This window comes from Zosterops lateralis (genome assembly GCF_965231275.1).
Source record: "Zosterops lateralis genome assembly, chromosome: 5".
Classification (NCBI taxonomy): Eukaryota; Metazoa; Chordata; class Aves; order Passeriformes; family Zosteropidae; genus Zosterops; species Zosterops lateralis.
Genome location: NC_139766.1, coordinates 71,860,711 through 71,995,803, shown reverse-complemented (window position 1 = coordinate 71,995,803; position 135,093 = coordinate 71,860,711). Strand labels below are relative to the sequence as shown.

The 135,093-nt window shown below is 46.0% G+C and overlaps 7 protein-coding genes across 11 annotated transcripts; 3 read left to right on the top strand and 4 right to left on the bottom strand.

Annotated features, from left to right (window-relative positions):
• Positions 1 to 29,604: 29,604 nt before the first annotated feature.
• On the bottom strand, positions 29,605 to 36,655 carry DCK (deoxycytidine kinase). The gene is made up of 7 exons (XM_083861783.1): positions 36,580 to 36,655; positions 35,652 to 35,770; positions 34,921 to 35,114; positions 34,126 to 34,273; positions 33,066 to 33,181; positions 32,496 to 32,595; positions 29,605 to 30,851 (listed from the first exon to the last, which is right to left on the bottom strand). The coding sequence occupies exons 1-7, from the start codon at positions 36,647 to 36,649 to the stop codon at positions 30,825 to 30,827; spliced, it is 774 nt and encodes a 257-aa protein (XP_083717909.1). The 5' UTR covers positions 36,650 to 36,655; the 3' UTR covers positions 29,605 to 30,824.
• Positions 36,656 to 40,137: 3,482 nt separating this feature from the next.
• MOB1B (MOB kinase activator 1B) lies at positions 40,138 to 62,590 on the bottom strand. Its single transcript, XM_083862211.1, has 6 exons — positions 62,507 to 62,590; positions 47,741 to 47,907; positions 45,211 to 45,304; positions 43,425 to 43,558; positions 42,103 to 42,266; positions 40,138 to 41,827 (listed from the first exon to the last, which is right to left on the bottom strand). The coding sequence occupies exons 1-6, from the start codon at positions 62,518 to 62,520 to the stop codon at positions 41,750 to 41,752; spliced, it is 651 nt and encodes a 216-aa protein (XP_083718337.1). The 5' UTR covers positions 62,521 to 62,590; the 3' UTR covers positions 40,138 to 41,749.
• A 4,415-nt stretch (positions 62,591 to 67,005) lies between these two features.
• On the top strand, positions 67,006 to 73,825 carry GRSF1 (G-rich RNA sequence binding factor 1; the record flags this gene model as incomplete). Its single annotated transcript, XM_083861782.1, has 10 exons — positions 67,006 to 67,209; positions 67,305 to 67,449; positions 68,131 to 68,286; positions 68,585 to 68,725; positions 69,552 to 69,681; positions 71,403 to 71,563; positions 71,684 to 71,811; positions 72,374 to 72,509; positions 72,725 to 72,808; positions 73,586 to 73,825. 9 exons carry the CDS (start codon positions 67,006 to 67,008, stop codon positions 72,781 to 72,783), a joined length of 1,260 nt encoding a protein of 419 aa, XP_083717908.1. The 3' UTR covers positions 72,784 to 72,808; positions 73,586 to 73,825.
• A 108-nt stretch (positions 73,826 to 73,933) lies between these two features.
• Positions 73,934 to 105,124, bottom strand: RUFY3 (RUN and FYVE domain containing 3). 5 transcript variants are annotated; one of them, XM_083861778.1, is made up of 18 exons: positions 104,809 to 105,124; positions 88,430 to 88,603; positions 87,651 to 87,768; positions 86,085 to 86,186; positions 85,855 to 85,978; positions 85,581 to 85,642; positions 85,436 to 85,501; positions 85,265 to 85,334; positions 84,209 to 84,301; positions 83,691 to 83,771; positions 83,118 to 83,285; positions 82,307 to 82,404; positions 79,557 to 79,676; positions 78,350 to 78,452; positions 77,585 to 77,661; positions 76,414 to 76,441; positions 76,079 to 76,150; positions 73,934 to 75,792 (listed from the first exon to the last, which is right to left on the bottom strand). In XM_083861778.1, exons 1-18 carry the CDS (start codon positions 105,107 to 105,109, stop codon positions 75,649 to 75,651), a joined length of 2,001 nt encoding a protein of 666 aa, XP_083717904.1. In that variant the 5' UTR covers positions 105,110 to 105,124; the 3' UTR covers positions 73,934 to 75,648. The 5 variants fall into 5 exon arrangements, 4 of the variants coding, with proteins under 4 accessions (XP_083717904.1, XP_083717905.1, XP_083717906.1 ...); XM_083861779.1 differs by lacking the exon at positions 104,809 to 105,124 and adding an exon at positions 99,222 to 99,414; XR_014590145.1 differs by lacking the exons at positions 73,934 to 75,792; positions 76,079 to 76,150; positions 76,414 to 76,441 and having other exon boundaries at positions 77,636 to 77,661; positions 79,557 to 79,696.
• A 2,795-nt stretch (positions 105,125 to 107,919) lies between these two features.
• On the bottom strand, positions 107,920 to 110,794 carry UTP3 (UTP3 small subunit processome component). The gene has a single exon (XM_083862184.1). The coding sequence runs from the start codon at positions 110,113 to 110,115 to the stop codon at positions 108,574 to 108,576; it is 1,542 nt and encodes a 513-aa protein (XP_083718310.1). The 5' UTR covers positions 110,116 to 110,794; the 3' UTR covers positions 107,920 to 108,573.
• Positions 110,795 to 114,226: 3,432 nt separating this feature from the next.
• Positions 114,227 to 119,582, top strand: JCHAIN (joining chain of multimeric IgA and IgM). The gene is made up of 4 exons (XM_083861611.1): positions 114,227 to 114,369; positions 117,144 to 117,279; positions 118,158 to 118,238; positions 118,452 to 119,582. The coding sequence occupies exons 1-4, from the start codon at positions 114,306 to 114,308 to the stop codon at positions 118,651 to 118,653; spliced, it is 483 nt and encodes a 160-aa protein (XP_083717737.1). The 5' UTR covers positions 114,227 to 114,305; the 3' UTR covers positions 118,654 to 119,582.
• Positions 119,583 to 120,929: 1,347 nt separating this feature from the next.
• On the top strand, positions 120,930 to 133,998 carry SDAD1 (SDA1 domain containing 1). Its single transcript, XM_083861106.1, has 22 exons — positions 120,930 to 121,654; positions 121,760 to 121,864; positions 122,016 to 122,114; positions 122,226 to 122,336; positions 122,820 to 122,891; positions 122,983 to 123,083; positions 123,348 to 123,405; positions 124,248 to 124,322; positions 124,675 to 124,776; positions 125,011 to 125,080; positions 125,454 to 125,557; positions 126,252 to 126,309; positions 126,844 to 126,902; positions 127,245 to 127,321; positions 127,625 to 127,722; positions 128,110 to 128,186; positions 128,563 to 128,695; positions 129,546 to 129,643; positions 130,107 to 130,303; positions 130,787 to 130,871; positions 131,244 to 131,405; positions 132,678 to 133,998. The coding sequence occupies exons 1-22, from the start codon at positions 121,565 to 121,567 to the stop codon at positions 132,726 to 132,728; spliced, it is 2,082 nt and encodes a 693-aa protein (XP_083717232.1). The 5' UTR covers positions 120,930 to 121,564; the 3' UTR covers positions 132,729 to 133,998.
• The last annotated feature ends 1,095 nt before the right edge of the window (positions 133,999 to 135,093 follow it).

Below are 135,093 nucleotides of genomic sequence, written 5' to 3'. Positions count from 1 at the left end.
AGGAAATCTGAAATGTACCATCAGTAACACAGATAAATCACTGATTTCTCTACCTCATCCAACCATATACACACCTGAGCAGCCTCAGATGTTCTCAGATGATGTATTACAATGGATACTTGGGAAAAAACCTATCAAACTACCACCACAGTAAACTACACAGTAAATCCACAGATATCTATATTGCTCAGCTCCAGACAACCTATCATTGATTGATTTACAGTGCCATTTAGGTTATTGTTCTTGGAACACTATTTTCCCCTCACATTGCAAATTTAAACAACAGATACTCATCTCAATGTTTCTTCTTTTTCTCAGTTCATCTCAGCTCTTTGCACTTAAACATTTTCCTATTGTGATAACCCAGACACTATTCCCAGTGAAAAATGTGTTTCCACTGGTTAACTTTTCATGTGTTGCCTGATCTTGCCTCTGCAGGCCCTCTTTTGTAACAAGAAAAAGGCTACCCAGGAGTGGCTGGTATTTACAACACATTGTATTTTCTCTTCTGTCATTTCATTTTCTCAACTCCTGATAATTTTTAAGGAGGACACAATTTGTGATGCCCCACAACAAAGGTTGGCTTGGTTTGTTGTTTTGGTTTGGTTTTTTTTCCTTTGCCTAGGGCTTCAGTTTATTATCTCATTGCCTATCCTGGGTCATCAGAAGTGTTTTCTTTTCTTTTCAAATAATTAAACGGCAGCATCATTCCCTGCTTTGGATTTTCACATCTCTTGTTCTGTCTCTCATCTTTTGTATCAACATTTCCTAAACAAAATATTGAAAACAAAACATTAGCAAGTCACATTTAGCCAGAAATTTGTTCTCTATAAATAAAGCTTTGAGGACTTAATGATTTTTAAATTATTTGTTAGGTAACTTCAGCAGAAACAATCTAGTTTAGAGTAAACAACAGTTCCCTGGGAGCATATGTAACTCCAAAAGGGCTTTGCCACTTTAGGGAAGTCTGAAGAGCAAAGCGTTCTAGGGAAAAAAAAAAAAATGGACTGAAAGTGAAACTGGAGAAATATGTTGTCTAAGCCAAAACAAGGCCAAAAAAAAATAAGGGAAAAGCACCCCCCTGAGAACTGGCTGCTCGTCCAATGCTCTTTCCAACTCTGCTCCTACAAGCATGGGCAGATGAGGAATATCCCCTGCATATAGCCCTAGATCTTTGGAATTCATCCCAAGAAAAGGGAGAAGCAACCTGATCCAAAATGTTCCGGAAGCCATACATTCCACTGGAAAACCTTTGGATAGATGCCTGTAGGTATGAAAACCTTGCCTGTCACATATCCAGCAAACTGGTCTTGTGGAAGGTGTCCCCATGGCAGGGGGTCAGCATGAGATGGCTTTTAAGGATCCTTCCAACCCAAACCACTCTGCAATTCCATGATTGAGAGTCATTTCCCACATTCAGCAATCACTGAGCTGTGCGTTTTATGTGAGGCAGCACCAGGAAGTTGAGATGAGAAACCTGCCCACAAGACCTGTTGCTGAAACCACCTATTTAAATACCTCTCATGCTTACCTCCAGGAGAAGTCCCTAGTGAAGGCTGCAGCCAACAACCCACATCCAAGCTCCTCTCCACAGGAAGGAGGCAATTTGGTGGGCAGGAGTTGAAGGCCAAGAAGTGCCTGGTGCTCTGGAAGCACTGGGAAGGGCAGGTAATGGAACCTTAGGAGCACTGATGTGCAAGAACAGCCATGAGGGCCAAGCTGTCACATAAAAGAGAGGAAATGTCCAACTTCCCTCAGCTTCTCCAGCCTCCCAGCAAGCAAAATAAATCCAAGGCATATCAGCTTAAGACTAATAGAAATTAAGGCACTGTATGAAATAAAAATGTGCAGAAACAATATCTTCTGCCTTGAAAACTAATAAACTCGGGCTTCACCTCAACATTTGTGTAGCAACAGGAGATGATTGTCCTAAGACAACATCCCACTCTGTGTGCTTTAGGGCTCAGGCATGACGGAGTATCGACAGATATTTGGGACAGCATGTTCTGGTGGAGCATTTTAACAAAATACGAGTGCTGTCAAAGGGCAGGCTTTCATTTTATGCTTGTACAACTCCAGAATAAAATATTGCTTTTGGAGAATCTCACATATCATTTGATTAATACAAACACATGAAGACTATCTCCATTTCTCAAAGCCTTGAACTTTTGACTATGTTTTCTGCCACATGTGTGGTCTCACCTCAAAGCTCCCATCCATCCTCACCAAGGATGAGGGGACATCCTCAAGGCACCTAGCAGCTCATCCTCTGAGGCCAGAGCATTCTCTTACCAAGCTCTGCAGTGGAGCAGGCAAGAGCTGCTCTCCAGAGCATGATGTCTTCATGTACAGTCTAGCTTGTGGTGGGAAATGCAGCCTGGGGCACTGACATCCTTTGTTTCTCCCCTGCAGCAGAGGCAGCACAATCCATGTTCAAGCACTGGTGGTATCCCCAGGCCTAACATGTAACTATTCCCATGGATAGGTGCCCTATCCACAATAGGGACAGAGGAGGCAGTGAGGACACCAAGGCAGCAGAAGCTGAGGAACACTTTATTCCCATCCTTCAAGACAACGCCTTCTGGCCTCTTCTCTCTCCTTTCCCACCTATCTTACTTTGTGAGGTTAAATTCCAAGACTCCTCACTGAGTTGCTGGGGAGATTCCAAGGGATATTAATTGCTGCTTGAAATGACTTCAAAGGATCTCATATTAATAGCCGGAATGAGGAAATTGGTTTGGATTTCATACTTACATCTGTTCCCCAAGTCTCTGCGCATTTCAAAACCCCATCTTAACACAAGCCTCCTGCTATTAAGGGCTCCTACTCCATACAGGCACTCACATCCATCCCTTTCCACTTCCCCACAGATCAACAGCCCTGTGTTCCAATTGGCAGCCAGAAGTACCAGAAATAACCACAAGAAAGGCTGCCACGAAACTCCAGCCAGGTTTTGAAAATCCAGGCACTTGACACAAGCCTCTATGCTTAGAGGGCTTCAGCTGAAGGCAACCTGAACTCAGACTCAAAAGGTTTGTGTACCAGAGATCAAATAGCAAAAAAATGTAAATGCAATTACCTTTTTCTTCCCCTATAAAAACATGCAGGATAACAGTTGTTCTACAAGGCTGTTAGTGCATACTTGTAACAGTCTGCTGCTGCTGGTCCTGCCCCTCCGGTACTAGCTAATGGCTGGGTTTCATTCCTAAGTGGTTCCCCCAGCGCCTCCCCCCCCCCCCCCCCCCCTCCCCCGCCAAAGTCTATGCTACAATGATTTTGGAAACTGGGTCAAAATGCAATTACTACATTCCCATGCTTTGGGGTGGGGAAAGAAAATAAAAGGCGGAAGAATGGCAAGAAGCAATGGCATTGGCAGCGAGCCAGCCCTGTTCTCCCCACCCTCTCACCTGTGCCACAGCCTCAAGTGCTCCTACAGCCATTCTGGTTTCCCAGCACAAGCATGAGGGAAGTCCCAAGGCAGGGTCTGCTGGATGGACCCAGGCCCTGTCTTCATGGCTGTGCTGGAGGTTGGGAGTAGGTGCAAGATGCAGCTGGGGATAGGGAAGAGACCTTGAGCCAGGCAGCAACCCCTGCAGACGACAAGTGGTCTCTGCCCTGTGATTCTTGGCGAAAGCTGTAGCATCCAGATCAACTCTCCAAAGCTCTCCCTCAGGATGTCATTCCCATCTTTTCACTTACTGTGACATAAGCAATATATCCCAGTACTTTGGTTCCCCTCTCCACTGAAAATATTTTCCATGGGAGAAGGCAAATATTTGTGTGTAGACATGCCGTTACTATTGTCCCACTTGGAGCACAATCTCTCATACCTTATCAAATTGCACACCTTCAGCACGCAGATGGTTTGTGACGACACATTTATGAGGATTCCCAGTATGGGAAAGGAATGACTTGAAGACTTATTTATGTCACGTCTTTCCAACTAGGTCTTTCTGAGAAACCCAGAGCCCATTACACATGTCCCCTGCCTTCTTTTGTCCCCTACTGTTCCTTGTACACACATTTGTCACAAACCAATTCCCTTTGCTGCTCCTCTCATTGGCTTTGTTTTCCATGGTTCTCAGAATATCAGCTCCAAATCTGCAGCATTTGCTGGCTCTGCTCCCAATGAATAACTGCAGGTTAGAGTTGGGTCGTTATGGCTGCAGATTAATGCTGAAGAACATTCAACAGCTTCTGAGACATACAGAGAGATACACAACCTTTCGCTTCCTAACACAGAACATGGTTTATCTTGCTATCCCAGTGTTCCAGGGAGATGCTATGCCACTGATCTCAATGATTTAAACAGATCAAAACGTTGGCTCCACAAGAGCACCTGCCACTGACAACAAGCCACAAGGCTGATGTTATCCAAGAAGTAACTGTATATGCTAGCACAGGCTAGACAGATCACACATGGGATAAAAAAATGAATTTTCATTAAATCACCCTGTCTTTATCCATATACCAGCAATTAAGCAAGCAGGAACACACGACAAAATTACAGGTTTCCAATGGATATCTGAATTCTTTCAGACTTGTTGCAAGGCACAGGGTTGTGAAAACCCCAGAGCTTTCTGAGGACTCGCCAGTTCCTAAATTCTCTGGAAAGCTCTCTTGTCACAATAACAGAACTAGTACAAAAGACCTGGCAAAAGACCTTGACCTTATACAGGTCATGACCTGTATCAACATGAAAAACCTGGTGAAATACCAAGTCACACCACAGAGAGAAAAGGCAGAGCTATGATTTCAGACTGGAGATAATTGTACCCCTCCTGATCAATTCTGTCTCTCAGTGTCCCATCCCAAACCAGGGTGCCCAGACCTACCTCCAGTCCCTCCACAGATCCAGCTGTCCCATGGGTTCCTTGAGCAGGAGAACCAACTGCTCACAGCAGCTTGCCTTCCACATTTGCTCCGGTGTAGAGAGGCAGAGTGCAGCAAATGCTGTCCCACTTGGACAGACACTCCAACTCCAAGCCTGAATGACATTTACTATAACCCACTTCTTCCCACCCCTCTGCCCCCCCAGTAAAAGGGATCAAAATAGTTTCCCCCCGTGACATTTGGCTTCATTTGCCCATCAGGCTGTGGGAGTATCTCCATTAAAGCCTCTAAAAGCCAAGCAAGAGCAGCAATGCCTGCCACCATCAGGGTGAGCCCCTAAGTGGGGGACACCCTGTGAACACCCAACCTTTCTGCTGCCAGCACAGAGGGCATGGGGTCCAGAACAAATTGCAATATCCCACTGCTGCAGTTTGCTCTGCAGATGCCACAGGTGAAAGGCGAGCTCTTTGCCCAGTGACACTGTAAGTAATATGTGTTGGCTGCTTGTCTGTGAGCCAAACTGCCCATCTTGGGGCTGATCTGAGCACCTGACCCTTCTCCCCACTCACCTTAGCCCATCCCTCCCCTCATGTGTTTTTCCTGGAAACGTGGTCCCTCCAGAAGCCAGCCTCATGTCCTGCAGCACGCCCTCCCCACACTGCTGCTATGGGACCCCACCTCAGGGCAGCACGTGCAGATGAGAGGACATGGCACAACTGCAATCTTGTGTTTTGGCTCCAGGCTGCCAACAAGCAGAAGCAATAATAAGAAGGGAAAGCTGCATCCAGTTCCAGATGAAGGCCAAATAACATCTGCCACCAAAAAGAAAGAGCTGGCATTGGAAGCGAGGATGTACATTTTTTTGATGTACAGAAGCACTGAAGACATTGGACACCTGTGGTTTAGCAATGGACTCCACAGTGTTCCTTCCCTTATGTCACTTGAGTTACTCTTCATTGCACCTACACTTCCCCTCATCGTGGTTTGTAACCCAAAAGCAAGGGCTTGACTACTCATTCAAAATTCAAGATATGCCTCCACAAAATCCTTATCTCAGACACTAAGATGGGTAAAATTTTCTAATTATATTAATTCTCCACAGCCAACTTTCTTGGAGCATAGAGTACACCTTACTTGTAGTTCTACCTAAACCCATCACAGACCTTACTCAGCAGTTACAAGTAAACAGAGCATGTGTCTCCTTTTTCAAGGCAAGCAAGGAAATCCCTTTTCCCTTCCATCTCAGACACTACAAGTTTCTGGAAAGGAATTAACTGGCAGCATGAATCAGCACAGGTCACTTATGGCTGAAGCACTGGTTTTTCCTTTCTCTTTGAAGTCCTGCAGCAGGCGTAGCTGCGGTAACGCTGCTGTCAGCTGCAGTGTTTGGCTAGTCCTGCACAGCACTGCCAGCGCCCTGTTTTGCCCCAGAGCCTGCTGAGCTGCTCTGCTCACAGCCTCTGCTCCCAAGTGCTTAGGATGGAAGTGGACCAGGCACATGGAGAGATGCTCTCACCTACAATGGACAGGTATGAAGAGGAGTGGACCTATTCATCTGCCATTTCCAGCATGGAAAAAACAAATCCAGTTTAACCCCACTCCAGTGCCTTTCTCATTTCCTTCTCATTCCAAAGCACCTCCAGGCAATGGAAACTCATTATTAGCCTCCAGTTAAGCCTTAGAAGAGATTTTCCTTCTGTAACTAACTCTTGACAACATTCACTTTTTCCTGCTACCTTTTTGCTAGGACTTTTGGGAAACAAGTCTGAAAATATTTTAAAACCTTATTGATTTAAGGAATGGTACTAAGTGATAGAAATGAGAATGGAGATAAGCTCTAGAAATAAGATTCAGACCAGCACATTAAATGTGCAGTGCAGGAAACTTAGCCGGGTTTTTGCCCCCTGAGTTATCCAAGGACAGTGTCTCCAGGAAGATGTATTCTGATGTATACTGGCTTAGGAAACAGAAACATGGCAGTATAAATGAAGTCAGTACTACCAAGTTACCTGCAAACATACAAGTCTGATACACCTGAACAGGTAATCACAGCCTGACAACCAGCCCATCAGGTTATTTTGTTTTGGGGTGGTTTTTTCCCCTTTGGAAAACTGGATTGTCACCCCCTTACCTTAACTTGCATTTGGGAACAAAGCCAAAACAATATTGCTCCTAGTTCAAGAACGCCTAATGAAGAACTGAATCCTGTTCAATTCGAAGGCACAAAATAGAAGAAAAAGAATGAAAAGACACAGAAAAAGAACACAGCAGAGTATCCAGAAGTTTTCTCTTTTAAAGCTTAAGGATTTCAGGACATTGGAAAGAACTTACTGTTGATGTCATTAAAACTCTGTTTGGAAGGGGTAATATTCCGAATTCAGGGTGCAGCCATTGCAGAAACCAGGAGAATTTTAAATTCTTCAGCTCCATGGAAATTAATACCAGGTAGGGGAGGGTGATTTATAACAAACCAAGCTATTTTTAACTGCCTGGTAAGATGTACATTTCTTGCTTCTACAGCTAGCACAGGTGTCAGACAAGTAACAGGTCATATTAAAACACACTGTGGTACTGAACACTCCAGATGTGCCCTTAAAGAAAAGTTGCAGAAGGAGGTGCAAATGTTAAGTGAAAGCCAATTCCTCCTCTGGAGAGCCTGCTTCCAGCACAGGACATATAAAACCTGTCCCTGCACAGCAGGGCACAGGCAGGGAGCCAGTACAGAGCTGCAACAGAAATACACTCCCAAGGAGGCAGTTGATTGCCAGGACCCTAAGACTGAGCAATGCAAGACTCTACTCCTTGCTCCATATCCCATTCCATGCTCCTTTATCCAAGCCCCTCTTTGGAAAGAGAAGCCTGGCCCCATCCTCCTGACACCCATCCTCCAGACACTTGTATGCACTAATTAGATTCCCTTTTTTGCAGCACCCCATCCTGCCAAGCCTCTGGACATCTGACCAGAGAGTTTTGGATCTCTTCCACAGGAATGATGGGCAGACAAGTCATATCCCTGCTCAGGCCAGCTCAATCCCTAGCTTTCACCACATGTCTGTATGGCCCACTAAATCCCTACTGAAAACTTGAAGAAGCACAATATGCTCTTGGAAAAGACACAGTTCAGTCCCAAACATGTTTAGAGGTGTTTCAGAAGGAAAACAAAATAAATCTCTTTTCTCTGTTGGAGTTGTTGAGGTGGCATTGAAATCACCTTTAAAATACACTATTCCATCAATTTGTTAGAAAATGAGTAGTTTAGATGAATCCTGTCCATAAGTCTGAATACTTTTACTGTGCCCTTGCTGAATATAGTTCTTTCATCTGATTTTTAGCCGATATTGAGGGAAGGCTCTCAAGAGGACTTGTTGCCACTTATCCGCACTTCAGGTCTCTCTCGTGGGGTTCTGAGATTTGGCATTTCTGTATCAAGCACTTACTTACTGTTACTTTCTACTTATTGTTGATCCTCTTGTTAGTAAACTGATTTTTTTTTTTCACTTGTATCTCCTTGTATTGGTTCCTTATTGGTGGAAAAATATTGTTCTACCCTCTAAGGGGAGGCAACTCATTCCAGAGTATTCTCCTTTGATTGTCTTAAAGCAAAACAAGCCCCAAAATGAACACTGGTGAAGAAAGGAGAGGGGAAAAAAATTTTGAATGAACAATTTTGCTGTTGTCTGTAGAATGAGGATCCTAAAGAAAGATTCTAAAATCCTCTTACAAGGCATTTTGAGAACCAAATAAGAAAAGGATTAACTTATTTCTGTTATTAACTTGCCTCTTGATTGATGTGCCAGTGGGACCAGGGTTAAAGACTCTGACTTGAATTTCAGAAAACACCACTGACTCACCCAGAACCCTGCTCAAGTTTCTTAAACTTCTCCATGCTTTGACCTCCACAAACAAGAATCCAGGAGAGCTTCCTTCTCAGAGAGCCTAAAAACTGACAAGCACAACAGCCCTTGAAGTGGGGGGAGAGCACTCACAGCCCTGCATTTCAGCCATTCCAGAGGGAGTGCTGAGCACAGCCTTAAAGGTCCAAGTTTATTTCCTGGAAAACTTGGCTCAGTTGATCCATTTACAAGTTCAAGGCTTTCAGAATGAGAGCTCATTTTAATTTTGAGAATTTTGAGAATTTTCCTGTTAACAGCAACACATCATCCGGTTCTTCAGTTACAAAATTATTTCTTTTAGCACTTCCTTCGTGATAAAGGAAATCACAGGAAGAAGAGACATGGGAGACTTACAGCTCCATACATCCATATCTCCATATGTCCTGTCCAACACCTGCCTCACAGGAATAACAGCACTGAGTCCTGTTGCTAATGCTACAGGAGGCATTGTTTAAGCAGGTAATTTTGCGAGACCTTTTATAAGTTTCCTAAGAATGATTTCACATTCAGGGTACAGAGTGGATACTTGAAATGGTTCCCACTCTTGTGTCACCAGGAATTTCATCAATAATTCCTGCTTTGTTAGTTGCCTCACCAAATTCCCAAGTATCAGCAGAATGGACTTACAGGTCCATGTATTCCAACACTTCTTTGTGCTTTATGGTTTGGGGCCCATACCTCCATGCAGCAGAGACACGTGTCCCTGCCCATGGCAGGGACTTGGAACCAGATGAGTCTTTAGGTCCCCTCCAACCCAAACCATTCCAGGATTCTATGGTTTTGGTTGCAAAGTAGCACTAATCTCACAGTGTGCATCACTCACTTAAAATTTCTTGCAGGGGTTGCTGCAGGATCTAATTAAAAGTGATTATAATTAGCTCTGTAGTATTTCCCTTCACACTTTCGCCTGAGTAATCAACTGAAGACATCAAAACTCAAAACACAAGGGGATTTATCTGGGATGCAAAGACATGAAAAAGGCTCCTTCCTCTCAGAGCTGACACCCTGTTGTCACATTTGTAGAACTGCTACTGGAAGCCTGTAAAATGTTACGTGCCATGAATGTCACGGGCTGAAGTAGCCCAGCCTCAGAAAATAGGGTTCATTTGTCTGAAGCCAAGGAACTTGACCAGTGCTTCCTTCTGTCCTACTGTGCATTATTCAAAGGTCACCAGAAACAACAGCTCTGAAATGGTCTCTGCAGTTCTTTTTTAACAGGATCTTTCTCTTCCTTCCTGTATTGAAAAGCAGGGAAGTTTTTAACTCAGTTTAGCAAACATTATCTCCAAGTCAGAGTTGGCACATGGTGAAATCAGTGGGGGAATCCATTTCTCTTGAAATCACTTTAAATTTTTGATAACTCAGACAAACACCAGGTTGAAAAACCTGCCAAAGCTTTTTCTTACTCATCAACCAAAGAGTTGACGTTACTCCATCCTTCCTCCCTTTGAGTGAGTGGTCAGACATTTTCCATGGCCATTTAACAGCTTGCTGGAAAATCCCCCCACTTCTGCCAACCTGCCAGATTCTCTCTTTGATGATCCTGAGAGCACAGAGCAAAGTAAAACTTTTTTACCAGAGCATTTTTCCTGGGTGGGATGGAGTAATCTGCCTCTGGAAGGAGAATAGGCAGTTGGCCAAGACAGGAATGCTGCTGCAGGCATGAGTGGTTTATCTTCTGTTTGATCTCTTCTGCTAAGGGATGACAAGAATGGACTTAATAAATCTGCATAAACACATGAAAGAAGCACGAGTCTGGGGTGATTTGGTAGGCAAAGACAACTCTATGTAGTCAGCATGGATGCTCTGACACGTGGAACATTCATATTATAAAAAGCATCACTACGAAGGGAGCAGTTATTCTGTTAAGATGAAGATGCTGCTATCTAAGCAACAAGATGGAACAAAGTAAAAAAAAAAAATTATTCAAATTTTTAAATATTTGCATGGGTTTTTTGTAGAAATATTTTCTGATTCCTTTGCATGGAAAGAAGAAGAAATCCTTCAAGGATACCATGAGACCAGACTAAAATACGAGGCATGGAGCTTCCTACAAGAACTTTCACCAGTGTTTTAATTAGGATGTCTGTTCCTTCCTGCCTACATGGCTTCAATGCTGTTTTCCAGCCTCAGCTCTCTACCCCTCCCCAAGTCTCTACTAATGCCACAATTATTGCCATCCCTTATCTCTACACCTTACTTGATCGCTTTGATGAGTTATGCAATGTTTATCCACCATTTGATCTTCTCAGATTGTTTCATAGCAACAGACAACAGTTTATGGTGGATATTGTGCAAAAACTCTCCAGCAGAATGTGCCTATGAGTCCTGCTGGTTTCTTGGATAATGTTACGGTCTTTGGAACAATAATGCTGCCCAACAAGTTATCTTAATTTTATGTTAAAATTAGAGCAGTTGAACATTATTTATTTTGAGTCCATTGGTTTTAGTGAATACTAGGAAGCAGTGAAAATGTGTCCCATGCACTACAACCTGTACAACTTCATCCATGACACTCATGCAATGCCACTCACAAATTGGAGCAGTTGGAGCAGAAAATACTGCACGGCAACTACACCAAGGAAAACTTCAATGTGCCCACCACATTCCTTGGACTTAATAGCTTTAGTAAAAGGGAGACCCAAAACCTTGGGATTGGATTCAAAAGAACTTCTCAGATGCATAAAGAAAACCATATTCAAAGACCCCCGAGGTAGTACAGGAAAACACAAAATCAAATTCCTCCAGCTAAGTCCTGAAGTGTTGCAGTTTTGGCAGCTGCTGCCTGAGCTAACTCCTGTCCCCCAGAACAGGAAGAAAGCAGAGAAATCCAGGCATTTATTATCATATCAGGCAGGCAGACAAATGGCTTGAGTGATATTTAACATCCACATCTATTTTGTGATCAAGCATTCCTGAAGTGTCAAAACAACAGCCTGTCTTTGGTTTTATACAGAGAAGTGCCTAAAAGTACAAGTATCCAAACTTTGCAGTTTTCTAAACTTTCCTGCTGAAGTCCCATCAACTGCTAAACAGCATATTCCCTCTCCCTTGGCAACTGAACCTTCATGTCCTTCATAATCCTTGCATGAGTCTCTGCTTACAGAGGGGTCCCCAAATCTTTCCCGCAGGTTCTAGGAGAGATCCTGAACTTTGAGTTTATAATCCAGTGTCTTTCTCCCTCACTCTGTAAGGGCTTGTTTAAGTCTGGCCTCTATTTCTGATGTCTCTCCCGTAAGGTCTTTTCCAATTTACACATCATCATTCATTTTCTCATATCCAACAAGAGAAGTGAAGGTTTTGCAGTACAAGACTTCACCAGTATATTCAGATTTCCTGCTGCTACTTAATTCGACTTGTTTGAATAGGTCATTGACTTCTATATTTATTTTGTCAATTTCAAATGAAAATATAGTGCTCTCAATTAATTTTCAAATTAGCTGCTAAGATTTTAAAGCAGAAGGGCCCAAGTATACAAAATAATCAGGCACAGATACGTTCACCCATTTAGTTTTTCAAAGCACACTTGGTACACAGGGTAAGGCTACCCATGAGATTCCCAATCTGTTTTCTTCAATATGGATTGGCACACAAAGTAAAAAATGCACTCCTGATCATCTTACAAATATAGATAGATTTCTATGTCCACTGCATCATCATGATATTCTGTAATATGGAATATCCTCCCAAAATTAGATTTTACATCACCAATATTTACAATTTAGTTCCTTGCAAAGAAACAAAGGGTGAAACCGTCCTTTCTGGCAAGAGTATAATCTTAGATAAGGAATATCCCATTCCCCTTCCATCTTCTGTTCTAAGATCATATGCCATCAGCACGCAAAGGGGAAGGAAAGGTACGAACTGTTCAGATACATAAACTCCTTTTTTACAGGAGAAGCCCTGAAGCTTCTGACTGTGTAAATAAATACCTGACTGTTATAGAAGAGCAAGGACAGAAACAGGTTCTCTGACACATTCCAAAAATAAACACGGCTGTTCCATCCCCATTATCAGATGTACCTGATCTGAGTCTCAGCGGGGGCCACTTGTATGAGCAAGCAACATCACATCTCGGGACTGCAGAGCTCTCATGACCTTTATTGTTATTACTGTTATCAAGAACATCACAAAACGCTCTTCCTTGGAAGTGCAGTTTGGCTCTGATTTTTTGCTGGAGGAAGGATTCCATTTTTCCTTTTAATTGTTATTGTTGTACGGATCAGTGCTTTTAAGGTGTTTCATGTTACAATTTTTCACATAGAAATAGATACTGACTCACTGGAAGAAGACAAAAGCTGAGGCATCTAAAACCAGGTATTCCTAGCTACAATCACCACACAGGCTGCAGGTGTGGAATTGTAAGCCTTGGAAAAACTTGTTTTTCATGTTAGGAAACCCTTGCTTTCCACTTAACAGTTACTCTGACCACATCCAGTCCTTCAAACCAATAGATACAGAGAAACAAGGGGAACTTTCTTTTCCATTGGGAAGAGTAGAAACTTAGTTCCAGTGCTAAGGATCTGTTGGCTGCCTTGCCTCTCCTGTTAGAAGGCTTCACTCTAAACTCTCAAAACAACTCTTAAGAGACACATTCTCTAAACAAGAAAGCAATTTTTACAAGGGCAGGACAGGAATGACAAGACAAGGGGGAATGGCTTCAAATGGACACAGGGAAGGTTTAGATATTATGAAGAAATTGTTCCCTGTGAGGATGGTGAGGCCCTGGTTTCCCAGAGAAGCTGTGGCTGCTCCATCCCTGGAAGTGTCCAAGGCCAGGTTGGATGGGGCTTGGAGCAACCTGGACTAGTGGAAGGTGACCCTGTCTCTGGCAGGGGGTGGAGCAAGATGTGCTTTAAGGTCTCTTCCAGCTCAAATGAGTCTGTGTGGCTATTCCCACCATGACTGTGGGACTGTAAAACATGAAAGCGGAGTCAGGACGGGCTGTCTGAGGGAGGGTGTGGCCCCCCAATTACCCCCAGTCTGGGGGGCTGTCCCCCTCTGCCATTCAGCACAGGCGCTGCCTGGAGCCTCAGCTCAAGATCCAGGTCTGGGGCAGGTCAGGTGTTTTTGTGCAAAGCGTGTGCTGACAAATCCTACCCTGTAAGGACCACCAAGCTGGTCTGCATTGCCTTAAAACCTTATTTCCATTTTCCATAAGTAACAGAGTATCACAAATTCATTGTCAGCTGTTTTCCTAGATCTACTTTAAGTTATTTTCAATTAAATGGTACTGAAGGATATGTTAAAGGTAGGATGGGATGTAATAGGCCTTAAATATTTATGGCCTTTGTATTTATTACAGATCTCAGGCCTCCTATACAATATGTGCCAGCATCTCCATTCAATGCCAAACATTGTAACATTCCAACAGGAAGAATTTATACCTACCTCAAGTTAATAAATCAAAATTACCACATTAGCCTATAGATTTCTTTCTAGTTTAAAGGGGCTTTAACCCTGCAAGGAAGAGAAATTTCCTATTGCTGGGGAGTTTATCTACTAAAATAGAGTCAGTAAATAGTACATTAGAGAGAGGCCATTCTGGAATGCAGTTGGCCAGAAATTAAACACCACAATTAGCAGGAATTTCTAACAGTTTGGTGAGAGCATTCTGCATCACACTTAGAGAAATAGACTTCAGCTTGCATTTAAATGCTGGCCTGATTCTCAAAACCAGGCAGTGCTGATGTCTTCATCACGTAAGTAGATTCAAAGCTAACTCTAGGCAGAGTTAAAAACAGAAAGCAAAATTAGCCATTAGCATGGAAAGTCACTTTCACTGCTGTATTTTTATATTCTGTTTACATTTTTTGGCTGCAACTTCATATTAGAAGATATCAGCTGCTGAAAATCAAACTCCAGCACAGCACTCTGTCCTTCCTAAGCCCATCCTGCTGCTCATCCCCTGGAGAGCTTTCTCGTGTGCTCTCTTCACTCTTCTTGCAGTCAAAGCTCAGCAAGCAAGCAGGAATGTGGGCAGAAGAATTTTCCTGCAGCTTACACAGCAGAAAACTCCATGTTAACCTTCCCAATGACCCTCCATGCACCTAGGCAGGGCACAGTCAGATTCTCAGCTATGTGATTTCTATTCATGCTTTGCCCAAGTGTTGACTAATTTGGGAGCATAAGGCCAGCACTGGCAGAAGGAGAGGAAGGCCTGTTCTGGGGAGCCAGCAGTCTGCAGACACCTGCCAGCAAAAATCCCCATCCCGCACAGCTGGCATCTCCCCCTTTTCCGACTTGGGATTAGCATGTCATTTGTCTGTGCACCAGCTCTTCCCATCCAGCATCTCCACCAGCTGTCAGCAACTCTTCCCAACCCACGAGGCAGATGGCTCTGTGGCTGGGATGCCTATCCCTTGCTAGGCACTGGCACTTGGCAAGTCACTGGAATCCCTCAGCAGGACTATAATAAGCACAAGGCATGACTAAACCTGTAGTGCTGTTTACTTTTTCAGAGGCATCGTGCCATAATGCATATGCCACAAAGGACTTGAAAAAAATGTGACCCACATCCTCTTTTGATTCCCTACCCCTCTCCCAGTAGCATCTCGTCACCCACAGCAAGCAACCCGAGCCCTGGGAAGCTGTTCCAGAGGCAGTTCCTGCTGGGACAGGGAGGTGAGTGTGTGGCCCATGACCAGCATACAAAAGGGAACTAAGCCTTGTTCTGTCCAAACAGCACCAAGCAGGTAGAACAGCTGAGAGCACACTCTAAAAAGCCTCAGTAGAGTGACACCTTACACCACACCACTGTTTACTTTCAGCTATGTTATCAGCCCTCTGGCTACCACTAGGTCCCAATAATTGTCCTAATAATCTTTGCATGGACATGAACAAGGAAGGCTTTGAATAGTCAGTCAGGAATTTTTAACAAGGAATGCCAGTGAGTTGAAAGGGCAGGGTTAGCTCTCCCCTGAAAGGCAGGGGGCAAACCAGCCACATGTTACATCCTTGACACTTTTTGCAGGCAGAGGAAACAAAGAGCTGGATGCATAACTGCACCTGAAATGATGCATCTCAGGCAACCCTGAGCAAACCACAAACTCCTGCAGTAAACACTTAATTTTCCTTGGGAACAAGTCATTTGCAAATATTATCCCAAACTGGTGAACAAAAATAAAAAAAGGAGGCAAATCACAGTCCTTAAAGCAAGGTACTCTGACAGGTGATTTTACAATACAGAGATCCCACCAGTCAGTATCCTAAACCTGTGCCCAAAGTGGTGATGCAACATGCACATGCACACACATAGGCAGATACGCACAGATCCAAACTCTTTTTATGAGAAGAGCAACAAAGTGAAAAGAAAGGAATTTTTTTTGACTTTTGGAAATCACACACAATTTATTAAAACTGGATTTTGGAAGCATTCCAACTCTAATTCCTTCCTCTGAAAGAACTGCATGTCTTAAAAATACAAAGTATGTCAGTATTTCATAAGCACTATTTCACTTGTCCTTTTAACTCCTAACCAGGCAGGCAACTAGCAAAGGCCCTATTTTAAATGCATGGTAAAAGGCAGATAAAATGACATAAAATGGCTTGTTTCAATTCAAGGAAGCCCAACAGTCAAGCTAAACTATACATTTATAGTCTTTAAAAAAAAAAAAAAAAAAAAAAGCCCTTTAGTAGGTTTTAAAGAAATGTCCTTCCCTTTTTCACTTACAGAAAGAAGAAAAGGTGGACCCTTTAACCTATTTCAGACTGTGTGCCTGTGAGTACTAATCATATTAAGAACCCCCCTTGACCAATATCTTTGTCAGAAAACTAGGGCAAATGCCATTTGGAAATCTTTCTGCTAAAAGCACTTTCCTTCAGGACACGGCTTCAAACCATCACCTACAGCCAAATAACCACATGACCTTCTCTGACCCCTCACTCTCTGCAGTCCCCACTCCCAACGGTATCAGCCTCAGCAATTCCGAGAGTCAGACTTGGCAATTCTGCTCCTTCCCGCCAACAACAGGAATGAAGCTGGACCACACATCTCCACAGAGAATAGGATCATGTTTCTCTAAAATGCTTCCGTTTTTATGTCAGTGACTGCATGAGCTGCACATACATGTAGCTTTATATCTGGATTCATTACTCCTTACATCTGGAAAACTATTGATTTTCAGGTGAGCGGCTTATTTGGAACCAAAAGCATTTGGCTCTGAAAGCTCGGAGCCACCAGTTTAGACCAAATCTTTACCTGGCACCTTTCAGACTTTTCACAGATTGGTGGTGGCCATACCTGTTTGCCCACCTTGATGAATGTGATCTCCCAAATGCTCGCAGCTAATCACACCACTGCTTGAACTTTCCCCTCTTGACGAGGAGGTGTGGGTTTCTCATAAAGCAATACAGCATTATAACCTATCACCACCATGCTATCAGACTGGAATCCCAGCCCCTTACTTTGTTCAAAGACTGGTTTTCTAGCGGAGTTCCTCGCCACTACAGGTCATGCCTCTCAGGTAACCAGTGGTGGCCAACCACAGGACAAGAGCTCCATCCAGTGGCCCCTTCTCCAGCCAACACTTTCCAGAGCTGGGACTCCATTTTGCGTATGCCCTTTATGAGACTCTCAGAAATAACAAGGTGCCTCAGCTCCCTCAGTTTCCATCATGCAGATTATTTCCCATTAGAAATTGGGACTTTGTACCAAAGGGGATAAATCCCGACATGGACACCCAAAAATTATGGTAATTTCTGAAATGTTACGAGTCTCTTGTTTTCAGACAGTACCGAGATTGCTTCCCATAGATATCCATCCATTGCATTTTCTTCTGAGCTCTTCAAATCATTACTTAATACAGATAATTCTAAGCAAAAATGCTGATGTCTTAGAGCCAGCACCCTTCCTCAACAGCTCTAGAAACCAGAGTGGGAAAGGACATGTTAAACAGCAGTGTGACTTTTGGAGCTCTCATTGTTTCTACCTCACTACATGGCCTCAGGAGACCACCAGTCTTAAGTACAACCAGTCTGTTTCTAGGACCTTTTTGTTCCAAAGCCTGGAGCAGTGGGACACCTCCTCTCTCCAGAAGGCAAGTCTGCTCTGAGGTCAGCCAGGCCTCTCCCTAGTGCACCCTCACATTGTTTCTGGGAAGAAGTAATGCCAGCTTGCTTCTGCTGTTCCACTTGCTCTAATTTACCTGGGACAAAGGCTTATCTCTCTGATCTTTCTGTGGGTGATGTAACAACACGCTGAAGGAAGACAGTGTTAGACTGAATTCCTCCCGGGTACCTTATAATTAGAAGGCACAGTCAGAAGACTGAGGCAATAAGAGAGGTTGGCTTTAGGTAGCTGAGCCAAAAGACAATTTAAAAAATGGCTGTTGTATAAAAAGCAGAAATAAATACTGTACACTCTTGTTATGGAAAGAACTGGCATGATCTCATCTCTAAGGGGATTTAGGTGCTAAATTGCCGCTGCAACCAATTCAAACACTCAAAATTCCTGAGTTTGTGAAGGTAAGTGCAGATTTAATAATAAAATGTTCTTTCCCTATAAAAAAGACTGTTTTAAAAGTCAACTGTAATTAACTGCTGACAGGTCTCCAAGTCAAACCCTTTGTAACAGCAGCACAGAAACAGTGTCCCGTTGTTAACACATCTCACACTCTGCAGGGACCTTTTTCTTCCTTTTCTTCCATGGCATTACTCAGGCATGGAACAACCCGAGAGTCTAATCCCACTTTCCTTTAGGTTTGCAGGACCACAGAGGTTCTTCCCACAAGATATTTTCCCATCAACCCAGGGCACATTTGCTCAGCCCAATTCCAAAGACACCACAGAATGTCTGTTTATTTTGACACCAGAGAACCAGTTTATATTTTTCCTCTCTTCCCATCATATAACCATAAGCTAGAAGTGCCCAACGAAAATATTAAGTCATGCTTAATATTTTATTAAATAGTCATCTTGCTGAAGCGTACACTGGGTGTGGATCAGTCAGAAAGAAACCACCACAGCTGTAGCCATGGACTCCCTCTGTTACCTGTGATGCATTTCTGTTCCTTCCTTGTGCTTCTGGAGCAAGTCCCTTTTCAGCTTCACAGCAATGCACGATGGAGGAGTGGGAGAGTCTCAGATACTGCCTGCCATACCAGGAGCTGCAGGGGTGCCTAGAACAAATAAAAGAGATTATTTATCTTGTGTCCAGATGCCTCTGAAAAGGTCAGGGCCAAACTGCAATGAGAAGAGGACTGTTAGTTGCCAGGTGAAATAGTCAGCAGTGAAGATGAGCCAGGATGGACCAGGCTTCAGCTTCCAACATCTCAATGAGCTGTGCAAGGCCCTGACACTCTGCTGCAGGTGCATTCCCACCAGGACACCAGACCAGCTTGTAACCAAAGAGCAACAAGGTTTTTTTTCCTCTCTGCAGCCAAGGCAAGTAACTGTGGGACTTGAAGAAGGCACTTAGTTCATTATTGTGTCACTAGCTTTTGGCTTTTTGCTCCTGTCCAGGCTTGCTTATTCAGCAAACACCTCTGTTTGCTAATAAGTGGAAAAGAGAGGAAGGGCTCTCTAGGAGGTGGATAAAATCAGGTGGTTTGACCACTGAGGCTAAGGCTATTTTAGCCATCATTAAAGCATTAGATTAACCAGTCCATTTCTAAACCATACTCATGGGAGAAAGGAAGAAGTCAAAGACAAGGCTGCAGCAGCCAATGGGAACAAGCAAACCGCCCCACAAACACACGTGCACATGCCCAAAACTGTTTAGCTTGTGGGCAAGTCTGGGAAATCCTGAAGCTGAGCACCAGGGACAATTCTCCGAAGGAGCAGTGTATCAGTATGGGAATGATTTTTAGGAGTTGGCAATGGCCTGGGTATAGAGCAAGGCTTTTGCCATGACACTGGGTGCTGTAAGGACCTCCCTTCCAAATCTATACAGTAAAACTGGTCTTACACATGCACTCTGACCCCGCTGGCCTTCAGCCATGGGGTGTCAGACCAGTCTATTGGACAGAAACCCCTCAGAGAATCTTCATAGAAAAGAAAGCCAAAACCCAGATGCCGGGTGCTAAGAGATTACAGGAAAGGCAACCATGAGACAGCAAAAACCATAATGAGCTGCAATGATTACTGAGCAGTAACTGTGCTGTGTGTGGTTACAGAGCAATACTCTGTGTTTGGAATCACTGTGACTAGACTTTGGCTAAGTGCTGTGGGCACTTTTTTTCCCAGATACTACTAAAGCCAGAAGCTGCTCCTAAAGCCTATGCAGGAAGTGGTGAAATCTGTCAGGAGTTTAGAAGCCCTGCTCCTTTGCAAATCCAAGCATCACCGAAAAAACAGAGTGACAGTTTACAGAGAGAGATGTCAAGAGAGTGAGTGACATCTCCTGATGACAGCGGGACATTGAATTAAGTCCAATCACACACAATCCTCTAGTGAGAGTCAAGAATGGTCCTGGGCTGGCCAGGTTACTTGGAGTCAGAGGGAGAAATGAAATGAAGCATGTCAACACAGGCTAAGGCAGATAAGGAGAGTGCTGGAGGGCTCCCAGCAGGGAAGGAACACAGTTGGCTTCAAAAAGTTGTGAAATCTTTGCCTATTTCCAACCAGTGCCTCAGTGATAGGAAAGAATGAGCAATCATTCCTGGACTGGGAGGAAAAAATAATTAGCTTTCCCAAATCATTATGGAAAATAAACCCAATAGTAAGTCATACAAAAACACCATCTGCCCAACAAACCTCAAATGACACAGTAAACTTGGTGAGAACCTCATGTAAGAAGGAAGCCCCTTTTGCTCCTTTCTAGCTGGTACCCAAACAGCTGGTGGAGGTACTCGGAAGTTATCTAAATCCCAGTTACACCAGGTAACCTATAAATATAAGGAAGAAAAATCTATTGTGAGGAAGGGCTCAGTAAGTCTCTTGGCAGAGTCCACATCTGGGGCCATCACATCATCATTATTTAGATAGGACCCCTTCAATCCCAGAAGGCCAAACTCCAGGAACATGCCAAGCAAAGCCACCAAGTCATGGAAAATAAGGAAAATACTGACAGCAGGCAGGTTTAGGAAGGAATATCTTCCCTGTGGGATTGGTGAGGCCCTGGCACAGGTTGTCCAGAGAAGCTGTGGCTGCCCCATCCCTGGAAGTATTCAAGGCCAGGCTGGACAAGGCTTGGAACAATCTGGGATAGTGGAAGATGTCCCCACCCAGGGCAGGGGATGAAAGAAAACAACCTTTAAGGTCTCTTTCAATTCAAACCCCTCCTTGACTCCATGATTCAGGAGGATGGAGTTGCAGAAGGTTACAAAGGGTGCAGGCTGCCTTTGTAGCAAAAAAAGACAAGAAGATTTTTTAATTCCTTAGCAAATTCAATTCTATTTAAGTAATAAATTCTGAGCTATTAGCTTGTGGGAAACTCATTCACTCGAGCCAATCTGTGATCAGCCCCAAGTTCTACTAGAGACTGTTTTGATGGGGCCTGGCCTATCAAATGAAAACCACAGTTCAGCAAAGCTACTTTCAGGTTCTTAAATAACCTTTCAGTTACTCTCTACTGCCTCCTAACTTCTTCCAGCCACTCATGTATCACACATTCAGCTTTAAAAAAACAAATAGATGAACACTGATACCAAATTTAATCAGAACATTGCTGCAAATCCCTGGAGATGAGGTTGTGCAACAGCCTGCCAGGGGCAAGGTGCACTCCGCTGTGGTAAGCAATTTGTAACAGCAGTTAGGACAAGTGAAGAAATCAGCAGTGGGGCTGGACTGGGGATTTTCACCAGCATCTAGAAAGACTCCCTGCTCTACATGACTTATAACCAAATGCCTTCATTACAAGGAAGCCATAACGCCCTTTTCCTTTTCTTAGGTAACATCTAAACATGCCCAATTCCTTACCAAGAGCAGATAAGCAAAGACCTCCAGGGTGAAATGGACCTCTAAATACTACAGCAATGAGAACTTCACAGAGGCTGTTCTTCTCCACATTATTTATATTTGCAGTATACTTTTCATCTTACTATCCCCAACAATACTGGTTTTACATTCCTAATCTAATTTTTTTTTTTCCAAGCAGTTAAAGTCTGCCCAATCCCTCATCCCATGATGTCCCTTCCTGCTGGAGGGGGGAATAAACTTTCTCACAGAAGAGAAATTTACACACACATTCTTTTTGAGAAGCTGAATGGTACCTTAAACATCTCCTTTCTCCATCTCCCATCAGTGACTTGTAAAAACCTGAATGCACTTGTGCTCTAAACTAGCAGAATTCAGATACCAAGAAAGGAAAAAGGAAGAGAAAAACCACACAACTCGTATCCAAAGCAAAATACAAGTCTTTCAAATTTACAAGTGTCAGAGGAAACCACCTCCCTGACCCCTTTCATTAAACATTGACAGAGAGCTCATCTGCATATCTTAATCTCAAGCAAACAAACCCAGGTTTGGAGTCAGGTGTGTTTAGCTGGATTAGAGATCACTTTCCCCGCTCACCCCACCACATTTATGGCATGAAACAGAGATGAGAGACTCAAAAACATACAGGTTTGGGACTGATGGCTCTCTCCCAAGTCCTTTCTCAGCACGTTTTCACAACTGCAAGATGCTATTAAGAAAACAAACATAAAATCCACAGGCTAACTTGGTGGGCTCCTCTTTTACAATATGCTACGTGCCAGGGGAAAAAGAAAACATCAAACCTTCATTCTCTTTCAACATGAGCTTAGCTAAGTCCCAGTTCAAATAAACAGCTGTGCCCAGACCTTCACTCTGAGGGCAAGCCTGCGCCATGAGCTCAGTACACCTTTACCTTGCCTGATGCCAGCAAAGGGCTTGTAGGGTAAGCACAGCCTTTCCTGGTGAAAACTTATGCTTGTTGCAAGAAATTATTCCAGTTTTCCCAGGCAAAAGCTGCACTGACAGAACGAGCTTTTTAACTAAAGCAACTGTGCCAGCAGAAGACAGAAGAGGCTGCCAAGTTTGTAACGGCCTTATTTAGTCATTAACCTGTTCATTTGGTAGAGAAAAGCCATCAGTAGATCCCCTTCAAAGCAGTTCTTATTCTCAAGAATAAGCTTGAGGAGGATGTAAAGGCCTGACCCAACAACCACCATTGGAGCATCCAGCCCCTCACAAATGGCTTTTCCTACATGCACAACCCTTGAGTGGCAGCACTGCCCTGGGTCTAAATATGGAACTGATGTGGCATGACTGAATTCATCATCACAGTAGGCTCAGAGTAAACCTCCTCAGCCCCATCCACCATCAGCTATGAAGAGCAAAACACCAAACACCTCCCTCGGGAATGGCCAGGACATATAGACCTTCTAGAGGGAAAAGCAACTATATTAAAATTCCTTGAGAGACTTACCCTTGTCTTTGTTCTCCCACTCTTGCCTCCTCACAAGTCCAGCACACAGGAGCCAGCACAGAGGTGCTGCTGTTTTACTGGCAAGGCAGGAACTCAGGACCCACCTGCTCTCTGAGTGCTGAAGCTTTGGCAATCACTCAAGGTAACAGGTTAGCAGCACGGAACATTCCTAACTCCACTCTGTCCCTCTTCCTTTCCATCAGATATGGGAGGGAAACTCCATACACTGCAATAGCTCTTCAGGCATGCCTTTAGGTGACACTTCCCACCTCTCAGTACAGTTGTCAGCTACAGAAAAACAGGTCAGTTTTTATCCTTCCCTCCTTTAGAAACAACGAAAACCCCTTACTGCTGAGCAGACCTTTCAGCACTGTACTTCTGAACCTGGAAGTAAAATTCCATCAATCAGTTTACTCCTAATGTCTATAAGCCTGCTTGGTCTAGCTCCTGCTCACCTCATTCCCTCAGCATGTTATGTGATGCATTCTGCTTTATTCAGGTCACTGCCTGTTCCCACCCCTCACTCGATCATTCCAACAAGACACAGTGTAGTTCAAAGCAAGAGTTTCATCCAAGCTAACTTCAAGGCCAAAGGAGTTGCAAAAGCTAACAGAGAAAGCCTTCAGGAAGCTGTCATCAGTCCCATAAAATCATCTCACTCCTGTAAAGGTGGTCTAGAGCAACACTAAGAACTGCTAGCCCACAAGTTTCACATCTGACAGTTAACCTGGGCCTCTAAAGAAAGCTGAGAACCCTCATTTTGACCACTGAGGGACCAAAAATCCCCATCCTGTGGATGGCAATGTCCTCTTGTCACTGTGCAAAGCAGAAGCCCTGATGAAATGCTGCTGTTGGACGACGGCAATGTCCCCAGCACACACTGCTGCTGGAGCAGAACCAGTGTTTGTGACCCCGCTGGAGCATAGCCCTGCTAGCCCACCCCAGCCTTCTTTCCCAAGGCTCCTGGTTAAAGGCCAAGCAGTTAAAAGGTTAAAAATACCAACCAATCCTCAAGGCACACCTTGCTATCAGCAGAACAGGTGCTACCTGTGACTCATGCTCACAACAGCGACATGTCCAAGACTTCACGATGTCAGGCACTCGCCACTGGGAACCAAGGACTTGCAATTACTGACAGTTTGGGTATTATTTCAGAATAAAGTTCATTTTTACAAACAGCCCATGGTTGCCTTAAAAATAAATCCCCAGCAATGACAAAAACTTAAGCCAAAATACACACTGTAATTTTTTAACCAGATCAGAGATGGCACTGAAAGGTTTTGGGTGTTGCACTGCCAAAAAAACAAACAAAAACCCCCACATAAAACATCCTGAAACCAAGAAGCAGAAGTGGAAATCAGTACTTACATTAAGAGGCTGAGAATTCTAGTGTCTACATTGGATTTTTTAAGTGCTTCCTAGTGAAAGAAAAGATCATTCAAGGGACATCCTATTCCAGCCAGCAGGAAATGTTGTAGGACAGATCTAATCCCCTACAGAAATGTCTGCCAAGACCTGAAGCAACTACAGTTACCCAAGACAAGGATCAGAATGGGAACAGCCAGTACTTTAGTCTAAATATCCGGGCTCAGATCTGAGCAGGTGAAATGACAGCACAGTGCAGGTATCCCCGTCCAAGTGCTGGCGTAGGGAAATGAAATGCAAAGGCTCAGTCCGTAGGCAGCGGAGTGACAGACCAGGAAGAAGAACTGGGTTATATTCCAGGACTAGAGGCAAGCAGAGTAGAAGAGAAAAACAAAAAACCCTCAAAGGCAACGCAACAAATACCGAGACAGAAAATTCCTGACAAAAGTGACTAAAAGGAGGGCTCCACTGAGGGCTTTGAAAGATCCAGAGATCTTCAGCCTGTGCTGCACAACAAGCAAATACAATTGCTACATTTCCAGCAATGCTTTCTGACCTCCTGTCAATATGATTCCAGTTGGATTGTACCAGCGATCCCAGAAGCAATGCTAACAGCAGTCTTTAAAGCCAACAGTCCAACCAGATGTTGGAGGTGTCCTCATCTGAGGGCAACTGGCAAGTGCACACCGTCAATAAAACATAAAATGAAGATGCATTATCACTTAGAGTGTATCATGGGTGAGCAAACTTGGGAGAAAAGGAAATTTTCAGACAGGAAGAGCTAGTGACGCATCTCCGGCATGGGTGAATTCCATCAGTCCCACTACAGGCATAGGCAAAGTCTAAGTCACTAAGAGAGCTCAAGAAAGGCCTTTATTTACATACCTAAATAAATGTGTATCACAGGAGTTAAAGCACGCAATGCAGCTGTGACACTTGGCAAACACAGTGAAAATTCGTTTTGAGAGTGTACCAGGCCATAGCATCCCCAAAGCTCCCACCTATCCCAAAATGCTGAACAGGCTGGGAAGCCACCAGCAGTGGAACAATCTGTCCTACCACTGTCCTTCCAGGAAAAGGCTAGTCCTGTGCACAGGCCATGGTTATATCAAAAGGGAAGAGTAAACCTCAGCAGGAAAAAGCTGAAACTGTGAGGTGAATCTGTTCTCCACAGCTAAAGGTCTAAAAATAGCAGGGGCACTCATTAGCCATGAAAACCTGAGAGTAAGTGCATGCACAACAGCACAAGGAACGCTGACAATGGAGTGTCTCATGGCTCCCAGCCTCAGGGAATCTCACTTTACTCTTCAAGAGCTCAGACTGCTCTGTTCCAAAAATCAGAGCTCTACTCCCGTGTCACAAGTGTCCCAGTCAGAAACCAGCCTGGTTAAAGGAGCACGAACTGCACCAAAACCCTCACTGGAAAAAGCTCTTCAGTCAGTTGACATGAGCCTACTCTCTAGACACCAACACAGCAGAGACAGCAAAGAAACTCTGGCAAGGACAAGCAGACCTGGAATACCTACACGACTATGCTGGATCATTGCAGGAAACCCTTGGGAAAGCAGCAGCACTGCAGATCAGGAATGATACCTAAAAAGCCAGGTCCTTCTGTTTGTGGCTGTGGGTGTTCTCCTCACGAGGCACAGCACAGACAGGACAGAGGTGACTGACCAACAAGCCAGTCAATGACCTGAGGCTGCTGTGCTGGGCCCAGGGCTTGGGGTAAAGGCCATGAACCACAATGAGGACAACGCCAAAGGCGCGGTGGAGGCTCAGCAGAGAACAGCCATGGCTTCAACAATACAGAGGCAAAACTGAAGGGAATGATGAAAAAAGAGCACACAGTCAGCATACATCCATAGCTGGTGCTGAAACCAGGAGGAGTTAGGAAAAGCTCTGGCAACCAGATAAGTTAACTCAGGTTTTCTAGTCCTCTTCTCTGAGTACTTCTGCTAAGACAGCCAAGTGGAGCAGGGCAGAAGCCACATCCTTAAGAAGGCTGTGTCTGAGTGAAACACTGGCTTTAACTTGTCTGTTACAACTTGTATGAGATCATGTTTTAGCAGTTATTAAAAGACAAGTCACAACAACTTAGAAGGAAATTGGAGAGAAAAGCATGAAATAAAGGACAGGAAAAGGCACAGGATGTCCTTTGAAAGAGCTGCAGTGGCAGCATTTTTGTAATTAACTCTCAGAAACCAATAGTTTTTTTCCAAGCCAGGCAGCACTACGAGCCAGCAAACATCCATGGTGCAAGCTGGACAACCTTGACTTCCTGGAGATCATATATGGAATGTCCAGCCTGCCCAGGACATTGGGAGGAGCAGTCAGCAGAAATCCAAGAAATGAGCAATAGCCTGCAATCCCATTCAGCATGCACCATAGTCTAATTTACACTGCTCTCATATTCTCTATACCCATGGACTGAAACTCAGACCCAAGAACAAAAGTCACTTGCACACAACAGCCTCCAACTGGGGCTCTGAGCATTTCATTATACACACCTAAGGTAAAATAAATTCCTGCACTGTTTACTCCCAGTGTGGAATCCACACTCCTTGTCACTACTGGATTTCAATCAGCATTCTGGAGATGCATCCCCAGTTCAGGTTAATCTGGCACAGGGAGCACTGTGCATAGCCTTGGTTAGTAGAACTGCAAAGTGTTTAACTTGGCAGCAGGCTGCCAGCACCAGCACTGCTGGGGGCTGTGTCCTGCTGAGAGCTCAGCCCTGAAGGCTGCCATGGCTTAGACACAGCAGGATTAGTGTTATCCATGTGCTAATGTTCACTCGCAGCACCCTAACAGCTGGTGGCTGCACGGAAAGCCTTCTGGTGACCAAACCCCTGCCATCAGCTCATCAGCCTTTTCTAGTCATTCACTTAACCCAGCTCTAGGGGTTTGCTCTATTCCACTCCCTCCTCCCGAAGAGCGAGATTTATCTCATTCCGTGCAGCATTTATCCTCTGGCCGAGCGAGGAAGTGACCTCTTCCTCCTTTACCTTTTCCACAGCCATTCACTGTTAAAGCCCTAATGCTCCTCTTGCAGCCTGCCTAGGGAGTGAGGCACAATGACCTCCTGTGGCAGATTGCTGCATGGATTTCTCCCCTTTACCACTAGGCTACAGGGACTGCAGAACAATTCTGCCATCGGTTTGTATTTCAAGACCAAACTTCTAAGCTTCCTTTCCTCACAAACAGTTACAGCTTCCATTTTTCCTGGTGAACTAACACAGCTGACGTTGCACTGATGGCTTTTAATATCTTTTAAAACAAATAAATAACTTCCATTGGCCATGAATCTGGGGCAGTTGGCATCAAAACATTGCAGAGCAAAACCTAAAACCAGGGCTGTCTTCCTTTTCCATTATTTAACAGCACACTTCAGACATACAAAACAGCACGTCAGTATTAACTAATGCATCCTCCCAGGTTCCTGAGGGCAAGGAAAGATATCAATATTTTAAAGACAAGAATAGTGTTGGTTAAGCTGAAACCTCTTGGCAAGAGGACTTCCACACTGTGTTTTCCTAAGACATACCTAACTCCTGCTGCACACATACAGACTTCTCTGGTCTACGCTTAGCAGTTCAGTGAGCTTCTCCTGGGCCATTTTTATTTCACAAAGACATGCCTGAGTATCTATTTACTCAAAAAAGAACGGAACCAATTCAATACTTATTTTATATACAATTCCATTATTATGAAGTCTGCTTAAATGAACAGAAAACAGTACAAGTAACTGGTACAAAATTATAGAAAATTAGGTTCTACCTATAAAATTGTCAGCTGTTTTAAGAAGTATCTAGACATGAGAAGACAAACTTAAATTATCTTAGAAGAGAACTTAAAATCCACTATACAGAAAACAGCCACAAGAACTGAGAATAAAAGGAGGCAATATTAGCACCATTGCTCACACAGGTATTTGCATCACAATTAAAACACTATTAATCAGTACCTCAGTCTGCTTTCTAACTGGAAAAAAACAGTATCCCAATTTTGTTTCCCAATCATGATGACTCTTGCTTAAAACAAACAAGCATTCCTAGGCAATTCCATCAGAGTACCTCTGACCCAAGGGAAGAGAAATGGACACAACACCCAAAGGCTGAAAAACAATTCTCACCAAACAGCAGACACCAGTTCAGAAACGTTTTGCATCTCTAAAAGGCAAAAGCCAACACAACAATCCTGGTGTGTGGCAGTCTGGGAATAGATGTAAGCAAAGGAAATACTGACAGGTTCAGAAGGCTGAGGTAGTGTTGGAGCTGAGGTCTAAGCCGAGGCACAGGCAGACCAGTCTCAGGCCATCTCTGCTGCTCTCTGTGCTGTCTGTCCTACATACAAATAACTGCAGCTTCGTGTGCTCCAGGCCAGCCACTTCCAGATCCCCCAGCAGCTTGGGGGCCAGTGGGGTATGTGTTTGTGGTTTGGTATTGTTTGTTTTTTTTTTTTCTCCACAGCAATTAAAAACATTCTTATAATTGGTCATGACTTTGCTCCTTCCAACCCAAACTTGGCAGGCAGAGATTTTGTACAGCTTTCTGGAACAAGCTGCAGATAACCTGCCACAGAATTTGTGTGCTCTCTGTGATGGGTTTCAAAAGAAGCCTTTATTAGAACTCAGACATGTTTACTTCCTTGCAACGAGCACTGTCATTCCAAATCCTGTAATTAAATCCACAATTTTGACAGCTGAAACTGTAGAAATAATTGCACTGTTAGTCAAAATAAGTTGTTACTGTTCAGACTCTTGCCAAGAATGCTTTAAAAGCTTGTACTATGTGTTTCAAGTAAATCTGAACTGAATCTTCATCCATTCCACCTCACTTCCTTTCTGGAGCAAAGATGTTAAAATCTTTCCTTTTACTGTGCAACCTTCAAGTCCTGCACAAGACTTTCTGCTGCTTTCCATACAACATAAATATTATACAACACTCCTGCACTGAGCGCTGCCCCACACACAATGCACTTTATGTAATCCTGTGTCTCTGTCCTGTAAGTTCATTTCCCACATGTGAAAAAAAAGTGAAGTCAGTCAGTTTCTCAGAAATTTTAAAGAACTTTTTTTACACCAAATACCCCTATTGTACCAGTATTACATACAAGCAATCCACAATGTAACTTCTTTTATGAGACAAGAAGCCAACACTATTAAGCACTTAAACAGGCTTTCCAACCACTTTTATTTTTCAGCCAATGGTTAGAGAATGCCAGCACAACTCCAGCCATAAAGGAAGAAATGTCATCTCCAACAAGCAGGTAGCAAAAGCACCACAATGGACAATAAAAAGCTTTACAATAAAATTTTGCCTTCAAAAGCAGAACAAGCAGCTCATAAAACCCAGCATCTGAGATGGGTAGCCTGAAGTTTGTTTTCTGCACCTGGAACAAGAGGCTCAGGCAGCAGCTACTCCACACAGGTCTCCCCTTCTTAGTCCAGGCAGGTGAGACTGAAAATCCTAATTCCAACAGTGCAGGATCTGGTATAAGCACCCAGAAGGCCCAGTGAACACATGGAGCAGCTGGAACAAAGGCAGGAAGCCACCTCTCACACCCCTAATGCGATTATGGGATGGTTTAGCAACATGTCATTTACAGATGGAGGCCGTTTGCAAAATGCCCTTCTGCCCAGTGTAGTGCCTAGCAAGCAAATATATTCTCCACCAGAAGAAGAGGACTGCCCAGCAACAAAAACAGCACTGTTTTCAGAAAATCTAAAAAGAAAAAAGGTAAAAACACCCCAAACGTGCTAGGTAACAAAAAGCCTCGAATTACCAGTATTATCATGGTTTGCAGTGCATAATAGAAACAGATATAAAAATTCACTTCCTATATACAGAATTTCAGTCACATTTCCATTTAATTCAGTGTATTCTACAAAGAACTTCTTCTATCAAAAGCATCAGAAAACAGTTTTGTGTACCTTAAAACATAAAATGCCCTCAGCAGCAAAAATGGTTTTTACCTTTTTACTTCCTGGGAACAACAAACATCCATTACAAATCCATGCAACTAAAAAAACATAGAAGAGATCTAAGAACCCAGCTACCTTCTTCAAAATTAAATAGCAGTTGAGCACGAAATAAATTAAAAACATCTATAAAATAGTCTAGAACTCATTGGTCTGATCAAGAAGTGGCACAGCATCTGGCAATGCTCAGAATCCTTGTCTCTTCAGAATCTGTGCGTGTTGCTTCCCATAATACTGAACAGACGTACCGATTTATTTAATAATTTCCCTATTCACAAAGTTTATTTGTTCCTCACAACCAAATCTCCAGGACTGAGTCGTGCCTCTCCAGAGGCCTCCTACAAAGGAAGGACGAAACTGCACTTGAGACTTTGATCACACAGAAGTTCGGAATGGTTTCACTCTGCCTGCGCTTCAAAGAGGATTACAACGTGCTCAAAAATTCCTTGACCTGCAAAGAGAAACAAATATTGTCAATCACACTAAGTGTTTGTCAGTAGAAATAGGCAGCAAGTATATTTACCTCTCCTCTGCTTTATGCTTTACTGCAACCTAAGGAAACAGGATAAAAGAAGCTCTGGCTCAGCCGTGCCATTACCTGTCCATCAGGAACATTTCCAGACACGGTACCTGTAATTTAGCAGCTGCAGGGAGAGACAGGATGGAATTATGCTGATCCCTCCCGTGGTCCTGAACTACAGCCCTCTGTCACACAGGATTGCATTACAAGCAGGTGTCACCCAAAGAGGAGGAGGATAATGGCTGCCTCAGAAGAGCTGTCATTTGGACACCCCACAGTCACACCCACTGCCTGCACACCAGATTAATGCTGGTGAACAACCAGGGCACCAAATCAGGATGTCACTTGGAATCTGAGCCTCACAAAGAAATCATGAAGCAAAACCTCCCAAAACCACACTTCTCAGAGAAAATGCAATACTGGAGATCAATACCAGGCTCACAACTCCCACCTTTAAATTTCAGGAACATCCTAGGAACTAGGCTGTGATACAGCCTGAACTAGGAGCATTTTCCTCCATCCACTCAAGCCAGGCAACTGCACAAAAAGGAACCATTCTCTAGAGGACATGATACTATTCTTTTGGCAAAGGCTCTCCTACACAGAGCCCATCTGTAAACATTTTGTCCAAATTCTTGATGTGAAATGGAAACAGATCTTGGATCACACTCTCCAACTGTGACCCTTCCGTTCCCAGGTCAGGGCTCAAAGAGGTGGGGAAAAAAACAAGAGGTCAAATCCCTTCCTATAGAGAACAGAACACATAACTGTGCCAAGACTAACTTGAAAGGCACCACAAGAAAGTCACCCTCTACTTCAGAGGGTGAAGCACTAGTAATACTGCATGGAGATCCCTGTCAGGACTTAAACACCAGGCAGTTTTAGGATGAGCATCACAACAGAGGTAAGAAGAAAGGACACAGAGTCTGGGTCTCCACACAAAGCCCAGTGTACCCAGCCTCATCAAGCATACCTCTTCCCTGCCTCCATTTAGGAAATGCCAAAAAATAGGGCCAACACATGGCATGGGCTGTTCCCAGATAACCTGACAGCTACTCTGGAGTAAACTCCTCCAAAATCCATACTAAGTTGCCCGAGGTTGGCCTTATCTCATCTTGTGCAGAAGGAAAGCACGCTCCTTCCACAGCTGCCATCTCCGGTCATTCCATCGATTTACAAGCTCAATCAGGAAGACTGGTTTTAATCAGGGGAACACTTCCACTCCTGGGTGGATCAATGGAGATCAAAGGACAAAGCTGCTTTTCTCATGAAGGAACACTTCATTTCTGAAGAATGGAAAAACATGTGCAAACCACCACTGAGGACTGTAAGTCATTGCAGCTACTCAGATCAAAGTCAAGTTGTCCTTGCTTGAATCCCACTGGGATTCAAGTACCGAGCACCTGGGCAGTTAAATGATAAAGATTTGGCTTAGCTATGAAATATGTGTTGCCATAGGCTGTAAAACTGTTCATTACCTGAATGGAACTCTGTGACTTACATATTTTAGAAGGATGATTAGAGTATTTCTAGAGCAACATGAATCATCAGTTTGTACTGCTTGTGAAATTTTACCTTTTCAATCATGTGATCATATCTGTCCTTTTTGCCTTTGAAGTCTTCATTAACATCGAGCGTTAAAATTGGAATTTCCTGCAGATAGTCAAAATCTGTTCTGCATTGGGAGGAACAAAGCAAATATTAGTAGCTGGAAATAAAGCAGAGAGCATTCAAATCCCTGTCAGCAATTTCATTGTTAAGAATATCACAAAAAGAACTGCATCTATAAATTACAGCCAGGAATTCTGAATTTACAGTATGGCTCCTGGGATACTTCAGTGATTCCTGGCCATTCTGCTCCCCCAGCACCCAACTGAACAACAGCACAGTGTGCGTTACAGCGAGTCCAGCTGAAGCTTTTGCTGCTCAGAGCTCTGTGTGAAGAGACCTTGGAGCAGGCTGCACGTCCAAACAGTAATGAACGTGCTGGAAGGACACCACTATTAACGAAACACTGATAAAATTTGCCTGCAATTTAGATTTACTTATCATAAGAAAAGCTGAAGCTTCACTGGTGGAAAAAGCACTGCAGAACATCCTTACAAAGATTTATCCATCCTCAAGGAACCACTCAACAAACCCTACCGCAGTGTCCTGTGCTGGAGCCAACTTTCATGTTTGTAGTGAAGCTTCTCCAGATATTCAATGGGGATTTCTTGCTCTTCATCTCTTCCACGCAAGTAAATCCTATTCAAACATTTCTAAAGGCAAAGGATAGTAAATATAAATAAATAAATTGCTGTATTGCATGCCAAGAGCACAGAAATATCCATTTGACATTACAGACAAGCATTTCAAAATCTTGTTGTATTTGAATAAGAACAAAACATGTTTCTGGCTCTTAGGAACTGTTTTCCAACGTTTGAAATCATTTGTTCCCATCCTGAGCACACCTAAAGCCTCAACAATAAGCCAAAATTGTTAAAGTGTTGTACTTTGTAATTTAAATATATGTTCTTTTCTTAAATAGAAAAACAACATGCCCTCAGAGTTACTCCATTTGTGTTACATTCCAGAGTTTTTTACAACTGTTACAAAACTGAAGGCATGGAAGCTGGAAGGAAGGAAATATGGAAGTGATCTGTAAGTTCATTAGAGCTCTTTTAATGTCATGGTTTTTTCTTGTTCAAGCAAGTTTCCCACTCAAGAGAGATATTCTGTTCTCTCCTTTTAAACAAATATTAGATGGCCCAAGATCAAAGCGTGGTCATAGGGCCTTACATACAGGGCGTGCTTTCACCTGGCTTAGCTCCAGTGCCCTGGGTGTAGGGGCTTCACAGACCACCCCCACACCAGCTCTACCATCACAGCACACTGTTGTACCTATTGCCCCACAGATATATTCCCAATGTAACAGCTATTCCTAGAGATATTCTGTACTTTTCTGGAGTCGCTTGCTTTATTTCAGCAGTATTTTCCAGTTTACTGTTCTCATGTATTCTGTTTTCAAAATGAGAAAACCATCACCATCAGAGTTGACTTTAATACACACAGTCTACATTTGAAAGAACATTTTCTTTAAGTACTTCCAGACCTAGTCACAGCTCAAGTATTGCAGCTTTCAAGGGAACAGTGTAGCCTGAGCTGAGCTCTAACCATGAAGGGCAAGGCTTGTTTTCGGTGCCATCACACTCTTATCCCTCACCTCAGGAGTGGCTCGGAGATAAATGATCCCATCCAGCGCCAGCCTGGAGCCAAACTGTTTATTCACCCAGTCGTGCCAGTCCTGGTAAATCGTCCACTCGGTCTCGTTCATGCAGTCAGACTCGTACAAATTAGCAGCAAAGATGTACCTGTGGACATTAAACTGATGGGAACAAAAATTCTCCTGGACACAGGAATCCCTTGGTTTGCCTCAAGTACCGTAACTAAAGAAGCTGAGTAGTAACACTGCAGCATCTCTGATGATCTCCAGGAGTGGAATTAAACAGCTGGTACTCTCCTCCTGGAGCTGTGTGCATGAAGACCACCAACATTTGCAGTTCAGGTGTGCAGGAAAAACCCACAGAACACAGCTGGCTTGTACACTGGGTCATTCATTTACAAAAAAATTAAAACACATTATTTTTGGCAATATAGCACAACAGGTGGAATACCTAAGGATTATGAGATGGGATTCAGTTATCAAGTCTCAATCCAGAAACGCAGGATGGGGCATTTATTTAACTTTTTTTTGTTGTTGTTGGCCTTAAGCTAAAACACAAGAAGTTCCAGCTCAACATGAGGAAGAACTTGTTGCCACGAGGGTGGCCAAGCACCGGAACAGCTGCTTAGGGAGGTAACGGCATCTCCCTCTCCTGGAAGCATTTCAGCCACCTGGATGAGTTCCTGTGACCCTGCCTTGGCTGGGGGCTTGGACTGGGCGATCTGCAGATCTCCCTTCCAACCCCACACATCCCGTGATTTGCCGGGGAGGATTTTCACCCGCAGCCCCCCGCACCTGTCGCTGTAGACGGAGCGCTCGAAGAAGAGCACGGGATCCCGCACGTCCCGGAGTTTGCCCTCCAGGGCGTTGAGCTGCGCCCGGATCCTGCTGAGGCACGCGTACGTCTGGAAGGTGAAGGCCCAGCGCTCCGGCTTCTCGTACATCATCCGCAGCACGTTCCCGCCGCTCCGCTGAGACGTGGTCAGCTCCTGCTCCCGGGAAAACAGACACACAAATGCAGCCCGGGAGGAGTCGGGAGCAACGCATCCCTGTTAACTCTTATGCTGAGTTAACCAAAACATGCTGTGCTTTTTGCCAGGTCTAAAAGAGATCTCCAATCCCTCAAAAGCCACTCACACAGGAAGCAGCAGCTGGATTGCCAATGGAATTACAGGTAGCTGGGAAAAAAATCCCACCGCTAAAACCAAGCAAGCAGCAGTTCTCAATTTCCTGAGACATTTCATAGCACACTTTCATGGCACAGGAACAACCCTCTCCCCTCTGGTTAGTTCACAGTGGCTACAAGTACCTCTTGTAACTCTTCACCACTTTCAGAAATTACATCTGATGCCGAATAACATTTGTTCCATAACAGACCAAACCAACTGGAAAAGAGGCGCTCAGACATTGTAACAGCAATCAGCAAAAGTGTTGCTATCACACAGAGTCTGCAAAATACCCAGTCTGTTGGATATAGTGGTATTCTGAAATTAGAGGAACATTTGACTTCTTTTTCCCGGTTTTACCTCACAATCATCTTCAGAGCTTTGCTGGACATTGCACCATCTAGCTACAGGCTCGAGTACCACTTCCCACTCTTCACTGGCTTGTTTCAGAATATTCACAAAGGTGGATTTCCCTGCAGCTGTAGGAAAAGCATCCAGGAACAACGTCAGCATGAAACCACCCACAGCAGTGATATTTAACTGGTGTTCAACTCTGCCTTCCACCCCCATAATCCAGACTCCCATACCCACCACGATCCAGATCAATTAATGGAGCAACAGGTTTCTCTATCTGAATTTTAAACAGGTTTGACAATGCTCCCAGCCACCTGGTGATATTTTGAGGTGAGCTGTGCAGGACCAGGCGTGGGATTCAGAGATCCTTATGGATTCCTCTCAGTTCGGGAAATTCTGTGCTTTCGGGTGCTCTACAGCACAAAAGATGCAGGAAAGATGCGAGGCAAAGCTTATCCAGGGCTTCAACACCAAACAAGGTGAATCGGTTAAAAACTCTAATAGAAAGCTTTTAGCTTTTTTTTTTCTCCCAAATCTCATCATTTTTACGGTGTCATGGTAAAGTCTCTTACATTATGAATGGGCTTGTTTGTGCCTCCGGACCTGATTAAAAGCCTTTTACGGAAGGAAAAGGCCAGGAAAATCTTGCGGAAGCAAATCTCTGTTGCTGCCCGGCTCTGCCGTAGTGGGAGGAGCCCTCATACAAGGAAAAGGGAGGGGAAAAAAAGGGGGGGAGGGAAGAGGTAAGGAAGAAGGGGAAGGGAGGAAAGAAAAAAGAAAGGAAGGAGGCAGGCAGGAGGTGAAGAGCTCGCAGAGCTGTGCCTCCCCAGATACAGCCGAAAGCACCGAGAAAGCCGCCTCTCTCCCTCCAGCCCTCGCCAAGCTCCCCCTTTCCCCGTCCCTTTTCGTGCGTAGGCGAGACGCGCCGACTCACCGATGTTGCCCTCCACGGCGACCTTCTTGAGGCGGCCGTCGGGGCGGCTGCGCTTGGGCGGGGTGGCCATGGCGGCCTGAGGGGGCGCGAGGGCGCCTCCGGGGGCGGGGCGGGAGCGAGGCCCACCTAAGGGGGCACGAGCCGAACCCCGCGCGCGCCGCCTTCAAATTTGGCGCGCGACGGCGGCGGGCCGGAGGGAGCGGCAGTGACGTCATCGGCTCGCGCCGCAGGCCGATCCCGCCCGCAAGGCAGGAGCAGCGGCACGCGGAGCCCATCGATGGAGTTCACTAGCGGCGGGAGCTGATCCCGGTCACAGCGCTGCCGCCACCCCGGGACAAAGGGAACGGGAAAAGGAGGCAAAGCCACCCCTCCCCCCCCCCAGCCACCGAGTGCCTTAAAAACTCCTCCAGGAATGTCTTGGCACTGGCACGCGAGCTGAGTTTAAAGGAGATCGGTGGCACTCGAATTTAGGGGGCTGGTACTGAAAATAATTAGGAAGACGGTTTTAGCTTTAGGAAGGAATTCTTTGCTTTAGGCTGGAATTCTTCACTTCAGGAAGGACTTGTTCCCTGTGAGGGTGGGGAGGCCCTAGCACAGACTACCCAGAGAAGCTGTGACTGCCCCTGGATCCCTGGAAGTGCCCAAGGGCAGCCTGGATGGGGCTTGGAGTAACCTGGGCTAGTGGAAGGTGCCCTTCCCATGGCAGGGGGTGGAATGGGATAGCCTTTAAGGTCCCTTCCAGACCAAACCATTGTGGGATTCTGTGAAACCCTAAAACCTCCCAGACACCAAACCCAAGGAGAACCAAGTTAAACGGGGAAAAATCCTGAGCCAAAGGAGATGGGCACCAGCAGCAAGGCAGTTGTGGACCCAGATGTGTGTAAAGAACTGAAGCAAAAGGCAGATTTTTAGCCACCTTTTCCCAAACTACCCTCCAGCCATGTGTGTGAGGAACTTACCACTGCACAGAGCACTTCAGAACCCGGCCTGGATGGGAGGGCAGGAAATCCGGAGCCCTCCAGCTGTCGTGGTCATAGAACGCTCTTGGAAGAAAGAAAAGGCAAAAAAGGCACTTGTGCTGTGGGGCAGGGCCAAAGTGGAGTCTGCACCTCCTGTGGCACCGGGGACCCAACATCATCCTTGGGTGTGTCCTGATGTTGACAATATGGGGAGGCTAATCTCTTTACAAGTAGGAGACCATTGAGGAGCAAGTCCAAGAAGGAAATAAAGACAGTAATGGTCAAACATAGCTATTTATTTTCTCTTATAAACAGCCTTCAGTTTCTTATTGGAAAAAAAAAAAAAAAAAAAAAAAAAAAACCAACCAAAAAAACCCTAGGATTTAAATATTCTTCCCCATCACATACAACCATCTGTATACATTATTTACAACTCTCAAATAAACACGGTGCGGATTTTCAGACATTCAAGTTAATTCTTTTTTAATCAAAAGCTGTTTTCGTTTAAAACTGAAATCTCCATCAGTGACTACAAACTGAAGCGGTATTGGCACAGTTAGTTCACAGTAAGGGTTCTCTCCTTGTATTTTACATGTTACACTGCGTTTTCTCCCATTTATTTCAGGATTCTAAAGGAGGAGGGAAGGTTAGTGTCGCTTTCAGAATTTTGGGGTTTTTTTCTTCTTCAAAAATGGCCTTGTACTGAAGCCTCGTTCATTTTTACTGAAACCTCGTTCACTTTTACTGCATCCTTCTCTTTCTCTCTCTCTCCCCCCCCCCCCCCCCCCATTCACATCAAGGCATGTGACTCTACACCACACAACCACAGCATTCCCAAGTAAGTCAAACAGCCACGACAACAAGCGTTCCCTCCGCGACACGGCTTGGAAAATTGTCCCCAAGTTGCAAATGTACAAAAATAATGAGTATAGTTTAGTGGCTATAAAAAATTAATCTCCCCTAAAAATACATATTCTATGAACAATCTGGGGAATTGGTTCTTCTGACAAAATAAGGTAACTGGGTATTTTCCTAGGCTGAGAAATGAACCGGGCGAGAGGAAAACCATAAGAAAAGCAGGGAGATAAGAAGGCTTAACACTGAAAATCATCAATGTTAATCTCATGTTAAAAGAGAAGACATCCAGGAAAAAACGATGGGCATCCATCAAACTGCCAGTGGTTTTAGGAGTGAGGGACTGGAAAAGAGACGACTGCTACCAGCAGTGAAGGAAATGAGATTCGGTGCAAAAGGGAATATTTCAGTGAGGAAAAAGGCAAGGAATCTCTGTGCTGCAGCTCTTTAAACAATCCGACTAAAAGGAGGTTTATGTAAAGTAACAGTACTGTGGCAGGCAGGAGAGGAGGAGAGGGCAGCAAGGAAAAACACAACTATCTAAAATGATGTGTTTATAGTAAAATTTTGTCTGGTGACCCAGGAGAAAGGAAGAGGGGTGAGAAATAGAAAGGAACAATCTGAAAGGTAAGTTGAGTCCATAGCAGCAAATAGGTGTCCTTACCTGCTGAGGGTCAGGGACACTGGGAGAGGGCTTAGTGCCTAAGGACTGAGGAAGGAGACTGCTCCTCTATCTTCATAGAAAAGCAGAAGTTCAAAGCTCTACATTGCATAGTAAGCAGGAAAAGAAACTGGATACTTGCAGATGGACTGCCTGCCCCCAAAACCTGTTTTGTCCCCTCAACCACCTGCACCAGCAGAACATGGTGGGTTTGTTCCTCTTTGTACAAGTAACTTATATCCCTGGCTTGGAGAGCACATCCCATATCCATCCACCTGAGCACTGTCAGCACTGCCAGCGGTTGCTGAGCTCCGTGGACTCGGCTCCTTGCCCCTTCCCAGCCTCAGGGATGTGCCCTCCCCAAGTCACCACCCAAATCCCTGACAAGATCCAATGTGCTAGTAGCAGCAACATACCACCATAAACCAGAGGAATTCAGGACCCTACCAGACTACCAGAAGCACACCCTGGTTCAACCCCACTGGCACTTCCTGCTCCTCATGACCAAAGCTGGAAGGTTTTGTCTCCGAGCGCTCATCACCCCTCAAAGTCCGCAGTGGGGGCCTGGAGCAGTACAGGGTTTGTTTCTCCGGGCTTTATTTGGAGGGGCAGGGGGTGTCCCCCCCTTTTCTTCCCATAAATGCACTATTTTATAAACACATTCACTTGATCCAGATTCCACTGAGTGGCATTTCCATGTGCCCTTACTCCAAGAGTGTAAACACACGTCAACTTCTGGTCCTACAGCTTTCGGAAGCAAAACAACAATGAAAAGCTGCAAAAAAGAAACAGCACAGGGATCCTAAATCCCCACCACTGCAAACACATCCTCAATGATGTTATTTTCAAGTGATGTGTAATTAAACAATGTGTTCATACAGCTGACAGGCAAATCATGATCTCCAAGCTTTTATTACGTGCCCAGAAACTATTCAGTCAGACTTTCTACTGCCAGATATTGAACTAAAAAAACACACTATCCACCTAGGACTCATTTTTATACTCAACACATTCCAATTCCGATTGGCTGAACTGTGGCAGATGCCTCTCGATTTCTAAAATTGGCCGTTCAAAAGAAAAATGACTGCAACAACAACAAGAACTAAGCCCTCCTTAGGGTAGAAGCATGCCAGGAACGTGAACCACTGCACTGCCTTGTCCAAGCTGCTACACATTTATCCTTTTCGCTTCTTGCTGGCACATGACACCAAACCAAGGAGTCACCCTGAAATTTAATGGGAGACATCACCTGTTTAGCACCTCAGACCTCCTGCCTTGCCGACTCTGTGTCTCAACTGTGCAGTTTGAATTTGGGAGATGGGTGGCTTTTGCGCTGTCGGGTGGATGGTGGCACAGGAAAAGCCAGAAGATCAGGATCACCCAGCAGCTCCCAGGTGAGTCATTTCTGGGCTCAGCTGTTCCCTGCTGGCTGTGCCAATGGCCACTCACCTCTTCTGCAGGCTCCTGCACACCAGTTCCGACTTTACTGGGCCTTCCTGGTCAAGCCAAGGCACGCAAAACAGAAGCTCAACTTCTCTGTCATGTGCTCGCCTTGGCCTCACCTGTTCCTTTTCCCAACAGCTGGAGGTTCCTGAAGATGGGCAGTGATTTTACATGGGGGAGAACACCATCACAATAACAAAACTCCAAAGCAGCCCATGAAATTATCTCCCACCCAAGACACACTTCCTCAAATGGCAAACAGCGGCCACCAGAGCCTCTCCTCAGAGCCAGGCTTTGCATTCCTAACTTAAAAACACCTTTCCACCAATTACTTTACAAGCCAGGTTTTCCTTATTATTATTATTACTACTATCCCAGTGCAATTTTTAATAGGGAATATTTTCCCTAAATTGTATTTGTGCAAACTACCTGTTCATTTGGCAAATGCTAGGGCAACTTAACAAGCTGGCTGACCCAACTGATGCTTTCCTGCTAAGAAAATAAAACCAACTATGCAAAGTCCCATGGCAGCAGACATGAAACTACTTGCTAAGCACAAGGTCTGTGTGATTTTGACACCACCTTTGCTGTTCTGCTTTAGTGAGAACTTCACTTTTCTTTGTAAGAAGTAATCTAGTTTTGAAAAATTCTGTATTCATCTCTAAAAAAATAAGACAAGTATTTGTATTAAAAGCTGGAGATCATTGATTTCAGCAAGTTATGGCTTTTTTTTTTTTTTTAGTGTAAGCATATATATATATATATATATTTAAAACAAGTTTCAGTAAGTGTCTGGGTATTAGTACATATTTTCTGTTTCCAGCAATGTTCAGTATCGTATGTGCTTTGCACCTCAGAAGTGAGTCTGCCAAGGCACTTAGAGAATGTAAGCAAGTCTTCCAGGGACTTCATGAGAATGGCTACCACTGACACAACACAAGAACCCATCCACCAGCAGAGTCAATCCCCCAACCAAGCATGTTTCCTTTATAAACACTCAGCACCTGCAAGAAATTCCACAATGAGTAACAACAATAAAATAATAATAATTAAAAAAAAAGCTATTTACCACATGTCACTAACAGAGAAAATATTTCCCCTAATAAAAGCACAGAAAGTAGATCTCAGCTGTCACTGGTAACAGCACGGGAGGGTTGTTTTGTTTTGTTTTTTTTTTAAAAAACCAAATTAACAAAAAACAAATACCAGATGCTTGCTTAAAGAAAAGTGACTTCAAGAAGTCCTCTTCCTTTTATCTGTCCTTGGAGGTGAGTTTTTCAATCAGTTCTTGAAGTGGTGCAAGTTCTCTTCTATCAATAAGGTTGAATTCCTGTAACAGGGATGAGAAGACACACATATAGAGTTTTGTGGATACAGCTCTGGTGAGAAGCCTTATTTAGCCAGAATTCATCTGGCAGTCAGCCCTCCAAGTCCAGGTTTGTCCACTACAGCCTCCCCTGCCCATCTGCCACTCGCTGTGTCCCACTGCCTGAAGCTTTTTCTCCCTCTTAAAGGAAGGAAACTTAAGAAGATGCTGGTTTTTTTCCACAAGGGAAGGGGGATAACAAAGCTTTGAAGTGAGAGCACCGTTTGCAATGCCTTTACCTGAACGAAGAATATAAAGTGCTTGAAAGAAGTGTTAAGGTGTGCCTCTTCCTGCAGCTGGATCACGGGGTCAAAGTGCTGGTGGTAGATGTGAGCATACACTCTGAAGAGACGCTTGAGAATTGTCTTGGCCACTGACATGAAGTTCTTTGGGAATGGTACACCTGGGAAGAAGAAGACAACTGGCTTATTCTTCAACTCCCAGGCCACGTTTGTCTGTTTTGAAAGCCACTACGACCCAGATGAAATCAGCTTCAACAGCAGATCTTTGTCACTGCACAGGTTTTATTAAAATTGGCTGGGAAACGGCAACCAGCTACTGGGAGCAATGAACTCCTTAGCTGCTACTTCCCCAGGCTAAAAAAAGATATGTATCAACCATCTGAAAAGAGGAAACCTGTCTAGCTTCTCCTCACCTACCAGTCTCCCTAGCCAGCTTAGCTCTTCTGCAGCCTTTCCAGGTGCTCAAGTCCTGTCTGAAGGCCAGAGGCCCAGGCTCTGGATGCTCTGAGGCCAGTCAGGACCTCACCAATGCTTTCAGGTCCCACTATTAATGGTTTCATGCTCCTGCTTCACATGGTATGTCACATTTCCTCCTCTGGCTGCTCCAGCACATGGGAAATTCATATTTAGCTGGTTAGTTTGTGGCCTCTGAATTTCTCTCTGAAGGCATGGTTTCTCTAAGGAAGCTAAATGAAAATTTGTCAAAAGCCTCAGAAGCTATTTACAAAATTAAGGCAACTAGGAGATGTTCCCTGTTATCTTTTCCAAACTGCTGGTTGGTCATTATTTCCCTCCTGCCTTTCTGAAAGAAGCCTCTTTAAAACATCTACTTTTTATCTTCACTTGGAAAAAAACAAGCAAAAAAACCCCACATCAACTTAAGATCAAAGCTGAAATTCAGCTTCTTTGGAGATAAGGCTTTAAAGTTCCTCACAAGACCCAAACACCTCTTCTTTGACAAAAAGCTGCCAGTTACTGGTTATAAGGGTCTGAGACCGTCTGCTTTATTTCTGAAGAAACAGCTCACTGTTCCAAGTGAATAAAACACCAGACTCAATGCACAGAGCCAGTTATTAATCAGAAATGGTACTTCTTGCATCCAGAATTGTGACAGGAGCTTATTAGGAGTACTAACACATGGATCAGAGTTCATGTATTACAACATATCTTAGAAGATAAGTGTGTTTAGACAGGTAATGTAATCTTCTAAATATGCCCTACACATCAATATCTAAGGAGACCTTTTAATGCTCGAGGACTGGAGTGTTCCTGTGCAAGTGTAACCCAAGTGCACTGTTCAGCTGCAGTTATTCACCCACCTATTTTAGAAGGAAACAGCGTTTCATCATCCAGCTGGTCCTGAACCCAGGTCATCAGGTAATCGATGTACTTTGGTGCAGAGCACTTGATGGGTTTCTTTATGTTTGTGCCATCTGCCCAGTGGTACTCATACCTGGGGTGAGACAACGTGGCATTTAGCACCAGTGAATCACTCCTGATTGGCCTGCAGGGCTGCTCCTCCTGCTCCCACACCCTCCCACTGCCCTTCCTTGGAACCAAGGTCCGAGCTCTCCATGTCACCATCGCCTGCTCCCCGCCCACCCTTCCCGCTGCAATCCTGCTCCATTGCTTCCTGCAGGCCTTCCCAAACTTCAGCCACACTGCCACAGCAGCTGGCAACACTCCACATCTGCAGCAGCTGCCAGCCACACACATCAGACCCCTCCAGTTTAGGGAATTTCTTTACATTTGAAAATAATCTTACAAAATTTTGCATAGCTGAAAACAAAAGTAGGTTAGCTCTCGCCAGAGTTCCCAAATTATGGCTCTTCTACAGACTCAGACAGGTTCCTAAGAATGCTGTTAAAAACTGAGAACTCATATGAAGTGCCTTTCAGCTGAAAGACGAGGTTTGAAGCAATCTGTGCTGGTGGAAGGCATCGTTGCCCATGGCACACGGTTAGAACAAGATGAGCCTTAAGGTCCCTCCCTACAGAGACCAGTCTGGGATTCTGATTCCATGGCTAAGAAAACTTCTAGGCTACATACACAACCAGACAGAAGCAAGTCCTCCTGAAATTCAGAATGGAACAGATATTTCGCCTGGCTTGGGGAATGCAGCTGACACCAGTCCAGATGGTGGATAATCTTGGAAAGATACTGCTTAAAAACCCCAAACATGGGGAGTCTGACAATACCAGCTCCCAAGTGAACCACAGGGTTGGTATGTTAGAGATCACACCTGTGGTTTTATGCAAAACTTAGCTGCATCTGATAAATCTGTCCTCTTGATTTGTTTAGCAAATTTGGTTTTGTCAGAACAACTGCTGGGAGAGTATTTTCACCATAAACAAATTTGGTGAGGGATTATGAAGGTGCTGCTCACAACAGGACAAAAACCCCCCATTTTTTTAACAGCAACAAATCCGAGGGTCTGAAAGCATTTTAAAATTTTATCTAAGAACACGTGCTAAAATCCCAGACACACCAAACAGAGCATGTGTCTGGATTTATGAAAAAACAGGACTTCTCACCACCCAGTACTGTCCTAATACCAAGATTCATGTAGGACAAACATCAACACTTAGCTGAGGTGTCAGGATCAGTCTGGAGCCAGAGCAAAACAACAAACTGAATTAGAGGAAAAAGCACAAACACTGGATGATGTCTCAATAAAAGCAGAAAAAAGAATCCAAGAAGGGGCACAAGGATTCTTATCCAGACATCTACTATTTCTACCATACCTACAAGGCAGATTTTGGTAAGTCCTAATAGAATGCCTAAAATACATAAAAAACGTTAAACCTTCATTTAAGAAGCCCTCATTAATGTTTGAAAAAAAAAAAAAGGAGGGGGAAAATTTTTTGATAACTAATTTACTTCCCAGATTAAAGAAAAAAAAAAAAGCAAACACTAAACAAATATAAACACAGACAAAAACACAATCTTCTAGTCCTCACCCCCTTAACAGAAGTTCAAATCCTCCTTTTCTTTCATATCCTTGTCACCCAACTCTGGCACTCCTCTCAGCTAGCCTCAAGTTTTTAAATGAAAAACCATCTCAAAACCTGCACCCAGTGGACAGTGTGAAGAACATGCTCTTACTTTGGGCCAGCAGACATCACAGGGCAGCTCTCCTCCGTGCAAAAGTCCGTGATGGTTCCGTAGAGCATATTGATCTGGTTGAAGAAGTCAACAGCTGAAAAGCATGGAAACCACTCATTAGCACCCTGCAGCACAAGATTCCTACAGCCCAGACTGTAAAGCACAGGTTCTGGAATGGTTTTTGGGAAAAAAAAAAAACACTTCACTGTTGTTGCTTTTTTAAGATCCATTATAAAGAGATGCAGAATGCGACCACCAACTTTCTGGAACAGCCTCCAGCAAGAACTATTTAATTGTTCACTGCAGCAAAATCTGCAGTTGGAAGAAGAAAAAGCAAGGAGAAAGCCTAGTTATTTCCTTTCCTGAAAGTTTGGTGCATTTTATTACAATCAAATTCTACTGCAAGTGTGGAATCACAGAAAGATTTTCAGTGTAAGCTTTCCAACGTGAGAGAGCAGGTACTTGTTAGGTGACAGTGGCTTCTCTCAGGCTTTGTATTCCAAAGGCCCACCTTTCCCAAGAACATTTCATACAATCCCAGACTGCTTCAGGTGGGAAGGGAATTTAAAGACCATCTTGTTCCACCCCTGCCATGGGCACAGACACCTTCCACTATCCCAGGTCGTTCCAAGCCCTGTCCAACCTGGCCTTGGACACTCCCAGGGATGGGGCAGCCACAGCTCTTCTGGGCACCCTGTGCCAGGGCATCACCATCCTAACAGGGAAAGATTTCTTCCTAATAGCCTATCTAACCCTATTGTTGCAGTTACTCTTGCAGTTAATTACTCCAAATTCTTTGAAAAGAAGGTTCCTTTTCAATAACTAAGAGCAGGTTCTGTCATGAGAACTGAAGTCACTGCAATCAGTTTATAAAATCCATTTTATCTGCAGGTATCTTTCAGAGGATGAACGTCACTGGAGCAAGCCACTGCCACTCCTCAGCAGATGAGAACACCGGCCCTCACTTTTTAAGTGCCCACAGGAACTGTTAATTAAGTTTCTATTCCCTGCTCCCAGCAGAAACCACAGCCCACTGTTTGCTTGCAGGCAAGCATGTTCAGAAAACCCACGCAGGCTCTGACAAAGTGACTGATTATGGCAAATCCCACACTTGGAAGTCTCAAAATCCACATGCACATCAAGTCATTCCCTAAGACACCAGTCAGGCTGAGAGCTGGGCTAGAAGCAGCAGGGCACAACATGTTTGGTTTTGTGCTCTCAGGGTTGAGAAGGGTAAGAACAATGATTTGAAGTCACACATTTTGTCTCCTCATGAGCCCTCTCTGTGAGCAGAAGGGGCTCACAGCTACCACTGGTGCTCAGTGTGGTGCAGGGATGCTGAGGGAAGGGAGCACATCATCAGTCCACTCTCTAATTACACAGCTACAATTTCAATCCAGCTAATTCAGCAGTTAAGTCATTCGGGAAGGGAAAAACTGCTGCCATGCAGGAAAGCAGAGACACAGAGTGAAGGAACCATCAAAAAGGAAGGATGCCAGCAATACATGAAGCATCTTTAGCAATGCTTACTCACACAAGTGGGCTGGCTTTTTTCTCTGCTCAGTTTTGCAATGCAGTGTGAATTAACTTTTGCAAAAGATGGTGTCAGCAATTCCAGCCTGCCCTGGAAACAGTGGCAAGTGGAGCACCAGAGCACTGCATGACTGGTTGGGAACAGGAAGGTGGAAGTCAGTGTGACAGTTTCACTTCCCAAACATGTCAAAGAGCAAGAAGAAAATATGTAGAACCACCAGAAACAATTACAGGACATTTAACCCAAGCATAATTTCTACTGCAGTGCACAATCAACCTCGCACCATCACTGGGGGAGGCAAAAGATGAAGAAACACCCGGACAGGGCACAGAGCTTGTGGCAGCCAAAACTGCACAGGCTACGGAATGCAAAGGGAGAATCCATTCTTTAGGAGCAGAGGGCAAAATTCATGCAGCAGGGAGAGGGAGGAGGAGGAAACAAGGTCAAGCAATCAGAAAATGCTAATTTAGGCATAATTGTTTGGCCTGAAAGCAGAGAGTTTGGACAAACAGCTTTAGAGGAAGTGAAAAGAATGACATCAGAGACTTACCAGAGCAAAGGCTCAAAAAACTTGGTAGGAACTAACTTTAGGAAAATTACAAACCCCATTAGAATCACAGAATCATTCAGGCTGGAAAAGACCTCTGGGATCATCACACCCAACCTGTGGCTGATCCCCACATCTAGCTGTTCCCTGGACATCTCCAGGGATGAGGACTCCAACACCTCCAATGCTTGACACAAAGTTTTCCATGGAGGACTTATTCCTGATGTCCAGCCTGAACCCTGAGGCTGTTTCCAGGGAGCTGTTCCTGTTCCCTGGGAGCAAACCTGACCCTCACTCACCTGGCTGCACCCACCTGTCAGGGCATTGTAGAGAGCAAGGGCCCCCAACTCCCTTTTTCTCCAGGAATGGAAAGGGACACACGGCTGTCCTCCCACAAGTGTCAGCCCACTTTCAACACCCCCAGGATGAAGAAAAGGCCCGTGACTCACTGTTAACTGCAACCCATTCATTCAAGTCCTCTCCGTCTGGAAGCATCACAGCCATCCGGAGGTTGCCGCTCCCCAGCGTGGCTTCGGCATGTTTTAGCAGCTCATACTGGTGAGACCCCTCGGGAATGTTCTTCTTTGGTTTGAAGGTTTTGGAAGAGCGACTACCACTGCCAAAGAGAGAGGAAATATTTAGAGACCTTTTGGAACAGGAAATAAAAAGGAAACAAGCAGACCAGTCCCAGGAAAGGACAAGATTAACATTAAATACTTCACCCACTGACATATTTTCATGTTGCAACAGGGTATTTACCAAAAACTGGGATGCTAAAGTCGCAGGTATTCTAACTTTTTTAAAACCATTTTCTGACCCAATCACTTCCTCACCTAAAATTTTGTTTGGAAAAACATGGACTGGCTTAGAAAAAACGGTTAGACATTTGAATTCTAAATAATAGCAGTAAGCCTGGATGGCACATGAGCCCCTAACATGTCAGAAACATTTCACATAGAATTAAATATTTGCAGGGAAGTGTCAAATGAGTCAATGTTTGTGAGTACTTTCATGTATGAACTGAGAAAAGACTTCTGTCAGAACAGGCAAACTGAGCTCTGAATTCCAATGTAGTGGAAAGTTGTGAAACCCAGACACCACAATTCTCCTTAAAATTTTATCCAGATCTCACTTCTTTTTATAAAGACTTGGCCAATGTTTCACCATTTCTCTACGTTTATTGGTGAGGTGCAAGGATTGTCTCTCTATTCTAGGAAGAAACCCTTTACTTAGTGGGACATTCTCCCCTGTGAGAGAGGTGAAGCCCTGGCACAGGTTGTCCAGAGCAGCTGTGGCTGCCCCATCCCTGGAAGTGTCCAAAGCCAAGCTGGAGGGAGCTTGGAGAAACCTGGGCTAGTGGAAGGTGTCCCTACCCATGGCAGAGGGCTGGAAGAAGATGGGCTTTGAGGTCGCTTCTAACACAAACCATCCTGGGATTCTGTTCTATGGTCCCAGAGCTGCTCTGACTCTCCAGAGCTCCGAAGGAGCAGCAGCATCCTCCCCTTCCCACAGACCTCTGACGCAGTCCTGGGTGTTGTGAAGAAGGGCTTGGCTGGACTTCCAGGGATCCTGGGATGGTACACCCACACAGCCATGTACATTCTCATGGATACCCAACCAACACCAGTGCAGCCTGCTGCTAAATGTAACCAGGAGGCAGAAGGAGAAGGAGGGAACATCCTGCTCCCATCTGTTCTGTTACAGGACACTTCCAGCTGCTTCTAGTCATCTGCACCTCACCCTAAGCCAGGATACCAGACACAAATCCTGAATAAAATAATTGCCTCCCAGTGGGAGTGAGAAGCTTCTGTGGCTCAGGGAGTTGCCATCACCTCCCACCTCACCAGCCACCTGCATCTGGTGCCAGGCCAGACTCAAACCAGCTCTGAACAAAGAAGAAACTGAAAAAAAACTCCAACAAACAAAACCTCCAAATCTCTTGACCGACTACTTCAGTTAAACCCAATTATTTTCCTTCCAGGAACACAGCTGCTTTAGAGGCACTTTGCCAACGTGAGGAGTGAAAACACAACCTAAAACATCTGGAGAGCAGAAGTGACCGGGATCATTACCTTTCCACATGTGTCAGTGTAAGCAGAAGGAACCCAGCACGAGTTAAACACAACCAGGAAAAAGGTTATGAAATAACTAACCCAAGCAACTGTTTGTATTTTAGCACAAAGAGTAAGTGCAACAAAGGGACGAGGGTTTGGAAATAGGGCACAAGGGAAGTGTGGTGAAGGAATTCCCTAAGTAAGGAGTTTATTCTGAGAAACTGGGTAGGAATTCACCATACCCACCCCCCAGCTTGTGTGTCTGCCAGACGATACACCAAGTCACCGCAGATCTGTTGAATACCCTGCACAGATCCACAGTCAAGGAAGCAGAAACTGAACATGTTGGGAAAAGCTTTAGGTAGCATTTAATCCCTGCTCCCCTCTTCCCAGAAACAAGGGGGATTCTTCCCATAAGCTGTCAAAGGCTGTGACAACAGAATGATGAATTACTACTCTAAATAAACCATTCCATCTTTGCCTCCAACACCTTTCTGATCTCTGCTTCTCAAATGCAGCACAGCCACCCCCTAGGACAGCAGGAAATGGTCTCACATGAAAGGCAGGCAACCAAAAGGAAAAGTAATTAGGATAACTGCAGCCTGGTAGTTGTCGCGTGCTATGGAAATACCTGCAATTCTGGCAATAAATTATCAGAATTCCATGCATTTATGCAGTTCACTGAAGCCAGTTAACACGCTCGAGACACAGCTCAGGGACAGTCTAATGCAGCCTCTCTGAGCCAAAATCTTTATAGGATGCGGTTTTTCTTTGAAAGTCTGGTTAAAAATATTGCATTAATAAGCAGTGTTCCAATTACCTTACTAGTCCAGCAGCTCTCCTATTATTTAACAACAACAACAAAAAAATTCCTATTATGTCAATCTATCTCATATGATGGATTCAGAAAGTTGTCTTCACCCAGGTCTATTTCCTCAACTCCTTGAGCAATCAGTGAAAAAAGTAACTTTAAAGAGTTCTGCCTGGAGGCCAACAACACACAATCATCTATGTCTGCGTCATATGTGACATTTTATTTTCAGCTACATTCCATAATGGAATTAGCCATTTCTGCTGAGGTTTTAAAATGCTTTAAGATAGTAGGCAGCACCTGCTTTTTCCTGTTAAGAGTCTCTGAGCTCCCCTTCATATTAATGCAGAAGTGAGAGGGGGCAGAGAAACCACTGAAGATCCCATTTTCCTAGAACACAAAGAGATCACGGAACAGGGAGCACGTTGCACCATCCCCACTATGCACCACAACCAATGTGCAGCCCTTCGAGGAGAACCGACTTCTCAAGAAATTCCTGCGATTCTAAGGAAGCTTCGCTCCCTTCACTCCCACATCCGACGTCTCTAGCAAATTCTGCCCTGCTATTTTTACAGGGAGCTGCAGCCCCAGCAGTGCCAGCTGCAGCCCAGCCCAGCACTAAATGAGGAACCGTGTCTGAGGCTGTGTGCGGAAGCAAGGGGGGCTCTGGAGCCTTGGCGAGCCCTTCCCACGTCACAGCTCACCTGGAAGCAACAACACCACATTTCCTCCAAAGCTGTCATCTTAGCCACTCATCTGCTGCCAGGGGGTGGGTTTTGTGATGCATGTTCTGCAGGCTGCTCTGTCTCATACTGGTAAAGGGGATGTTTCCAGAAGAAAGGAAAAATTTGATTTGTTCTGCTCACCCCACACTGCCTCAACAGCTCAGCTTCAAACACAGCACTGGCAGATGTTCCACTCAAAGCAGCTTAAATATCCAGCTTCAGCTCTTGATAAACTTCCTAGTAACTGCTCCCAGGAGAAGCCCTTGGGATGGCCTAGCTTAAACCTTACTCCCATCCATTTGTCCACAGAGCCTTTCAGCAGAGATTTTTATCCATTTCCAGCAAGTCTCCTGCAGATTTGGGGAAACCTGAATTAAACCAGGTAAGTTCAGACTTCTTATCCATAAAAGCAAACCCTTCACAGCTTGTTCTCACCACAGAACTAACCTCAGGCTCTCCCCTGCAGCATTTTTAGCACACCTCTGCCACCTATGTTCCTCTAACTGCTCCATTATGCTGAGGCCCCCTTCCTTGGGGCAAGGAGTGAATGACTAACTCCTGCAAGTACAGCTGTACCACTCAGCATCTCCCCAGAGCCACCACCACCATGGCCAGGCTGAAATAAGCCCTTCAAAGTATTTGGAAAAGCTCAAGAGAGTCTCAAAATGCTGAACTCAAGACCTTGAACAGAACATTTAGGCAGGGCATGGAAACTTTTCCTATTTTAACTCCTGCTTTTTCACCTTCAAAGGCCTTTACAAGAATTAATTAACCCTCACAAAGTATCTTTGAAGTAGAGATCATTAGTGTCTCATTACACAGGGAAACTGAGGCAGCAACTCACTGCCACAGGCCAACAAGTGAATTTATCAGAGAAGCCCCCAAGTTTTAGCTCTGCACTTCTTTGTCTCCCTCCTCCTGCTGTGCCTCTTTTTAAACACAGAAACACTCTAAGACAAGACCCAAATTCCAAAAAGCAAACATTTCCAGCCTTTAAACAATAATACAGGCCTTCAAATGATAACGTCCTGCTAAGAATAGAAACATCAGAGTAAGATCGGTTTGTTTCCACCAGCCAACAGGTCAACACAGAAATTAAACTAAAAGTTCAAGCTACTTTTTGACAATTAAATCAATAGCTGCAGCTTTTAAACACATCTTCCCTGTGACAACCACAGCATCAGAAGGAGAGCAGGTAAAATTAGGCTGAATGTGTTCAAAATCTGCACTGATGAGATTGAACTTGAGCGTTTCTATTTATAAAATGGAACAGTCCCATTTCTATTCTGAGGAGAGTGTGAGAGCAAAGCGTTGCTTCCTTCAGTTCTCACAGCACCAAAAAGTCAACGTTTTCCAATCCAATTCCCATTCATTGCAGTAAGCCTGTCTCAGTCCAGTCACTTGAATATGCAGGTAACAAAAGCAAGGCAAGAATTCAGGGTGCATTCCATGCAGCAGCTCTGGGAAGCAGTTGGGAGCTGCCAACTCCTTACACAACACAGTTGCTCTCCCAGAGCATAAGGCAATGGTTTGAAAGCAATTCCAGGCCCAGAGCTTTTGTTCTGGTTTGGGGAAACAGTGGCACTGACTTGAAAAATTTCCCCAGACACATTGTCATTCCTATAGGAACAGAATACATGGAGTTTATTGTTTACTACTACACCACAGAGTAACTTCAATCCTCTGTAGGCTTTTGAACCCGAAGATACTTATCAAGGAGTAAGGTATTTCCTTCCACTGGAGTACTGACAGGAAATCAGTGTTTCTAGGAGATTTTCCATTCTCTGCCCATCAAGGTGGGGACTGAAATCTGGCTTCCCTTTCTAGGAAAAAAAACTGTCTTCACAGACTGAAGTTACCTACAGACTGGTAGATGAAAAAGGCACAAACTCATGAACAGCTCTTAAAAAACACGAGTCCCATTATACACAAGACTCTACACGTTAAAAGAGCAGATGTTTATCAGATGACTCACATCCAGGAAAGAGAAAGTTATTTAAGGTAGCCTTAAGGAACGCTTTTGCTTGCCCCAGCCACCACTCCTGAGTGTCAAAGCCAATATAATATGTACACACATTCTTAAAATGCATTTCTTTTCTGCTAAACACACACAGTTTAGAGTCAGTGACTTCGAGCCAATGTGGGATTGGTGCAGCACAACTCTTAGATGCATCAGAACACAAAGGTTGCCCTGAAGGGAAAAAACCTTCACTGTCTGAGCTCTGAGCAGGGGACAAGTGTCTGGTGTTTGGGGAACGGTCACTTCCTGTGCCTTCACTCCTGCTGCAGTGGCCCAGGGTGCCAAACCACAAGGAGGTGGCCACAGCCAGTTTTCCAGCCAAGCCAGGCACCTACTTCCCTCTGCCTCCGTTTTCCTGTCTGCAGGCTAAGAAAGTGCCTGTAAACAAACGGGAGGTGTTATGCTACAGCACTCGTGTCTGCTACAACTCCACCCAATAGTGTTCCTGCTGTTTACCCACTTGGATGCAACCCTTCTCCCAAGTAATCACAATTCCCAGTGCAAGGAACAAGCAAGCCCTCCAGAACTCCATCCCATGACCGGGAAATCATCATCAGTTTGCTATGCTTACAACCAAAATAAATTCCCTTATTTCATTTACAACGCATTCATTTAATACACTTTCATCTCCTGGAAAATCCTCAAAATAAACAAAGCAAGTCGCAGTTGCCCTCACTGAATACTACCAGAGCCCTGTCTGTGCACTCCAAACACAATTACACTACTCCCAAGGCAGCCAATGGCTGCGGAAGTGACTCAATCTCTCCTGCCCTGTTCCCTGCAGGATTAACAGAGAGGGGCAGGCCAGAGCCACGAACAGCAGTATCCAGCGGTATCCATCACAGAAGAGCTTGGATCAAAGTTTTCCAGGCAATTGTGCCCTCCTGATTTGCAGAGACAGGCAGGCAGACACGGGGATACAGCACAGGAACCAGAACATGTCCGCGGCACAAAACCTGCAGCGCCCCCAAAGGCTCCCTGAGTGTGTTTTATGGATGTCACTGCACTGCTGCTCCCAAGTGTCCCACAGACCTTTTCCGAGAGCTTTGAGAACACCAAACTTGAAACACATTTTCACTCTGATTAGCAACAAAGATTTGAAATCCCGTGGCATGAGAGGAATCAGGATTATCCCAAACATTTTGCTGCGCACTCCCAGGAATCCCCTGACTGCCTTGAGGCAAACACAATGCTGTCTTCACCCACAAAATTTCAAGCTTACTACAAACAGACTTTATATTTTTAAAAAAGGTGAGCACTAGTCTTGGCTCCTTTCAATCAGACCGAGGTTCCTCAACTATTTCAGTATTAACATTTACTGTGGACATACACATACACACCCCCCATGGAACTGTAGAGAATAATCCAAACTAGATATTTCTTCTAATATCCTAATATTCACATGGTGCTTGTTTAAAAGAGTGGGCTACTGGAGCTTTGAAGAAGGTAAACATGAAGCACCCCTTTTCCAGCTGCTTCGTTTTTTCCAGGGAGGTGGAGTTTACTATTTTGAACACTTCAGCCCCTAATTAAGCTCCCTGTAAGCTAAACAGCACTATTTCCTCACTAACGTTGCCCTCTCTTCTCCGGGATCCCTTATTTCTGTCAATTACCATCAGCTCACTCAGTGAGCACAGCATGAACTTCAACTCAAGTCAAAACTTCACCCGGTAATGTTTCCAAGTTTAGTTTCCAAAAAGGTTCAAGCCTCTTTACTGCAGGAACGTACCTAATACGCCATTCAGTGGACACAACCACACTTTTTTTTTTTAAACCTACCCTTCCCCATATATAAAACTGAGCAATTCATAAAAGAAATACAAGGAAATACGTAAAGCTCCAAGTCTGGGTTGCTCCTTTCAGTGACACACTGGCTGGCATTCCAAGGAAGGACCCTGGAACTGTTCACAACGAAGAAAGGTTCACTACACCATTTTCGAAGAAAGGTTCACTAAACCATTTTCGTAGGCACAAAGGAGCTCAAGATCTTTCCCCAAGTAACTGAGAATATCCTGGAGAGCTCCAGCCTGCCTCAGGCAGCCTCACATGCTGCCAATACTTTGCAGCATCCCCTGGATGCTGGGGCAGGAGGCAAAGGGGGAGTGTGCCAAGAAATACAGCAGGTGATGGATGAGCAGTGTTTGCCCCCGTGATTCCTTTACTCCAGCACTTCTTCCATGTGATAAACAGGGTCCCACACAAAAGGTGTCCATTGCTTTCCACAGCAAACTGCTCCTCCTGCCTCGCAGATTTCCTTATATTCAGCTGAATTATCTGTCTGTCCATGACTAATGCCCTCTGCATCCCAAGCTGCTGCTAACAGTCACACCCTGTAAATACATTTACAAGTAGGAAGCAAAGCTTTGCAGAAAGCCATCTACAACCCACTGAGAATGATAAATTGCAGTAATAAAAGCTTGGCTCTAGCATCAAATTAGATCCTTACTTGTACACCAAATATAGTGCTTGGAGAACATGCCTCAGAACATGGATGGCTTCCCAAAATGCTGATCAGTGCTTTTGGAAACCGATGCTTAATGAATGACTAAAGCAAATCTAGTCACACAACCTAAGAAATCGCATCAGGGCTTTTCTAAAGGAAGAAAAAAAAAGACTTAATTGAAGAGTTTAAGACAGTCTTCAATCCTTTTAAACACAATAAAAAGAACAATCTTTTAATGTGCTTAGGGAATAGGCAGTTAAAGGAGAAATTTAACTAAATTTTCATGGGGAAAGAGTCGCTTTAGCACTTTCTAAAGGCTGTCCTTTACTGTAACCCCCACGCAAAACATGCTGAGGATAGGAACGTGGCAAAGGACAAATACTCCCAACAGAAAATCTCCAAACAGAGACCTAAGATTACACTTACACTTGGATTAATAGGCAAAATATGATCTGGATCCAGGAACTAACAATCATTAGAGGCAAGAAATGACACAGAGAACAACAGGAAGAAGGAATGGACAGGAGGCAGCAATGAATAATCTAACAGCTTTCCAAAAATACACTGCATTATCTCACCCCCAAGTATTTCTTACACAACCCCCATATTTAATAAAATTCTGTATGCACCATGTGTAACTATCTTCAAGAAAATTATCTCTTCCAAAGTATCTTATCAGAAAAACCCACCGGTTTGAAGCATCTGAGAGGAAATTACTGCTCCTACATAGACAGGAGCACATTTCTTTTGAAATTATTTAAGCTTAAGCATTTGACAGTTGAGCCCGAAGTCAGTTTAACTGTTCTATGAATTTAAATATTCAGACTTTTTCTCTTTTATTCTTTTCCAGTCTCACTGCAATAAGAAATCTTAAGAAGAGCTGTCAATCACAAAAGTTAATGATAGGACATTAGAGAAGCTGTTTTTCCTAAAAGGTACACCTCAGCATTCGAAAAAGCAGTATTTTGTGGTGATAAAGTAACAGACAAAGTAATGCCATTTTGATTCCTGGATCCAGAACACTGAGCAAGTCCCTAAAACAATTAATCCGTTCAAGCAAAACCAGGACTGTGCTACTCAAGTTGGGAAAAACACAACTAAAATACCAGCTACCAAACCAAAACTAATATAGGTTATTTCATTGAGGTCAAAATAGGGAACCCACCAAATCATTATCTGGGTTGAAATTATTTCCATAGCAGAACTCAGTTGTCTCAATTTTTAGCAAAAGAGGAATTTACCAAAGCTCACCTAAGCTCCTTTGTTCAGTTTGTCATAAAGAAAGGAATGAGACTTGTGACAAAGACAACAAATTCAGGCATTGTGAGTCCTCATCTGCAAGATGTTCTCCTTCAAATGAGAAGGGATTAAGATTTTCTACGTCAGTATCTGAGGGACCACACTGAAAGATGAAGTGGTACAAGGACAGACTACACCAAAGAAAAACCAAAACCAAGTAAACATCAACTAAAACTCAAGTGAAACATGGGCTGGATCTCTTCAGGTATGTAAGAATACCAAAAGGAATAGATTCCTGCCAAGGATCAGCTGCCAACTGGAGAAGGAAGAGAGGGTAAACAAGGTAGAAGCGTCCTCACATACCAGAAAAAATCCAGAAGCAAAGCTGGGACAAGAAGATAAGGTCACAGTTGGATTTCAGGGGGAAAAGAGACGCAACAGTGAGTGAAGTCGCTTCCACTGACTGCTTTTAAAAGTATTAAAATACATTTGCGAGGCAAAAAAACTACTGTTACCTTCATGAATTCTCAGGGTGGGACTAGCACACAAAATTACCACCTCCTCCTCATGAACTGACTGACTGCTGACTCAGGCTACAGATTTGAAATGGGAAGCGAAGCCTTGAACCAAACAGAGATGCTTGAGATGCACCACACTTTTTATCAAAGCTCACTAAGAAATCAGAAGTTATTCCAAATTTACTCACCAGGAACCAACTTAAGCTGCATGGATATGTGCAAATCCTCAGCTCTCATTCCCTTCTTTCACATCCCCTCCCAAAATATCGACCCCAGCAGCAGTGCCGTGGGAAATCATCTGGGAGATCCATACACAGAGACGACAAAGCAAAGCACTGGATCCCCACAATTCCACGTCATGAAATGTAAAGGCCAGAGAAATTTTTCCAAGTCTGTGAAAAGTAATAGTTATTCTTAGTTCTGGCTGAAAACAGATTTTATAGCAGCTGAATTTATAACCTGCAGTCACCTTGTGTATTAAAAAGGAGGAAAAAAGAAAACAAAAAAGAGCAAAAGCCAAGCAGCAAGTTGACTGTAGCTCAGCTCTAATAGGAAGTGGCTTAGTTTACAAATGCTAAAAGCATCGCAAAGCATATCCTGCGGTTTAGGCTGATTTGTGGGTCAGAGGCTTATTGACAGCTCTGGCAGCCAGATCTGCCTCATTGCTTGTGAGGGAAGACCTAAAGTGGCCAAATTTAATGCAGTTATTTACTTCTCTAAGAAAAACAAGCAGCTTCATTCTGTCAGCCTCTTGCAACCCTCCAGCCACCCACCACCTGGTGGACAAATGTTTCTAATATTTTATCCCTTTTCAAACAAGATAAAAAAAAGACTGTGTATGTCTCAGGACAGCATGAGGTGAAACTGTGACCCCATGGCTGTTGCCATGAGGAGGCCCTAAATCCAAAGCCCTGTCTGAAAAGTAAAAGGTAACAAAGGTATTTGATAAAGACAAAAATCCCAGCCATGCTCCAGCACATAAATCACCCCCAAAACTGATCCTTGTTCCACCACTCCTCCCTGCAATTAGCTAATGGCATTGACTCACTTATGTCACAAAACACAAAGAGGGAAGGACAAACAAGGGAAAACAATCGTGGCATAAAAACAAACAATTAGGAAGCAATTAAGATTGGACATCACTGCGGATGTAGTAAACACAACTTTCACACTGAACAATGCCTTTCTTCCTATGTTTTTCTTCCCATTCCAAACGAATGTCTCTATCTGAGTAGGAGCTATCTAACATTTAGAAGCAACAATCACTCACTTCACCTACTCTACTACATGTTCCCAAGGCACAGCAGTAGGGGCAAATGATGTTTTTCCAAGTGCCAGGCCAAGTGCAGACATCTAACAGCCTGAACTGGTCTGCACAGCTCTGTGACTCTGAGGCAGACTCATTCTTGCAGAAATAAAAGCCAGGCAGCAGCTTCCTTGCTCTCTACCTCCAACCTCACTGATAAGGCAGCAGCACTCCATTTTCTGACACCCTAAACCTCACGTTTTACTTCTCTTTAAGTTCATTGTCAGAGCTGATTCCATTTAAACCCTACCACTACAGAATACTTCTGCTTTTCTCAAAACTCAGCATTACTTGGTAACTCAAAGTTACCACGGCTAAAAAAAAATTCTTTGGGAAGCTGGCAACACTTTACAGTTCTCTCTCCAATTTACTTTTGGGAAAACTAGAAAGACTCCTAAATCCTGGTACTTAAGAAAAACCCAAAACCCAAGAACTGGACACATCACTAATGGTACCAGTCAAGAAGCAGATTTTATGTTAACACATTCCTGTGTGGAGAGCCCCTGCTTTGAACCCACAGGAGCCTTACGCTCCTCAAGCTAAAACTGCAGTAAATAAATGCATTGAAACACGTGGGGAAATATCTGGATGTTCGCTGTATTTCCCATTTCTAACAGTTTGCAACACGTCGATTTTTCCATGAGTGAATTCCAGTTTAGGAGTGCCTACTGGTGCTCTGTGAGAGTCCTTGATCAAGAGGAGATAAATACATCTCCAAAAGTACGGAAGGAGCACTCAAAAAGCACTCAGCTGCTACAGTGCCTACATTATGAAGGGAATTCCTTGGACAAGGAGCAGCAACTCGGCACCTTGGGAAGCCGAGGAAGGGACAAAAACAAACAGCCCTGATGCTCTCCAAGAGCAGGAGCAGCCTGAGGAATTGGAAAGGCAACACTGCTTGTTGATCTGGAAACGAACCCATCAGCCCCAATTTTGATATTAATCTGCAAGAGATGTAAAGGGGAAAAAAGCAATGCCTCACTACACCTTCTGCACATATATTTACACAAAAAGTATAATTTCAATAAAAAACAAAACAACAAACCATGTGGAGCATCAGAAACAGCTGCCAGGCTCCACTGTGCTGTAGAACAACAGAAGGATGAGCACATCTTGCCCCAGTTTGGTTTACAAGTTAACTTGGCCTCCACTCACCAACACACGTGCCGCCAACAACAGCCACTCACCCTCATCACCTCCAGCAGCTCCTCATCCTTGCAAGAATGATCAGGCAACAACTACTTAAATCAATCTCTTTTTAAAAAGACCCTGTGCTGGAATCTTTGGAGAGGGGATTCACTAATCCAAAGATGGGAGTTCTATGGGGTCTTTTTAAAGAAAAGATGATTTCAGAACTTCAAAAATAAATCGGAATCTTTTCCTTTTATAAATAAATGGTTTTCATCTAGCTTCCTTTTTATGTAAGTCTTGCCAGCAGAGGATAACACAAGCCTGCTACCATCTGGCACGCCCACCAGAACTATCTTTAATTTTTTTCCTTGGAGATGTAAGCTAAAGTACCTGCAACTATGCTGTCATTTTCTTTTAGAGAGAACTTACCAAGCAGTGTCTTTTTGGGACTGGAGATATTTTCTAGTCCAATTCCCATTTTTAAATAATTTTCAAAGATTCAGGATAACCTATTCAACCATTGGAGAGGTTCATAAAGTCTTTTCAGAAACAAAGAAATGGATCAGAAAGAGAAAACCGCGGCGCTGAAAATAACAATTGCTGTCAAAACCGAGTTGTATTAATTCAGTGACTTGCCTCACAAGACAGTCTTTTTATAGTGTTCCCCATAAGCAGAGAAGACAATGGTTCCCCTTGATTTTATTTCCCCCCTCCATGTAACTGGCCCTAGCAACAGGGAAGAATAGCCACGGATTTGCCAGTGGACAAGGCCCGTGCGAGGGGGCCCCCACACACGCCGAGTAATCCAAGCACAAACCCCCTGTTATTTGACAACAGGGAAGGCTGCAGGAGAACACAGCTTTTGGCACCGTGCTGGGTGTCAGACTGACAAGCTGCAGCCCAGGCCCTGACGATAAACCTGCACAGCAGGTTCCACGCAGGAAACCTTCCCGCTGCACAAGGACAATCCTCCCCGCTGCCGTGGCCCCACGGTGAGCCCCAGACTGTGAGTCAGCTCGCTGAAGGACAGCAGTGTCACCGGGGCAGGGACAACAGCACGGACAAACACTGCTGGCCCTCCACACCAGACAAAGACGTGAAAATACACTGTGAAAGTTACAAGTACCCTGCAAACGTGGGGGGTTTGCAGCTCGAAATGCAAGTTGGCATGATTAAACCTGCAGACATCCATACGCTATCTTGGAATAACTCTTATCAAGCCAAAGTTCAAATCTAACAAAAGGTGATGCTAACTTTCTGGATCCCAAAAAAAGCCACCAAAACTCCGTGTGAGCAACACAGAAAGTTTCCCTGGTAAGGCCTGGCAGGCATATTTTATCTTTTTTTTTTTTTTTTTTTTTAACCCATTTCTAGACTGCAGATGAGCAAATTAGGTGCCATCTACAGCACTCTGCCAACAACAGCTGAGGCAGCTTTGCCAATATTTCTGGATTTGCTGTACACTAACTCGAGTTTCCATTTCTATGTTTCATCCAGAAGGATCACTCGGAACAATGGAGGTGGGGGTGCTTTCCTAGGTTTCAGAAGGGTCTGAAAAAAGAAACAAGCATCTCATTATTGCCTGTGACAGAGGGTGGGGGTTTTCATGCTTTTCCATACCCAGTTCACCAAATGCCACGGGGAGGGAGGCTCTCTAATTTGCAAACCAGACTCCCAGGACACTCGAAATCCTGTTCCCCCTTCTCCACCGTGGCAGCTGAGAATTACGAAGGAGGGGGACAGCTGGGCTTCTCATTAGGAGCACCGCGCCTCCATCCACGGACAATCGTCTGCACCCACCTCCCGTTGGCAGCTGAGAGGTGCCTTTCAGGATCCCTGCGGGTGCACGGAGCACCAGCGGGTCGGGTACAGCAGAGTTAAAAGATAAATACCAAGGGAGGGACTGAGGAGGAAGCCAGCGTCAGGGTTATTTGTCTCCATAAGAACACAACTTACTAGAACACCCCAGCTCTGAGAAAAAGTCTCTTCTCTAAGCCCAGACCACGTTTACATCTGCTGGTTATCAATGTGAGCCTCGAAGAACTGTCAGATATTCCGGCAGCCGTCCCGAGAGCTGCTCACACGGAGCGCGGAGTGTGCGGGAACAAGGCCCTGATGGAGCTTGGCTCTTCCAGGGTGCCTTTTTCAGCTGCCTTGATCGCCCTTCCTTCCCTAGAGCGCATCTTCGCCTTAACTAATAGGTCACTGAACCGGTTTATGTTAATTGTCACAAGTACCTCGTCTTTGTTTCCAAGGGGAGGGACCGAAGTTCATTCGGTTCTTGCCCACGAAGCGAAATTTCAAGAAGTGAGGTTCTGCGCACACCTGAATCGCCACCGGCTCCCGAGGGAACTTTTTCCTGCCGCAGTAAAGCCTGACCAGGCTCTTAGCGGGGCTCCGGCCGCCGGGGAACCCCACCTGCCCCATCACCTGGAGTATGAGTTTGCTCCCACACGCCAGCTCCTAACTCAGCTGCGGCACACAACTCCGCGGCAGCAGAAATGAGAAACCCGCATGAAAATATCATAAAAGCTCGGGGAGACCGCTCGGGTGCTGTTTGACCCCGCTCTGGCCTACCCAGCGACACCTCTTCCCCGGGCAGCACGGCGGAGGTCCCCCGGGCTGGGGATTCGTGGCTGTTTCCAAACTCGTATCCGTGAGGGGAAGCCGTGCGGGAAGGGGAAGCCCGGCTCGCCCGCCCTCCAAACGCCCTCACGGCGCAGCGGCGGCCCCGGCCTCGCCTCTCCCTGCCGGCGGAGCGGGGCGGCCGCTCCCGGGCCCGCCGGGAGGCCGGGGCACAAAGGGAGAGAGAGCGGGGAGCGGACAGAGCGGGCGCCAGGCCGGAGGGGAGCGGCGGGCAGCGAGCGGGCGGGCGGCGGCCGTTTGGCGGGCTGTGCTGCCCTACCCCACCCGGCGGGACGGCGCGGAGCAAGAGGAAAGGACCCCCCCGCACCCCGCGGGTACTCACAACAAGAAGCTCATGGCGATGGCTGCGGAGCGGGACCGGCAGCTGCCTGGACGCGGCGCGGCTCGGCTCCCACTGGCAGCGGCGGCGGAGGGCGGGAGGGTGCGGGGAGAGCGCCGCGGGGCGGGGACACGGCCGGCCCGGCCGCCATCGCCCCCAGCGGCCCCCGCGCCGCCACCGGCGCCTCCTCCCTCACAGCTGCGGGGCTGAGGCCCCGCCGGGCTCCTCTCGCGGCCCTGGGCCTCCCCCTCAGGAGTCCTTTCATGGCCCCGGGCACGGCCATCCCACTTGGGCGTCCCCTCACGGCCATCCTGCCGCGCCGGCCCCTCAGAGACGCCTGTGTGAGTGCCCCAGACGCCTCCAGAGCTCCCTTTCTCTCCAGAGACCACCATGAACCACCCCACACGCACACACACTTCCCTAGAAACGGGCACCCCCTGCCCCTCCAGACCCCCCTTTCGCACCTCAGGACGAAGAGGGTCAGGTACCAGGGCCAGGTCACCACCACTAGAAAAAGAAGATAATTATATTAACGGCATTGCTGCCCTCGTCACTGAACTTTTTTTTTAGAGGTGACGTGACAAAAGGGATTCTAATATATCTTAATATTTGATTTGTTAGCAATTTCTAACTGGGCTGGTGGGGGCAGGCAGTGAGCAAAGGAGGGGGGACACTATGGGCAGCTGAGGTAAAACTGAGGTTAAAAAAATGCAGGCTTTTTAAATAAACCCTTGGCAGGCAAATTTAGACACATACCAGTGTTCTTTATGTCAGAAATTACAAACCCAGGGTATAGTTTCACAAAGAAATCTGTTTAGGTCAGTAAGAAGCCAGATTTTGCACAGGGGGCAGGACAGGCAGCATGATCCCCAGGGATTCCCTCCTGCCGCAAAGGGATTTGGCCATCCCAAAAACCCTACACTGCTGCAGGTAGGCCAGGGGAAAACCTGATGACTTGCAGATTGATCAGGCAAATTCAGCGCATCAAAAGAGGCTACAATCCCACACAACACTAACTTTCCGTAAGGCACATCAGGCGTTTCACCTCTGACGCTTTATGTGGCCACACTGACAGTCATCTGCTTCCCTCACACTTTTTAATGCTGAAACTGCACTTTCCACTCTGTCCTTCAGAGTAAGTCGAAATGCCAGGTCAGTGCATTTCTAAGTAAATTAAAATTACACTACTGTTTTTAGGACACCTTTAAAATCCAGTGTTTTACTGGGCAGGAGTGGTGTAATCAAAATGCATTTCATGATGTTTGCAATTCTCCTTTTGGCATTAGCCAAAGCGTGGACTTGGTCTTGGGGCACTTTGTAACAGATGCTGTCAGACTAAGTTGGCCACATAAACAGAAATACATCACTGATCTTTCTGGCACATTCTTGTCAGGACACGAACAACCTCCATTCCCCGTTCCCACCCATACACTTCCTTCTACCCACAGAACGTTTCACTTCAGCAGCAAGTTAAAATTAAGTGTCGGTTACTGCAGTAGGAAACACTTGGCCAGGAGAGACACTTATGTAACGTGCCGGCTTTATGTCTCACATTAATATTGGGCTGCTGCGATGGCTGAGGGTCACCTGAAGGGCTCTCCTCGGCCGCCGCCGGCCCGAGGGGCTGTCAGGGAGCTGCAGCCTTACGCAAGGGCTGAGCCGGGGGAGGCACGGCCCGCGCTCCCCCGGCCTCGCCTCTGTCATCTCTGTTTATCCAGTGCGCCGCAGAATTCCACTGGAAGGGCCCTCCGGGTGGCAAAGTGCTTCGGTTCCTGAACCGAAGTTCTCAGCTTTTCAGCACGGCTCGGTAAACACAGAACATTCCAGCCGAAAGCAGCATTAAAAAAAAAAAAAAAAAAAAAAAAAAAAAAAAAAAAAATCACGAAATCACGAAACTTAACATATATAGGATCGAGGATACAAAAAAGGGAAACAACATTCTGTTTTGAAAAATAACACAGGGTATAAATAATTTTGGAAAATACTGCAAGAGAAGAGAAGGTCAGTTTTTCTTGACAGCAGATTACACAGAGGGATCAGGAATGTTTCCCAGTATAAGATAAGCACTGGTTTTAGTATCACATCCCTTGATTTTCTGATCATCATTTTAAGTCTGATCAGAATAAGGAATAGGTGGTATTGATTGTTCTCAACAACAACCTGTTTAACATTTAAGAAAAAGGCATCCTCCCATGTAGATAAATTCTCCAAGGCAGATAAATTCTTGGTCCACAGCAGTATGGAGGCATGTCCTGAGATAAGCTGTTTTAATAGAGGCAGATTCCCTCTCCTAAGCTGTCTTCATTCAACAGCAGTTCTGTCGAGTGAATAAATGCTAATTCTCTTGTCCTAGGATGACCTTTATATTCTACCATAGGTGCAGAGGCTCTGATTCGTCATGTAACTACGGAAGCTCTGAGATTCCATGGAAACTTCGGCGCCAGCAGTTGCCCAACAACATGGTGCCCTCTAAAGGTAACTCTCGCAAACCTGACAAGCTGCCAGACAAGCAGCAGTGGGTGTTTTCTCCTGTACTTGAGAAGCAAGCAAATCAAAGGAAAATTGGGTGGAAGATGTGCATCCCTTCCAGAGACTCTTCCTTGCACTCTGCTTGGGTCCCAGGAGAAGAATGCCCCTAACATTCCCTCAGTCCTTAAGATTTAGGGATCTGCTTATTCAGTTAAACTGAAAGCACAAAAACCAATCTAGATACACATAACTACTCAAGATGAATTCCTATAGTTATCTTATTTTTTTTTTCTCCTATAAGATTTGCTTGCCTATTTAAAGAAGGCTTTGAAGAGAAACAAGTAGGCAAGTAGGCTATGAAAGACTGGAATGTGAACCACTTGGGCACCAAGGTCAACATTCCTTTGAAAATGTGCATAATGTGTGATTTACCTTGAAAACTCAGAAGAGTGGAGAATGCTGTCGTCAAGAGGCTGTGCTATTCTCGGGGTTATAGTCTGTCATGTGAAAGTTTGTTACAAGGAATAGTTTACAAAAGCATCAGCCAGCAACAAGAGGGTGGTGACAAAGTAGCTTGTTCACATTTTCAAAATGGTGATAAGAAACATTCAAGGCTTCTGATAAAGGAGTGTGTTGGCAGCACAACAAGATGAAAGACTTGTGCTGAAAAATCCAAGATTGTATTTTGGGTTTGATAGTCTGCAGTGGCTTGAAATTGCAACTCTTTCTTGGCGATCCCCAGGCTACAAGCACAGGGTGCTGGAAAAGAGAGGAGTATCTTGGGATGTCATGGCTCTCATGATCTTCCTTATGCTGGGGTTCTGCTTGGCCTGGCCCATCCTCCTCCTGAACAGCTGCTTGGATACCTACCTGAATACCCTGGATGAGACTCCACAGCCCCTCCCTGGGTTCCTCCAGCCTTGGGGTTTGGGATTTTGGCTTGTCTTTTCCTACTCATTTTGCTTCATCCTGAATTTTTTTTTCTGGGTTCAGCACAACCTACCTTCCCCACGTGTGCACTTTGGTGCCAGGTCTTTCCTCCTTATCCCTTCTGGATGCAGCAATGACAGCAGGACTGTCTTCCCAAACCACTTGGAAGGGGAATATCCTTCATCAACCGGTTCAGCCGGTGCTGCCTCTGAGACCTTCAAGCAGGGGTGGGAGTGAGGGGGAGAAAATAATCTCTCTTGGAAAATCAGCCTCCAGGGAAGGGGTGTAAAAGGCTTATCCGTGATGAAGCCCAACTTAAAACTTTGTATTGCAAGAAATCCTCTGTGTCTTGGGCTCATCCCCACCTGGGATCCCTCATCCCCAGGGGGATTCCTCCCCTCTGCCCTGTTCATGTGAGACCCCACCTGGAATGCTGCATCCAGCCCTGAGATCCTCAGCACTGAAAGGACATTGGCCTGTTGGAGCAAGTGCAGAGGAGGCCACCAAGGTTATCACAGGAAGGGAGCACCTCTGCTATGAGAATTAGGATGTTTTCAGCCTGGAAAAGAAAAGCTTCAGGCTGACCAAACTGCAGCCTTCCAGTGCCTGAAGGGAGCCTACAAGAAAGATGGAGACTATTACAAGGGCCTGGAGTGACAGGACAAGGGGGAATGGCTTCACACTGACGGAAGGCAGGGTTAGATGGGATACTGGGAAGAAATTCTTCCCTGTGAGGCCCTGGCACAGGTTGCCCAGAAAAACTGTGGCTGCCCCATCCCTGAAGTGTTCATGTCCAGGATGGACGGGGCTTGGAGGAACCTGGGATAGTGGAAGGTGTCCCTGTACATGGCAGGGAGTGGAACAGGATGATCTTTAAGTTCCGTTCCAACCCAGGCCGTTCTAAGCCACAGCTCTGTGACAGGAAAAGCCAGCAGTGACAGCCGCGAATGCCTCCCCCCGACACCACGGGCAGAGCAGCGGGCACCCCCCGAGACCGAGGGAAGCCGGCGGTGCCCGGGAAGCGCTTCCCGTGCAGCGTCTGCCGGGAAGGAAGGAAGGGAGGGAGGGAGGAAGGTCGCGGGGGCGGAGCTGCGATCCCCGGCATGGCCGTGGCCGCCGCTCGCCGCGCTCTGTCCGCGCTGCTGCTGGGCCGGGGCCCGGCGCTGCCGCCCGCGCTACGCCTGCCCCGGCTCGCCCCGGCCCCGGCCCCGGCCCCGGCCCCGGCCCCGGCCCCGGCCCTGGCCCTGGCCCTGCTCCCGGCCCCGGTCCCGGTGCCTCTCCGCGCCGCCCTCCGCGCATACAGCCAGGTACAGCCGCGCGAAAATGGCGGGCACCGACCCCTGCGGGAAACCGCGGGCTACCCGCCTCTCACCCGGGGGCTTCTCTCATGTGTCCGTGACAGGTCACAGATGCTCCGTCCCATGAAGGTCGCCTCTCGGAGCAGGACCCCGCCTCACCCAAGGCGGAAAACGACACTGTCTATCTCGTCAGGGCACAAGGATTCCCGTTTTCGTGCACCGAGGAAGACGTCCTTACCTTCTTTGATAGTATGGGTGTTCATTTTCCTGCCTAAACTGTTCTGCATGCTGGTATTGAGCCCATTAGTTCATGACTACTTAACAGAAGGAAAATCAGTCATTAGTTCATGACTACTTAACAGAGAAAGACGAGGTCTTATTATTGCTGCAAAATTATTCATAACTGACACATGTAAAGGGAATAATCAACATCCAAACTGTTGGACACTGACTAGAAGCTCATCCTTATGATCGCTTTAATTTAATTGGACAAGTCTTTCCTTTCTTAATCAGTGTTTCCACAGCAGAGGGAATCCAATTCAAAGTGATGCTCTTACAGGCCATTATGGCTGGCCCAAATCCCTCTTTTTTTAAGAAACTTAAGTTTTTACTAATTAGTTTAAATTGCATTGTTATTTTCTGATCCTAATTCATAGCTTTTACATACCTTCATAGGGCTGATCCTCCCTACTGTCATAAGATGCTGCATCCTCCCAGGGGCCAGATGCAAGTTTTTAAATTACTTGCTGCTTACTTACAAACTAAAGCAAGTCAGTTTGACGTTAGACTTCAAGTTAGAAATGCAAGTATTCTGCCCTTTGTTCTGCAGTGCTGAGGGGATGAGCCCTGAGCACTGTAGTCAGGACATGGAGATCCCCGTGTCTGATGCAGTCCTGTTTGTTCCTGTGTTGTGTGTCCCTTGGTTTCCAGGCTGTAGAATTCGAAACGGTGAGAACGGGGTACACTTCCTCTTAAACAGGGATGGGAGGCGCAGGGGGGATGCCTTGATCGAGCTGGAGTCCAAAGCAGACGTCCAGAGAGCCCTGGAAAAGCACCTGAGGTACATGGGCCCACGCTATGTGAAAGGTGCGTTTGGAACAGCAGGAGTTACACTGCAGGGAAACTCCCCAGGGACTGAGAACTCCTTGGTTAGTGAAGAGGTGCAGGGGTGGAACTGAGCAGCAGATCAGCCAGTGAGGCACCGCTGGGCCAAAATGTCCTGGGCTGGCCAGGGGAAGCAGAGGGGCAGGACCACAGAGTGTGGGGTGAGGGAGGAAACAGGGTGGAGCTTTGCAGGGGGCAAAAGCTGCCTTAGGAGAGTGCCTGCAGAGTGCTGCCTTCCAGTGCCACGTGGGGAAACGCTCCATGGCCACATTCCTTGCAGTTTTTGAAGTCCATGACAGCGATGTGGAGGGTTTGCTGCAGAACCTGCGGGACGAGACACAGGCCATGAACGATGGAGTTGTGCTGCTCCGAGGCCTCCCCTTCACCTCCACCGAGGAGGACATTGCAGATTTCTTCCCAGGTAACTCAGCCTGCACCACGTTCTTCTTTACCAGGCATTCACTTCCTTAAGTTGATACTGTAGTTCCTCAAGGGATGAGGCAAAGCACATGCAGCCTTAAACACCACAAGGAGTTGCTGTTCCCTAGAAGTCACACAGGCTTTCTAAGCACCCTGGAGCTTCCTTGCCCCTCTGACCTTGTGCAGGTCTAACTGAGGATCAGTACTTTCAGCACTCTGATTTGGGGCCAGGGGAAGCAAAGAAAGGAGACCAGATGTTGTGATCTGCAGTTGGATCGCTACCAGTGCATAATTTGGCAAATTTGAGAAGGGAAAAGGTTTGAGTGATAGTTAAGTCCGGGTGAATGCAATGTGAGTGTTCCCAGCTGTGACATCAGTCCACTTGAGTTCTTGTCTCATACTCAGTGCTGGAGCAGTCCAGGTCCTGGCTCCCCAAGATAACATTCTACATAAGGATAAAAAGTGAAATGCACTGAATCTGACTTGAGTATTTAAAAATGCAGGAAAAAAATACCATAATAAGAGAAAATTCCAAGAACATTTGTGCTCTAGATCTACTTGTTGTTCAGAACTCAGATTCACTTATTCGAAGTCTCAAATTGTGTCATTTTTTAACTAAGTCTTCTGTGAAAACTGCCTTAAAGCAAAAAATTGGAGTTTAAAAAATCCCAATTAGGCCAGCACGAGCAGTTGTTTCAGAACTATTAAGCTGCCCAGTTAGCTTGTCAAAAAAGAAAAAAAAAGGAGAAAAAAAAGAAAAAGGCTTTCCAAGCTACAGCACAAGTTTCTGCCACAATCAATGCCTTTTTTTCTCCTGCCATCTCTAGGTTTGAAAATAACAGACATAGCTTTCATTTACCGAGGAGACAGAAGAACAGGAGAAGCTTTTGTGCAGTTTGCGACTCCTGAAATGGCAGCCAAGGCCCTGCTACGGCACAGGGAATATATGGGAAATAGGTAGGTCCTTCCCTGGAGTTCAAGGGGTAGGAGAACAGGGTGTGAAGCTCCTGTGGGACTTGGAGCTTCCTGCCAGATGAAACATCTCATTTCACACTCACAGTGCAATTAAGGGTGGCAGAGGCACCTGCAGCACTCATAGTTTTGAGGACTTTGGAGCCTCTCAGAAAGTCTCCAGTTTTTCAGATATTCCTGAAGACATTCTCATCCCAATGAAAAGGGATGACAGCCTCCAGAGTGGGGAACACTAGATAGATGTAGTCTGCCCAAGGCCTCAGTGCAAAGGGATCCTGTGCCTCCTTCAGACATGTGATCCTGCCAGATTTCCACCAGGTTCCTCCATGCTTTGGGCAATTCTGGCAGCTGTCCTCCTGTCTGTCAGCCCAGTGCCCAGCACAGCTGGTGCTTCCTCACAAGGAATACCTGTTTGCAGCACAGCTGACCTGGCTTGAGTCCACTCCCGCACTGCACCATCTCCCACCTCTTTGGTGACCACATCCCCTGTGGGAATTACACCATTTTATTCCAGAGCACTGAACCCACACAGTTACCTCACAAGAGCCTCTTTCCTCTCAAACAGAATCACAAGGCCACCTTTTCCCAGAGTCCATAGTATCATTTAGGTTAGAAAAGGCCTTCAGGATCATTGTATCCAACACTGCTGAACCCGGCCCCAAACCCTGTCTGTAGGCACCACATCTACACAGCTTTTAAACACCTCCAGAGCTGTGCTCAGAAAAGAAAACCCAAACAACCAAGGCAGCTTTTCCCTGCTGAGTTTTCTGACTTCAGTAATCTATAAAACTTTTATCTGCACCCCACATAATTAAAGAGTTTTCCAAACCTTACCTCTCCTCTTGCACACCAATCTCCTTTTATCTCCTTACTTCCCATTTCGAGGCTGCATTTCCTTGTGTTTGTCAACCTCCCCACTCATAGTAAAAGCAAACAGCTGCTCCACAGGCAGAATTTGATTAATTAATTGAATTAATAGGACTCCTCTTGAGAAGAGCTTAATTCCAAATCTACTGTTAATTTTTTTTTGTCAGAACATGAGCTGACCTGACTCATCTATCTGGCTCAGACACCTCCATTTCCATGTGTCTAGCCAAGAAATGGAAGGGTTTTCAAAATTGCTGGCAGCTTCCTCCCGTTCATTCTTCCTGGTTTTATCCTGAATTGGCCTCCAGCAGTGCCCAGTGCTGAGTGGGGACTCGGGGCTGAGCTGTCAGCCTGTACACAGGGTTACTTCCCTTAGACTGGCTGCTCCCTTCAGGAAGGGTGGAAGGCTCCCTCCCTTGGATTGTCTGTATTTAGTTTTCATCACTCTGTTCCTTCAGTGCTCTGGATATTGCCTGATTTAACACTGCTAGGGAAATCCCATCAATTTCATAAGCATATGGAAAATCATAGGGCTCCACTGAAGTATTTTCTGTGACCCTGTGCATCTTTTGGGTCTGCCTGTGCTGGGGCTGGGTAGGGTCTTAGATTTGGGCTTTGCAGAAACCAGTGCAGTTTGCAGAAGTGCAGCGAGGGAAGAACAGCCTCAAAAAGAACTGTGCCAGTGAAATGAATTAATTCTTCAGCACCTTGGCGGGCCGTGGCAGGGCTCTCAGTACCCCCAGTACCTGAGCAGAGCCAAGGCAGGACAGAGCTGGAAGGTGCTTTCTCCAAGCCCTGAGTGCCGGCTGTGCCATGTGCTCTTTCCCTTTGGGCTCCAGGTACATAGAAGTGTATGTGAGCAGAAAGCACCAGATGCAAAGGCACATGCCCTACAGCAAGCAGGTGATGGCCTATTCCAAAGCGAGAAGAGAGTATGAATCCATCTCTGAAGACAGGGGCTGGAGAGACACTGGAGGCTCCTATGCTGAAGAAGAAATCAGTGAGTCCCTCCCTGTCATGAGTGTTCCTCAAGGCCCCTTCGTGTCATCCCACATGCCCACGGCTTTGAGGGAAGGGGGCACTGCAGGCACAAGTGATGGTTTTTCCCTCCATTCCACAGAATTGTACAGGCAAGGAACTGAAAGCTCCAGGAACGTTTTAGAGTCTGAGAATGTCTCATCACCAGAACAGCACTTTGTCTGCATGAGGGGTTTTCCTTCCCAAGCTAGTGCCCAGGACATAATAAATGTGAGTAACAGGCTACAGATGAAGTGTGGTTCTGTCAGTAGCCATGCAAACCCTCAGTTAATTGTTACAGCTTCAGGAATTGTAGGCTTTTAATTAGTGTCTGTTAGTCCTCAGTGCTGTGTGGCTTTGGAGAGCTGTGGCCTCAGGCACATCAGGGATCTGCTCCTCTATGAATAAGAAGGAAGTAAGGCTTGCTGGGATGTGTTAATATCCATCAGTAGGCTTGAGGAGCCATTGAGAATATAAAGCAAGATTTCAGAGTAGTAGCTGACTGCACAGAAACTTTAACAGTGTATATGGAGCTGCACTGATGTGTACAGAACGTGAGTGCCATGTGAGGATTTTTGTTCCTGGCAGGAGTTTCTATGCCAGGAGTTCACAGGGGCTGAGACAGGTGACTGGGGAGTGCCTCAGCTTCACCCAGATGCATCAGGGAGCTTTTGCTGCTCAGGAGCTCAGACCCTCCATGGGTTGGTGGGGTTTGTGAATAAAAAGCATTGAGTTTCTGGGGAATAGGGTGCATTATTGTTTCTTTCTCACCAATCTCTGTCCTGCTTTTCAGTTTTTTGCCCCGCTGAGACCCACAAGGATCTTGGTGGAATATAACTCCCATGGAGATGCCACAGGAGAGGCAGATGTGTACTTCAAGAGCCATGAGGATGCAGTTGCAGCAATGGCCAAGGAAGGGTCACAGATGGGTAAGTCAGAAAAAAGGGGATCCTACAACGCTGGGACTGAGATCTCAGAGGGTTTGGCACAGCTCATCCAGCTACTGTTGCACCCTGTGCAGAGGGATCACTTGGGTGTAGTTTTCCAAGTTGTGATGTGCCATGGGCTTGACAGAGAAAAAAACAAACCACTATGCGACATATGCAAGTGTCTCACCTCAGCCCACCTCTCTTCCATTCCCCAGAGCACTGTGCCATTGAGTTGTTCCTGAATGAACATCCAAAGGGAGAGGAGAACTGCTAGTGACAGCAGCATAGGCACAGGTTTGGTAAGCACATGCCACCTCTGTCCTTCCTGCTCTCCTCTTTGTAGCAACGTGTGCCCCAGGCTCACAATCCGTGGTATTCCAACCAGCCCACAGGATGAAATGTAGAGGGGCTGAAGGGAACCACCCCCTAACCCTGACACAGGTGTGTCCAGCCTGTATCCCACAGCCTGCACCTCTGGATTCCACAGGTGCCAGTCCTGCAGTGCAGAGGCAGCACGGAAAGCTCTTATGGGGTTATATTCCTTGGCAAGGAGAGGAAACACAGCTAAACATTTCCCACAGACGTGGCTTCATAGTAATTGGTCTTTTGGGTGGGGTGAGGTTTGGTGTGGCTATGAAAGATGGTGGAAAGATAGTGCTTGTTCCATGAATTCCCCTCAGAAAGTGGTTACTGCTCCCCAAGCCCTGGTCCCTGCAGCAGGGAGGGCAGCCCACCCCGCCTGGGTTTGTAATCCAGCCCAGGGGTAAGTCCTTGGGGCAGATTCAGGATGTGCAGCTGGACCGTTTAACTGCATCCCACACTTCTTGGCAGGTCCCTTCTGTTGGTGCTTGTGCTGGGGGAATTAAATACCCCCACCAAGTGTGCCTGTACTGCAGCTCCACCTGAGCATGTCCCACCTGAAGTCTGTGGTATTTTACTATTGCCAAACTCTATTATTTCATTCTAATAGAGCATTAACAGGGATAAAATGCAGTGGGCATTGGAGAAAAAAGGGAAAACAGTAAGCCACAGTGAGGGAGGGAGTGATTTTTATTTTTCCTCTTCCTTGTTTTTAGGCCAAGGAAACACATTCCGTGGGTATGAGGATGAAGATCAGGTCCAAGAGTCACCACTCAGCGAAGAGGACAAGCCAAGATTAATTCAGCCATCTGCAAGAGCTTGTAATAAATGTGATGGGCTGTGGAGAGTTGCACCAGCAGCAGCTGCAGTGGAAATGGCCAAGGCTGCAGAGTGAAGCAGTTCTGGGCTCCAGGTGCATCAGGCTGCATTAATAAAACACCAGGATTGCCATTTAACACCAGAGTGATCTAAGTCCTCACACAGGTGCATGCTGTTGCTCTGAATCCTTTCATACCTCCAACCCAAGAGGAATGGGAGGGAAAGACAACTCAGGAGGCAGGATATGGATGATCAAGTTTTTTTATTGTGTGGAACAAAATTAACATCAGAAAACTTGTGCCCCCCATTCCCACAAGGTCCAGGTGTGAACCAACCCTGGCATCACACAGAGTATGTGAGCACAGAGGGAGCTGGCAGCCAGCATGGTCCCACTCCCACCTTCCAAAAGGCCCGTCCCATGGCAGCCACTAGGGCTGTGCTCCGGAGGGGCTCAGCCACCTCCCTGCTTAATGGAGTTTAATCCTCCATTTCCAGTTTAATGCTCCCTCTGCATTGCCTGGGTCTTGTTTTCTCCTTGGGGGATGAGTCTCATATTGGGGTTGGGTGCAGGAGTTCACACTGTTGGATGTGTATAGTGTGTACTCAAAACTACTGACACTGAATTCAGGGTTTTTCTCCAGCCACCTCCAGTGTCTCACCCCTTCAGAAAACTCAGGAATTCACCTGAATTCCAGGCTTTTGGTATTTCAACACTGTTAACAACTCCTACCATACTTTAGGGGATAACCAGCAAGGAAACAGGTCAGGAAGCTGCCCTTGGGGGCAAAAGAGCAGAGAAGTGTAGAAGTTGGGTGACTGAACCTGCCAAGTCCTAAAAAGATCTAAAAGAGATGATTCCTGGTACAAAGCAGTACCAACCATGTCAGTTCCTCAGCTCCAAGAGGCTTTGTCATGTGGTTCCAGCCAATCTAAAGACTAGAAAATCCCCTCCAAAGAATTAACCACTATCCTCTAACAATATCTATAAAAACCCCAGTGCATTTATCACACTAGTGCATCCCTTTTCTACGAACTACAGGACATTCCGTGGTCTCAGAGACGGCAGGAGGTGCCAACAGGAAAAGGAGTAAACACTCCTGTGACACGAGAAAGCCACCACCACTTTTTGGACCAACAAAATTCCTTGAGGGAACAGTAACAAACAATGATGTGGCACGAACCATGAAACCTCTCGGAACTGCATGTGCAATTAAAATTTCTAACAGGTGAAAAGTGTTCCCATTTAGTTTTGATCCAACTAAAAGTGAAATGCCAGGTTTATTGTAACAATGTTTCCATGTGTGCAAGATAGAGAGGTGGATCCAAGTGGCCCTAAACCTCTGTTTGATACGGATTGAGCCTAGCCCCTGAAGCACAGAGGGGGAACAGAACATTCACAGCTTGGTTTGGGGTGTCCCTGTGCAGACTAAGCCCCTGGTCAGAGCCCTGAGCCAAGGAAATGCAGGGAGGATGTGTTCACCTGCCCTGCTCACACCACCGCCCAGGGTTCTCAGGATGAGCCAGCCTGTCCAGGGCAAATGGAAAAGGGGAAATGGGATTTCAAGTGCAGCCAGAGTGAGGAATACCAACGCTCCTGTTGGCTTTTGGAGAGCCTTTGCTCAGCAGCAGCACTACACACCCACACCACACGCGAGGGTGAGAACACTCCCAACTTCCACATGCAGACAACAGCTCTGGTTTGGCAGTGGCTCCCAGAGTCCTGAGACTGCTCAGGCACACCCCAAGGGCTGCCCCATGTGACATTCCTAATGCAATTCTCCACAGGCTGGTTTTGGTACAGGGAAGGGCTGTTTTAGTAACAGGAGATTCTAAACACCAAGAAGCTGCTTCCCATCCGACCTCCAAAGCACATGGGCAAGTGCCTTCATATTCTCCCTGAACAACTCCAGAAACACCATCAGCTGCAACCCTTGTTTGTCACCTCTGTGTCAGCTGTTCCCTACAAGGGGCTGCTGGAATACTGCTGGATGAGCTGCTGGTGGCAGGGGTTGCAGACGCGCTCGGGGTTGATGCTAGACGGGAGGGGCAGCTCATGCACTGAGCAGGCTTCACAGAAGGTGCCCCCACAGTTCTTGCAGATGTTCTGGAATGCAGGAAAAGGACAGAGAAGTCTTGGAAGATCAACTCGGGGGAAAAACAAACACTGAGCCCAAGAAGGGAAGAAGCTGCTAAGGGGGAGGAAAACCAAACCACTGAACAGGGCAGAGCAGGGAACCATCACGCCATCAGCATTTCACTAAGGGCAGAGGGGCCTGCAAGGGCTAATTTCTTGGTACAAGTCACCAGCAGGAATCTGTGATTCCACAACAAAATGCAGAGGGAACTCGGTGACTGGGTGTGGGAGATGCCAGTTCAAGTCCAGGACTTACCCTTCTTTGGCTGCGGCTGTCCTCCTGGCAGAGCTGGCAGACCTCGGTGTGTCCAGGCCCTGACAGCTGCTCCTAAAGCCCAAGCCAAAACCAAGACATTCTGCTTTACGTGGGTCCTATGGCAGAGCTCAGCAGTAACAAGGGGGGAACTAAATTGGGTTTTCACTGTTAACAAGCTGACAGCAGCAGAAATTCCCAGTGGACAAGACAGCCCAAGGCATCCCAGTGGCAGTCTGGGGGTCTCTGCTTTGCCAGGTGCACAGAGGAGAAGGAGTGGATTTTGATCCAGCTGATTTACAGGAAAAGCAAAACCGCCAAGAAGGAGAATCACCCACCTGCTCCTCCTGCCTGCTGCTGGGTGACCTACAAAGGAACAACAGCATCACTTGGAGCAGGCCTTCTATCACCAGAGCCTCTAAATAAAACATCTGTGCTATCAGGGCATCCTGTTTTTAAAACCCTCCCCAGATTTTTGAGTAGCGCTCCTGGTTCAATGGGAAGAGCAGAAGAAAAACTTGCAAAATGCCTGCAGGAGAGCAGAAGAATGAACATAGAATATACAGTCGAGGTGCTAGAGCAAAATAGTTTGAAACTGTCTTTAAACACAGGCCTGCAGGTTTGATCCCCACCCCTGCTGTGAAAGGCAGCACCACAAGGCCTGTAAACCATCACCTTGATCCTCACCTGCTTAAATACTCCAGGTGAAACAGGACCAAAAGAAAAAAAAAAAAAAAAAAGAAAAAAAAGAAAAAAAACTCAAGCCTGGAAGGTTTTTTAGTATCTGGCAAAGCAGATTTGAACTGCTTTATGCTATTTTAAGAGGATATTTTCCTGATTAACTCAAGGACTAACTCAATGGAGAGTGCCTCTCCACAGGCACTCAAGACACTGCAGCAGAGCCCTGACAGTGAGAGCACTTCCAACGAGCTGTTCCATCCTCAAGCCAAAGCCTCAGCACTGAGCTGTGCCCAGGGGCTTTGAAAACACCTTTTAACTCCTAAAACTAAATACTAAAATCCTGCAACAAGAATCCTCCTCTGTAGTAATTCTGTATGGAAACAAGTGACCTGAACCACAATTTTACAAAGCCATCTTCTTAAAATCTCATCTGAAGCTCTCTTTCCCCAGTAGCTTCTCTTTAGGAGGTCCAAACACCCTTCTTTCCCTCACCAAAGACACTTTGGACATGAGTTCCAAAGGTCTTACATTTGGCTAACCAAGGATTCTTGAGTCAGAAAAATTAGTAAACAGATTTAGACAGGAAGAAAAATTCAAAGGTAAATGGGGGAGAGAGAGAGCTTTTCCCTGATGGCAAACAACAGAACCTCCTCCTTCCCTCTGAGAGCTATGGAAAAGCAGCAGAGAACTCAAAGGGCAGGAGGTTGGAAATCCTTCTTAAAAAGTGAAGTTGGACTACTCCAAACTCCCTGGTGGTACAGAAATTGAAGAAGAGAATACATGACTTGGGAAAGGAGAGGCAGAGGTGAGATTTGTTTCCTTCCTTACCTCTGTGGCAGGACACTGTTCTCTCTCAGCGGCTGCTTTACTTTAGCATTTTCTTCCTGGACTTTGAGCTTCCCATCCTGCCAAAAGGAAACGCTCACCCATCAGCTGCACTAGAGAAAAACTCCAGTTTCACTCCTGCCATACTGCAAGAGGAGAATTGTTACTGCTCCCCTGGGATACTGCTCTGCCCCTCCTTGGCACAGAGGGGTATCTGGGTGCCAGTTTCCCCTGGGAGCAGCTTTCAGTGCTTTCCCTCTGCTGTGAACAGAGGTGGGACTGTGCCTCTTGGAGGTGGGCAGGGGTCCCATGACCTCCTGTTACCAGAAACACCACAGTCACCAGATCTTATCTGTAGAGCAGAGGCTGAGAATGAGGATGGGGTGAAGAGGTTTTGTAAAAGCTGACCATAGACAAACTTCTCCAGCCAGCAAGAGAATCCTCCCCATCTCCCTGAGATGTGGGTCGCAGCTGAGCAATGAGGCCTAAAGCACTTCACTGAAATGGTGTAATACTGGTCAAAAAAGACAAAACTGCACCATCCCAGCAGACCAGGGAGAAACAAAGAACTGCAGAAGCCATCTCTGTTACTGCACAGTTCCCATTACAGCTCAAATTGCCTGTTCAGAGTGTATAAAAATCTTCCCAAAGCTCCTCTGGTTGTGGCATGTGAACAACAACCATTTACTGCCTCAGAAAGCTCAGTAAAAGCAAACAAGCCAAGGGAAACTGTACCTCAAACCCAAGCCAAAACCCAAGTCACATTACCTGTCTGAGCCAATTCTTTGGGCCTTTTTTGCTTTCTTGGCTGTGCTGGTGACTGTGAGACCATCTGTCTCTTTCCCGCCTTAGCTCCAGTTCTAGGTGGCTCCTGGAATACCAGGTGGAATTGTGAACAAAGGATAGTTTTGGGACACTTGGCACTGACAACTGATGAACTGTTTGACCCTTTCTTCACACCCCTAACTCAAGAGCTAAAACTGCCTCTTGGAGCCAAAAGTTGTCTTGCAGTGTGTTTAGCCATAATGTGCCAGGATGAAAAATCCACAAGTTCTTTCATCTAATTCTCGCACAGTTAGTATCCAACTGATGCAAAAACAGACCCATTTGCCTGTGTCCTCCTAAGCTCACCCATGTACACCCAGGACCTCACAGCAATTGCTGACCAAAGCCATTTTTTGGTTGCTAGAGCAGCATTTTGAAAAAGGAAACAAAAATCTGGGCCAGGAAGGAAAGAAGGGACAAAAACCTCCATGCATCCACTAAGGCTCCCACAGAATTCATCCCAGTGACCTTGCAACAAGCCACAGATGTGTTAAGGCTGCAGGAGATGCTCTTCTATTTTAAGGAAAGAGATATCTCTGTGTCCCTGACACTGCTCAAGTGGTGAGTCTGCAGGGGAAAATGGGGTAGCTTTTGCCAAGGTCTCTGTTTGGCTTCCACCAAACTAAGAACAGTTTCAAATTGGGAAAAAATCCACATCACACTACAGTGTGTCAGGTAAGACAACCAAAATTACTGCCCTTGCTCCAGCCCCTTCTGTGTTTGCTCCAGGCAGAGACTTGGTAGCTCAGTCCCTACCCAAGAGCAGCAAATAGTTAATGTTAGCTTTGGATTCCCAATTATCACAGAATCACAGCAGATTTGAGTTGGAAAGGACCTTACAGACCATCTTGTTCCACCCTGTGCCGGGACACCTTCCACTGGATTAGATTCCTCCAAGCCCTGTCCAATCTGGCCTTGAACACTCCCAGGGACTGCGCATCCACAACTATTCTGGGCAGCCTGTGCCAGTATCCAAGTGATGCTGTTACCAAGGACTTCCCTCCCTGGAATTACACCTCATGGCATCTAACACACGACTTGCCTCACACTCCCTCTCCATGCCCTGCTTCCCTGTGCCATCACCCTGCCTGCTCTCCCCTAAACACAGCAACAAGAGCCCAGAAAAGAGGTTGGGAAAGTGTCTCTTCACCGCTGCCTGGAGAGCTCTTCCACTTCCAGCTGGAGGCTGTTGATTTTGTCCCCAAACTCCTGCTTGAAGAGCCGGTTGTCCTGCAGGGCCAGCTGCCGGTCCTTCTCTGCCTGTCGCAATCTGGATTTGAGCCACATGAACTTGTGATAAAAAACAAAAGCCATGGTGGGGAGGAAGACTGAGTTTAACCAACAAATAAAAAACCCAGTGAAAAGGTAAACCAAAAAAAAGGAAAAAAAAGAATGGTAAAAACAATGGAAAGGAGGAAAATAGTTCAAAAGCAAAGCAAATGTAGGTGAACCAGGCAGAAGCTCTCATTTTCAATAGTTTTTATTCTATCTCTACAGTTTACAGCCATTAGATGAGAAACAGAAAACATCACTTTTGTCCAGATTCGAAGCAAACCTCAAGTACACAGAATTTTAGATCAAATTGGAGTCTAATGTACGTTACATTTCAGCTTTGCACAGGTAACTGGAACTTGCAACATAGGTGGTAGCTACTCTGTTGAGAAATTAGTGCATGTTCCTGGTCTCTCCCATGGGTGAACACTTCGGCTCAAGCCCCAAGCATCAGTACACCACCACATTCCCACTCAGGGCCTGACATCAGAAGCAGCCAGATCCTTAAATCTCTCTGATTTCAGCACAAATCTCAACCCCCTGTTCCTACAGCATAACTGTGCTAAGAGGCAGGGGGGGTTCCTGTCCTAACCAGCTGTTCATATCACACACCTTGATCAAAGCTTCCACCTTTCCCTTAGGATTATTTTTTCTGCAGGGAGTTAGGATGAGTTTCTAGTAGCAGGTTACTGAGGGGTGAGTTTATAGGTTCAAGCATGCAGCTCGGGCATGGCAGGGAGGTTCCCAGCAGGGCTGTGCTGGGAGCCTGGGGAACAAGCCCCACAGTGGCCCACGCTCACACCTGCAGGGACCAGGCTGAGCCCCCTGCATTTGTAAACACACCGAGGTGTTCCCTCCTGTGTTGGTCACGTTTGCCACCCACTGCCCCAAGGAGCACCGTCCCACAGGTCAAAGGGAGAACTGGCATCAAAGAATTACTACAGACATCTCACCAGAGCAAAACACCCCTTATATGATACACAAACGCCCCAAATCTAACCTTCCAAAAGAAAAAGAAAAATCTTGAGGAGCATTTATAAACCTAAAGCCTGCGAGAGGCCAGCACAGGGACTTCAGTGATCAGAGAATGTTAGTCTATAATAGTTTAAGTTACAGTTAACTTCAGATTTTGCACCAGGGTGTTAAACTGGCAATTATTTTTCCTATTGAGAGGCATTTCCAAGCTTTAGCACTTGTTCCATTAGCAAATTCCATTTGTTTTGAGCAAGGCAAACTCAGAAGAAAATGCAAGAAGTGTAAAAGGCAACTCTTCAGCCACCAACTATTCGGACAAGAAAAGGGCAAGGACCAAATTTCCACCTCCACTCCCCACTGCTGCACACTGGTTCCTTCTCCTTTTTTAATGTGTTTTTGTTTTCTTTAAACAAAGATCAGATTTTTTTTAATAAAACCAGTAACTTCCCTTTCTGGGAAGGGAAGAGACCTCCCAAAACACCTCTCCTCCACTTCCTTGGGTCAGGAAGGACCACAGGGTATGTCTGGAGGGATTCCTCGCAGAGGTAGAAGCAATGCAAAGAGAAGGTTTCCACTGAACTTACCACTCTATCGTGTTACTCTAAGACACCTACAGCTACTAATTCTGGACACATGAAGTTTAAAGGAATAAGGATAAGTCCCCACCCTCCCCCCAAGTCCCTAAGGCAGAATTCAGGCAGGCTGGTTACGAGAGGGGCTGGTCCTCCCAGTGACGGGCCAGCGTTGCGCCCGCTCGGCTTGGACTCGGGGCTGAACCCACAGAACAGAAGAGAACGGGGAACAGCTTGGGGTACGCACACAACTACTGTCAACAACTTCCAGGGATGCATTTCTCGTCTACTTCACAAAAGGGCAATACAAGAAAAGGAGTTGACTGTCCCGAGCTGGCCACGGCCCCGTCTGAGCCATGCACGCGCCGAGGGCCGTGCTGCCACCTCGCCCCACTCCTGGCGCTCTCCCGGGTGCTCAGGGGCCAGCTCATTGGTACTTGAACACGGTTTAAATAGTAGGGTTGGGGGTTTTTATAGCCTACTAAATCTTGGCAGGAAAAACTCACTGATTTTAAAAACTCGGCAAACTCCAAATCAACTTTAGGTGAACAATTAACATTTTAACGGTTGCTTTTAGCAATTCGCAAGTTCTCCCCTCAGAAATGAGTTCTGATGTCAGAGCTGTGAGGTGGCCAGACATAAAAATGTCTAATGATGCTTCTGGATCAGTTTGTTTGCTGCACTATTTAAGGTTTTTGCCTGTTTCACCAAATCCTTTTCACTGTATAAGTAAGTCAGAATGAGGATGATGAGAAAATGGAAAAAATAAGAACAGCAAGAGAAAAAGAACACATGAATTAGCTGAGTAGGTATCGTGAAACATTTCCAAACACAAATTTGTTACCAAGAAAACCACCCTGTTTACTAAGAACCCTTCCCAACAGAAACCCTAAAATGAGAGCACCCAATGGAGGGCAATGTGCTACCCATTAACGAAGTCCCAGAGATGCTGCTCCCACTAGTCCCCTCAGGCAGCTCTGTCTAGCAGAACACTGGGACTCTCCCCATGCCCATTCTGGATCCATGGGACCCTACACTAAAGGACACACCAGTGGATCATGGTTCAAGCTTCCTGTCTTACCTTTGTTCCAGCTGTTTGATGGTGGCAGCCATCTGATTTGTTTTTTCTTCCAAGCGGCTGTTTAATTCACTCTTCTGTTTCACTCCCATGTCTGAACTCTGGGAAAAGGAGCAGTGAGGGTTTGTGTAAGGAGTAGTAAATCCCAAACAAACCCCCATAAATCATTTGACTCATGAAACAACAGGGCAGAAGGCAAAGAGGCAGGAAAAAGTGCTGGAAAAGCAAAGGTCAGTATTACGAGGACAAATGTCTTGCCGTAGAGACATCTGCACCCCACAACAGAGCAATGCCACCATTCATGAAGCTTCCTGGACATGGAAAATGCATGATGCAGTGCCTGCTAATACTCAATATCTTAATATAATTCAGCTGCTTTGAACAAAGCCATGGGCTCAAGGAGAGCAAAAGCAGCTCCTTCCTGCTGTCAAGTTGATTTTAGGATCTATCCTGAGCATTGTGCTGCTATTTGGAGAGTCTGCTTGTGTCACCACACAGGAGTTACACCAGGGGCCCTCCACACCAGACTGTGCTGGAACACAAGCTCCCACAGCTCTTTTCCCACCACAAAACCACACAAGATGCTTTCCCCTGTCTCACACACAAACTTCTAGACCATGATGGATTTTTGTTCAGAAGAAACTGAATTTGCCTTTACCCTCCACCATGTTCCAGCGTTCTCACAGCAGGACAGGACTGTGCTGCACAGCCTGTGACCCTTGCACACCCAGCACCTTTCCGACAGGCAGGAGGAATAAATGCACAGCAGCTCTGACTTTCACCTGGAATTCCCTGCATTTCCTTAGCTCCCTACCTGCAGCTTGAAAGACAGTTCATGCTTTAGAGCCCTGAGATCATCCAGTTGCTGTCTGAGTGCCACCAGTGCATCCTGCTTTTCACAGACGTCCTTCTCCAGCATCTTCATGGCCAGCTCCATCTCCTGCCGCATCCCGATCTGCGCCTCCAGCTCCTTCTCCACATCCTGGAACACAAGGAGCCCTCAGCACTCCCAGGAGCTTCCCTCAAGACCCAGGGGGTAAGCATCCTTCCCTTCTGCCCATATAGTCCCTACCCACGAGTCTGCTGCATTGCCATAACTTCAAAGTTGCACATCTGACACGTGCCTTAAGGAGAGTAACTCCCCAGTTTTCGGTCCAGTATCAGGGCCAGGTGTGCAGCATGGCTAGCAGAGTCAGGGAATTCTGCACAGACCTGTCTTTGGGATGGAAGGGTCTAAGGAAAGATTTTATTTCCTAAAGCAGACTTTATTTCCTTAATACCTTCAGGTCAGGTATTTTTCTCCCCACACATTTATGGAACAAGAGCTCAGCATGGCAGTGACCCTTTGCAGCCCCGTGAGGTGAGCCCAAGCCCCCTCAGTCCTCACCAGGCGCAGCTGAGTCTCCTCTTTCAGCTGCTTCCGTGCTTCAGTCAATGCCTGCCCGTCAGCAGTTCTGTCTTTGGTGGCCTGAGGTAACAGACACAGTTCACTCAGTATTGTGTACTGCCAGCCCCCACCTGGCCTCATTATTGGCTTTTCCCCAACACTTGGCATTCTGCAACAATTCAGGACGAACCAGCACAACTCCTACTTCCTGATTTTCCTGCCTCCCCTTCACAGAAAGTCCCCCTCCCTCCTGTCCCAACATCTTGCCCAGCCAGCCATAAGCTGTGGGAGCTCCTGGCTCCGTGCGCACTCCCTGCTTCATCCCTATGGCCAGGCAGGATTCCCTGTGGCCAGGGCCCATCTGTTCCCTCTGCACAGGGCCCACCTGCCATTCCTCTAATGCACTGTGGCACTTGTGTGAGACACACAAGGAAATAAACTCTGTTCCAAACAAGGCATTCAGGCTGGGCCTGCCCCAGGGCTCAGCAATCATACACACACACACAAAATACACCAACCTTACGACTGGACTCCAGGATGTAGGAGCTTTCTTCCTTAACCCTCTCCATCTCTTCCTGCAGTGTAATGATCCTGTTGTTGGCAACTGCAAGCTGGGAACAAAACACAACAGTAACACACCAGAAACATACTTTACTCGGTTTTTTTTTCCTCTCTTGACCCCACCAGATGAGGAAGATTTGGCTGGAAACTGGATGAGCAGCACACAGCACCCTTAAGGACAGGACTGGCTCAGAGGAATTCCCAGGGGTGACAGCACTGCAGGCCAACAGATTAATGTAAGCGTATGGTCAAAGGCAAAAGGAACTTCAGAAACTCCTTCTGGCTTTGTAATCTGCAACTCACATAAAGCTCACGTACAGAAGTGGCTCAGAGACATTCCAAGGCATCAGCTGTGCTACCCTGTGACAAACCCAAACAGAACTCCTGGGTTTAAGTGAGTGCCTGGCAGAGCTCAGGCCCAACACACACACATGGCTGTGATGTGGGACACAGCTCATGACCAACCCCTGGCCTGGCACAGCACCTGTGCTGCCACTGCAGCCTCACTGCACACACTGCAGCCCTCCCTGGGCAACTTCACTACCAAACTCCAAAACTGCAGTCACCACTGCAATTCATCTCCTGGTACCACGCCTCTGTGCAGATAAGACACCAAAAGCCACTCATTCCATCAGGGAAGACCTCCTGCCACTCATTTGCCAGAGAACTGACCCAAAGACATTTTATGACATTTACACCATCAGTAATGAGCTGCAGACCCTGTTAAAACACAGATTGCACCTAAGCTTCACGTATCCACCATTTCTTGGGCTCAGGCTGGACATCTCACTTAGAATGATATTTTTTCCTTTACTTTTCTGCAAATTTACATAAAAATACAGTTGGTTTTCCAGCTTGTGTTCAGTAGCAATAGCCGGTGAAATTCCTTAGCAGGTCAGCTATTCCAGTTCCATCATTAAACACCCCTCATTCTGTACACCAGACATCTGAAAGGAACTTAATCCCCTAACTTCCAAAGGCCAAAGCATCCAGTGGTTTTCCACGACACTTACCTCCTCGGTCAGCTTTGTGTTGGATTTCTCCAAGGCATCCACCTTGGCCTGCAGGTTGTTTACTGTAGCACTGTTGAAGAGAAAAAACCCTACAGTCATTCCTTCACTTTTTAAAATCCTGTCTTGTCTTTTGTTCTATAAGACAATAAAGAGCTAGAGAACATGTTTTACCTTAGATGTCTATTGAGTTCTTCTACATAGTTCTTCTGGTCCAAAATCGCAGTTATCTGACCATCTCTGGAAAAAAGAAACAGGGCAGCCTGGAACACCTGAATTCCCAAGAGGGGAGCAGCAAGACAACTGTGTGTGCACCTACCCTTCGCTGCCTTTTGTGCTGTTCCCATCTTTCAAATACATGGAGAAATCGATAACTCCAACCTGGAGAAGGAAAAATTGCATCCTGCATTAAACATTTGGTTTCTAAGACCAACCCACTGTTGCCAGGCGTGGAAGTTTAGAGTTAGAACATCAGCACCTGCTGTACTTCAGTAAGGGCTCATTACATCAGTAAGCTTATATCAGCTATGCAAAATTGATTAATTTTCCAGTTTAAATGAGCAGAACAAACCCATTAACTGAATACCCAGTACCTGGGAGTCCAGGTCTTCTCCCTTCATGCAGAAGTTGGCATCGATGACATTCAGACCTACGAGGAGGCCAGCAATGATGGCACCTTCCTCTTCCATCATCAGTGCATTGGGCTCATAAAATTCACTGTGGGATGCAGGGCAAGAGATACAGAGGAGTGAGATGGGAAAGATGATCAAGGTCTTACAAGACAGCAGAAGTGAACCTAACTGAGAATGAGTCCAGCACTCACCTGAGAAGATCCTTCCTGTTAATCAAGGCTTTCATGTACTCTGAAAGTTTCTTCTGCATCAGAGCCAGGCGAAGCCAAGCTCTTCCTCTGCCCACAGGTGTCCTGCAAAGGCCAGAAAAAAACACTTCCAGACACCCTGCAAGGCACAGTCACCAACAACTCTAATAACCCCACCCCACCCCAAGTTTCTGCACTTCCAAGACAGAGCTGGCACTGGTGCAGAGATATACAAGCTATGTAAGCACAGATTAAGCCATCACTGTTTGTCTCTTCACTCATGAGGTTTTTATTGCCACACTGAAAAGATTTCCCTGGCTTTATCCCTGCTGGATGCTGCCAGACAGATCAGCTGCTTCAGCTCATCACCTTCTGAATCACAACCAGTTCTGCCTCAGTCACAGGAACATGCACAAACCAGCACAGCTGCCCAACACCACTCCTTGGGGTGGGTCAGGCTGGATGGGAATCTGGCCAGACAGCTCAGTAACACCAACTCAGTTCTGTTCTCCTCCTCCTGAATGCCCTCACAGGATGCCATGGGCTCTAGTGCCAGTCTTTCCCTTCTTTTCTGCCAGCCATGGGGAGCGTGTCACTCTAACATGCTGACCTGGATGTCTGACCTCATCTGGCACAAGCAGCAGCAGTCCAAGGAAGCCACGGCCAGCACTGCCCACTCCTGACTCACTAACAGGATCTGGCCCTTCCACAGGGTCATTGTGAACACAAGGTTTAGAAACGCACTCTAGAACTGTTCTTTACTTCCATTTGTTTCCTGTTACAGTGTTCTACAACAGGAGGAGGTGCCAGGAGCCCTGGCACAGCACTGGTCCTGTCAGCTGCTGCAGGAGTCCTGCACAGATCTCCAGGAAAAGCACTTGGCTGTATGTACATGATTAAATAGTAACCCAAATGCAATTTATTGGATTTATTCACCTATTATTTTAGCAAAGATGACTCCATCCTTAGTCCTGATGCTCATACAAAAGCTTCTTAGCTATTTTTTCTATTCCAAGCTAAAAGCTTCCTACGGTTTCTTTTACCATGAAATAGGCAAGCCTGAATGTGATGTCTGAAATTCCTACGAAACTTTTACAAGTAATACATGCTTTCTGTGGCTTTTTGACTCCCCTCTTTAACACAAACTACTATCTTCTCCAGCTTGGTGCTTAAGCTTTCCTCTCACATACACTTTACCTGAAGTTATTTAAAAGAAAAATTACCTACGTGAGCCTCAAAACTATTTAAACTGTTATAACCTTCCTGTTAATTTCCTTCCTCTTGAGTCTGACTTCATAAATGCTCAATAAAGGCTGTTCCCATGCCTGAGGCACAAGCAGTAAATGCACTGCTGCCCATAAGTTGCCATGCTCCAACAGAGCAAGAATATATCCTGTGCTCTCCTGGTGCAGATTCTTGGTGAAGAGTAAGAGAGAAACCATCCATTTTTATCTGCAGAAGGTGACAGATGTATTCCTGAAGGTTCTGTTTGCCTTCCTTCTCTTCTTCAGGATCCTTCTCACAATAAAACCCATAATATGTACTCAGGCAATAAAAGAATGTACTTACTTCAGCCCTGGGAGATCCTTAACGCTTGCTGTAATCTCTGCAGCCTCAGGAACAAGTTTTTCTACTAGTTCTAGAGGTCCCCAAAATGACTTATTTTGACCCAGAAAAGTCTTTTTTGCTAAAAAACAAAGACATAAAAAATTTGCCCATTAGACCCATGCTGATATAATACATTCTCAAACAAGTGAACGAATTAGCCAAATCCTGCCAGAACACTTCCTCTGGGGCTGCTGCTGGGCAGGCACTTGGTGTCCTGGAATCTCAGGATGGTTTGGGTGGGAAGGGCCCTGAAGACTCTGCTATTCTGCTTCCCATCTCCAGCTACTACCATGCAAGGGCAGCACCTAAAGGACAAGTCTGCACTTAGCCATTTGAGCTGTGACTCAGGATTTCACAGTCAAACACATGCTCTGCTTTAAAACCAGCTTCAAGCCACGAGCTGCACGCAGCCCAAACCCTCCATTTAGACAGCTCTTGAGAAAGGAGCTCCAGGGTTGCAGTTCCTCTTCCAGCAAGGGGATGCACTCTTAAAGCACAAGGGAAGGGCAGAAAAAAGAATCACGAGCTTGCCAAAAGCCAATTTAATCCCCGATCACTGATTTACAGCCAGGACAACTGAACTGCTGTTTTAAACACAGCAAGCACCTGCAACGCCTCAACCTCCCCCTCCAGCAGGTGCCTTCATTTGGCCTGCCCAGTCCAGCGGTGACAGTGCTCAGCCTCCCTTGGGTCTCGTGCAGGCTGCAGAGCTCTGTTCCTACCCCACACTGAGGCACTACCTTTGAGGCCGTGCTTGAGGCAGTGCTCCATCACCACGAAGAACTGCTGCAGGGGGGCATAGTCGGAGTCCAGCGTGCGGCCCAGGTTCAGTGCAGACTCGATCAGCCCTTTGATGCTCAGCTTGGCCATGTTCATCAGGTTCATGCGCTCGTTGGCCATGAGGTAATTTGGGTCTGCAACAAAGGGAGGACAATGCTGGTGAGCAACAGAAGCTGGTTTTATTACAGCAAACACCCCACTTTGTTCTTTTTTTCCCCCTCAGCTTTGAAGGCATTTTGGGGGTAGTGAGTTTCACAGGAGGCACTCTGCAGGCCTTTTGTGGAGAAAAATTAACACCAACTAGCAGTTTAGGGCCAAAGGCGCAATGGCATGGGAAGAGAATGTATCATACTGAGGGTGTCTTAATACTTGAAATAACTACAGGAACTCCCTATTTTCAAGAAAGATATTTGGAGCCTGGTGTTCATCCTGTGCTTTGCATCTCAACAATGTGTCTCTGACTGTCACAGCCATCACTTGCTCCACCTCACATTCCCAGCTACAAACAGGTAAGAGTCTTCCACTTGTGGTTTGTTCTTCCATATAAAGATCATCACTTTGGAGCCCCTCACACTTAATCCAGCTACATGTGTCTCTATCCCAACTCACATCTCTCTTCCGCAAGACTATTTTTTTAAGCTTAGATGTAACATGGAGCCAACTCTCACTTCTCTCTCTTGGTTTTAACACTGCCACTGGTTTTCACGAGTGAGGAGCTGATCTTCATGGCTCCTGACAGATCATACTAAATCCCCAAACTCACAGATCTCCCAGGATTATACTCTTCCTCCACCATATTAGAAACATCCAGACCTTTAGACCTGCTACTCACACCCAAGTCTTGAGCTCCAGTTCTTGGGTGCAGGCAGTTTCATCCCTGTAAGGTCCATTTATCCAGGGCTGCTGCCAACAGCCAGGGACCCTTGAGCCAAGCTGCTGCCTCCACAAGTGAATTAACTCCTCCTGGCAGCAGAGACCTGCCCAGAGGACACCTCAGACTACAGATCTAAGCAAGAGGTACCCTGTCAGCACCCACCAGCCAGAAAGACCCAAGAGCACAGCTAATACACGCACACCCAAGTGCATGTCACTGTGGGCTGGGAAAAATCCAGCACAGGGAGAGGGAAGAGCCAGGGCAGCACCAGCATCCAAACCCGATACCACAGCTCTCTTGTTCAGTCCCTCCAAAAGCAGCCCAGGACAAAGCTTCTCTCATTCCCCTTCTTCTTCAGAGCGAAGCAGCACCAGGAGTCTCCTTGTCTAAATTTACTTTCATAGTTTAGAGAACTTCCAAGTACTTATTTAGGAGTGCAATGCTCAGAGCAGCACTGGACTGCAGAAAGACTCAACTTCATGAGGCGTTTTTATTGCCTTTCAGGACTACTGCTGCCTGAAGGTGATGGCTCTGGCTGATCTGGAGATACCCCGAGCATGAGACCTGCTCTGGATTTCTGATCCATTTTATGACCTGCAGTGTAGCTAACAGTCACCATCACCAGGAATGCAGACTGAGGAGAGAGTCAGGCACAGTGTTGCCAGCACACAGAGACCTCCACCTCATCCTCTCTCATCACATCTCCTCACTGGCCAAGGCCACTGATCTGATGGGCAGCAAGGCACCCAAAATGACTCTGCTTGGGTGGCAAACTAATCCCTAATACAGAATTAAAGGAACTGTGCAAGAGAGCATTGAAGAAAATGCTCCTTTGGCCATGGTCACTGGCCAACTTCAATAGAAAAATATTTTTACCAAATCTCACTAATCCAAGGTTTCCTCTTCCTTAGTCTGTCTGCTGTGAGCAATTGTGCTCTGCACGTGCAGTTTATCCAAGATCCTCATCTTGCAAACCAGTTAGCTTATATAGTGTGAAACTGGATAAAATCCCTAAGGTTTATTCCAAAAATTAAATGCTAAGTAATTGATGCTCTTGCTTGATGTACTGCACCACACACACCTTTAAAGAAGGCAAGGTAGGCAGGCAAGGCTGACTTTTCCACAGTAAAACTGTCAGGCTGCCTTTAAGCTGGGACAAGTCTGATCCTGGTGTGGACCTGGCACACTCCATCTGAGCTGGTCCCTTCTCCAGTTTCCTTCTGCCTCCAACTGCAAAACCTCTGCCTGGGCTTTCCTATACAGCCCACATTGTAAACCTTAAAAAGGAAATCCCCAGCCCTTGAACTTTGCATTTCCACAGGATCTGGGTTTCAAATGAAGGAATCAAACTCTGGGAACATTTTGTTACTTAAATACTGCAGCTTCTACAGAACAGACATGTTTCCTAACCAGCTGCTTCCAAGAAGATGTTTCCAAAAGCATTCAAGAATCCTGCAATTTGTTTAACAGGTACAATCTGTACCCAGGAACCTGAAAGTCAAGAAAGAGTCAATATACTACAGCATCTCAAAGGATTAAGCTGTGACTGGTCTTGGCACTTCTCATTTGGTGACAATAAATTTTAGCACTCCTAATACTTACTCTAAAACAAGGAAGAAGCAACTAAAGCTAAAACTTGGATCAAAGGCAGGGAATGATGAGACATTGGAGAAGTGAATAAACCCACTGAAAGCAATGCCAATTCCTTAGCATTCCATCAAGGTTGTCCATCTTACATCAAGAACACCAACTTAAAATAACCTGAAATTCAGCAGGGCTGCTTCCGTGTGGCAGAGAAACCCCTCTCCCCTGACAAAATTAATGCAAAACAACTTACACAATATTTTATGAAGAAAAGAAGTCTCAAGGCCCTCTTTTTCCTTGAGGCCTGCCTTGGTAAATGCCCTTCTCTGAGAAGCAGCACAGGCTGTTGGACCAGGAGAGAAGGGCATTGCCTGTGGCTGAGGAGGCTGCGGGCAAGCACCCAGGCACAGAACCAGCACAGCAGTTAAAGTCAGCACCTTCCTGGAAGATGAGCAGCAAAGATCAGTGTGCTCAGGGTGTGAGAACATCAGCCTTTTGTGCTGCAACACCTGAATCCCAAACAGGAGCAGTTGCATTTAATCATCAAAGTACCAATCTGCTTGACCACTTGCAACATTGGGGATTTGACTATTTCATATTTGCATCCTTTTTAAAAATCAAGAAAGAAGCACAGTAAGTTTCTCATTTAGTACTTCACAAGTTCTAACAAAAATTTGCAATACAAGTTTCAGAAACATTTTTTTGCCAAGCCTTGGCAATTGCTGCCAGAAAATCAGAAGTATCTAGACAGAAATACTGCAGAAAATCTGAAGCTTCAGGGTGATTTCTGAAATATTTTTTTAAATTCAGCTTCCATATGCTGCTGCAATCTTTTAAGCTGTGCTTCTGCCAGGCTCAGGAAACTACTGCCTCTGAAAGCATTTAGGAGAAGGCAAATAGCCCTTGCTGATTCATTTCTTCTACCTCCAAGTCAAAATAGTAAAAAAACTGCAAACATTTATTTAAGCAACACCAAGAAAATACAAGAAAGCCACAGCTACTGGCACTGGAAAGGAGAACTAACTGCATTTTGCACTCAGGCTCAAAGTAATAGTGCAGAAGCCAACGATTAGCACAAACAAGAGCTGTGAGATGTGGGTGTGGAACGCACCTTCGGAATCATCGCGCAATTGCTCCACCACATCTGTCAAATCCTCCCAAGAGTCTTTGCAAACAGCAAAAGGAAAGGAAAAGAAAGAAAAACGTCATGCAAGCCGTGATCTAAAGGAAACATTCAAAATCAAGGTGTAAGAAAAGCATAACTGAAAGGGAGATTTGCATCATACAAGACTTAATTCATAGTGAGTGGCGAGAGATCTGCAAGTCAAAAAGGTTCATTAGTCTGCACAAAGCAATAGAGCAAAGCATTTTTCTCCCCGAGTCAGACCAGGGCAGGCTTCAGTAAAGCTGCAGAAGCTTTGTTTCTGCATTAACACAAGCAACATTTTTGTAAAGCACATCCTAAAAAGAAAAGCAACAAAAGCATCACTTTATTTGTAAGGTAAAAGCACTAAACTTGTGATATTTATGCAATGTCAGCTTTTGCTTCGATTTCCTCATATCCAGCCCCAAGAAGAGCTGCTGGCAGGGGAACAGCCATACGTGGGAAGCAGGCACGTTCAGGGAAAACACACACTGAGGGCATTTTAAAGGCTCAACAGAGCTTAAACTGTTATGACCCTCACTCCAAATGACAGACCCTGCAGAGATGACCCAGCTGAGCCCTATACGGGTCATAGGTTGATGACGATCCCCTGAGGACCCAGTCAGGGAAGAAAGCACCTCTCTCCTTGGCAGGACCAGGGAGGTATCCTGGGAGAGGAGCAGGCAGGACAAGGATAACTGGTTTCAGCACACCCACTAAGTCCCTGTTGCAAACCCAGTGAGCCAAGTCAGACAAATGCCTGGACCCTGGGCATTTTTCACTCCCTACTTACGCACCCGCACCTGGCAGAACACTCAAAGCACGGGAAAGGCTCCGTCCCCCTTCCCGAGCTAACTGTGCCGAAGCCCTGAGCAAAGCCCAGAAGCTGCTGAGCCCTCCTCCCTCTCTCCCTCCCACACAGGGCCAGCGCCAGCCTCCTGCCCCGGGAGCCAGGCCTGGCAAACTGCTCCAACACGGCTGGAACAACAGCCAGGAGTCCCAGCGCCATCCAGCTCATACAGGGCTGAGCCCTGGGAGCTGCAGCACCACTGCTCAGCACGCCCCTCACCCTGCACAGGGATCATTTTGAACTCTTTTCCTCCAAACCTGAGATTTTCACCAACATTCCCCTGAGACTAAGCACTGCTGCAGGAACAATGAGGACTTTCCCTGGAGGAAATTCCTGTTGATGCTCTCCCCCAAGTACAATACTGATGGCTTTTGGTCTCTCATGACAGGTGATGCAGGTTCCCAAGGGTCGGGAGACTGAATCTCACTGTGGTGGATGGAGCTGTGATGCTTCCCGGGACCCTGCTGCACCAACAGGACTCTAGGACTCAGATCCAGATGCTGATCATCCGGAATCCCTACATGGCACACACCACCACTGCAAGATCTTTTATCTCATACTGAGGGGTTGGATTTTTTCCTAATACAAAGCACAAACAGGGAAGAACATATAACCAAAACCAGATTTACCAGTACCTGGGTAACGGGGACAGAGAGAACTGTCAGGTTGCATTTCACCTCTCTCATTTATTTTTATCCCTTAGCAAGCAACCCACATAAAGCTCCCAGAGAAATATCCAGAGGAGTCACAAATATTTTCTTCTCTTCTATCCCTACAAGCCATAATCCCATCTTCCTACTAGCAGGAACTGCATGAATTTAAACTGGTACTATGGCATTTGCATAGATTTAGAGGCAAAAGCACACACTTAATTAGCACCTTCCTTCCTAATTTCCTTCATTCTCCATGCATCCAGTTGCACTTTGCATAGAGTTCACGTCTTCTTTTACCTTGTACATTTTCCCACTTGTCTGGAAATTCCACCAACAAGCAACAGTGGGGGAAGAACATGTTCCCACAGAAGAATCACGACGACCCAAAACTCTATAGTTTCCATGGTCCTTATGGGATGTGAAAAATTCAATACTTTTAATCATTGTGGAAATTATTTAACTCCATATGTACCAAGTTTAGAAAACAGGATGACCAAAGCTTTTAAGTCTCCATAACACGATTAACTCATTCCAACCAGATTCCCAGGAAGATCAGTATTACGGAACTGAATATCCCACTGGAATGAACACTCAAGCCAGTTCTTCAGGAAGGGACTGGAGAACTTGTCTCTAAAATATTAATCACGAAAATCCCATCTGTTATTTGGACAACGGAGGGGTTTGCAGTTACTCCCTTCTGCTGACACAGCAGCAGCATCTCACTGAAGGGGTATTTTCCCAAGCCAGAGAAAGCCTTTACAAGTAAACCCCGGGAGAATGAACAACATCAGAATTATTTCACACTGCTGCTCAACATTTACTTTGTTTTTAAAGGTTGAAGTTATTAGGCTAAAATAAGAGTCGAGAGTCAACATCTTTCTGAACCGATGAGCATCACCTCACATAAAGCACACTGACAGGAGAATCAAGTTCCTCCAGACAGATGAAATAGAACCACAGAATCACAGACTGCCTTGGGTTGGAAGGGACTTTGAAATTCATCCCATTTAACCCCCTGACTCTGTCCCCTGCATGGGCAGGGACACCTTTCCCCTATCCTAGGTTGCTCTAAGCCCCAGCCTGACCTTGGATACTTCCAGGGATGGGAGCAGGCACAGCTTCTCTGGGCAGCTTTTGCCAGGGCATCACCACCCTCACAGGGAAGAGTTTGCTACATTGGGAAGAAAAAGTCACGAGTTTTTAAATAGGTCAGGATTTTTAAAATTATTTTTAAGTACAGAAATTTTAAACAAACTTGTAAGGAGAAGCTGAGCTGTCAGTAAAAAACCTAAAAAATCCCCAAGGCAACAGTTTTGGGAAGTGAAAACTGAGCTTGTTACAGAAAGCCCTGAGTGATGGTGCCAGGTCAGCCCTGCTGCTGGGGCTGCTGGGAAAGGCTTGGCCCAAATCTGGGCAAATATTCCCTCATTATGAAAGGGGAACCTCTGGTCATATTACCATACTTCAATTGCATTCTGATATTCGTTACCTCAGGAATACATTTAATAGCAAATAAAGAGGTCAAGGAAGAAAACTAGGTAGATGCTGTTCGTGTTATGGGAGGCACATAACTAATTCTTTCAGGTTCGTTTTGCCAACCTGATGGATCACGAATTGTTGACAAAGAAAAGGGATCAGCAAAGGGTATCAGCATCATGTTCAAACACCCTGCAAGCCCAAAATCAGGGAGGCCACTAGGCAGTCTGCAGCCCGCAATGCCAGGAACCATCTACTCTGGACAAAGTAGCTTAAAAAACGTATCTATTTTAAAACCCACTGCGTAAAAATTCCATCTCTAAATATACATATATACAGAGAGTCTTGCATGCAAAAGAAAAGAGCAGTCAAAGATCTGCAACAAACCAGGAGGAAAGGAAAGAAAATAAAAAGTACAGACAACTTGGAAATTCCCAGCCCACTCTCCATTACACCTATGGGACAAACAAACAGCCAGTGTTCATCACATGAACCCACAGCTCAATGCTACCCTAAGTCACACTCCCATCTCCACATGATTATCATCAAATAATTACCCAATTTCTCTATGTTTCAATTGTGTGCAGCTATAAGGAATGTTTCTGCACAACCAGCCTGTTTTCAGAGGGAAACACATGACTAACTGCTATGGGAAACTTCTCATCCTATTTTAGTCCTTCACAGTTTACATCAAGAAAATAAAAACCCAAACCCTTGGGTTTTTTTCCCCATATTTCATGTCCCAGTTTGGTTGACACCCAAGTGGACTCTCTGCAGCACTTTGGACTTGCCACCTCTGAGGGATATAAACCTGCCCCAAGTTCCCCAGCTCTGACTTCATTTATACTGACACAGCTTAAAAGAGCAAAGAAAACAATTACTCTTAAAAGTAATTTCTGAACTGAAGTCTGGATTACATGTCCTAAAACTGCTATTCCCAAGATTTACGACCATGAACATACTGTAATTTATTTAACTTGCATTTACTGACTTCATGTTCCATTAGATCTGGTCTCCAGCTCCTTCAAACATGTCATCTATTTAGGGGTTTCTATCACCAGATGTGTTTTAAGAGGTCTTATCCAACTACAGAACCATCTCATGCACGTTTTTGTCCACACCTGGAAGGTCCCTGCCACTCTCAGTACAATTCGGATTTGTTTTGTACTGGGAAAGGCCTGAAGCACTGAAAAATTCTACCTCTCCCACGAGTTTACTGCTCCTGTTCCACACTACTAGAGAAATCCTAAACCCAAGTTAGCAGTTGCCAGTTTGCAAAACAAAAGTATAACCAGCAAGGTTATGCTGCTTCCCTAAACCATTCTGAGGCACACAAAGAAACATGGAAAAACACTTGGATAGAAAATGGAGAGAAAAGGTAAAATCTGATGGATGAGTCGACAAGCACTGCAACAGAATAATGGGCAGGAGGTTTTAAGAACATTTGCTTTTCCTGAAGAGCTCTACAACTCCTTGTCAGGGCATTCCACACAAGTGCATGTCAGGACCTAAAACTTTTAAATTACTGGTCCAAAAAAAAGAGAAAAAATCTGACTTTAGCTTCTGCCCTATAGAAAAGATAATTTCATCTTCACATGTTATAGATTCTAATTCCAATTGCTCCTCTTAGTGCAATTGAGGAAGATTAATAAAAAGAGGAATACTGTAATTCTTGAAAAGTTCTCTCGAGTTAGCACATGTATTCCTTCTGGACACTGTTACAAGGTGATCCCATGAGGACAAAAATTTCCACAGCCCTATCGTGAAGCTCTTCACGATTATTCAAGACAGAAATCTAACATCCAGTAAAATGGCCTAAAAAAAGGCCATTCTGTGTAACTTCTCTCCAAAGCTGAGACCAGTGTTCAATGCCATCCATATACACACTGTTCAACATTCAACAGAAATACAATCCAGGTGTTTTTTTACCTCCATCCCTAAAGTTGCCTCAAAGAACGTCACACACATTGTAAGCAAACAAGATTAATGACCACCAGTATCACATTTAATTTTGAGGGGCCTGCAGAGAACAATAAGGTTCTGTGAATCTTATTAGGAATCACAGCCTGCTTAAAAAAAATTGTTATTTTTCTAATCCAAGCAGATTTACAGTGAACAGCAGAATCTGCTTATTTTCTTATGCACACAGAATTGTTTCAATCACCTGAAAAAGTGTATTAATTGCTTTTATTGTTAAATTGAGCAGCCATGCTACAGGTTATATGGAATAAACACAGTTGCAAGCAACTCAGTATCTGCTGCTTGCTTTTAATTTGAAGACAAGTTTTGCTTAGCTGCTCTCAAGCTCCAGCTCTGTGCAGGACTAGAATTGCTGTGACTGGCTCTAAAGGCAGGATGGCTGCTTGAGGGCTGGGGGCACAGCACATCACAGGGTGAAGAGAGGCCAGGGACAAAACTCACCAGAAGCAGCAAGAGCTCAGGGAATTGAAGCAAACTGAAGGCTTATTATCTTTATTCCAACAAGCTGTTAGATTCAGTACTTACTGCAATATATACTTCATGTCTTGATTTCTAAGGAAAAGACTGTCCCCCTTTGTTACGCCTTTGGCAGAATTCTACCTTTTTTTTTTCTTTTTTCTTCTTCTTCTTCTTTCTTCATAATGCCTACTTTTGCACATCAGAGGTTTTTGGAGACACTCCCAGGGACATGAGGCCATGCTCCTGGTCCCCCTGACCTGTGTGCAGCCTGCAGACACAGCAGCAGTGCTGATGCAGTAGCACCAGACCCAACACCGGGATATAGCTGTGTCAGCTTTCCCATTGTCAATGCTTTTCCTGACCTTCTCTGTTCAAAACACGACTTGGATCCACACAAACCCTCCCAAACAACCAACGAGCAACCTTAATTCACACACCCATAAAGATCTCCAGGGAGGTTGTTATAGCACTGCTCTTTTGCATTCATTTTGTCTTTTGCATTCATTTTGACTTTTGCATTCATTTTGACATTTAATTCATCATATGAATTAAATAATATGGTAAAGAAATGAGCAAATGCTGTTTTCTAACCCCCTTCTGGTATTCACCAGAGAGTGACTGTAATTACACCTTGAAAAACACTGGAGTAAGACCAAGGAAGGTCTCAGTGTCACACACATGGGAATTGGAAGACAACCGAATTCCTGCTCACCCTGTCCTCACCTCCCTGAACCCCTGGGATACGTTTCAGAGGGAATGTTAAATTTCCCCTTTTGAAACCTCCCACTGCGTGACTAAGTACTTGGCAAGCCAAATCCAAACCCAAGGGCTACTGTCACTGAAAGCAGCTATCAAATGGAAATTAAATTATCCCTTGGAAATTTATTTTAAAGCCCAAATCCCCACCACAATTTCACTTGCCTCATTCAGCAGGACAACGTCTGAGGCTGCTGACTTAACCAGGCAGCATTAAACGGGTCAAGCGAGACTGCTTGGTGAAGTGGCATTTCAGGAGATACTGGAAAAGGGTCAGGCAGGAGAAGCTGAGGCCTCCTTGCTCCAAAACCAAAAGGTGCATCCGGCAAGGGCACATAGAACCTCAGCACCTGCAGAAACTCATCACCTCTCCTTCTTCCCCACTTGTTTATTGACAGAGCACTGCGTAGATGACCCCTGGTGATTTTAGTACTCTCAGAGCACTCAATCCTTGTCCTGGTGTTAAACTGTTTATCCACCCAGACCACAAATCCTTTTTCCAGGGGAGAGCAAGACGTGCTACACCTCCACGTTTCAGGCTTCCGAGCCATTGCAAACAGCAGCAGCACGCTCATCAGAGGCAGAGCCGGGGCACTGTGATGGCATCGTCACCTGACAGTGACAACGGGCATCGCTGCGTGATCGCCGGGGCTTTCCAAAAACTCCCCACGGCCAGGCAGGCACACGCTGGGGCGCTGCCACTGTGCTCTCCAGGTACTACCTGGCAGCTCACTAACAGAGGGCAAAATCACCATTAAATGTTCTCTTCCTTCCTGAGATACACACAAAAAAAAGATAATCCATCACCACTCTGCCTTAAAGGGCCGGGTGACAAATTCCGGGGGCCACCTGAAGCAGCAATGCGCCCTGGGATGTGCCCGGGCTCTGCGGGCAGGACACGGCAGGAGCTCCGGGAGCGCCCCCTCCTCCCCAGGCGGGCGGGCGGGCTCCGGGGCACGGCCGGACCGGACCGTACCTTCGTGCGTCGGCTCGGGGTCGGGAGTCAGCGAGATGTCATCCAGCTCGCGCAGACACAGCCACTCTCCGTCCATCGACACGCGGAATTTGCAAAGATAGATGGTCTCCATGGCAGCCTGAGTGATCTTGTCTGTGGTGGGGGTTGGCATGTCGCTTTGAGGCGTCAGAGCAGACATGATGACTCAGCTGGTACAACAACAACGGGGGCGAAATAAGGACTAAAAACAAGAGCTTTCTGAAGAAGAAATCGGAAATACCTTGCGATTAAAGGACAGATCGCTCAGGTCACAGAGGCGGCTCTGGCCTTTTCATAGATCAAGCAAGGTAAAAACGCTGCTCCTTCCCGCTTAGCTCTGCCTCCCTCCTTTCCACGACCGCCGTCGTCTCCAGCTGTGCTAGAGGCTATCGCCCCTCAGCATCCACACAAAACCTGGCTTCTGCACCACGGCCGGCAGGGAAAAGCAAGTAAAAAATATGAAGAAAAAAAAAAAAAAAAAAAAGCAGCAGAAGGAAAAAGAACGTCTTCCTGCGGTGATGACCCCAGGAAAAAAACAAAGGACGAGCGGAGAGGCGGCCGTGTCCCGGCGCGCCCAGAGCCCAGCGCCGGTCCGTCTCCCGCCGGGATTGGCTGCGCGCAGGGAGCAGGGTGGCGACCAAAATGGCTGACTAATGAGCGGGGCTGGGAAGCCGGGCTCATGTGATCGCCCGCGATTCCCAGGATGCTGCCGAGGCGCTGCTGCTGCTGCTGATGCGGGGCCCGCGGTCAGGCGCTGCCGGGCACGGCGCCTCCTGGCCGGGCTGTGCCGGCGCGCCGGGAGCGGGCAGAGCGCGGCTGCGCCCCCCGCCCCGGAATACAAAGGAGCAGCGCCGGCGGTACAAAGCCACATTTGTATTCCGCTCGCATCCCTGCGTGCCACTACAGGAATTCAATCCGCACCTTTGTTTCCGCGGGAGGTGTGTGCGAGGCGCGGTTTGGGTTTTATTCGCTGTGCCGCCTTCTCAGGAGGCGCCTTGGAGATAACATTTCCCATGTACAAAAAAAGGTTAGGATGGAGTTATTGTCTCAAAGTAACAAGAAGGAAAAATGATCTGGCTCTAAACACTCCGATAACTGAGGATGAAGCTTTTTCAGCAGGGCATGGTGCACATGGAAGGACAATAAAGGAGAACACCACAAACACTGTGACCCAATCTTACACTTTAAAAACCTCCCCTGAAAATTGTGCTGCTGAGGTGAGGCTGACAAAGAAATTTTGTCTCTGAGCAGGAAGAGAAACAGGCTTTCAAGCTCACAACAATAACAAAATAATAGTATTTTGTAATAACAGCACTGCATTCCCTGTCCCTTCCTGGCTGGCTGAACCTCGCCTACGTCCCCAATCCACACAGGACAAGAGGTCCCAAGTCACCAAACAGGCTTGACATTCCCAAGGTCGCTATAGTGTCACCACCCACTTCAACAATGCTATCAGGTACCAATGAATTAGCTTATCTGACTTCATTCCTGCGTGGCTCCAATATATTTGAGGAGAGCAAATGTGTAACATCCACCTGAAATGGACGGACAGTGAGCCTTGGAGAAGACTGTCACCAGAACAATACATTGGTAAGAACACACCCTCAATGTCTGGGACCTTGATTGCTCTCCCTGCTTTTCCTTCCCCTTACAAATATACAAAAAGAATGTACATCTCTCTTAGGGATGTGAAATGCCAATTCTGGATACAGAATTCAGCGTGCCAATGCAAACAGCTTTTGGGGGGAAATGGCACCCGTCCCGTAAAGGAAAAAAGGATTAAGAGCTGCTATTTTTGACTGGCAAGAGGAAGCAGTTGCTTTCGGCGAAAACTTCCTGCTTAGTGCAGCACATTTTGACTCAGCAACTCTTTCCCCATTAGGCCAAACCCAAGCAAGCACCACGCAGCCTGCTCTGACAGCGCAGCAAAGGGCAATTATTTCACAGAAAACGAGAATTGCTATTGTTTCTTCTCCCCAAGAGAACAGAGTGTAAATCGCGCTGACAGCATCTTAACTCGTATATTTATACAGCCCTTCAGCAATCACAGCCTCTGGCTGCAGCATCCACACCGCACCACCCCAAATTCTACACACAGTGCAAGTGGCCATGTACCAACTGCTACAGAACAGCTGCGGGCCCTTGTTAACCCTTGGACAGGGTCTAAACAAACAGCACACGGTCAAAACAAAAGCTTTACAATCAACAAAGCACCATAAGCTATTGCTCAAGCTATTATCCAACAGATCTCATTAACAGACAGTTTTAATTTCTTTGTTTTCAAAACAATTAGAAACACCAACAGCCCTGGGCGGAACCCTGCAGCTCCCATTTCACAACGCGGGTCTTCAGCTGAACTCAGCACAGGCAAGTGCCCCACACATCAGGATCACAGGGAAGGTCTGCTAAAAAACTGGGAACCCTTCAACTTCCACTGGTTTGCTTTTAACATGCAGAAATAACAGAAGCCAGTCATTCTATTCCGGATGAGTTCTACTTTCAGACTCATTTATGCAACGATCTTGCTGCAAATACTCCAAAGGGATACTTGAAGTACTTGGAAAATGTTCTTTAACTTATTTAAAAAAAAAAAAAAAAAAAACACCTCCAAACTGGAACTGTTTAACTTACTGACCTGTGACCTTTTAATCACCACCTGAAAACCACAACACAAACCTTCCCTTATCCCCCACCCTGTGCCCCAAAATGATAAAAGCAACAAAGCATCTCATGAAGATATGAAAGAAAGGTATCAAACATTTGTGTTTTTATAAAACCTTTCATACAACTACCAGGCAACTCAGGAGCACCTGATAAGGCTCCATCAGGGTTCCAGGATGGTCATGGACACAGGAAAACCCAAATCATGGATAAATGCAGAGGAGGTTGTGCAGGATGAACCACTTTCTCCATCCCAAACCAGTCAGGCAGCTTTGACTGGTCCTACAAACCCTCCTGTGAGCTACACTTTGGCACAAGCCCTTAGAAGCTTTGGCTAGATTGCAAAACATAGCAAGGCTCTGCCAAAACATTTTTAAGATTAAAGAACCACACACTGACTGCACTGGAATTTTAAGACCAACCACCTGAACACCAAGCACTCCATCAGGCACCAGTATTTGGGAGCATAGCATTTTGAGTTTCAAAGCTGAATGAATTGGAATAATCTATGCCAAGAAACCCAAACAAATTTCCAAACCACCCTTGGGACTCCAGGGAGCATCTTTGGGTGTACTTTTATTTTCAGAGCCCGTGAGCAACCTGCGTTTCCATCATGAGGAGAAAGTCATGATGAGAGATTGCAGAGCAAAAAAGGACATAGCCATCTCTGACATGGAGTGTAATCTAAAAAGATAAAACTAGCAACACAGCATCTACAGGGCAAAGTCTGCTTCTGACTGCCTCTGTTCAGCACAGATATGCACATTACCTCAAACAGCAGCTACTCCCAACCCCGCAAGCTCAAACAGGAATGGGAAAAAGGGAGTTTAACAATCCAAAAACCAGTAACAATTTCTTAATTAAGAAGTGACATAAGTTTTTCTTTACCTACTGTGAAACACGGAGAGGTTATTTAAGGATTGAAGTAAATCTCGTAACTGAAGGAAAGGGAAGCAAAAGGCTACTTCTAGTATCATGATATTGGGTAGGCTTTCAGTGGGAGCAATAAAAGGTTTGGGGTTTTTTCAAGGACAGCCTAATCAAGTTGCTTTTATTGCACTTTAAGGTTTTGCTGCAGGACAGCATGTTTAAGTACATCCTCTTGTTCCTTCTGTCCAGAAACACCTGTAACAAGTAAGAGGTGCTGCTGCCATGAAGCGCTTTTGCAGTCTCCTTCCCTAAGCAGCTCTGGCCTTCAGCTGATGTTTGGAATCAACTGAAAATACAACAGAATAGTTCAAGGATTGAGTTGTAACAGGAAAAAAGAAAAAAGACTTGAAATAAACCTCCAAAGTATTGTGAAATACTGACTTATTTAGTGTAGTGGCCACTGCCTCCCTGTAACACCTACAACTTTGCAGCAGGACTGCTCCTGCTGCTCTGTGGGAAGAAATGGAAGATGCTCTTAGAAATGTGAGAACTGGAAAAAACCACAACAAGAAAAAAGAGATGGTGGGAAAAAAGTGATTTACTGACAGAGCTTGCCCCAGAAGAAACAGAATCCAAGACACCATGCAAATAGATGCTGATCCCTGTTCCATCCAGACACGGCTCTCACTGCATCAGTCAGTCCCGGAGCGGGCTGTGACACAGGGCACTGCACAGGCAGCTCCACCTCCACGGCTCACAAAAACAAGGGAACTTTTATAGGCACCTTGTAAAGGCTTTTCACAAAGCTCACATGAATAATCACTGCAGAATGAGGCTGACTGAAAAGCACTGCTGAACCACTGAGCTTCTCCACTATGTCCTGGTGCACAAATGTGCTCATCTCAGTGCTCCAGTTTCCCCACATCCAGATAAGAGCTTCTCACAAAGTTTCAACAGCTAAGATTAAATATTTTTCTTTAAGCCTTCTTTTTTATCAGAAGTAGCTCAACCCCCTGCATGCACATCACAGGGTTTACTATGAATAAAGATCTCTTGATTAGGGAAAAATTACAAGCAAAACTGAAGGTTTTGACAGGGGCTTGTCATTTGAAACAATTTAGTAGGGAGGGACTTTGGACATAAGTTGGCAGTCACAGACAGTCCTTCATAGAGCTCAGAGCAAAGTCAGGGCATTTCACCTCCTCCTAGCATTACAGACATGGATTTCTTACCTCACTGATTCTAGCTCTGCTGAGTAATGCCTTCAAGTACATCAGCTTCCAAAGGAGAAAAAAAAACAGACACCCGTTCCAAACAAATCAGCTCCTGTGTGAGTGAACGCTCAACTGGGACAGGAGGTGACAAAGCAAAGGCCAAAAGCTCAGTCACACACACTCTGGTACCAGCCCAGAGAATGAAGCTGCTGGTTATTTTTAGTACGGATGGAAAAGAGAAGATCTCTTCTATACGCACCCATGCATGTACTTCTTATTCGATTTTAAAACACACACAAGTACTTTAGAGTATTCCAGCTTCCCCGAATACACCACAAGAACATCATCTTAGGGAACCTTACAAAGGAGAACGCTATTTGCCACCCAACACGCCTCACACAGCAACGTACTTCGGGTCCCCGGCGTGCAGTGGCCTCGCCTCGCATTTGTCCTCAGCACCAACACAGGAGGAAGCCGGAGGGGGGTTCCCCAGCCCCAAACTAACACCCCGCGTCCAGGACAGCCTGTTGGCTCTCCAAGGGCGGCACCGATTGTCCTCAAAGGGCTCCCTGGGGCTGTTTTCGCTGAGCTGCTGGGCCGGCACGGCTCACACCCGGCCCCCCATCCGCCCCCTCCGGGACCCGCTGCCCTTCCCGCCGCCGGGAGCTCCCGCAGCCCCGCGGGGCAGGGGCGGCTTGGGGCGCGTTCCCCGCCCGGAGCGCTCGGGGCAGGGGCGGCCCCGGCCCGGAGCGGAGCCCAGGAGAGACCCCGGCCCGCCGCCCACCCCGCCCCGAGGGAGGCTCCCGGCCCCCCGCTGTACTCACGGGCTCCGTCCGGCCCCGGGTAGCTCAGCACCAGCACGGGCAGCTCGGGCCCGCCGCGGGGCGCGGGGGGTCTCCACAGCCCGGGCGGCGCGGCCGCGGCGCCGCCTCCATGGCCGGGGTAGAGGAGGAAGAACGGCGGCGAGGCAGGGCGCGCCTCCTCCTCCTCCTCCTCCTCCTCCGCCGCCGCTGCCTCCCGGGGCTCGGGCCGCCGCTCCATGCCGGGGGGCAGCTCCGCTTCGGGCCCGTCCCGGGAACTTTCCGCCGGCGGCGGCGGCAGCGCTGCCCGCTCCGCCTCCGCCATCGCCGCCCCGGCCCCCGCCCCGCCCCGCCCCGGCCGGGAAGCGCCGCGGCCGCCCCAGCGCCGCCCCCGGGAGCGGCTCCGGGCCGGGAGAGCGGGGGGCCACGGCCGCCCCCGGGGCCGCCGCCCTCCTTTCGTGCGGGGACTCTGACCCGGGCAGCGGAGCCAGGACATCATCTCCTGCCCCCCTTTGCCTTGTCCCGGCGCGGGAGCTCAGGGACGGCAGCGTTTTGAGACCCTGGGACAAAAGGGGACAAAGTCCAAGTATATTCTTTGGTGTTAAATCTGTCAAATACAGCGTGCTACTGGGAATTTCAGGATTAACGTGGACTGTGGTGGTTTCAGCAGGCAGGAAGCACATAAATCTGCCAGTTTTTAAAGAAACACCCTGCCTTCCGTGCACTTGGGTTAAGATGAAGCACGTTGCTGCTTTCTTTTTAAATCTCACATTAAAATTGCAAAAGCAAAACTACTGATTTTTGGAGACTGATTTTCCAGCACTGCCCCGAGTCAAGCAAGATGTTGCAACTAATTGAACAGATTTTAATCCACTTTACAAATCTCACAGCTGAATCTTTGAATTTCTACATGCTAACAAGAGTAAAACAATGCCCAGACTGTGTGTGATGGAATAGCATGGAACACAGCTAGGAAAACCTACACAGCTAGGAAAAGCTTGACAAAATCTGAGGCAGCAGCATTTCCACATGGGTTATTCAATGTATTTTCCCTGCTGTATATAAATAGAAATTTCAGGTTGTGATGCAGAAAGCATTGTCCCCCCTCTCTGCCACTGTACTTTTCTGCCCAAGCTTCCTAAGGCAGCCAGGCTTACTCTGGATGCTCATCACCCTCCCTGTCTTCCAGGTGCAGAAAAACAAAAGAATAGCTCAAACCTTGGAGCTTCCTACACTTTGCCTGTGTCAGTTTAAATGTGAATCATTTACATGGACGTGTGGGCAGGAGTGACTGTCCTTTGGACTATGGTGCTCCAAGCAAGCAGATAGAGAACCAAGGGCAGGTACTTCCACTGCTGTGAGGGTGATGGAGGTGAGACAAAGCTGTTACCTGAGGTGACTCCCCACCTGCTTTAGGTGCTGCTGAGGCTGCCAGCCCTCTCCAAGCAGGATGCTGGCAAGGCCAAGTGCCATCTCATGGCTCAAGCATTTCTTGGCAGTGTCAGCACCTTCTCCAGAAGCAGTACTGGAAAAGGGAAAAAGCAGCATTAACCAGGACTTTGATCCACTCTTTGCTTCTTTTCCTGATCACCTGTGGTCCTTGCTTGATTTCATGTGTCCATTTCCATAGGGATTTTCAAAACCTGTTCTCCACCAGGAATTTTCCTTCAACACAAAACATTACTCCAGGTGTTTCTTAGAGACACTGTACAGTGTCTGCCCCTCCCACAGCATTAATAATCACAGCATTCCCATGATCAGCCATACCTAAAAGCACATGGGAATTATGTTTATGGCTTTGCCCAATCTCTGAACTAATCAAGTGGAGATAATGCCTGGTTAATCTTCATTAACCCAGGAGCTGTGTTGTGCCACCTGCCGGCAGGCAGGGCCAGGCCACTGACACGCAGTGTTCCCTCCAGCCTGCAGCCTAATCCCAGAGTTTCTGGGGAATGTGTCTGTAATGGCACACCAATTTGTTATTTCCCTCATTAAGTGCTCAGATAGAAGTCTCCAGAATTTTGCTTGCCAGCTGCTCAGAGCTTTCCAAGGAAGCACAAAGCCAGATCCATGAATGACCGTTAGCCCTTCATTTTTGTATCAAGCATGTTCTGTAGTAATGAGATCAGGGAGCATCTCTGCTGGGTATTTTCCACACCCCATGTAATGATGCCTGTTACACAATACCATCCCTCCCCAGAAAAAGCACCTAAGCTGCTTTTTTGCCCAGCATCTTACCCCTTACTGACCTCTTGGCAGAGCCTCCAGAGCACAGCTCAGCATTATCAGCGGGCAGTCTCCAACCATGATCACAGTGGGGAGTTAAAGGTGGGAAAATGCTACTTCCCTCCTCAGCAAGGCTGGACCCTTCTCCCTGGGAAAAAGGACCAGCCAACACTGTTGCTCATACTAAGGGCAGGTGAGTAAGCACAGATCGAAGGAGAAGACCTGTCCGGGGTACCTGAGACAGGCCTGTTCCCATCTGTCCAACTTAAGTTTATTTTATTCTTGTCTCTCCCTTCAACAAACAGCCTGGAACATTACCAAAATATTCTCCAGCCAGCAGTGAACAGTGTGTTCCTGGCAGAAAGTTGCCTGGGGTGTTAAGGTTTACACAGGAACCCCATGAAAGCACATTTCACTTGCAGAGCACGAGCAGAGCACCTACATGCTTGTATTATAGAACCTGGCCTGTCACAGGATCAGGAGCACACACTAATCTCTTGGCTTCCCCCAAGACCATCACACACACAAAACACCCCCATGATATGCAGGTATTACTAAATAAAGCAATTATTCTCCTGAAATCATTTCAAATGGAAAACTAATACCTTTCAGAGGGTATGGTACACAAACCAAGGCATGGGCTCCCTGAAACCTGTCCCAGACGCAAGTCCAGGTTTACCTGAGACAGTTTTTGTTAAACTGCAGAAAAATTATCACTCATTCCTCTTTCACACCCCAGATTGGAACTGATCACTCAGAGTCAGTGGAAAGCACTTCATTGTGGGGTTAAAATGCATTTACCCACCAGGAGGCATGGAAGCAATCACAACATCCTCAAAGTCCACCTGCCCACAGAAGACATAACACCTTACCCATCTGTAAGGTGGTCGTGCAGCAATGCTCCTGAGTCCTGTAGCAGCAAACAACATTTACCATTTATCGTAGGGGAAGTTAGTATGTTTATCACATATATGGTTATAAAATCCAGACAAGTCCTTGCTTTGCTTCTCGCTGAATTCAGGAGGGGGAACAGTATTTCAGACCACGTAGGACTATGTAATTTAAAAGTAGTGCCCATACATTCAAGAGCTAACAAAGGTGTTATTCAGAACAAAAATTAACTATTATTAACCACGTCTCTGCAGCTCAACACAGGATAGACCAGAACAAGACAGCAAAACAGAGCAGGCAAGTGACAGCTGCTGAACCCCTTTCTCAACCCACCCTCAAGAGGTCCCTCCATCCAAACCCATCTCCCCATCAGTCCCACATGGCCCATTTAATTCCCTTTGCCTGAAACATTCCTTGCAATCTCTCAAGGCTTCCTGTTTAGGGGAACACGACAGCATCACAACAGAGGAAAATACCTTCAGACATGGGCAAAGTGTGGAGAAGGCCCTGTGCCACTTGGAGATGGCACCTTCTAGAAGGCACCCTCTGAAAAAGAAAAACCAAACACCACCCCACTCCCAGCTTCCTTGAGAATAAACCCCACAAACACCACATATAAAAGTTTTATTGGATTCAGTGCTGCTACTCACAGCTCTTACAAAAAGATAACTATCACTTAAGCTTCCTGCTTTTCTTAACGCCGGCCCGAATACCGGACAGTTCCCCGGCGTATCTGTGCAGCTCCCGCCGGACCTCGCGGACCTGCCCCTTGCGCCGGATTTTGGCTCGCCGGAATTTCTCCCGATGCTTCACCCGGGGGTTGCGATCGATCTTCCTCCTCTTGGGCGTGAGCCCTTTGTTCTTGATCATCTGATAGGTCACCCCTCTCTTTTTACTGGGGTCCTCTCCTTCCGACACGGCTGCTTCTTCAAGCACGTCTTCGTCTCCAGTTCTCTTCCTCTTGAGCGCCAGCTTCTCCTCCATCATCTTGTAGTATTTCAGGGCAGCCTCCTCATCCAGCTCCGACTCATCCGACGATCCAGCAGAGGCAGCCTGGCCATTGACAGGCGCAGAGGCACGTTTTGGTTTATTTTTCTTGCCGTCCATGGTGAGAAACACTAAAAACTTGTTTTCCTTCCGTAGCTTCTCTTCCTTCTTATCGTAGTAGTTCCTGAGGAGCAGGCGGACCTGTGGGGAAAGCCTTTGGTCTATAACGGCGAGGTCGTTGATGATATTTCTGTACGCCACCAGCCGCTCGATGACCGGGTGACTGTGGACAGGGATCCTCTTGGACTTCAGCACCATATAGAAACTGATATTGGCACAGTAGTTCAGGTAGAGGTGATACTTGGTCTGCAAGTAGCGACTGCTCTTCCCCTGGGGGATGGTGCCGTCCCTGACCATTTGCAGCAGCGGGTGCAACTCATCCTTGATCTCCATGAGCTTCACCTCAAAGTCCTCCATCAGCTGCAGGAGCTCTGGGGACTCCTGCTTCAGCAGCTTCAGCTGCTCCTTCTTGGAAAGGGCCTGCAGATCCTTATCAACTTTCTGCCCCTTGATATCATGGGTTTTCCGCTGCTCAGCCAGGTAGCCCTGGATCATATCCAGGCCATAATCATCCTCCCCCAGATCCTGCACCAACCGTCTCTGGATGACTTGAGCCTCCTGCTCCTCTTCCTCCTCCTCAGCATCGATTTCTTGCTGGCTCCGCTTGCCCTTGGCCTGGGCATCACTCCCATAGTCCGTGTCATAGTAGAGCTGCTTGCGCTGGCCCCAGGAGAGCTCATGGGGGAGCTTGGCTTCTGGATGGCGCTCCTCCAAGTCGCTTTCCATGGACAGGTCCCCCTCTTCATCCTCAACATCATGTTCATCCTCCTCACCGTCTTCATCTTCTCCATCCTCATCCTCCTCTGCGCTGTACTCCACAAAGGGATTCCGCTCCTGCGTCTCCTCCTCATCCTCCTCCTCCTCCTCGCTGTCCTCGGGCAGCTGCAGACCCAGCACCTCCTCCTCCTCTTCCTCGCTGTCCCCGGCCTCGTCGCCGCTCTCCAGGGCGGCCATCACGGCCCGGAACCGCTCCTCGTGGAAGCGCTCCACCTCGTCCGCCAGCTCCTCGGGGCCGGCGCGGCCGCCGGGCACCTCGGCGGGGTCACCGGGGGGCTCATCGCGGGGCTCGGCCCGCGGCCGCAGGACGGTGCCGCGCCGGGTCCGCATGGCTCCCACCGCCACCGCCACCGCCACCGCCACCGCCACCGCAGGGCTTCTCCTTCCGCTGCGTCTCTTCCGCTGCCCAGCCCTTCCTGTGCCGGGCCCGGAGCTCTCCACGCCCCCGGGGGGAGGGAGGGGAGGGGCCCCGGGCAGCCCGCGGAGTCTGAGCCGTGGGGGTTCTTTGCGAGCAACGGTGCCACGTGGAAAGAAAGAAAAAAAAGAAAAAGCCTTTTGTTTGTTTCCTCTTTTCAGGGTTTTTTCTTCCAGCACGAGGGAAAAAAAAAAAAAAAAAAAAAAAAAAAAAAAAAACCCACACAAAAAAAAAAACCCCCCAAAAAAAAAAAACCACACAAAAATAACACAACAACAACAACAAAACCAAAAACCCACGATGGAAAACACACCTGACAGCTGTGCCCTTGTAACCAAAACTTGGTATTCAGTTCCCTACGGCCAGATCAAACTCGGAGAGAAGCAGGAGGGTTTGCAAGCCTCCCTGGACACCTCCAAGGTTTAGACATGAAGTCTCCCGAGCCTTTCCCGCCACCGAATTCCGCTTTTACAGGGATACGGGCAGCTCCCTGCAAGAGCCAGGCCCGTTCCCGGGGACTGCAGGGCAGCTTTGGGCTGAACGGCTCCGCAGCTGCTGCTTCATCACCTCGGCACTCCTTGAATCCATCCCGTTATGCCGAGAGATCCGCGCGTCCCAAAAAAGGGGCAGTTCTGATTTTTCAACACCTGGGAACCCCTCACTAGGAGAGCTTTTAATGCAGCCTGTATTTACTCACCTCTGCATTGTCATCCTGTGTTTTTGTGTCTCTGTCAGCCATGAGGGAGCACCAGCCCAGCCTCCCACCCTTCCCAAGGGAAAATTACATTAATACTGAGCCACAGGGAAGCAGTCTGGTTTTATGAGCTGCAGGCAGCCCTGCCACAAGAACAGAGTAATTAGACTCGGGAATTAGTGTAGTCCAAGCTGGGAAACCCAGAGCCTGATAAATTAGGCATAAGACACGTCCCAGCAAGAGCAGTTCTGCACACAAGTGCAGGGGCTTTTTCCTCACCACAGAACAGGTGCAGGTGTATTTATAAATGCTCCTGTCCACCTTCTTGTGGAAAAAACCCCAGGTCAAGCAGATATTTAAATTAGCTGAAACAGTGGGGTGCACAGCTTTACGCACTTTTTGGTGATTCATTTGGATTTTGATCAGTCTGATGGCAAACAGGTCTCAGTTCTCACTTTCTGACACACTCAGACTCTTCACATGGTCGCCTTTGCATCAAAGCTTTCCTGCACAAAGATAGTTTTTGCCTCAGACCACATTTCCAAATCTGTCCCTGCCAGTTTTCAGCCACACCTCCCTGGATACAGGCCTGTAGAAGAAAAAGCAACAAGAATAACCTGGGTCTGGAGACACACAGCATCCATTACATTTGTTAGCTGTACCTTGGTGGAAATCCTCGCTTGATACTCAGCCACTAAATACAACTGTCCCTGGGGACAAGGAGCAGTCTTGTCATCTGGCTGCTCAGTCCTGGCTGGCTTTTTGTGTGAATCCGTGCAGAGACATCTGCAGCCGGTTCCTGCCAGGTTAAAATTCCAGGTAACTTTTGCAGCTCTGACTTAGAGAAACCCAGACCTTTCTCATGTCCCTGACCTTGATAGTTTCCATCTTACTTGACCTAATTTTTTTCAAGTCTGCCCTTTCAAAAATTAGCATACTAACTTCCACTTGGACTCTCTTGGATTTAAATGGAATTGACATATTTCCCCACCCAAAGTTAATTTCCAAGAGCAGGGAACAATCTGTTTCTATTCAAGCATTCTCCAGGACTTAGTGGAAACATCAGCCACTTCTGGTGAAGCTGGAGATGATCTCCAGCATGAGTTGATCCAGTCCACCAGGAGCTGCTCAAGCCAAACCAGTTTGCTGTAAGCATTGTGGAATCACTGCTATGAGACAACAATCAGGGACTGCTGCTGGTCTGTTCAGATGCACCATTCTGTTTGCTTCCAGGTGAGAAAGGAGGAGCAAAGAGCAGTGCAGGGCGCACTGCTCATGGATGGTGTGTTATGTGGAGAGGCCCAGTGCCTTGGTGCTGTCCAACTCACCCAGCTTCTTACCTGGAAAATCCTAGTTCAGCATGTCCAAGGACAACTGAAAGCACAGGACACGTAAACAGAGACTGAAACCAAAGGGCTGGTTCCCACTTCTTTTCCAATTCTCAATTATTCCACCTCTAGCCACCTGCAGGGAGGTTGGGAGTCCAGCTCCCTATGCAGCACGTTGGCAAACACCCATTCATGCAGATAAAATTCTAGAAGTCATCCAGTAAAACAGGGGTAATCCATAAAAAAATAACAGTCCATAACATAAACCTTCCTCTCAAGAGCTTGTCATCTAGCTAGAAATCCCCAAATACATGCAGGTGGCTGAAGGGACTGAAAATAGCTCTCGTGTCATCATATCCAGACCAAAGCACTGCACACACACGTGTAGATTTAGCAACCGAAATCCAGATACGCTGAGCGCCAGCAGCCAGGGAAAACCACCAAAGTGAACAGAAGGACACAGATATAATTCTGCTCAGCCTCTGCCTTGACATTTGAAAATCCTCTCCTTGCATGTTCCCAGTGCCATATTTTTGTTAGTGCATCTAGGCAAAACAGATCAGAGCCAGCCTTCCTTGCATGTTCTCTGTCCTGGTGATGGTGTCCTCCCTTCTTGTATAATTCTAAAAAAAAAACTTACAAAAAAAGGTGACCGAAACAAACAGTACTTTAGATAGACATCCCTACCAGCACTGGTCAGCCAGGTTTATTTTCTACCTCCTGCCAAAAATGAGGCAGAGGGATCATCTTGCCCCTGTCTCAGAGAGAGGGCTGCATAAAACTGTTAGCAATGCTTTCTGAGATGGGAAAGGAAACAACCTCACATTTTTTCTCTGCTACAGACAGATCCCTAATGAGAACACAAGGTTTGTAAAGAACTGTGGAAGAACCCAATGCCCTGCAAGGAGCTGGCTGTGACCCATCATCCCCCCCAAGTCCCACACTCCCCTTGCACACGAGCATTGCTGATGTAACCTGAAAGCTCATTGCATCATGCAGCTGCAGGGTGAGGGGTTTGTGCTTGGGGAAAAAGCTCAGAGCACACCGCCAGGGGCTTGGAACAGTTCTGGACTTAGGGACCCACCCAGCAGGGTCTGGAAAAAGGGAGACATCCTGCAAGGTGACAGGAACCAGGATTTGGCAGCATTGTCAAAAGAGTTCAGCCTCTTAAAGAAGCCTGGAGGGAGCAACTAGGCCCTTGCTAAGCTTGGTCTTCCCTTAGAAAATGTCTTTTTCTGTACATGACACATGGAAATGCTACCAAGACAGCTCTGGCCATTATAGGCTACATTTGCTCTTTAGAAGTTACACAAATGATCCCAAATCTGGGGGGAAAAAAGAAGAAAAAAAAATATCCCAGGCCCTCTCCAGTACTACCCTCCTTCAGGAAAAGTCTGGATGTTCAATACCCCAGGGTTTTCCTGGCACCTGACTCAGGAGCTCTCATAAACCCCAAATCCCATGGAGTCCCTTTTCCATTCACAAGAATATGAACTCCTCAATGCAGTGGGCAGGGCTGCAGTGGCTTTACCTATTTCACCCTTGCCCTGCCACCTGTCCTGCTTTGACTGCAGGCTCTCTGGGGGCAAGTCCAGCCCTTAATTCAGGTTTGCACACAGCTGCTCCAAACAGGATTTTGATTTTGAAGCCTGAAGTGTTTTGTGGTTTTTTTTGTTGTTGTTGTTTTTGTTTGTTTGTTTGTTTGTTTTTAAATAGGACTCAAGGGATTTTTAAGTCTGATTTCTCAAAATTAGGAGTCAGAGCTGTGGCCCTTGGACTTTGTCTGCCATCCACCAGCCCTGATGGCAAGATGTCCTCTCAGGGCTGTTTTTGCATGTCCTTGTGCTCAGCAGCCCTGTTGCCTGTTGGTGAAGAACAGAAAAAAGCACAATAAAAGTGCAACCCCCTGCTCCCTTCCCCTCCGAAAGCCAGAGGTCTTGGTGCATTAACACACCTGGTTTCAGTCCCCAGCCACATTTCCCAGTGTTGGCTGGGCTGTTTATTTTAGGAAACCAATTTGCACACGCCCTTATAGGCAGAGTCAGGCTCTCCCCTCACATTCTCCAAAAGAAGGAAGGGCAAGATGAGGAGCTCTTTGTCGTTGTGTGCTGCCTTGGCCGTCTCCTTGGGGATCATCCTTGTGGCAGGTAGGTGAGCAATTAAGAGATGGGAAGCTGGGATTAAGACATCAATGGCAAGTTTTGTGCAATTTACCCTGAATTATTCTAACAGTCAGAGGCTAAACCTCAAAGCCCACTCAAGCAGCCATGCTTCAGTGGTGCTTGGACACCTCAGGGTGTTTCTGCATCAGAACAGTGTGGTTTTAATTGCTGCCTGGAGGATACAGTGATGATTAGCTCCAAATCTCAGACTTGATAATGAGCCATTTTTTATCAGGTTTATGAAGCAGTAAACTCCAAACATGCATGCTTGGTTTTCTGCAGTCCTTAGGGGGCTTACCTGCTAGATCTAAAGGCTTCCAAAATCTTCCTGGTAATCCCAGCCACACAGCTACAGCCAATTTATTCTGATTAAACTGTAGCTTATCATGTAACTCCACTGAATTCCTTAGAAACTCTTTGATTCCAACTGAGCTCGGCCTGTTCTCCTAGCACACTGCTCAGTGTGGCTCTCAGGTGTCTGGGCAGTCTGAATCCATCCTGCTGCACGTGGTGGATCTGGTGTGCAGGATGGAATCCGTGCTCAGGGATAACCATCCCCCAGCTGCATCCCTGCATTTTCTGCAGCTTGTGGAGGAGGGCATCTTATTATTATGTTATTATAATTATTATTGCATACCCCAGGCAATTCTGTTGGGCTTCACAGTGTATCAAAGGACAGTGCAATACTGGAAGATGAGAAATTCTGTCCAACACGCAGCCACATAAGTATTTGAGGAGGGAGGGAACAGCTTAGTGCAGTAACTCAGGCACCAGGAAGTCCAGCCTGTGGATATTTAGAACAGGATTAGCAAATTTTGCATTTAAATACCTTTTCCCCGAGGGGACTTCACTGGGTGACACATGGAGAAACTGCAGATAAAATTACATTTTTTAGCATTGTAATCTTAAATGAAAAATTGATGGAGCACCAGTAACTTTAACAGTGAAGCCAAGAGCATAACAAGGAATTAAATCAGGGCAGTATTTTTAGAGCAGTCAGAAAAAACTGCATATGCATAAGATTGTGTTAATCTAATTTTAGAATTAAAGCCTGCTCTGAGAAGTTTTGGGACAACCCAAAAGCCAGTAGGATCTGACTTGAACATTGGCTTTGGATGAAGGGTTTAGAAAGAACTGCACACAGTGTTATGTGGGACACAGCACAGGCAGCAGAGGAAGAGCTCTGTGATGGACAAAATGCCAGAGACTTCCCTTGAGCCAAAAGAGAGGCCAAGACAAGGAGCCAGGGACTAGGGAGGCTTTTCTGGGAGGCTTCTGCATCAGAGGGAAGAGCTCATGTGGAATGATGAGTTGGCAGAGAAGAAGCTTGGAGAACAAGCTAGGAAAGTGATTTCCTTCTCAAGCTAGGAACTCCATAGAGAATCTTACCCAGCAGATATACTGCTGCCAAAGGCCACAGAAGCAGCACTTGTAACCAGCAGGTCAACTCTAGGGTCAATGAGGCACCATTTTACACAATTAGTACCATTAGTAGCATTTTACACAATTAGTAATTTACAATAAGTATTGTAAATTCTTCTTCACAGCTATGGTGTCTGTACCAATCTCAGAAAACCTGGAATGGAAGTAGATAAGACCAGGATGTTATAGGGGAAGGAAGGACCAAAACTTTTAAGTCCAAGTAACTCCAAAATCCTTTGCAGACATGATTAACCCACCTTTTTTTGCAGCCTGTTTCTTCTTTCTCTCTGTGATTCAACCAAGGGACAAGCAGAGCAGGCGAGTCCCCAGAACTGAGATCCATCTGAGACCAAAACAAACTGTCCCCATATGACAAAAATCATTGGGTCTGGTACTTCTAAGCAGGCTGAAGGTTGCTGTAGCAAGAATGATGCTGCAGAGTGATGAACTTGATGTCAGCAGCATTTAGCAATAAAGAGGGATGTAAAAACAACACGAAAAAGCAAGGCTGGCTTGTTATGGGTGGAGACCTGAGGGTCTGGGTTGGGGGAAAAAAAGCAGCAAAGAATGAACTATTTTAAATCCATTTACTCACAGTAAGGCAGCATTGCGCAACATCAGGAACCCCCCAAAAGCCTCTGAGTGACACCTGGCACGTTTTAGCCTGCTTTGAGTCAGTTTCATATCGAGTAGCATGCTAGAAGCAGCAGTTTGGAGAGGTAAATCAGGACTGGAGTTTTCCCTGCAAACCACAAGCATCATCAGGGCCACCTGCCTTTCCCTGCCACGTCAGGGGCTGCCTCCTTGCTGAGTCCTCCTGTGCTTTTTGGCAGCTGTTCCCCCAGGAACCTGAAGGACAAGATACCACTCAAGGAAAACTGACACATCTGCCACATTGGCAAGGTCAGAGACATTTATTTAGAGGTTGGGTCCAAACTGGGGTTTGGACTGCTGGAGTAGTCTTGGTGCATGCCAGAGGAATTGCATAACCAGTTCCTAGTAGAAGAGCACTTCAGTCACCAGGTGTGGTTGGGCTTTCTTCCCATTTTACCAGCAATCCCTGCATGTTTGTCCCTCACCAGCCACAGCGTCTAGGGTCCTAATCTTGTCCTTCCCAGTCCCACCACACCTACGTACATCAGCACACTGAGCTGAGCAGGAAGACAGCTGAACTCCTCTTTGCTAAAAGAGTCACTTGTACCTGCTGCAACCTCAACTATAATCAGTCCAGGTGCCGCAATGGTGCATTCCTGGTATTTTCATCCCTTGGCTATCTGCTAGAGCAGCTTTCAAGGATTTTATTCTTGCTTCTGGAATTGCCTGTCCTGTGCTTACAGGTTATCCAGTGAGTCCTGAGGAGGAGGAGTACGTGCTGGTCAACAATAAGTGTCAGTGTGTAACAGTGACCTCAAGGTTTGTGCCCTCCAAAGAAAATCCTGATGAAGAAGTCCTGGAAAGAAACATCCGCATCATGTAAGTGGCAGCCAAGTATTTCATAGAGATGGTGAGCAGGAGATGTTATCTGAGTTTGCTTTGCATTGTTTCTCATGTCCCAGCACTGATGAAGTGAACAGCTTTTGGCGTGGGCTGCTTTCTGTGGTATCCTGGGCATTTTGCTTTGCTAAGTGCTTTTCTGCCTCACATGAACCTCTCTGGTGTTTGTCCCTTCAGATACAAAAAGCACTGGTTTTAGACAGACCAGTAGTAACTTCACAAAATAGGCTGGGGAAGTAGATAATGACCTGTCAAAAGTTGATCTAACCTGAAACCAGATTGGCCTGTGACACTGGATTGACTTCCTGACCTGACAGAAATCCTGGGAAAATAGTTAATGCCTAAACTACCGGTTTAGGCCTAAACTGATAAACTACCAGTTTATGCCTGAACTATCTCCCATGAGACAGAGCTCACTTCAAGAGCAGGACTTTGTCCTGCCCTCTCCACTCACACAAAGCTAACAGAAGTGTTTGTGTCTCTGGGAAACAAGGACCAGTTTCAGTCCCAGAGCTGCAGGAGCGCTGTAGAGCTCACAACAGGAGAACCATTAACTAAACTTCCCTGCCCATCAGCCTCAAGTGTCTGCTAGCTCAGAGTTTAACAAAAATTAACACTCTCAATCCTGTAACCTTGCAAGTGGCACTTACATCAATTGCTGCAGTCCTCTTGGGGAGGGTTGTTGCCTTTTGAGGGTGCAGAGGACCAAGATCTCCTGTTCCTGGGATTTGATTTGGAAAAGGGTCAGAATGAAACTTACCTGTAGAAGACAATGAGAATGTAGAATTGCTCACAACAGAGCAGAATCTGTTTAATAAGCAGTTTTCATGAGAGTGACTCTCTTCCCACCTTTGCAGAGTCCCCCTGAAGGCTCGGGAGAACATCTCTGACCCCTTGTCCCCACTTAGGACCAAGTTTGTCTACCGCCTGAGTGACCTGTAAGTAGTTTTATTTCCTAACTTCACTTTCCAAGACTTAACCCACAGCAGCTCTAAAAGGTGCTGGAGGGCCAGATGTTCCCCTGGAACACCTAGAAAGGGTGCAGCACTCTCCTGGCTCTATGTGCAGATAAGCAAAAAAGATTTGGGGTTCAGCAGAGGCATTTTTTTCATCTAACTTCTCACACTTGTTCCATTCTCCATTTCTTCCAGCTGCAAAAACTGTGAGCCCGTAGAAATCGAGTTGGGTGGGGCAATCCACCAGGCCCAGCAGGGCAATTCCTGTGAGGAGCCACAGACCTGCTACACCTACGACAGGAACCAGTGCTACAGCTCCCCCGTGCCCCTCCTGTACCACGGGGAGGTGAGGCATGTCCCAGCAGCTCTGACACCAGCCTCCTGCTTCTCTGAGTAGCTGGGCTCTCTGCTGTGCCAGAGCCTTGGAGCACCCCTCTTCCTATCCAAAATGTATGTAGAGCACCACAGGACCTGGATGACAGCACCCCAAATGCCTACAGTAACCCAGCTTGTCTCTCCCCATCTCTGACCTCAGACCCATGCCATCTCCCCAGAGCAGCTCCTGGCTGTCAGTCTCCCTTCTCGTGTCCCTGGCACATACCTGCAGTGCCATGTTGTGTTTCAGACCACATAGAGCAGATCCCCAGCAGATTTAAGGCAGTCAGTGCCCTGAAGTGAAGGGAACAACGCTGATTTACTGCTCTGGGGGAGCAGTCCCCTGCTTGTCTCCTCCCAGCAAGGCTGCCACAGGTATCAGCAGGAGTGTCTGTGCCCTTCCCTCCCTGAGCAACCTAAAGTGACCTCTGCACAACCTTCATACAAAAGTGTTTGATGACATTAGCAGCGTTTATGCCCTTAAAAGAGAGTTATAAAACCATAGTTGAGAGAAAAGATGAGATGACCCTTCTAGCACTTGGACATCTGTAAGCTCCCAATTCTCCCAGATTCAGAGAAGATTGAAAGATGCCGCTACCCTGAAGTGTTTTGCAAAGTTGCCAAGCCCTCAGCTGTGCCAGGAACACTCAACTCTTCTGGGAGGTGTTGGGCATTTCACTTTCCCCACTGCTTTACTCATACTGTTCTCTTCTTCCACCCCTGCTCCTGGTTCAAGTGGTTAAAAAAAAAAAATCAAGTTGGCTCAAATTTCTTTACTTGTTCCTCATCTTGCATTTAAAACCTAAAAAAAAATATCTATGGATGCAACATAAATTACTAGAATAGGACCCTAGTTCAGGGTTCAGAATTGGAATAATGCAACAGCAAAAACCTTATTCCCACAATTGTAGTTTTGTTAATGTAACATCCAATAAACTTTTTTCTGCATCAGTCTGTGTGTTCTATTCTAATTCAATAAAAAAGCATAAAAGGAAGCCAAACCTATAATCATATTCTTTTCTCTTTCACAGTTAATCAAATTTTCCCTAAATAACTGCTTATATTTACAGGCAACGTCTCCCAAAATACCAAAATAGAAGCATTTCCATGCACTTGCAGAACCTCTGACAGATCAAGGCTGAACTGGTTGTCATTTTAGGATCAGCTCTGCATCACTGAGCTGCTTTGCTTCCCAATCAGTGCAGGATCAGAATCTCAGAATCCAAACATCATCTAAATTAACTGTTGAAACTGCAGTCCACAGGTCAGAAGTTTCTATCACCCCTGAACAAAGTACTTTTGAACAGGTGATCTGGGGGATATTCTTTCAAGTGCAAGGTGTTTGTCCTAAAGGAAAATATCTTGTGGGGCCAAATTTTGAAGTGCAAAGGTATAAAAAGGGATCGACACAAATTATTCTGATGTTATATCAGAATTATGAAAAACAAAGTTGTAAAAATACCATTTCCCCCCACCCCTTCAGGCAAAAATAAGCCAATTCAATGAAACACCAAGAGCAAAGAGCTCCTTAGCAGCCTTAGTATTGCACTGGGCATGTATAACTCACTGAAATTTATCTCAAAGAAATTTCCATCTTCAAAATCCTGGTGTTCCCTGGTCTTGGAATGCTGTGATGTTACAAGCTGTTAGGTCACAGCTATGAAATAAAGCCTGAGAGGGAGAAATTAGAGTTCTTTTCCATGTCACCTCTTTAATCCTTGTAAGACATGGAAAGGTTTTAATTCCAAATATTTGGGAGCATTCAAGCAGCCTTCAGGAAGCCAGTTTGTCATTTCAAACAAACCTTTCCTATTCAGTTACTACTACACACCTGCTGGGTTTGACCTTTAAATGATGATTTGGACAATTCCTCCCCTCAGAGGAAGAAACAAATATTTGTGTTGCAGGCAAAGGAATGCCACAGCAAGCAAAGCTGAGGCTGAAAAGCCTCTGTTTCCACACAAATACCTCACATCAGCACCATCAGCTGGACTGTTCTTCTCTCCCTGGAGCTGCAAGTGACTGTGCACTTCTTGAGCCATTACGGGAACATCCCCCTGTTCCCTTGAACAAAACAACACAGTTCCTGTGTGTCAAGTCTGCAAATAATTTATGAGTCATGACCCAGAAATAAATATTTCTGTTGGGCTTAGAGACTTTTTTTTTTTTTTTTTTTTTTTTAGGAAAAGAGCATTGACCCTGTTCTTAATTACAAAATTACGACTATTAAGTCCAGGAAGACAAATTCCCTACAGCCATTAAGGGCCAGAAATTGACACGGAGTTTAAAGTAAACGTTGGCAATCAAATACATTAAACGTCTTCAAGTAAAACTTCTGAGACATTGTAAAAACTCCAACTCTACAGCTCTTGATGGGACAAAAAGCTGGGGTTGATTGCAGCAAGAGCAAAAGAGAGCCAAGAGGTGCCCATCTCCAAATTCCCAGCAATCAGGTGCAATTCTATCCTGTCCATGAACTCTGCAGCCCCAACTACTGCTTAACTCATTGAAAAAATATAGAAATATATTTTTACCAGTGCAGAGAAACACCTTAGTGCCCTAATAGCAACTTTAGTAACAGCTTGCCCTTTTTTCAGGTTTCTAATAGAGTCCAATTTACCTTAAGAATAAAACCCAGGGAGTTGCCTAAAGGAATTATAAGCTACGCAAATGAAGAGGTCAGCTTTCTATTCTCTTGATAAAAAGCTAAACTTAAAAAAAAAAAACAAAAACAAAAAACTAGATTTAATCAATTTTCCTCACTGAGAATGCCCTTCTAATGCCCTTCTAATTCCCGCCGCCAGGGGGCGCCGTGACGGAGCGCGCCTCCCGCACAAGTTTGTCCCTCGGCGGTGGCCGTTGGGGGAGGGTCAAGATGGCGGCGGCCATCTGAATGTTCGCGTGGTGCGCTGACGGTGCCGGTGTCCGCAACCATGTCGGGCCGCCAGGGCAACAAACTGCCCAGCAACCTGCCCCAGCTGCAGAACCTCATCAAGCGCGACCCCACCTCCTACACCGAGGAGGTGCGGACCGGGGGAATGGTTGGGGTGGCTGGGGTGGGCTGCGGGACGGGCACGGGGGTGCGGGCGGGTGTTGCTCAGCTGCCGCTGTTCCCTATGTGTGCGCAGTTCCTGCAGCAGTACCACCACTACCAGTCCCATGTGGAGATCTTCACCTTCCAGCCAGACAAGCCCAGTAAGGACCTGGAGGAGCTGCTGATGTTCTTGGCGCAGGTGAGCCCGCGGCTATGGCAGCCTGTTCTTGGCACCGGCCTCAGTGACTGATACTGACACACAATTAAATTTACTAGTGGGGTACCCCTCGCCAGGCCCGCGAGGTAACCCCAGCGTGCTCTAGAGCGTTCACCTGCCCTGTCCCTCGCAGGTTGCCCACTGCTACCCTGAGCACATGGCCAACTTCCCGCAACAGCTGAAGGAGCTGCTCTCTACCTACCACACGGTGCTGGACCCCGAGCTGCGCATGGTGAGACCCCGGCTCGGTCCCACCCCGCCCTCTGTGCCAGCTGAGAGCTTGCTGTTTGCTTGTCAGTAAAGAGAAGCTGGAGGGAAGTGTGAAATTTGGGATCTCTTACAGACCTTCTGTAAGGCTCTGATCTTGTTGAGGAACAAGAACCTGATACATCCCACGAGTTTGCTGGAGCTCTTTTTCCAACTGCTGCGGTGTCATGATAAACTGCTACGAAAGGTGAGCCAGGCTGACAAAAACCTGCCTCTTCGGTGGGTTTTGACCAGCCTGCCAGAGGTATTGGCAGAATAAGCAGCTGTTCTCTGCTTGCTTGGGGTAGTGGAGTTTAAATAGGCAGGGCTCCAGCTCTGTGTTGGACTAATAACTGAGTTCTGCTGCTGTTGCAGGTTGTGGGCTCGTCCTGTTTGGGGTTGAGCAGTTTGGTTGTGTGTGCAGGTGAAACACTTGGCTGTCAGAACAGGCCTGAAGGAAGCAGGGACAGGGTTTGAAGCAATATTTGATGCTGTTCATTGCCCTGCTTTGCTGTACTGTAAACTCAGTATGGTTCTCCAATACATGAGTCTTCACAGGGCACTTTACTGTTCTTTCTCGTGCTGTAACTCAGTGATGTTCTCAGAGATGAGCAGCTGGGTGCCCTGTCAGTGCCAGGGCACAGGGTGTGTTGACTCTTTATGTGTCACTCTGTCACCTCTCCCCTTGCAGACCTTGTACACTCACATTGTCACCGACATCAAGAATGTCAACGCTAAACACAAAAACAATAAAGTGAACACAGTAAGTGCTTTGGCTTTCATGTCTGCTCTGAACTCACCTCCTCTGCTGTTGTGGGAGACCTCTGAAATCATGTTTTCACCTTCTTTCTTAGGCACTGCAGAACTTCATGTACACAATGTTGAGGGACAGCCATCCCACTGCTGCCAAGATATCTCTGGATGTGATGGTGGAGCTTTACAGAAGGAATATTTGGTGGGTCTGGCAGGCTTGTTTATTGTGGGGCACAGGGGCATCATTGGTGGCATGTAGTCCAAAACATAATGCAGGGGATAGAGACTTAAATAGATTTTGTAATTGTAGCCTAGTGGAGTTGTGACTTGTGCCAAGAAATTTAGCTGAGAAGGATTAATGTCTTATGCAAAATGAGTTATTTGTATATTTGCTGAGAACTAGTTTTCTGAGAATAACGTGAGATTGCCAGACATGAAATAAAAGATGTGGTTTGGTTTTTTCCAGGAATGATGCCAAAACTGTCAATGTCATCACAACTGCCTGCTTTTCCAAAGTGACCAAGGTGAGAACAGAAATCACGGATAACACTGGATGTTACCTCGGCTACATTCTTCACGTGGATGTAACTTAATATGTTGTTATAGCAAACAAACTTCACTGATTTGTCAGTTGCTCTTTTAATTCTCAAAATAACATTCATGGGAGGATGTGGAGCTTGGCAGCTTCTCTTGTAATAGATGTAGACTGGTGTGGGAAGCGTGGATGTTCTTTTCACTGCTCTGCAGAACAGACTGTCAGGATATCACCTCCTGAATATCAGCACTGTGAGCCTTTGATTCATTGAGAAGAGCAGCTGTCCTGCTTGGGGCCTGACTGAATATTGGGCCTTCTGCATTGGCTCTGGGGGCTTTAAAAACTTGTACTATGTCTTGAGACAAGTTTGTACCCTGTGAAGGTCCAAAAGTGGTTCCATTCAATGAAAGTCAGCCCACCAAAACTAAAAACCTACCTAGCAAAACGATCTGAATTAATGCAGGTTGAGAGTTCTGAGCATCATCTTGGCTCTCACCTGTGTAGGGCCTACTGACAATGTTGCCATGGAGCAACTACATGGAAATGATTTTGCAGGATGATAAAAAGAAGATTGGCAGCTTTGAATTTGCTCCAGGAATTGTGGCAACTCAGGTGCTTTTTTGGTTCTGGTTGTCTCTGAGTGATGATGGGCAGCTAAAATTGTCTGAGTCTGTAAAACACTTGTGGCTTTCAGGCTGTAACTTGGTTTATTTTCTGATCAGATCCCTGCCTACTAAAAAACCTGGTTAAATCTGCACAGCCTAAAGTGTGGGTGTAGGGTGGCTGTAAATTCTGCCAGCTTGCCCCACATGAACTCCCTTTACTTTTCAGGTATTAGTTGCTAGTTTGAAGTTCTTCCTTGGGAAAGATGAGGATGAGAAGCAGGACAGCGAGTCGGAGTCTGAGGTGAGTGTTGCGACCAAATATTTATTCCCTTCTCTGCTTTTCAGACCCATTGCTGGTTCTGTCCTCTTGGTGACTCTGGCTCTGCCTGTCTGTCTGCCTCTGTGCTTTTCACTGTCCTGCCTGTTTCTGTGATTCCCAAACAATTCAGTGTCTGACAGCTACACCCAAGTGATGGCAGAATGTCTTTTAAAAGAGAAATGCTGAGAACTCTTTCATTTTTACATAGGTGGTGCCTACATGTTCTGACACTTAGGAAAGAGGGATAGTTTTCAGAGCATGTGGTATTGAAAAATATTGGTGGTTTGTTTCTGTGGTTGCCTGGGTCACCTGAGGGTTGTGTCCGTTCCCCAAGGATGATGGTCCCACGGCCAGGGATCTGATGATGCGCTACGCCACGAACAAGAAAACCACCAAGCGCAAGAGGAAACTGGAGAAGGCCATGAAGGTCCTCAAGGTGAGGAGAGGGCTGTCTGACTTCCCATCATCTTGGCTTTATCGTTCTGGTGAAAAAGTCCTGTTGTTGCCCTGCTTGTTTAGCTGCAGATGGCAGATAATGCTGTGTGGTTGAAGACAGGGGCAGTTTTTAAAATCTTCTTGAAGAGGCAGCAGTCTTTTGACAGCAACCTTGAAACTGAAGCACTTTATTCATAGAAAGTGAGAAATGTCTTTTGCTCTTGTTCCCATGCAGAAGCATAAAAAGAAGAGCAAGCCAGAGGTGTTCAACTTCTCTGCCATTCACTTGATTCATGATCCCCAAGGTGAGTGTGCAGTGAATTCTCTTAGTGCAATTTGCTTTAGTCTGACAGGACTTGATTTGGTCTTCATCTGTTCCAGTGGACCTCTAGGGATGTAAGTTTTCTCAGATCAAACAAAATGTATCTAAAAATTTAGTCTTCAATGCTTATGGTGCCAGTTTCCTCTGCTGCACCTGTGTACAGCAGCTCTTCCAGGTGTATGAGGAGTAAAATAACCCATTGGAATAAGTGCTTGGGTCACCTTGAATTTCTCCTCTGAAAGGGCACTGGGGCTTCAAAATAAGAACAAATCACACTGCCTCTTCTGACCATCACCCATTTGAGTTCTGTGTTGTTCTATTTCAGTCTACTGCAAATCCATTTTTGCTTCTTCCAGACTTTGCTGAGAAACTACTGAAGCAGCTGGAGAACTGCAAGGAGCGATTTGAAGTGAAGATGATGCACATGGACCTAATATCCAGGCTTGTTGGAATACATGAGGTATGTACTTAGATAATTTTATGGCGGTCTGTTAGTTAGCCAGCCTGGTTTGGGTGTGGGCGTGTTCTGGCCTTGTTCCTCTGGGAAATAAAGTTTGATTTTTTTTTGTATGTCCAAAAGTGCCTAAGGATGGTCAGGGAGTTGCCAGTAGGCCTCATGGAATGGCACAGTGGTAGCACAAAGGTCTTTTTGGTACTAAGTGAGCTCTCCTAGAGAAAGGTATTGGTCTGGAATAGCTGAGCTGAACCTAAAGAATAGGGGAGAACAGTTGGTGCTTCCAAGACCTTCCTGGGAAGCTGCTCATGCTGGCCACAGAGTTGTCAGTCAGGTGCTGCTGAACAAGAGGGAAACTGGCAGCTCCTGCACTTGGAGTGTTTTGTGTGGACTATCCAGTAACAAAACATTTGCACTGGATTAGGTAAAGAGTAATTCAGTCCAAGTTGGGCAGTTTCAGGGCATATAAGGATTTCAGTGGTAAGGACTAGTGCAGAGAGACTGCAGCTGTATTTATCTTGGTACAGTTCATTCCCTTGTCCCACAAACATCAAACTCAACATAGGAGACAACATTTTGCTGTAAAATCTGGAGCATTTGGCAAGCACACTAGAATGAGATGGTTTTACTGTGTATCAGCTTATGAAGGTGATCTCAAGTTCAAAAATAAGAAAATAATAAGTTACAATTTGCCTTGCAGCTTTTTCTTTTTAATTTTTACCCCTTTGTGCAGAGGTTCCTCCAGCCCCATCAGAGGGGTAAGTAGCTACTCTGGGTATTGCTGATCCCTCATGTCTCATGTCCAGGCATTTGATGAAAGTGGCAATGAAAATGGACAGGTAGCAGTGGTTTGGTGGGAAGAGGGAGTAGTCCAGTGTGGACAAAAGCACAAGTCCCTGATTGCCAGAAGTGCCAAGTGCTTTGGACTTCTGTGCAGGCTGTGTGCACCCAGAGCTCCTTACCTGAGGATTTGAGAAGCTCCAGCAAAGGAGTAAAAGGAATTTGAGTGCCTAATCCTGACTAACTAAGCTAAGCATGATTGCCCTATGCTGCTTCCTTTTACTGGTGTTTGACTCCAGTTCTGGGGCATTTCCTTTTGCTTTAGTTGGATATTGCAGCTGTGTGGAGGCCAGAGGAGTTCCTAATGCTTGGTGGGAGGGGAGAAACAGTTGTCCCAAAGAGGTTCAGTCTGAATGGTTTTGGGACTGTCTGAGCAGCTTGTTGAGTTTTAAGGGATGTGTTTATTGGGTGTAGCAATATGTTCTGGCATCTTCTTCCTGCTTTTCTTCCAGAAGTGACAAGGATTCTTCTGTTTGCTGCACAGGCTTCACATCAGCTGGTACCACCTGAGGTCAGTGTTCCACCTGTGATGGATGTTAAATGAGCAGCAGGCCAGCATGGAAATGCTACTGACTGTGTGGATGTGGGGAGAGGGAAAGGGAATTGGTCAGATTGTTTGGAAAAGCTTATGGTAATTACAGCAATTTTTGCAAGTTCTGTGGCATTGTTTCATAAGGGGGGATGGGGAAGATATTGGTTTTATTTTCTGCAAGAAAATTCATGTTTAGAAAACAATTGTGGGCTGTACTGGCATGTCCTGATGTGTCTTTCTATGAAAAAGGATCTGTCTGTTAATAATATCTATGTGTGTAAAGTTTTTATTAAATAATGTGGGTTTTTTTCTTATTTTCAGATTATCCAGTCAGTGTTGATGACCATTGCCAACAACTTTGTCACAGACAAGAATTCTGGGGAAGTGATGACTGTAGGGTGAGTATAGAATTGTATGAGTCATGTCAAAGTCCAAATGTGGTAATATATATATATATATATATATTTAAACCACTTCAGACTTATTCCAGTTACTTCTTTCAAGAAGCTGCTTGAGTTAAAAGCATGTTAGCTTCAACTTTCTGTATTTTTACTGGAAGTATTTTATGATGGTTTTCTGCTCTTACACCAAATGTTGTATAAATGCTGTATAAGGTTCTTGAAGTTTCAGGTAATTCAGTCTGTAAGTGACACTTTCTCCTAACTGGTGTTGAGAAAATAATTAATTTTCCCTGTTTTTAGAATCAACGCAATAAAAGAAATCACTGCGAGGTGTCCCTTAGCCATGACTGAAGATCTGCTCCGAGACCTTGTTCAGTACAAGACACATAAAAATAAAAGTAAATATTACATGGATATGACTTTAAACTCCTTTTTTTCCTGTGTTATGTGGTCTCCAGTTACAGCCTTGGTGGCAGTGCTGTCCTAATTGTTTTTTTATGGGCTGAGAACATCTTCAGCATTTGGGTCACATCTCTCTATTTGGAGTGTGTAGCCATGGGAGACAAAACAGTCAAGGGTAGTTATGGCATGGGAGCTAACTGACAAAAATAAAGCAAGGGAAAGGATTGTTAAGAAGAGTTAGCCCTGAGGATGTACCTTGTTCTATGCCAGAGAAATCAGAGGGAGTGAGAACCTCAGAGAAGATGTGAGTTGGCTGTAAATGCTGGTGATCTGTGTGGGCTTTTAGAGTTCTGCTCTTTTCCTGACTCTCATTTTCTGGGCAGATGTGATGATGTCTGCAAGGACCCTGATCCACCTGTTCCGCTCTCTGAATCCAGAGATGCTGCAGAAGAAGTTCAGGGTAAGCGTTTCACGTGTTTTGCACTCACTAAAAACTGATGTGCTCAAAAGCGATGAGAATTTATCTCAGTATCCTCTTGAGAAGGTGGAGTCAAGTCTGCAGGTCTGTGTTCTTCTTCTGCCTGCTGCCTTTGGACATGGTGTGCTATCCACACTTCCTTAGTTCAGGTTCATGTAACTGGAGAACAATCATGGTTAGATTGTGCTCCTGAAGTTCAACCGTTTTCCAAGACATGTTCAACTTGAGTAATTAAACTTTGCCACGTGAAATAAGGAAAGGTCTTTGGACCCACACCCTCCTGTTCCTCCAGGTATTTTCATGGATTTGTGAGTATTAAAATAGCTGCCTGCTTAATGTGTGTTTTGTTCATGTACAGGGTAAGCCTACAGAGGCCTCCGTGGAAGCCAGGATTCATGAATATGGAGAACTGGATGCCAAAGACTACATTCCAGGAGCAGAAGTACTGGAGGTTGAGGATCAAAAGGAAAAGGGAGGAACCCGAGAGGAAGGTTGGCCTTTCTTCTTTAAAAATTCTGGTTTGGGCATCACTATCACTAAAATTTTATGTGGACATGGGACTGGCGTTTGTGCATTTCATTTCCTGCCGTGCTGTGCCTTGGCTCGCACGTGTCTGCCCTTGTGTTGCTTTTTATGATACACACTGAGATGGGGAAGCAGAGGGACAGACAGTGCAGCTGTGAACTTTGTGTTCAGCTTCTCCTAGCTAAAACCTTTTGAATATTATAGAACACCAAAACAGTAGTTGGATATAATATTTGGCTTATTTAATTCAGTTCCTGTGTGAATGCTTTACACACCCTGGAACCCCTGCCTGCATCAGGGAGAAGAGATAGAAGAGTTTTTAAAAGAAAGGCAGAGTTTGGCAAATGAAATCTGAGTGCCTTGGAGGTGCTGCAGGAGCTGTGCTGGAGGAGTGAAGGCCCTGATGGGACAGGCTGAGTAGTGACCACTGTAATACTGAGCCAACTTCAGCACATCAGGCAGCACGGCAGTGGAGAGCAATGCTTAGATTGTCTTAACTGACACAGCTATAAATCTTCCTGGTTTAGGTGACTGGGAGTGGGGAACATTATTACTGAGAAGTGTAATCAGTGTCTATTAGCTCCTGTGGTGCTTCAGGCTGTCCCAAATGCACCTTGTTTTCAGGATCTTGCCCTGGAGATGAGCATTGAGCTTTGCAGAGCATAGGATGGTTTGTGTCCTGGGGCACAATGCAATTAGGAGATGGGTGAAATAAATGAAAGGTAGCAAGAGCAGGTGATCCAAGCATGAATTATTGCCAGTCTGGGTAGTGAAGATGAATCTGTGTTAACAGCTCTGTACTTGTTCTGTGAGCAGATGGCTGGGAAAGTGCTAGTCTGAGTGAGGAGGAGGACAATGACGATGGAGAATGGATCGATGTGCATCACTCCTCAGATGAGGAGCAGCAACAAGTAGTGAGTTCCAAGTGTCTTCTATGCCAAATACAAATGAGTCTTGTTAATCACAGACCAGACCCTCTTGCTCTTCACCCTCATGTAGCTGCTCTTAAACACCTACCCAGGCCTTCAGAGCTGTCCTGAAGCAGTGAGGCTGAAGAGCTGTTCAGCAGTGCTGCTGAAGTACACATTGTTAGGGTGGGAGGGGAGAAGGAGGAGGAGTTACCACTCAGGGCTCAATGCTTTCAGAGCTGTGATAATCAGGTGAAAGCTGACTTTGTACTCCCAAAATCTGGTGTGCATGTACTCCATTCAACTAGATGTTGGATATAAGAAAAAGAAAAATCCTGACATTTGACTGTAGCATTTTCAAACAATATTGCCATTGCATGATGTGTATTTCGGAGGCAAGGATCATGGATTCTGGCACAGGAGTGGTGTGCAAAACTCTGATTCTTTTACGCCTTTTTCTTTCCCAAAGGCAGAAAAAGTGAAAAACATGCCCATAGAGGAACGAAAAGCCAAAGCTGCAGCAGTCAGTACAAGCAGGCTGCTAACTCAGGAAGACTTCAAGAAAATACGTCTTGCCCGGCTTTCCAAAGAGCTTAATTCTGCACCTGGCAAAGCTGCAAAGCGGAAATATATTGAAATAGACGATGAAGAGGAGGAGGAGGGCAGGTAGGATATATGGGCTGTTGAGTGCTTTTTCTTACCTGTCCTCTGCTGATGCAGCTCTTGATTGCAACAGGGCACAGAGCTCTGTTGTTGATCAGTGTCCCCTGGTGACAGCCAGAGCCTAGAATGTATCCTGGGCTGGGGGTTTGCTTATACCTGGGAAAAAAGACATGAGGAGCTTGTGGAAGGCCTGAGACTGTTTGACTTGTTCAGACCAAGAGGCATGGGAGGGGGGGTTTTGTAGTAGTAGCCGCCTGGTTTTAGCTCCAGTGTTTCTTAAACTTAGTGAAAAAGTAGGACTTTAAAAATAAGTGGGTGAGTTTTGTAATGGATATCCCACACGTGAGGAACAGCCTGAAGGGAACAGGAAACATTTGTGTCTAAATTCATGGTTAGGCAGTGGCCTAAGATGGGTGAGAGACAAAGGATGAAACTTCCTTGCCAGATGAAGTTTTGTGTGGTGACATTTGTTGGATTTGTGTGTAGGGGGGAGTTGCTTTCACTCAGAGATATTGAACGTCTGCATAAGAAGCCCAAGTCGGACAAGGAGACGAGATTGGCCACTGCAAAGGTGAGGAGCTGGCATGTTCTGTATCCTGTCCTTCTGGGTTTGGGTTTGTCCTGTGCAGGAGGAAATGCTGAGGCTGCATATCTGAGATAGGTGCCCAGCTGCCATGTGGGTTTTCAGAGGTGATTTGTTTGGATCTTTGCTGTAACAAATAAACAATCTCCTGCTGGTCACATGTGACCATGAAAATGCAAACAGACTCAATTTTCACTGTGACTTAATAAATGCAGTCAGTATGGGAGAAGGCATGTATGAGCACAGTCATCCTGTCCCAGATTTGTTGTTACCACCACAGAACCTGTTACATCAGGCAGGTGATGCTGATGGTAGGCAAAGGAAAACAACCCCATGTTGCTCTATCACACTCTCTTCTAGGCTGGAAAAACAGACAGAAAAGAATTTGTGAAAAAGAAAACCAGAATTAACCCATTTGCCAGCTCTTCCAACAAAGAAAAGCAGAAGAACAAGAACTTCATGATGATGAGATACAGCCATAGTGTCCGGACCAAGAACAAGCGTTCCTTTAGGGACAAACAGGTAAAGTTTCATGTCTCATGTTGGAGGTGGATGGGGTACTGTGAGCAGCAGTTTGTGATACGAGTGTGGTACGAGTGTGCTGCCCTCTGCTCTGAGGTGTGGCTGCTGTAACGCAGCCTGTGGCTTGCCTTGCCTGAGTCCTGCCCCAGAGGAAGAGCTACTTTGCAGATTGTGGTTCACTCTTCATAGTCTCTGGCCTTTCTCTTGTTACTCTTCTGTCACAGACTCATCTGTCCTGGCCTGGAGGTCATCTAATAGCTTGTCACAAATGTTTCTGAGGAATAGATGCAAATGCTATTTATTAGCTACTTGTAGAAAAAAAAAAAATACTTCAGTTAAACAGTAGTTGCACACTAATGCTGCTCTCAGTGGTGAAGCCCCTGCCAGTCCAGGGTTTTACAAGGTGTTAGTAACTCATCCAAATTTGTTCAAGAAACTTGTAGAATAAGCCAGTGGTCCAGTTGTTTTTTCTTCCCAGATTGTGTTTCGTAGAAGTGTTTACATGCTGCTTGAACTTTGAGTTGTTTCCAGGATCATACACTTTATCCAAATGATATTTCTCTGCAATTTCTTGCCTTAGGAAGGGAAAGACAGGAACTGTTAGTAGACTCAGTAGAGAGTATCTGAAGTTTTTCTGAGTTGAGCAGGAGGATGTGGAGTAATATTCTCTGTACATGTTTATTTGGCATCATTGTGCCTCACCTCAGTTAAGGCTGACAGCACTGAAACCAGCTCACAAAACACACAAAATAGTCTGCAAATGAACAATCCAGGCTCTTTAAGGAAGCTGCTGTTTACAGTTATACTTGGCTCAGTTATTCTAAAAAAAGTCTTGAAAGTTTTTGTCCTTCTTGCTGTTTGAAATTCAAATGTAATGGCTAAACAGCATTTATTCCTACTTTTTTTCCCATGAAAGTTAGGCTACAGCACCAGTCTGTTAACCATAAGTGTTTTGAGTGGGTTGGAGGATCACAGTTGTATGGTGCTGCATTCTGCTGCACCTTTTGGTGGTAAGATAAAATAACCTGCTTGCTATCGACCAGAGCTAGCTCCTTTACTATCTTAAAGCATATCTGAAGCACAATAATTTCTTTTTAGGGTGATAATGACACTTGTAAAAAAAATTCCTCCTTCCCCCTTGAAAAGCAGTTTTGTAATACTCCTTCACAAAACACCAATTTTACTTAACCTCTCAGCTGAACTGTAACTTAAACTGTGTTTTCTCAGTTATTATACTCCTCACATGAATATTCCCCTCTTGTTTTGTTTTAGCTGGCTCTTAGAGATGCACTTCTGAAAAAGAGAAGGCAGCTGCTAAAATAAATGCTGGAGAGAGCTTCATCACCCTTGAAGAAGTCGCCCTGGAGATGGTTATTTCCACCCACCATCACCCTGAGGGGAAGGAGGACTCTGGTGCCTTATGGATTTAGCTCTGATCTGTTCAGAAATGCTGATGGAACTCTTGCAAGCTGATGGATGCTGCATCAATAGGAGAGTGGCCTTTTAATCCTTGGAGGATCTGAATTTGTTTTTAAAGCATTCTAGGGTAGAAGGCAACATTTTTATTTCATGTAATTTACTTACTGTGGGTTTTTTATGTGTAAGTATTAAAATACACAGCCATATGGTAAAAATTCTACTCAAGGCACTTAATGACTAAGCAACAGAAAGGAAAAAGAATATTCTGGTCAGTCTGTAAAGCATGTGGGTATTCTCGGGTTTTTTGTTTCTCTCCCCCGAGATTCCAGGCTGGTGGTTCAAGTGGGTCTTTTTCTGTCTCTGTGACCTCTGAAGGCTTTTGGTCTGGCACAAAAATGAAGTGGAGTCTCAAAGTCTTGGTTTTCTTGGTTTCTCACGTTGTTTATTAATTCTTATCTTACAAATTCTTCACGTGTCCAGCCAAGAAGTTCACAGCAGCTTGGACACGATGTGACTTCCCCCATGATGGGAGGTCACTGCCTCTTGTACAGATAATTACGTGTCTATTATTTACAATTTCATACCAATGCCTAGTAACTACACTAGAAGAGTAATTTCTACTTTGACCCAATCCCATCAAACTATCTTGTGCCCACGTCACTGCAGAAAATGGATGCCAAGGGAAAAGGAGAAGGACTCAGGGTTCCACCCTAATTCCTCCAACTTGTCCCCTTGCACCTACATTCTAAAAATCCCAAAACTACAAAATCTTCCACATGGTGATAAACTACACTACTTTCTGTTACACATTTGTGACTTGTAATTCCTCTCTGTGTTGGATGTTTTTCTCATGGACCAAAATCAAAGACTGTGTCTTCCTGGGCTCTGTGCCAGGCAAACCTCCCTGCACAGACCTCACACCCTCCTTCTCGGGTCCCAGGCCTCTCTGCCAAGGTCTGTGACTTTCCCAGGGCACCCAGAGGGATGCCCTGGACTCTGACATCTCCCTCTTCTGTTTTCACAGAAAAACACCTCTTTGGCTGCTCTGCCCATGTCTTGCTGTATGCACTAAAGCAAACATGGCTCAATCATGAGAAGAATTACAAGTCCCAATAAAATACATAGTCGTTTTCAAAATTTCCTTCCGCAATGATGAAAGGTCAAAGAAATCAAACATGCCACTCATCCGTGATCTGGTTTCTTCTCTGAGTTTGTTCACTCCATTTCCCAACCGCTCTCTGCTCCCATGAATTGATTCTGAACCATCTGACAAATTCATACAATAAAGAAAGAAAAAGAAAATCTGAGCTCAAAATCCAAACTCAAAAGTCCTTGCACGCAGAACAAAAGATGTCTGCAGTCTTGACACTGGTTCACATTTGCTTGCTTTCTTCTCCAATCTTGAAGCTGTCAGAGCTTCCTCACCTGAGATGATTTTCACACTCATTGCAGGAATTCACTTGTGTTCTGTAGCTGCAGAAACACTAGCAAGCTCTTTGCCATAGGTTAGTAAAAAGGTGTACCTTGATGGAAAATGCACAACTCTTGTTAAACTGAAATCTATCAAGAAAAATTTCAAATGCAACAACTGAAAATCTTTCAGATGACAAACAATTAACAACTGTCAACAACAACACATTTAAATTTGAATGATTGTCCATTGCCAAAATGCTGCCTCATTATCCCAGATTAAAATAAAGTTAGTGTATTGGGAGATAGGGGGGTTTAATACAAATTTAATTTAATTTAATACAAATTAATTTAAATACAAAAATAGCATCATGTGCCAGAGAAAAAAGGAGTGTTTTCCTATAGTGGTGTGCCTTCTGGTGGGACTCGCTGATGTCTCTTGGCAAGTACATGCAAGAAACATGTGGGTGTCTGGATTCTTTTTCTGAGGTTGAACTTGTGCTTTAGCCTTGACCTCTGCTGGGACCGTGTCCTGGTTTAGGGAAAATTTGGGAGGAAACTGCCTGATGGAGTTCCTCTGGAGAGCAAACCCAAATGGCTCCTCCCCCCCAGCCAGTCTGGGAAAAGAACTTCCTCAGAGAAAAGTGGAAAAAACCTATTGATTTGACAAACAAAATGCCCACAAGCATAAGGAATGAATAATAGGAAACAACTAAACCTCTCACCACTCTGAAGAGAGATGGCAGAACTGAGAGAAGTCCTTACCAGGAGTCAGCTCAGCTCTCTCAGCTCTATCAGTCCCCATTCCTTTGGTGCTGGAAAATGCCCAGGTCCAGGCCCCGGTGAGCCACAGGTGCAG

Excerpts from the sequence above, each read along its gene's own strand:
- DCK (XM_083861783.1), bottom strand. The coding sequence starts at position 36,649 with ATGGCCACCCCGCCCAAGCGCAGCCGCCCCGACGGCCGCCTCAAGAAG. Across the intron at positions 34,274-34,920 it reads CGCTCCGTCTACAGCGACAG|GTACATCTTTGCTGCTAATT; the intron begins GTGCGGGGGGCT and ends TAATGTCCACAG. Across the intron at positions 32,596-33,065 it reads CTCCAGCACAGGACACTGCG|AACAGATTTTGACTATCTGC; the intron begins GTAGGGTTTGTT and ends CTCCCAATGCAG.
- UTP3 (XM_083862184.1), bottom strand. The coding sequence starts at position 110,115 with ATGCGGACCCGGCGCGGCACCGTCCTGCGGCCGCGGGCCGAGCCCCGC.
- SDAD1 (XM_083861106.1), top strand. The coding sequence starts at position 121,565 with ATGTCGGGCCGCCAGGGCAACAAACTGCCCAGCAACCTGCCCCAGCTG. Across the intron at positions 122,337-122,819 it reads ATGATAAACTGCTACGAAAG|ACCTTGTACACTCACATTGT; the intron begins GTGAGCCAGGCT and ends CTCCCCTTGCAG. Across the intron at positions 126,903-127,244 it reads ATCAGCTGGTACCACCTGAG|ATTATCCAGTCAGTGTTGAT; the intron begins GTCAGTGTTCCA and ends TCTTATTTTCAG.
- MOB1B (XM_083862211.1), bottom strand. Across the intron at positions 45,305-47,740 it reads TGAATGGGTTGCAGTTAACA|CTGTTGACTTCTTCAACCAG; the intron begins GTGAGTCACGGG and ends CATGCTTTTCAG. Across the intron at positions 43,559-45,210 it reads GTGATGTCTGCTGGCCCAAA|GTATGAGTACCACTGGGCAG; the intron begins GTAAGAGCATGT and ends GTCTCACCCCAG.
- JCHAIN (XM_083861611.1), top strand. The coding sequence starts at position 114,306 with ATGAGGAGCTCTTTGTCGTTGTGTGCTGCCTTGGCCGTCTCCTTGGGG. Across the intron at positions 114,370-117,143 it reads GGGGATCATCCTTGTGGCAG|GTTATCCAGTGAGTCCTGAG; the intron begins GTAGGTGAGCAA and ends CTGTGCTTACAG. Across the intron at positions 117,280-118,157 it reads GAAAGAAACATCCGCATCAT|AGTCCCCCTGAAGGCTCGGG; the intron begins GTAAGTGGCAGC and ends CCACCTTTGCAG.
- RUFY3 (XM_083861778.1), bottom strand. The coding sequence starts at position 105,109 with ATGGCGGAGGCGGAGCGGGCAGCGCTGCCGCCGCCGCCGGCGGAAAGT. Across the intron at positions 85,502-85,580 it reads AGCACAAAAGGCAGCGAAGG|AGATGGTCAGATAACTGCGA; the intron begins GTAGGTGCACAC and ends TCTTTTTTCCAG. Across the intron at positions 76,442-77,584 it reads AACAGTGTCCTGCCACAGAG|GTCACCCAGCAGCAGGCAGG; the intron begins GTAAGGAAGGAA and ends GTTCCTTTGTAG.